Source organism: Acomys minous (assembly GCF_964271855.1).
Source record: "Acomys minous genome assembly, chromosome: 17".
Taxonomy (NCBI): domain Eukaryota; kingdom Metazoa; phylum Chordata; class Mammalia; order Rodentia; family Muridae; genus Acomys; species Acomys minous.
This window is the reverse complement of record NC_140500.1, coordinates 7,514,150-7,656,959: the sequence shown is the minus strand read 5'-3', so window position 1 is coordinate 7,656,959 and position 142,810 is coordinate 7,514,150. Positions and strand designations below refer to the sequence as shown.

The window sequence follows — 142,810 nt, the reverse complement described above, 5'->3', positions numbered from 1 at the left end:
ATACTGAAAGAAATTGAAGTGATTCGAACAAAACATTTGTTTTTATTTCAGTTGGAATTTTGGTGAATATTTACAGGGTTTTCCTCCCTCTTCAGAGGAGTCTAGAAGTATCCGAAATTCTACATCTGCTTCTGGAAATTGAAGTTATAAAATAGGAGGCAAATGAAAGGTTTTAAGAAGTTAAATTTCAGAATTAGTTTTAATGTCATTTGCTATTTGTAGGTCATCCCCTGCCGTAGCTCGGCACAGTTATAAGAACTTATTCTACACAACTTAACTTCTGAGAGGTTGTGAATGTAAATTCGTAATACCTGAAATATCTTCAATGTGTAGACTATACGCGCACATCATCGTGATTGCTGAGGAAGGCTTGGAAATATTGAAAGAAAACTAATTGGCAGTTTGAGCAAATCTAAGGTAGTTTATGACAGCTAACAGAGTAGTAGTAATTATAAGCTTCAGATGGATAGCCCTTAAGACTGTAACCCTCCATCTACTTAAAAGATGCCTGAGACCAAATCTATGAATCTAATTTAATCTAATTGTGCCAAATCAATTTTGCTCCATATGTTCTTCGGAGACCAAAGCTAGCCATTCTTTAGCAGACAACAAAAAGAAGTAAATTTACCTTTGAAAAGGAATGGGATTAAAGTCTGTCATTAATTAGCACTGTCGTCATTGTCTCTGTACTTCCTCTGGTTGTTTGCTCTTGAGTGAAGGTTCGTGTCAATGGGCAGACAGTACTGCATCACCGGCTGTGACTAATAGCAGGACTCATCAGAAAGTGGCTTTTGTCATTGCAAGGCTTACCTGATTTCTCGGGGTGTTCTCAGAACTGACTCTAACTTTCAAATGGCCTTTTCATGACTAAAAATAACTATAAACCAATATGAAGTTTCTAATAAGCAGAACAATTGAATGATGGTTTTTAAAAAAATTCAACAGTATGACTAATGTGTCTATTAGTATCTTGTATTATATTCCTGTGGTACATACAGATATTTGCTCAGCACCTCTACCAAGGGCGTCTGTGGGTGCTCATGTCTTATACAGTGAAAATTACTCTAAACCAGAATAATTCAAAGCATTACTGTATATCAGGTTATTTTAGTGTTTTCTCAAGATCATTTTGTCTTTCAATGCATTTCATTACATCAGTACCCTTTTGGTGATGGGGCATACACACACTTTTATCTAGCTGGACCACTGGGAACTTCCAGTGGACACTGAACACTTCTACATATCAGTGTTAATGTAGGCAAATCACTAAGAAAATGCCTAGGCCAAGTGGTGGTGGCACCCGCCTTTAATCCCAGCACTTGGGAGGCAGAGGAAGGTGGATCTTTGTGAGTTAGAGACCAGTCTAGTCTACAGAGTGATTCCAGGACAGCCAAGACTACACAGAGAGAAATCCTGTCTTGGGGAAAAAAGAAAGAAAGAAAGAAATGGGGGGGAAAGGAGAGGAGAGGAGAATAGGAGAGGAGAGGGGAGGGGAGGGGAGGGAAAGGAAGGGAACAGCAGGGAAGGGAAGGGAAGGGAAGGGAAGGGAAGGGAAGGGAAGGGAAGGGAAGGGAAGGGAAGGGAAGGGAAGGGAAGGGAAGATGCCTAAAGTAGAGATAGGACATCTTGTTTATGTTAAACTATCTCTCCCTTTCCTGGCATCCTAACAATGATTTTTGAATAGTCCTGTGCATGTTCTTATCATATTTGAGTGAAAGGTTCCTTGGGGGAAGAAATTTTGCATCTATGAAACAACCTTAAGAGCTCTTGCTGAGTCTCTCATGAGGAGTGGTGATCTTTCTGGTTACTCCATAAGATAATGTTTTATTTAGAGTAACTTAAGGTGCTGCTATTGCCCTTGAGTCACTTGTCATATTCAGGCCCACAACCTGCCTGTGAAGAACTCTACACTACAATCCCATCACTTCAAGGAACATCTTCAAACAAAAATTCCCTGCCCGTGATTGATAGCTAATGTTCTCTATCTTACTATGGTTCTCCTCGTCTCTAGGGGTCTGTTAGCCCCCAGCCCATGAAGGCAAGAGGAGCAGGAGGTGAGGCACAGAGCTTGGAAGTCCAAGAGCATGACCAAGAGCCAACACTTCTGGAACCGCTTCAGGGAACTAGTTCAATTTTACTCAAGGAGGGAAAAAAAAAGGATACATAGCCCTTGTGGGGGGTGGTTCCAGGATACGTGTACATAATTGGTTGAAATAGGCAGTTTAATGATGCTTTATTTGCATTTGGCAGCATGGTCCTATCATATCGGTGGGAACACAGTACCTGATCATCCTATAGGCATAGGGAGGAGAGAGCTAGCAGGGAGCTGGGTCAAAGGCCACATATCAAATGTGGTTAGGGGTATCTGTGTCTAAAGACACTCTCCAAATGAAGCCAGGCAGAGAGTAGGAGGCCCTCCTGAGGAGAGGGAATCCTGCAGCTAGCCAAGCCCAGAATAGCTATCCAGACGGGGGCGACTGCAACCTCAAACGGCAGGGTCCTTCCAACATCTTCTATCTATCACTTTTCAGGTTCAGAGACCAACTTCTAATCCTAGCTGTATTTTAGGAAAAGTCACCTTTACTTATAATTTAATATCTGTTGTTAGGAAACATTGCCAAAACTCTTTAAAGCATTAAGTCAATTCTTTGAATATGGTATTTGTGGGTTCTATGGATTCAAAGAACAAACAATATTACTGAGATGATTACAGCCCATGATGTAGATCCTCCTGAGTGTGGTGGCGCACACTTGTAATCCCTGGATTAGAAAGGGAAAGCAGGAAGATGATGCTAACCTGAGATTTAAAAGTAGGAAGTGGCTTCAAAATGAACAACATAAAACAGACACTTGTGTCCCACAGTGGGCTTCCTCTGGCTACTGGCTGCTCCTTTATGCTGTATTTACACTAAACAAAGAACCAGGGCATTTGATGTTGTCAGAGGAGTTTTCTGTAACTGGGGAGAAATACAGCAGTAAGAAATCAAAATAATTTTAAATTTTTTCTTTTAAAGCATTTAGGGCATAAGGGACTTCTGCATAAAAGCAATGATAATTCAAAACTTCCATAAAGTCCTCACATGGAGACACTTAGTCCACAGTTATGTATCTACATGGTCCTGGTGATTTACTTTTAGCCCCATAACTAATATATCTGAATCTGAAAACTAAAACACTTTCCAATCAACACAGTAGGCTGTGTTACTATTCTATATCTACTTATAATCCAGTTCTGGAAGCACATTGATAAAGTTTATTTCTGAAATATCTTTCAAAGCCTTAAGTCTTATAAGTCTGGTCCTTAACCCATGGTACTAGTAGGCAGTAGTAGAAACTTTGAGAGTAAGAGGACATGCCTTTAAATTGATTTATTTCAGGTGTTCTTACACAAGCAGAAATTTGACCAACAGATAAGCAAGATATTCTAAAATATAGACTCAAAATAAATAAGTGCCTCAAATAGAGATATAATCAGAGTGTGGTAGTACATGCCTGTAAGCCCAGCACGTGGGAAGAGTCAGACACTCACAAATGGGAAGCCATCCTGGGCCATATAGGTCAAAGCCAGCCTGGCCTACAAGGCTAGACTCAAGTATAAGTAAACGCATAAATAAATAACTTGAAGCTCAAATAAATTTTAAATCACAGTTCTAATTTCTGAATTATCACTAGTATTATTATTCAGTTGTTCAGGGGATAAACACCCTTGATATAGAAAGACTCCACTTGTAACAGTTAGCCCCACCCTAACATTGAAGGTTTTGAAAAGTAGAGGTCTACATATCCATGTCAAGAACACACATGGAGCAAAGAGTGACGGAACAGTGATCAACTCATCTGTCCTGTGACTCTATAGCAACTTTTAGATGACCTTTTAATCACCTAAAATATTTTAATGTCTCTATCCTGTTTATTATACTAAGAACACTCAATGTAAGAGCTGTTTTCACAACAGAAGTTATAGCAGGCAAATTTTTCCTACTTCAGGCAAAATGCTGGCCAGTGTTCTTGAGAATATATTCACCTTGCTGCCTACTGATTAGAAAGCAGCCCATGTCCATTCCATGGACAGCACCGTTCAACTGTTTGATTAACAAATGTGACTCACATGTGTTCACTCAGGGTGCGTCTTCCTGTACCTGAGTTATCTCACTTTCCACAGTGTCTTCATGTTCATCTTTATTCTGATATCTCAATTAAACAATCCCAAAAACATACCAAATATATTGTTTACCTTTGTCAAAAAGAGGAAACAAATGCATTTTAGATGCATTCTCCACATGTTACAGTAGATATAAGTTGTTTATTCCAATCCTTTTTATATAACAGAAAATAAGTTCACCAACTTAGAAGAATATAAGACAAAGAGTTTATGATTCTAAGAATAAATATTATGCATCCAAAGAGAAGTTCCCTGTATTGTGAACTGCAGTGTTGACTCCAGTGAAGGGTGTTGTATGGTTTTGTGGTCAAAAACTGGTTCTTCTGCATGTCCTAGGTGTCAGAAATGTCTATCATGCAGATGTTTGCAAACCAAGGCACTGGATTCTATAAAATACTCCCCGTCCTTGACTGTACAAAATAGTGGAGGTGAAAAGGCTGCCTCTCAACCTGGCTCTTCTTTCTTATTTGTTCAGTGGGTCCACCCATCAGATGGACAAACGGAAGTGCAACACAGCCACATGCGCCACACAACGCCTGGCAAACTTTTTGGTCCGTTCCAGCAACAACCTTGGTCCTGTCCTCCCACCAACCAACGTGGGATCGAACACATATGGCAAAAGGAATGTAGCCAAGGTTCCGAACAAAGAATCCTTAGGTTTCTTACTCCTTTAGAGTCAACACACTTCTGCACCTCTCATTGCTTCATGTATAAATACTCTGGTGATTCCCTGAATAATTTAACAGTGCCTTTTTAAAATTTCCAGTGTGAATGCACAACAATGTGCCCATGCTTACTGACTGTGTGTAAATTCTCATTCTAAGAATTGCTTTAAACTGAGTGCTGATCAAGGTCAGGATAAAGACAACGCCTCTAAATACTACATGTTCTTGTAACTTTGTGATTCAAGTTTAACAATAAAGGAGACCATAAGAGTGTGAAACTTGACAAATCATTAATATCTAGTAGTAAATTTCTGATTCTGAGTTTTGAAAAAGCAAATATACTGTTCAGATGCATTTCAAAATAAATTAGCAAAAAATCTTGTTCTGATTTAATTAAAATATTTTTTAAAATTCTATTCTTTGTTGTGCTTGCTAGTAGTAAGAGACTAGTTTAAAGGATAAGAGTGGTTTGTGTCCACAAGGGGTTTATTGTATTTTTTTTCTAAAGAGAGTTTTAACAATGTGTCTATGACTTTATTCTGTCAAAGAAGCTTTCAGCAAACATCAACCATATTTGTATCCAACATATTTCAAAGGAGTCCTGTCTTCTATTCTTCTTGTCTTCAGCTAAGAGATCACAGGTGTGTGGAAACCAAGTTGTTAAGTCAACTTATTCTCTTGGCTAAGGCATGGAAGTTTCTAGAACAACATTATGCCTCTGTAAGTCAGTGTTACAATCTACATGTTTTCCCCTGACTGTAAATTGGAACCATCAGAAAGAACATTAATGCACACAAATGTCTATAATACTAATATATATTTTTAATGGGGCCTCACTGTGGTACCCTGACGGTCCCGGAACTCACTATGTAGACTAGACTGGCCTCAGGCTCAGAAATCTGCCTGCCTCTGCATCCCAAATGCTGTGATTAAAGGTGCAATCCATGACATTTGTCACTGTTTCTTTAAAAAACAGTAATTTATCACTGGGAGGTGGTGGCTCGTGTCTTTAATCCCAGCACTTGGTAGGTAAAGGCAGGAGGATCTCTGAGTTTTGAGGCCAGCCTGGTCTACAAAGCAAGTTCCAGGACAGCCAAGGCTACACAGAGAAACTCTTTAAAAACCAAAAAAAGAGAAAAGCAATAATATTTGTATTTATTCTTTTAGTATTTCATACACATAGGTAGTATATTATGGTAACATTTATTCCTTCATTTCCCCCACCAGTATCCCTGGACTCTATAGTATGTCTCACTCACTCCCAATTTATGTCCTTTTTTTTTTCTCTAAAGGAACTTAATTTGGACTTCTAAAAATTAAATTAAAAAGTAAAGCAGAGATCTCATTCTTAGTGAGAATCTGACTTACAGACATGATGTGAACATTGGAATTCCCTTCATGAAGTGTGTCTTGCATTACCAAATTTTGTGTGCGTGTGTGTGTGTGTGTGTGTGTGTGTGTGTGTGTACTATTGCTGTTGGTTTTTTGTATTAGTATTAGAATGTGACTGTTATTAGTTGTATGTTGAAATGAACATTATATATATACATATATATATGTATATACATACATACACATTTATATATTCCTCTATTCCCAGGCCCTTGTGCTTAATGGCTTCATGAAATAAGCAGCTTTGCTCAGGCACAACCTAGCACTGTGATGCTTCAGCCTCACCAACCTAAGGGAACTCCATTGTCTTTCTTCATAGATGTATAAACTAGGTCATGAATATTTGAAAAAAAAGCAAATGAGAAGGAAATAGAAGGAAAGAGGGAAGAAGGGCTGGAGAGGTGACTCAGCAGTTCTGAGTTGCTGTTCTTACAGAAGACTCAAGTTTGGTTCCAGCACCACATAGGGTAATTCACAACCTGTACCCCAACTCCTGGAGGATATGACCCCCTCTTATGGCCTCCATGGGCACCCTCATTCATGCACACAGACACATATATCCATATATTAAATATACTAAAAACAAATATTTTTTAAAGAAAGTGGTGGTTATAATACTGGGTGCATTTATGACTTCATTTTATGTGTCAGTGTTAGTCCTCGCAAAGCTCTTTGATACTGCACCCTTGTGGAGTGACATCGATGAGCTGACTCATCCACAATGGTGGAGCTAAAAGCAGGAGATCCAGAGCTGCCATGCAGACCCTATGGGCCAGGTAATTTATCTATTTTACATACAAACAGAAATATTTCTCTCCTACTTCTATCTGTGCATTGGAGCTTCTCCCATATAGAGTAGGACCTGAAAAGTCTCTTTTTTAGCCAACCCCTAAGATGACAAACAACAAACTTGGCATTGAGAATAATGGTCTTTGACTCATACATTATGAGAGGGGCTTTTTTAATCTTATATTTTTAGAACCCAAACTGGGAAAAAAAAGTTTGGAAAACTGTAAATCTGACTAACTTAAATACTGTTAACATTGAGAGATTTCACATAGTGTATATTTTTCTTCCAAAAATTCAGTGATTTGACTGCTATGTTGCTATTATTCATGCTATGTAATGTTGAGTGTCAGCCCCCACCATCTGCCTGCTCTGAGGCTGGTTCCCTTCTTTGTTGCTTCCCTAGCCTAAGTAGCCAGGCTTCCAGGGATTCCTCACTCCTCTTCCCATCTCACCACAGGAGTTCTGGGATGACAGAAGCTACTGCCCATCTCTACCTGGGTCCTGAGGATTCACACTCAGATCTTCCTGCCTGTGTGTCAAGTGTTTACACACTGAGCCCTCTCTAAAGTACAGTATTCATCCTCCTGCTGAGACTGTTGTTTCTGTCTTTGGTATAACACTGGGGGGGAAAACTTTCTTGATTCAATGAGAACTTTGTAGGGTGAATAAGCCCAGGGTGGTCAACTCCTCAATGGTTTTGCCAAGGCATCTCAGGTCACATGTTCATCTGTATCATGACTGCTACCCTTGGGCATCTGACTTCTGTCTGTTTCATACCTCACACTTGAAATACCTCCAACTTCCCCCCCCCCCCAGCTCCTGTATTCTGGTCACTTTTTTCACCACTGGGATGAGCTCAGTTCTGTTTGCAAATGTGACTCACTGTGTGTGGAAACTCTCCTGGTCCACTCAGTTTCCTCTGAATTCCAAGATATCTCCATTATTTCCAACATCAGTTTGCTCCAACATTCCCTCAGTGACAGACAACTGTTTATGGAACTTACTTTTACAGCTGATACTGTCATGGTGATTATGATTGCAACACGGTTCACAGTGTGTAGCTCATATGTTGGCCGTTATGCTCCGTTGTTATCTCTCTGTCCCACAGACTTCCTAAAGTTAGAGCTGGGTGAGCGCTGCCTATAATCCTCACAATACTTAAGCTCATTATTTTCACAAAATAGGTGTTTTATCCATATAGGTGGAATTACCGTCACCTGTAAATGATGAATGAGTAAATGCACAAAATGGCTTTGGTGTGACTGTCATTTCGCATAGTACAATGAAGTTTTCAAGGGGGTGTCGCTTTTTACATTCTCTTTATTAAGAAAGATAGCAGTACCTTCCTCACACAGTTTTAATAAAGAATGAGGCTAAAAATAAAGTACCTGGTCTGTTCTTTGTGTTTAATTAGTCATGGCTGTTTTAGCCATGATGAGTGTTCCTAAGCAAAGGGTCAGGTACTTTGGTATTATGGAGGGTACTTCTGTTGTTGACTATCAGAGCTTGAGAAGTGAGAAAGAGGAACGCGATAAAGGTCGGCAGCATTATTGGATGTAGAACAATGTTGGAGAATGTCTCAAAGATAAACAGAGAGAGAAGTAGAAAGGCAATAATCCACCCTCAACACCACCAGATCTCTCCCTGCTCCGAGAGCCCAGTGACACAAAGAACTCTGCACTGCACAAACGCATCTAGAATTACAAAACCCTGACAGACCCATACAAGATCCAGGCTCTGCAAACCCACCTTCTTCCCTGTAAGAACATTCTTGCTGTTCTCTAGAACAAAGGCTAGGACCTCTAAGGAGCGCTGTGAAAATCCTGATTACAAGCAGATTAGAGGAGGCGGGTCTAAAATTCTCAAAGGGCAGAGCTTAAGTTGGCAGAAATGTTACCACATGCCTTAGTCACTTCTTGCTGTGGTTAAGTATCCTGACATAAGACACTTGAAGGCGAATGTGTTTATTTTGGTTTGAGAGCACAGTCAACTTGCCCGCTGTACTCTGCTGTGGTGGGAAAGTCAAGCAGGAGCTGGAAGCAGCACCACAGAGCTGGTGCTCTGCTCCCTTTCTTCGCCTCTCAAGACTAGGATCCCATTGTCACTGAGGTTTCGATTGCAGTGGTGAAATGAAGGCCAAGAGCAACTAGGGGAGGAAAGGGTTTGCTTCAATTATTCTTCTGCATCACAATCTGTCACTGAAAGAAGTCAAGGCAGGAACTTGGAGGCAGGAGCTGATGCAGAGGCCATGGAGGAGTGCTGCTTATCAGCTTGCTGCTCTTGCTCAGCCGACTTTCTTATAACACCTGGACCACCAGCCAGCGCCACACACACCATGCTGCCCCCTCCCCATCAATGACTAATTAAGAAAATGCTGTATGGTGACACACGACTTGTAATCGCAGCACTAGGGGAGGCAGAGGCAGGTAGATCTCTGTGAGTTAGAAGCCAGTCTGGTCTACAAAGTGAGTCCAGGACAGCCAAGGCTACACAGGGAAGTCCTGTCTCTAGGGGAAAAAAGAGAGAGAGGTGGGGAGAAAGAAGAAAAGAAACGAAAAGAAGAGAGAGAGAGAGAGAGAGAGAGAGAGAAAGAAAAGGTTCTCTACAAATGAACAAATGAATGGAACTGAGTGAGGTAACCCAGGCCCAGAAAGATATGCATGGTATATATTCACCTATAAGCAGGTATTAAGCCACATAATACAGGATAACCACACTATAATAGATTTGAGGCCACCCTGGTCTACAAAGCGAGTCCAGGACAGCCAAGGCTACATAGAGAAACCCTGTCTCAAAAAAAAAAAAAAAACAAAAAAACAAAAGAAAAGAAATTAAATAAGGAGTACTCTAGGGAGGATGCTTAATTTTCTTTCTTTTTTTTTTAAGATTTTATTTATTTATCATGTATACAGTGCTCTGCCTGCACATACACCTGCTCGCCAGAAGAGGGCACCAGATCTCATAATAGATGGTTGTGAGCTACCATGTCGTTGCTGGGAATTGAACTCAGGACCTCTGAAAGACCAGACAGTGTGCTCTTAACCTCTGAGCCATCTCTCCAGTCCCGGGAGGATGCTTAGTTTTCATTCAGAAGGACAAGTAGAATAGACACCAGAAGCAGTTGAAGAGAAGGAACAGGAAGGGAGCCTACCATAGAGGTCCTCTGAAAGACTCCACCCAGCAAGGCATCCAAGCATATGCTGGGACACACAGTCAAACTTTGGGGTGGATCTCAGGGAGTCTTATGGAAGAGTTGGGGAACAGAAGGACCTGAAGGTGGCAGGAAATCCACACGGAGACCAATGGAGCCAACAAAATCCTGGCAGAGGAGAGGCATGCTCCAGAGACTGATGCACCAGGCAAGAACCATGTACACTGAGGACCTAGCCCCCCTGCTCAGATGTTGTCCATAGGCAGCACAGTCTCCTTGTGGGTCCCATAATATGGGGACAAGGGTTTACTTCGACATGGACTCTGGTCCCCACATGTTGATCACTTCTCCCGGGCGAGGAAGCCTTGCCTGGCCACAGAGGAAGAGGATACATTTGAGACTTGATAAGCTGAGATCAGATGTTAGGGGAGGAGCCCCCCCCCCTTCCTGAGAACTTGGGGAAGAAAGGAGAGGGTATGAGGGAGGGAGAGTGGGAGCAGGAGGTGACAAGGGAGGGGCTGCAATCAGGATGAAAAGTGAACAAATTGCCAGGCGGTGGTGGCACATGCCTTTAATCCCAACACTCGGGCGGCAGAGGCCGGCAGATCTCTGTGAGTTCAAAGTCAGCCTGGTCTACAAAGCAAGTCCAAGACAGCCAAGACTATACAGAGAAACCTGTCTTGAAAAAAAAGTGAAAAATTAAAAAATAAAATAAAATAAAATGCCCTATAGCTGGATCTTATGGATCCATTTTCTTAATTATGGTTTCATCCTTTCAGATGACTCTTGATTATGTCAAGGTGATATAAAAACCTAACCTATACACCAACTGAGGGATTTGGAAGGGCCTTCCCACTTCAATTAATCTAAGCAAGATAATCTCTGACAAGCAAGTGGAGGCTTAGCTCCCAGATCATTCTAGATCTTGTTAACAATTGAGACTTTCACACCACAGACATAACAAACTGTTAGCAAATAAAGCTTATTTTAAATTAACTCCATGAATAGGAATTATAGAAAGGGAAAGTAAGTTCAGTGTGTGTGTGTGTGTGTGTTTCAATAGATAGATAGATAGATAGATAGATAGATAGATAGATAGATAGATAGATAAATGTGTAGATAGACAGACAGATGTATTTAAATCCGGGTTCTATATAGGATAGGAATCATGTGGTGAGTCCTATAACTGGGAAATTGTTGAAATTCATTCAGTGTTGGACACAATGATTTGCACCTGTTACCCCAACACTTAGGAGGCTGAGGTGAGGGATTGTTCAAGGCTGGCCTGAGTTCTCCAGAAATACCTGTCTCAAAACCAAACCAAGGGATTGGCCTGGAGGGGTGAAGATTCATTCTTAATATATAGATGAGCTTTAAAATCCCAGAGTCTCTAACAAAAAACCAAATCTCTGTCAGGGAAACTCCTACCAAGTACTAATTGATGTTAGTTAGCAACTAGCTAACAGGGCCCTAAGGGAGCAGACAAGCTAAAAGATGGAAGAAAGAGTCATGTGAGCTGAAAGGCCAAGGAGGAAGCACTAGAGAAAGGCACCAAGGAGTCCTGGCCACTTCCCGGTGCCTCTGCACGGGCTCCGGCGCGTATTCACAGCCATGTTCGTTCACATGAATAGGAATGACCCAGATTCAAATCCTCTCTCCACTTTGAAGATCTAGATGGCTAACCTTGAGGGTTGAGTGCAGGTTACATACAGAGCCAGGATTTGAATGTGGGTCGTGCCTATTCAGCCTTTCAGTTTCCATATAGATCGAAGTTCCCTCCCTCCACTCCTCCCCGCCCTACCTTCCCACCATCTTACCTCTTTGCCTGCCCCCACCTGCCTCCTTTTTCTCAGTGAAGGAAGCTCCCCTTCTTCCCCCTTTCGCCCCGCCCCCATGTGCTAGGCCCCACCCCCACCCCTGCCACTTCATGTCACATCAGGACTAAGCATGTCTTCTTTCACTGAGGCTGGACAAGACTGGCCAGCTAAGGGAAAGTGTTGGCAAAGTGTTCTTGTGGACTGTGTACAGTCTACCCTTGTTCATTCTGGATCAATCCAGACATTGCATTGTGATATTTGTTCTAAGTATCTCCAGTTTCAAGTCTGTATAGTGTGCCACCATTTACTCTCTGTGTTGTCAATAAAACAAACTAGCCAATGCCGAACAATTAGCAGAGAGTAGGGTGGGACATCCTGACTGAATGATGGGAAGAGAAAGGAGAAGATGGAGCAGGAGTAGAGACTGAGAAAGGTCTAGAGAAATGAACCAGGCCTAGGAGATGATTTAAAAGTAAGTATAATGTGAGAAATCTGAATGCAAAGAAACTACACTAGCATGGAGCTTTAGGATGGAATAATTATTGCGCAGCATTGTGCTATTGGCTAATTAAATAAATCCTGGTCTCTCTGTATGATTATTTGGGTATAAAGCTGGTTAAAGAATAACCACTGATATCACTAAAATAACAATTCAATATTAAATATTAATAATCATTCAACAAGTAAGTGAACCAACAGCAGACAATTGTATCCATGTCAGTGACAGGCCCTGCTCCAGTTGCTGAGGGACCCACATGAAGACCGAGCTGCCCATCATCGCCACACTAGGTCCAGTCCATGCATGCACTTAGGCTGGTGATTCAGTCTCTGTGAGCCCCCATGGGCCTAGTTTAGTTGACTCTGTTGGTCTTCTTGTGGAGTTCTTGGAAGTTGATTTATTTAGATGGCTCAGAGGTTAAGAGCACTGACTGCTCTTCCAGAGGTCCTGAGTTCAATTCCCAGCACCCACATGGTGGATCTCAACCATCTATAATGTGATCTAATGCCTTCTTCTGTCATGGAGGCAGAGCACTGTATACATAATAAATAAATAAATTTTTTTTAAAAAGTTGTCCTTGGGGAAGTGGTCACATATCGGGCACCAGAGTTCATGTCAGAGTCAGTCCCCGCTCTCCACACAACTGTGGATAATGTCCTGTCCCTTGGCTAGATCTGAGCAGGGGTTCAATATTTCCTGCATGCATTGTCCTTGGTTGGTATAGTAGCCTAAACAGACCCCCCCCCAGGTCCAAATCCACTCATCATGATGTTCTTCTTGTAGGTTTCTAGGACCCACTGGATCTTTCTATTTCCCCATTCTCCCATACTTCTCTCACCTAGAGTCCCAATAGGAGGTTTCACATCTATCCCAATCTCGTGATAAGTGAAGACTTTCAGGGAACATGCCTGCTGGGCTAGTGTCCAATTATAAGTGAGTATATACCATGTGAGTTTTTCTAAATCTGAGTTAACTCATTCAGTATGATTATCTCTAGTTCCATCTATTTGCCCACAATTTTCAGGATTTCCTTGTTTTTAATAGCTGAATAGTATTCCATAGTGCAAATGTACCACAGTTTCTTTATCCATTCTTCAACTGGAGGACATTTAGGTGTTTCCAGGTTCTGGCTATTACAAATAAGGCTGCTATGAACATTGGTTGAGCATATGTCCTGATTGTGTGGTGGCCCCCTTCCCCTTGGTGAGGAGGCCTCATGGCACTCAGAGAAAGAATAGGAAGGCTACCAAGATGAGACTTGATAGGCTGTGCCATATGGTAGGGGAGGAGGTCCCCTTCTGTCACAGACCTAGGGGAGCGGAATAGGGTAAAAAAGGGAGGGAGAGAGGAAAGGGAGGAGACAAGCAAGGGGATGACAAGTGAGATGTAATCTGAATAAATTAATTTTAAAAATGGAAAAAAATGTTGTCCTTCTCATCCTGGTTACCCTGTGTGTGAATGTAGCCTCAGAAAAAGCTTTAGGGTATTTTTCTTCTTTATAACCATCCATACACTTTTCTTTCTAGTGGTTTCTATGAATATAATAGGAACTACCCACCATTAAAAACAAATACACACACACACACACACACACACACACACGATAGATAGATAGATAGATAGATAGATAGATAGATAGATAGATAATTTAAAAAAACAACAACAACAAAAACCAAGGTCTCTGGCTTGATCTCATAAGTAGGCAAGGCTGCCTGGCTAGCTAGCCCAGGATCCACACAGCCCCACTTCCCTACCACCCATATGACAAAGCCACACCACCATTTTTGGCTCCTTTTACATTGACTCTGAGGACCAAACTCAGGTCCTCCTGTTTGCAAGGTGAGCACATTGCCGCCTGAACTGCCTCTCCAGACGCAGAGAGGTCAGAACGAATGCAGTGAACACTCAGTGTTCTTAGTAGAAAATGAAAAATAGTCTAACAGTGTCTGGGCCCCTCTTTGCATGAATATATCTTATTCTCTTATGGAAACATAGGAAAAAGTTATTATAACAGAATCAAGGCCATATTCATGAAAGTGCATAATATTCAAATATTATATAACCGTACCAATTAGCTTCATTTAGCACCAAGAATTACAGACTAGAGACCAAAAGGATACAAACAGAAATGACATGTCACTAGGACATTTTAAAAAGACACCCACACAGAGATGGAAGACTTCCTCTGAGCATTCCACAGCATTACCTCAGATATTGTTTAAGAGTTTTATAGAAGCTAGATGTGGTGCTACATGCCTTTAACCCCAGAATTTAGGGAGGCAGAGGCAGGTGATTGCTGTGAGGTGGGGTTTTTTTGTTTTTTGGTTTTTGGTTTTTGGTTTTTTGGGGTTTTTTGTTTGTTTGTTTTGGTTTGGTTTTTTTTTGTTTTGTTTTGTTGTTGTTGTTGTTTTTTGTTTTCTCAGTGTAGCCTTGACTGGGCTGGACTCACTTTGTAGTCCAGGCTGGCCTCGAACTCACAGTGATCCACTTGCCTCTGCCTCCCAAGTGCTGGGATTACAGGTGTGCACCACCATGCCCGGCTGATTGCTGTGAGTTTGAGGCCAGTCTGGTCTCCAAAGTGAGTCCAGGACAGCTAAAGATACATACATACACACATACATACATACATACATACATACATACATACATACATAATGTATATCTATATGTATGTGTATATATATGTATATATATGCATGGGTATATATATGTAATATGTCCGGTTTCCAAGTTATTGTCACTTTATTTTATTTTATACATAGAAATATACAAACTTTAAATTCATTCTATACTATCTGGAGAAAGAATGAAAATTTGTATAAGAGACTTATCAAGACAAGGACTCACTTCAGTAGTTTTCAACTTACATGTTCTTACCTCTTCCTCCCATGTCTGAGTTACAGGAAACAGTTGCTATGCCTATCGTTAAAATGTTAGCAGTATATTTATAGTTGAATTGCAAGGACAGATGCCTTGAACAAACGGGATTCCGGGAGTGATGTCAGCAGGTAGCTTTAACCATCTCTCTCCAACACGTTATAGGGCTATTTCTCTGCCCGATTCTAAGGCTGATCTCATACCAGCCTTACTGGTTTCTTTTGACCTCCAAGGGATGAAGAGGAACACAGTGAAGAGAAATGGCTCAATGAGGAAGAGCACTGGCTGCTTTTGCAGAGGACCTGAGTTTAGTTCACAGCACCAACATACACATGCAGCTCACAACCCTCTGCCACTCCAAATCCGGAAGACTCTCTTCAAACTCCAACACGTACACAGTGTACATAAACTCATGCAAGCACACACACAGGCATGTAAAAATAAAATAAAAGGAAAATTTTTTAATTTCAGATTACCTAGTTTTCCCCATCCATTTGCTATCATCACCTAATGCCCCTTCCTCCCTTGTTGAACAAAGCAACTCCATCAACTCCACAGCTGCAACCTGCAGGGGAGGGTTTGGTGAAATAGATGTGTTGTCCCTGTCTGCTTGACTAGGGCCAATATTGAAATCTGGCTTTTATTTACGGTAGCACGAGCAGGATCTTCGAAGATCTCAGCCCTCCTTCCTTACCTCTAGGGAAAATGCATCATCCCTGGCTGCCACACATGATGTCTCCTGCAGCTGTAAGCTAAACAACTTGAGCGTTTTCTCTTGAGGTTTCATCACTATACCAAACAGCCCAGACCTTATCTAAAATAGCCTCAAACTCCCAACCATTAGCTGCCTGGCCTTGACTAGACTAGGGCTCCTTCTTAACTATGGATCCTGTTCATGAGGCTGGAGAGTGCTCATCAGTTAAGAGTGCTTATATAGAAGGCCGAGGTATGATTCTCAGTACCCACATGGTAACTCACAAATATCTGTAACTCCAGCCCTAGATGATCCAACATCCTCACCTAGCATCTACGCTCATTGCACACATATGGTACATAGGCATGCAAGTGGGCAAAACACCCATCAACATAAAATAAGCAAACAAGTAAAATCTTTAACATAGATATGATTCTTCACTTCACCTGATGGCTGCATCATCCATATCCATTGTTAAAGATGATTCTTTGAATCCCAGGATGGACTCAAATGAACTAGAGTTTAAACTTCTGTCTATTGGTATTTACTGACAGTTTTGTTTTATGCATATGTGAATTTTGCCTGCAGGCACGTCTGTGCACCATGTGCATGCAGTGTCCGTAGAAGCCAGAAGAGAGTATTGGTCCCCTGTAACTGGAGTTACAGATGATTATAAGCCCCCAGGTACTGCTGGAAACCAAACCCTGTCCTCTGGGAAGGTGCCTATGGAAAAGTAAACTTAAAGTCACGCTTTCTGGGAGCAAGACACACAGCCCAACTCTCTCCCTAAAACTTTCCCATCCGCTTAAACACAGGAATCTTACATCATTCATTCATTCATTCGTTTGTTTGTTTGTTTGTTCGTTCATTCGTTCATTGATTCGCATGTGTACGCTTCTAGGTAGAGGACCAAAGACAATTCACAGTAATTCAGATTTTACTTACACCATGTAGATGTCAGAGATCAAGCTCAGATCCTCAAGGTTGGCAGCAAAATGGCTTTTCCAGGGAGACATCTTGTCCAGCCCCACAAAACCCATTCTTCTCCCCTTGCTTTGTCAACTCACTGATAGTCTAGAACCCTATGCTCTAACTAAGGTATGTGAATATTTAGGACCCACAATGTTTCTGATACAGGCATTAATAAGTTTAAGGAAATTCATTGTCACTTTCCGCTAAACAAAAACACAAAAGAAGTTTACAATGTACCCACATTTTAGACGTCCCGTTTGTCTTTCTTTCCAATCTCCTCTTTCACACTTTCTTCTCCCACATTTCAGGTGAAAGGCTTACCTGTCACATCCCATAATGTTTATTCATCCCTTCTCCCTCATCAAAGCATTCACTCCGCCTCTTCCTCAAGGAGCAGCCCGTGAGGCCAGGCTTCCTGTGTGTGTCTTATGTAATAAGGGCCAAATTACTTTTGCTTTGTAGTTAATATTCCTACAGGGGACTTCATTGCATTCTTAAAAGCGTAATATCTGCTTATAGAAGCAACGCAAATGTGCTCAAAAGCCTTGAAGTGGCATCGCCCAAAACCTCAGGAATGCTGTTGCCTTTAAGTCTGACTACTCCTGCTCAGAGAATTTAAAAATCTCTAATTGTATTAAGCACTATTGAACAATGAAGGAAACTTCTAACCAGTCTATATACAAACGTTCTCCAAAAGGTATTTCCAGCCCATCTTAAATTTGTATTGAAGCATCTCAGGGACACTCAGATATTTTTTTTTATTTAAATGTCGTCAGAGGTAAATACATCTCTCCTTAACTTACTAGGGAGCAAGAAAGTCCCATGTTAGTCACTACCCAACTGATTATTTGGTTAGAGTGGTGTCATATACGTGGGAGAGGTACAATCGGTGAGTCTTTCATAAACCTAGATAATATGTTTCAAAATATTTCTCCAAAATCAACAAAGGGATGATTCTCGTGACCAAATAACAAACTCTCCTGTGAATTTTGATTGTTTTCAATAAAGTTGGAGAAAATTAGCATTCATCAGTTATCTTTGATAGTTTAGCAATATATATGTGTATATATATATACACACACACAGCTATGAAGAATCCAAGTGAACAGGGTTTATGGAGCATGCCTGTAGTTCCAGCATTGCAGGAGGCAGGAACAGGAGGACTACTGCCCGTTTAAGCCTGGCTTGGTCTACAAGAAGCATTGAAAATGAGCCATTTATCTTTCAGGGACAACAGAACCTTCTGTAAGCCACGTAACTGATTAGCGCTGCAGTGATTGAGGGGAGGTTAGAATGTTGCTGGTCCAGCGACAGATTATCTTGGGCCATTTTTATTTTCTTCTTTTAAAGATTTATTTATTATTTATACAGTATTCTGCCTGCATCTGAGCCAGCAGGCCAGAAGAGGGTACCAGATCACATTATAGATGGTTGTAAGTCACCGGGTGGTTGCTAGGAATTGAACTCAGGATCTTTGGAAGAACAGCCAGTGCTCTTAACCTCTGAGCCATCTCTCCAGCCCCCATTTTTATTTTCTTAATAGCCTCTTAATGCAACCTTTTGTTGCTGGCCTGGCGGCTTTATGTCCTTTGGATAAATTATTTGTAATGTACAAACCACCAGATTTACAGTCAACCAAAAAGCTAGAGATACTGCCAGAAGACATCCAGGCCTGCAGCAGAGATGTCTCTACTTGGTTTTATTCCTCCTACCTAGTGTTTCCACCAATATATTTGCAAAATGGCTTGATTTTGTTCTGCTACCATAAATTGTTTCCTCATTGGAGCATGGACTTCTGGGTAGCCTAAGTCTGACTTTGTGAGCCATGGTCACTCATGTTTGGCTCCAGACCAAACCATCCTTTATCCATCCTGAGATAAAAATTTGATTTTGCGTCAATAATTTTAATCAGTAAGTCTAAACCAGCATGACTCATGGCGATCTTCACAGAGAAAAACTGAGTCATAAATTTCCAGAAGTGGTGAACTATTTCTTCTACAGACAAGGCCATGTTCAAAAGCCAGGGACAAAAGCTTTAGGAAGCTCTGGAGCAGATCCAACCCATGAGCACATCTACAAGAGTCTTCTCCCAATTTCTGGTCAGCCTGGTGATGTAGCTAAGCAAAGCATGAATTGTGACTTTGTTGGATATTGGTCTGCTGTGGTTTGATGCTAATTACCACTTGCTGTTTCTGTGCTCCGCCTGTACCTTGCCTAACAGCCTAACCTGATTGACCAATAAAAGGCCATCACACCTGGGCAGGGCAAATGGAATCAGTATGGCTAAGTTTCCAGGGCTTGGAGAGACAACATCTGGGAAGGAGGAGAGGAGAGGAGAAGAAGGCTGAGCCATGGGTTAGGTGGAGAAGCATACGGCGGGCATGGATGGAGACTAGGCCCAGATGATGATAATTAGCAAGTATTCGGGATTGTGGATGGGAGGTAGCTTGATAGAAATTATTAGAAGTAGATGGTATGGAATTGGGCAGGTATCCCATACCTGCCTACTATAGGAGGTAGTTTAGGGGATTAATATCTGCCCTGACCCAGGTTAACTAAGGCTATTTTAAAATATAACAAATATCTGTGTCTTGATTGATTGCTAGCAGGTTAGAAAATACTGATGTAATAATAATTATAGGCCTGATAATGTTTATTATTAGGCCATACTAGTAAAATAACTGCAACATGACTTGCACACATGTGGTCCATGCACCACACGCATACACTCATGCAGAGACACACAGAATGATAAATAAATAAATGTATTTGAAAATAAACTGAAATAAGTTTAAAAGTTAAGTCAAAGAATAAACATGTCATATTTGCCTATGAATACAAAAAAAAAAAAAAGATGGTAGGTACTGTCAAGTGAAATCCAAAATCAAGGCCCTGATCCAATTAAAACAGTAGGGCCTTGAGCATAAATAAAGACAAGCAGGCTGCTGGCACAAAACTGAATCCAACCAGAACCAGTATCAATGGGAGTGCAATATGTAACAAGAGTTCAACAAGGAAAGCAAAGCTTATTAACAAATAACTTTGATCATATATCCAGATACCTCCCCCCCCCCCCAGCCCCGGCAAAAACAGTAGAGAGATGGTTCTGGCAAATACCATACTCAAAAACGTAAAAGGTAAGAGATTGGAGGCTTTAATGAAAAATATCAAATTGCAAAAACATTAAGGAAATGTTAATCTGAAGAAAAACAACTTTAAAAAATTTTTGAAGAGGGACACAAAAACCAACCAACCAAACAAACAAATAATATGAGACAGTGTGCATGTATTTCATAATAATCCAGTAATACACAGGCTTAGAAACACTATAAATAGAGCAAAAATGATGTCATGAGAAAATGTTAGAAACGTATATGAAAAACAAATATGGGGAAAAAGTAACTCCTATAAATGGGAAAGAAAAACATGGAGAAATGACCAAAGTATGGCTTTTAAAGGGGTTGTTAGGTGCTAAGGAAATATGTCCAAGACAATATACGTCCTGGTTTTACACAGTAAACAAAGGAAATGAAAAGATGCCAATACCCAGTGGCCGAGTGGTAGACCTGTGAACTGCAGGACACCAGGCCTCTGTGATTTCACTTTGGGAGGTCCACCTGTTGTCACCTAAAGGCTAAGCATGGTTTAGATGTGCATGCTGACACAAACGCCTTTCCATAATGCAGCCTTAAATGAAGACAGCACAAATCCTGAATACCAGATTGTCTCAGATTCATAAGCGAAAGGGTGAACATGGCTATACATGTGTTCTTCATGAATACAGAAAGATGGACGAAGATAAATAGCAACTGACTGTGCTTCGGTGTTTATTTGTTTGTAAAGACTGTTCTTATCTGATGCCCTCTTCTGACATGCAGGTGTACATGCAGATAGAGCACTCATGCGTAAAATAAATAAATAAATAAATAAATAAATAAATAAATAAATAAATCTTTTTTTAAAAGACTTCTTGCTTTTTAATTTTCAGCAGAAATGCCCATAAAGTGTATGTGTGCGTGAGTGAGAGTGTGTGTCTGTGTGTGACTGTTAGCAGTGTGTGTGGACACTAGGAAGATGATTGCTCTGGGTTGGGACTTGAAGGGTCGGGGACAAGAACCGATGGAGAAAGCAAGGCATATCAGAATTGGAAAGGCTGACCCAGAAGAAGCAGTCAGAGGAAGAGAGGCCTTTCAGGCCTCTGACAGAGCAGAAAGGAACAACACTCCAGAGACTCAGACGTACGTCCTGTCCTCCAAACCACCTGTAACTCCACACTGACAAAGCCCAGGCACACTACACTGCATGTCGGGATAAGCAATCGTGTTGCATGGGATAAATCCCGAACTAAATACAGGTGCTGTGGCTGTTGATGATCTAAATGCCAAATGTTAGAAAACTTAAATTTAAATCAGAATCTTAAATTCATAATTTAGGATTAAATCTGCCTCGTTCTGCCAAGCAAGAGTTGCTGGGTTACACTCACAGCAAGCCGGGGAAACGGGGAAATGAGTGACTTTTACCTGAGCGTTCTTCACCGGTTCCATTGACAGGTGCGTCTGCTCTGTAAGCTCCTCGCTGATGCTGTCATAAGTCACCTACTGAGAGACTGGCGGGAGAGACACAGTGCAGAGTGTAGGCAGGAGCCTGCTCTCCCTTGGGAAAGCAGGGGGTATATAAAGGGATCTTTGTTTACATAACTTTTAATCCTTTGTTAAAGTTTTTTGGTTCTGAGAGTTGCATAAAACTGGTTATAATCTTGGAAACAGATTCCAAGATTAGCCACTTGGAGCCTGAGGCGCCTCCTTCCTGGTGTCGTTGGTTTCAAACAGTTAACTCCTCAGTGGCCTTGGCTCTGCTTGCAACATCTTGTCAAAGGACCACGGAAAACTCCCTCAAAGTTACTTCGTGTGACTGGTGCTCAGATATTTTTTTTCCTGATTAAGGAGCCTTTACCAAGCCTCCTGCGCATTTATGGTTGCCTGCTTCATGACTTCAGATGTGCATGGAGGGACTGGGGAGATTGATCAATCAGAAAAGTGTGGCATGATACCAGCTACCAGATTTCTGTGTGTCCATCAGTTAATGAATTAAAAGACAGAGAAATGGGACCATACAAAGTCAGCATATTTATGAGTGAGCCTTGTAGGTTTCTCACACAGAAAAAGAGCCCCAGAGCGGGGCAGGTTGGCGGCAACCATCCCACCAGCTTTAAGGGGGTTAGATTTTCTTTGGGTTTAAGATGCCCCACCTACTTTGCCTTTTCTATTGCTCAAAAGGTGTCTATGTGCCCCCTCCCTAGCAGAGATAACGTTTCTGTTTCTGAAATTACTAATTAGCTGGGGTAAAGGTAGGTCCAGCCGCCGGTGGCGCATGTCTTTAGTCACAGGACTCAGGAGACAGAGGCAGGCAGATCTCGGTGAGTTTGAGGCCAGCCTAGTCTACGTAGTACGTTCCAGAACAGCCAGAGCTATACAGAGAAACCGTATCTTGAAAAGCCCAAATAAATAAATTAATTGATTAAATTGAATAAAACAAAAAAAAAGGGGGGGTTAGGTTCCCCAATCTCCTTTGGTTTTCTGTTTTGTTTTGTTTTCTGTGTGTTGTGACCAGTACAGAGAAATTCAGTGCCTATGAGGGAGAAGAACTATGTTTTAGAGAAATACTGCTGGAGACAAAAGGCCACCAGAAAAAGGAAGGAAGAAAAAACAGAGAGAGGGAAGAAAGAAAGAGAAAGGAGAAGGGAGAGGAAGAGGAGGAGGAAGAGGAGGAGGAGGAGAGAGGGGGGAGAGGTGCCTTAATGCTGGGGCAAAAAGTAATTTTTTTTAAAACCTCAGAACAGAGTTAAGTCCCTTTTCTCCCAGCCTCAGTGCCCTCAGCCTCAGATCCCGCTTTAACCTCCAGAACACACACTGAAAAAGCTGGGTGCACTCGCCATCTCAGTGCTTGAGAGGTGGAGTCAGGCCCATGCCTGGTACTTGCTACTTGCTGTTTAGCCATCCTAGCCTACATGATGATCGCCAGGGGAGGCCTTCCCTTGACATCCCCCGGCTCCTCTGCTTCCTGTCTAGCTCAGGCCGCTCAGTTATGCACCCTCTTGGCCTCATGGTCCACAGCTCCTCTCTTGCCTCTCAGTTCTTCTCTCTCTTCTCCTCCTCTCTTGCCTCCCACCCCCACCCCTCATGGCCCTGTGCAGTCTGGACCCTTCCAGATTCCTCTGGCTATTCCGTCCCTCAGATCTACAATAAAACCTCCTCGAATCATGTCTAGGAATGACTGGATCCTCACTTTCCTCACTTTTCACTCGCTTAGCAACTAAGTGTGCTTGTGGCTCTTTCAAAGCAACCAAGTTTGCTTCCCAGAGCCCACATGGACAGCTCACAGCCTCCCCTCCCGGGACTCCAGCTCTGGGGGATATGATGCCCTCTTCCTTGGCAGCCCACACAGGTGGCACACACTGACATAAATAAAGAAAATAATTTAACCCAATGAAAAGGATATGTGTTAAACAAATTTCAGGTTTCAGTGTGGCTGGAGAGAGGGACTAAGGGAAGCTTGACAGGAATAAATGGGAGGCGCTGAGTGCTGCTGGCAAACAATCACTTCCCAGGAGGCTGCTGGTGTTTGAGAACACTGGATTGTTGTGAGAGACCCAGAGCTTGCAGGGTAGCAGCTCAGTGATTTCTCTAGCTGGATTGGACTAGAGCCATGTCAGGCCTTGAGATTGTCACATCCCGGGGAAAAAAGAATGAAATGAAAATAATAGAGGATTGTTAAAGTGGGAAATGTGACATGCTACAGGTCCCACTGCAATACCGACTACTTGTAATTTCACACAAGCTAACTAGTCTGTTTTTATTTTCATTTTTTTAATATCTGTATGTTTGTGTGTCTCTCTCTGTGTGTGTGTGTGTGTGTGTGTGTGTGTGTGCGCGCGCGTGCGCGCGCGCTGCTAAAGATGGATGCATGCTTACACCTATGCACTGGCCTGTGCACTAGTGTCCTCTTCTGTCACTCTCCACCCAGGCTTAGCTGAAAGCCTGCAAGGCCCAGTGATCACCGTCTCTGCCTGTGTCAGAGCTAGAATCACAGAGAGTCTGTGGGACAGTGGCTTATTGGTGAGTGCTGTGGTCCCAACTCTGAAACTCAAGATTGTGTAACAAGCATGCTCAACTACTGAACCCTTTTTTTTTATCAAGCCCTTATTTTTATTTCCCTTTTTATTTCCAATTTTATTTTTCAAGACAAGTTCTGGACTGGAGGTCACTATGGAGCTAAGTCAGGCACTGAATTCCTGATCTCCCTGCCTCCATCGCCCATGTCCTGGGGATGTAGGTGTGTGCTGCCATGACACGCTTCTGGGTTTGTTGTTGTTTTGTTTTGTATTTATTTAAACCCAACTCCAGGGGTTGCCGAGATTGCACATTCAACAAATGTTTGTTGAGCGCCTACCTGCTGCCAAATCCTTGTCAAGTGTTAAAGATATTATTAAGCAACATCACCAATGTGCCTGCTCATGAGCCCTGTTTGCTCTGCTTGAAGGGAGAAAGAAAACAATTAAGAAATTAGGAAGAATACTTTGTGATACGTCTATTTAATAAATATATTTCAAAGCTGTGAGGGTGGGTTTATGTGCACTTGTTTGCACAAGGACACTTAACCAAATCAACAGGAACACTTCCAGGCCCCTTCAGTCTCAGATATCCACAGCCCCACACATAAGCTATTGCTGGTGAGATTTCTTGTTATTTCAGATGTTCCATTATTTCCAGAGAAACAGACCCACAAATGCCTTCACAGCATCAAGCTCCATGGATGAAGCTGGACACTGTTTCCTGAGTGGGAGGCTGGTTGATCTCTCTGGTCACCTCACCCAGAGGGTGAGTTGCAAGATTCGACTTTTCCCCCTCTCTCCACAGGCTGCATGGTTTTCTCTTTTCTGGTTATGAACGTTCGTATTTCCTGAGCGCTTCTGTACACAGGCCAGCCTAGGGACTTACATGCCCTAATTGCATATTTTGTTTCTCTCACTAACATAGAAAACTGCTACTGTCCTGATGACACCTTTGCAGTGGAAGAAACTGAGCTTAGAAAGGCCCTGATGACCCCAGGAGCTTGCACCTGGTGAGCACACGGTGCGCACTCCCTTCTGTTTCGGATATCTGCAGCTCATTCCTTCTCAGTAACCAAATAACTGACATTTTAATTAGCAAAAAGGTGGGGGGGGGGGAAGCCTTAAAGCACATTTGTAGAGAATTGCATGGTGTTTTCTCTTGTTGCAATTTTGATAAACCATACCTTAGAACTTTCAAAACCTTAGAGGGCCATACTCCTGAAAAGGTTAATGCAGGCCTGGCATTCGTATACACTATCTCTAATCAAATTACCTCTGTCCAGGCTGGACAGTGGTGGCATACGTCTTTAATCCCAGCACTTGGAAATCAGAGGCGGGCAGATCTCTGAGTTCAAGGCCAGCCTGGTCTACGGAGTGAGTTCCAGCCAAAGCTACACAGAGAAACCCTATCTCAAAAAAAAAAAACTATCAAAAAGAGTAGCACAGTTGCCTGCTTGATGCCCTCCTGTTACTGTGTTTCCTCCCCACTTCATCTTCTGTCAGTGTCTCTCAAAGATTTGATGAAAGGATTTAAGAAAATAGCCTGTGGGAGCCACAAACACTACAGAAGACATCAAAGCAACAGGAGTGAACAGCAAGGGGCCCCCACTGTGTGGTGATCTGGGAAGGTTTGGGAGGAGACAATGCTTGTACTGAGTGGAGCGAGACTCAAGCGAGGAGGCGTTCGAGACAGAGCCTTGCAAGTGGGTGAAGCTGTGAGTGCAGAGGCTTGAGAAAGAAGGAAACAAGCACTTGTGTGTGACAAGGAAGATACTGTTGATGGAGAAAGGTGACTAGCCAAGAGGCCAAGAGACGAAAAGTGAGAGCGGTGAACACAGGCCAGGCAACAGGCCAGCCCTGGGCCACCATCAGAAATAAGGTCCTAGACTATGAAGCAGGAAAATTATTCAATTAAAGTTTTATGGTTTTGCTTTGGATTTTTCCTACATAGTTGGCTTTTTAAAAAATATATATATATTGTTTTTATTAGCTGTAGGAGTTTTCTGGTGAAGTCTTTAGTGTCTTTCACATATAGAATTATATTTACAAGTAAATATAATTTGACTTCTTGTCTTTCTGTTTGTATGCCCTGTATATTTCATAGTGTTAGAAGGTGTTATGCACGCTACTGGATAGCTGTGAACTCTATGAGCTAAAATGTTGACTGGTTTGGCAAGATATCCCCATTGGAGCCTGGTGTGATGGCACATGCCTTTAATCCCAGCACTCAGGAGGCAGAGGCAGGCAGATCGCTGTGAGTTCGAGGCCAGCCTGGTCTACAAAGCAAGGCTAGAGTAGCCAAGGCTACACAGAGAGACCCAATCTGAAAAAAAAAGATATCCCCACTGGTACAATAGTGGCAAAAAAAATCACAAGAATGACCAACCACCTTTTGATTGGATTTAAAGTATCCTCCACAAGATGAAACTCATACCTGGCTTCAGCACTGTTCTAAGAACCTATGGCTGCACAGGTCCCACACCCTGGGAGATCCCACTACTACTGCAGTGGCAGATGGACACAGTGTTATACCAACTCCCGATGACTGGTTACCCTGCTCTCATCCCCCATTGGAGAATGTTCTATTTGCAGTCGGTTGTGATCAGCACAGAGGCCCACAGCTGGCCAAGGTGCAGAGAATAGGAGAATGCAGAACGCTCAGCTGTAGAGGGGAACACAACCTGCAAGCAAACAGAACCATCACACACCAAAATTAACTAGACCCAAAGTCTTTACAGCTTGGTGAACTCACATGAATTAGTAGTGTCATTCAACATGGAAGCTGTGAAGCTTCACATCAAAATTTTACAAATTGTATGTACTTTTCCAACCCCCAAATCCAAAAAGTCCATTAGGGAGTAAGAACTAGAATAACATGTAGCTTTAACTGGTCTTGAGGAATAGAAACAAAACAAACAAAACCGAAAGGAGTGGTGTGGGCAGGGAAGGGGAGACGAACCTGGGAAGAGTTAGGGGAGGGAGCGAATATGATCAAAGCATGAGACTCTCACAGAACTAATAAAATATTATTTGATTTACTTTTTGAAAATTTCATATGTGCATGCAATATATCCCTCATTTATCCCTCCAGCTCCTCCAGGGGCCTCCATTACACCTCTTTCCCAATGTCATGACCTCTTTTTATTTTTATTTAGTGCTGCCAATATGCATGAGTTGGGGGTTGCCATCACAGAAGTATGGGGAGCCAATCAGTGTCCACACTCCTAAAGAAAATGACTCGAAGTTACTCTTTCTACTGTTCATCATTCTGATAAGTTCTTTCTTTATACAAAGCCTATGACAAAACTGACTTTCCTAAAAAGCACAAAAACACCTACCTGGCTGGATATCAAAAGAGTATTATTACCATCTGGAACCAATCCTTGCTAATAATTGGCACTTGGTTACAAACAACATGCTCTTATCATTTCTTTGTTTCAGTCAGCTACCCTCATTTTTTAAAATCAGAAATAATGCTTCCTCTTTGAATAGAAATGTGTCCAAGGCCATTTCTATGTTTTTTCGTGAGAGAAAACAAAGTGCATTGGAAGATGGCATGCTTTGAGTCTCTCCACAAATGAGGAAGTAAGCCAACAAAGAAAATGTCTAGGGATTTGGGGAAATGAGGGATATTATAATTATATTTGCATTGAATGTATCAAAAAAGGAGTTTTGTGAAAATCCAGTGCAGGCTCTTGGCTGTAATCTCAAAACTAGGGAGGTAGAAGCAGGAGGGACACCACAAATTCAAGACCAGAAAAATCTACACAAGTTCTCAGGCCAGGCAGGGTTTCACAGCAAGTCCCCAGGCCAGCAGAGACACAATACCAAGGTCCTGTCTCAAAAGGCAACCCCCCAAAGAAGGAACATTGCACTGTGTATGTGTTGGTACATGGGAAAATATGTTCTGTACAGTGGATGATTTAAGCAAGCTCAGTCTTCTGAAGAAGCAAGTACATCTTTACAAAGGACAGACGCCATCTAGTTTTGTTTTTTATTTTTTGTTTGTTTGTTTGTTTTGTTTTGTTTTATCTTTTTAAAGTAAAAAGGGAAGTAAACGCAAGAAGCTATAAATATAGTCATGTCTAAGAAGAGGGGTTTTGTGTTGTTTTTTCAAGTCTTATAAAATAATTGTATTTGTTCAATATTTGTAGAAGGTCAATTTAAAACAAGATAAGATAAATATAAACCCTACAATAATAAAATATGTAGAAGAAAACTTGCTTTATACCAGCTGGCCTTGAACTCAGAGATCAGCTTGCCTCTATCTTCTGGGATTAAAGGTGTGTCTGTATTCCAGTTGGATCACACAGACCTTGAAGGTCTTTGGATGTGATCTCTTGCCAGAGAAGCCATGTTCTGAATTAACATTTTCCTATGGGGAACCTAGTAGCACAGAGCCAAAACTAGAGGAAGTTTCAGAGTCAGGTTGTCAGTGGGGACAGGAAGAAACTCTACCCACATAGGGTATGGTCCAGTGAGGAGCTCAGGAGACAACAGAAAACCAAGCCTTTTGAGTGAGAAACAGAAGAGATAACCAATGTGAAAAGACAAAGGTTTTTCAGATTTTAGAAACCTTCAACTGTTACGGGATCCGCTTAAATTCAACATAACTCAAATACCAGGCCAATGCAGATGACAATAATTTACTGTAATCAAACCACTACTGATCGATCAGGGCTGCAGAACAGACTCTGCGGTTGAGCTGTGACCCTGAGCCAGAAAGGATCAGAGCTTTTAAGCTTGAAAACCACAAACATCTATGCCAAGTTACAGCTATGTTTTTCCACCAATTGGGATTTAGGGAGAGACTTTCCTTTTGTAGGGTTTATAGTCCAACCAATCAAATCTATTTGTTCTTTTGTGGTTAAGAACAGTCATTACGTTGGTGAGAACAAGAGATGAATAACAGAAGCTGGTCAGCTATTGGGACGTCCCCAGATCCCCTGGGGCCTGAGAACTTGAACTTAGCTTCACCTTACGATGAAAGTAGAGTCCGAAAACAAAATGGCAGTACTTACGACAAGTTTCTTTTTCTTATTCCCAACAATACACAGACTATAAAAATCATACATGAATATTGTTTAAGAGTGAGATGGTTTCCAATGAGGGCAGTGCTAGTCTAGAATGGTGCGCTGGTGAACGGCCAGCTTGTGGGCCAAGTTTGGCTTATAATCTGTATTTGTGTGACTTGTAAATAAAGGACAATCCTATGTTTCTAAATAATAACCTTTAGCAGCATGTAAGACAAATACTCAGTGATCCAGAGAAATCACATGACATTCACAGTGCTTCATCTCTGAAAGACAAATGGATGAGTGGATGGGGACATGGTCAGGCCCTTGAAGTGGCCTAATTTCCTTTGTTTCATTCTGTTTTCTTTCTCTCATATATCCAACCTCGGTGGAGAAACCAGGAACCACAAATACCATTGAGCACAGACAAAAACAAAATATAACAAAAATATCTTTGTTTTCCGTAAGCAGAGAATCAGGAAAGAAGCAACCTGGCCAGACAGGAAACTTAAAGACATTTGTCTCTCTTTTCTAAATAAATACCAGAGACATGGCAGTAAATACTGCTGTCAAAGGAGGTGGGATAAAGATTCCAGTCTCGCACCCGCCCCTCCAAAAAAACAAAACAAAACAAAAACCAAAAAATGTTTCCTTGTGGTGGCATCACAAAAGGAAAAACTGCGGTGAGAATTATTCACCTTGCCTGCCACCAACATGCCGCCTGTCACAGGAAAAGCCTGCATGTTAATGCAGCACAGCACAAATGCGCGCCTCCTGTTTCCATAGGCTAACCAACAGAAGCCTTTATCCCCCTGTGGTACCATGGCAATGCCCATAGAAGGGACCATCTGGGAACAGCATCCTCTCCCAGCAGTAAGCAAGAGGTTCAACCTGCCACCCAGCTACCAAGGGAGCCACAGTGATACTGATTCCATGCCCTTGGCTGTGAATGGCAACCAGGCACTCCTATGCTGTTTGAGCAAGCCGTCTCAAACAGATTTAACAATCAATGCAAGCTGAAACTGAGCTCCAAATGATGAAGGGAAGCGAAAAGGGGGCCATTCCAAACGATTGTTTAGTTGCCTGCTTCTAGTTCTATAATATTGAGAGGCAGAATTACAGAACTAGAAAACAGACCGGAGTTGTGACAGCATGGAAGTGGGTGTGTGTATGCTGACATGGCTATTAAGGAGAAAGGAGGAACCTGTGTGAGGGAACCCATTCCTTGCTTGTACAGGTGTGAGTATTCTGTCTATGATATTATACTGTAGCTTTTAAAGTGTTTCCTGTAAGGAAAAGTGGGGAGAGGGAGCATGGTTGTTCAGAGGATGCTGGGTTAGGGACAGGGGAGAAAGCCCAGCTGCTATAGTACTCACTTAGCTTGTACAGAGCTCTGGTCCCAACACTAATGCTTCTTAAGGTGCTGGGGTCCATGCCTGCAACCCAGCACTTTCAGAGGTAGAAGAGGCGAATCAGAAGCCAATGTCAGCCATGCCCACCTAGAAATATCCATGAGAGTGGGGGGGGGGAGGGATGGGGAGGAGGGAAGGAGAAGAAAGAAGAAAAAGGTAAGAAAAAGAAAGAAATTAAAATGCAAGTCTATTTGGGTTTTGGATGGAGTCTTGCCCAGGAACTGAGGAACCTCCTGCCTGACCTGAGGGCTGAGATTCCTACCTCAGCTTCCCGAGGGCTGAGCTTACAAGCATGAATCACAAAACCTATCTTTAAACTTAATTTTCAAGAAGCATTAAGTTATAAAATTTATATTTCAGCATCCACAAATAAGGCTGTATCGGACTACAGCCACCCTAATTCACTCACTTACTACCCATGACTGTCCTCACATTTCAATGACAGAGTCAGTAAAGAATAGCCAGAGAGGCTACATGGCTCTCCAAGTCACACAATTATTCTCTTGGCCTTTATTAAAAACAAACAAACAAACAAACATGGCTGACCCATATAAATCAACAGTAAACCCCAGATGCATGTGCATCTGCATATGTACATACATACCTACACACAGACACACACACACACACACACACACATCCCACTCACACAAAAGAAAAGAAAAAATAATGAAATGTAATCCCCTCTCCCATCACTAAGTGATGTTTTATCCAGAAGATATATTTTCTATCTAAAATAAACAGTGGAAAAAGCAATCCGTGGGACTGAGCGGTGGCTCAGCAGTTAAAAGGACATGATCTTCTACCAGAGGACAGAGATTTGGTTCCCAGAACCCCTGTCAGGTGACTCACAACCCGTCCCAGGGGATCCGATGCCCTCTTCTGGCCTCCACAGGCACTGTACACACATGGTGCACATATAGACATGCATACACATAAATAGAAATTATTAAAATTTACAAAGACTGACCCATATCTATGGGTTGTGGGTGGAAAATTCCAACTACAGTGATATTAAGAGAAAAGAAAAAGAATGTTCTTTTAGAGGTCAATGTGAATGAGAATTTCTAGAAAGCAAAAGTTGACTGGCTGATGGATGCTTCAATGATGGGAAAACATGAAATGTTGTGGTTCCATAGTGTGTTACAATTTATCTTTGGTGATCTTTAGCCTACTATATAGTCATACTTTACACACACACACACACACACACACATACACACACACACACACACACACACACACACACACACACACTGAAGTCTTCACAGTGACAGGCTTTTCAATCATGCTGAGTAACTTCAAATTAGAAAGGGTGGCAGAGTGGAATTTATGTCTCACAAACATGCCATACTTTCCCCCAAAGTAAATCTATGAAAGGAGGCATTTGTGCTGGACTCATGGGAGCAATTAGCTACCACTGTGGTCAGAGAGTGCTATAAAGAAATAAAACTGCTAATCCCAGCAGAGGCGGGCAGATCTCTGTGAGTTCGAGGCCAGCCTGATCTAAGAAGTGAGTCCAGGTCAGCCAGGACTACACAGAGAAACCCTGTCTCAAACTAGCAAACAAATAAAAGAGATGAAAATGCCATCAAGATCATCACACACTTTCCTCCACACCATTTGCATAAAGGTGGCTCCATCTATGTACTGAAAGCTCCTGGCTGTTCTGCCCTAACCTTACATGCACGTTCCAGAGAGGGAGCAGAAATGGCGCCTTCAGTAAAGGTACTGGAGAGTAGAAGCTTTCTCCTACTTGCTGGCTAACACCCATCAGTGAGAACTGTGTCACGTGACTACCTTATCTAAAGTTCAGTTACATTCTCAGAGTGCTGGGTTCCCTAAAACCAAAGGTGGGGGTCACATACCTGCAATACCAGCACTTGGGAGGTGGGGGCGGGAGGATCAAGGGCTCAAGGTCAGTTTGAACTTTAAGTTTCCTTGTAGAAGGAAGTGGGGTAGGGTTACAGGTGTGTGTAATTTGCAGTCCGTGCCAAAGAATGGCCTGACTGGTCAGGGTCTCAATGCTTCTGCGAGGAACTTAGAAGTTGCCTACATTCTGTCTTGAGGGAAGTGTAAGAGTCAAAGTTAACCTCGAAGCCTCAGTTGCCCAAGGACAAGATCACTTCCTGGAATGCTGAGACCTGTAGCTCTTGGAAAATAACATGCCACGTGTTTGTACTCCCCTAAACAAGTTTGCACTGGATGTGTTTGACTGGATGTGGGCCAGAGGTTCTTAGGCAGAAAACATGTCAGGGTGTATGCTTGCCCTGGATTGGACCTCATGAGAAATGCAGTGGATTATGAGTTTTGCCTTTTTAAGCCTCTGCAAAACATGGCCACTCCCTGGGAACCCGGGGAGGGGGGGTTAGACCCTGCCACTCGCCAAGGCCAGCTCCAGTGAAGAAGAGAGGTGGATCCTTGCTAGGGAGAACTGAGCAGGTAGTGAACGGCTGGTTAAGGGAAACCAACCGTTGGTTGAACAACTAGCTAGAGGAAGTCGTTGTTGAGGAGAGAATGAGGAATGGAGGAAGAAGAAATACGCGGAGACTCAGGCATGTGCAGTACAAGCTGAAAGTCTTAAAGCCCAGGAGAACTTCTGGCTCTCCATCTGTCTCCATCTCTGTCTTGCTTGCTGTCTGACTTCTTGCTCTTCGCTTGCTTACTAGCTTGCTGTCTTACCATCCATCTATCTATATATCTGTCAATTGACCAATCTATCTTGCTCTCTTGCTTGGTTAATTGATTATTTGCTGTTACCCATCTTTCTGCCTCTCTTCTTGTTTGTTTCTCATCTCTCTATTGTTTTGCTTGCTGTCACTCATCTTTCTATCTCTGAACAGAGTACCAAGAAAATGCAAAAAGTTCTGTAACCTACAAGAAAACATACAGCAAAATCAGTCAATTTTCCAGCAATGGACAGCATGACCTCCTTGTTATCTTTTAAACAATACACAAGAAAGTGGAATCATAAGTTTCCCTGGGATAAAGACAATGTTTTTACAAGATGGCCATAGCAACATAGCTTGAGCTGGATATACTCTGAAGAAAAAAACTTGACCTACTTCCAGTCCCAGACCAACAGGTGTGCTAACCAAGCCTAGGCTAACTGCCAAGGGGTCCTCTATTGTAAAACATCCGTAAATCATGACGTTTCAAGCCCATCTTCTATTGTGTTTAACACAGATTCTAAGGAAACATTTCTACAGGTAACAGTATCTATCTGGGTACTGTTGTCTAGGTCTTAACTTTCTCACATGCAGTTTCTGATTGGGTGCTCACAGGGAGAGCAAAAAACTTTATCATTGTCTCAAGCCTTTGGCCAGATACGCTCTTTTAATATTCTCTGTGGGAAAAAGGTTTCCCTGTATGAATTCCCTAAGGGCTGAGAAATAATTAGGAAAAAGAAGTTTTAGGAGAAATAGCAAATTTCTGAACAACATTACACCTGGACCATACATAATATTTAGGGTCAGTGGTGATCAGCCGGAGATCTTTGGAACTTTGTCAAGCAAAGACTCAACAGCTGTTCTAGATGTCGAGAGATCATGCTGGACAGTCAGGGGGTCTCTGGAACTTTGTCAAGCAAAGCCTCTATGACTTATCCTCAGGTCTGCGGCAAGACCTGGGCAAAGTCCATCCTCCTGCCCAGCACTTAATTAAAGCTTGCTTCAAAATTGGCTCAAAATTGTGGAAATGTCCTTTCTTCTGCAACTCTCAGAAGAGAAGCAAGCTGGTTCCTAATGGTTAGCTCTGCCTCAGGTGCAGCCTCGCCATCATGGATGCTCTTATCTGGGGACAGCCCATCCTGCCAGACTTCTGCTGTTCCTAGATTCAAAGGGACTGGACGTTTCAACAACGTCATATTGTTATGCCTTCAGTGTTGAAGGGAACTGAGATGTTAGGTGGGCAGACACTCCTCGAGTGACTAATATGCATATGGAGTAAAGCTTAAGTCTGAAACAGACACAGAATGCAGGCAGAGAGACAGCAGGCTTCTAAACTGCATTTCGCTACCCTGTGCTGTTGCTTTTAGGAAAACAAATTTCCAAGTGCCTGTTATAAAATTAGAATACTTTTTTTCATTTTTATCTTAGGGTTTTCGGTCTCACATTCTCCATGTGAATCAGTGTTACTGTATTTGTACTGATTTGAGAACTTTTAACACCTAAAAATCAAATGTCTCATGAAACCATGGGCTTATTTTTGTCTCAGTTAGGAATTAGTATGGCTGTGACAAAACACCATGACCAACAGCAGCAAGATGGAGAGGAAAGATTTTGTCTGGCTTACACTTCCACACTACTGTTCATCACCAAAGGGAGTCAGGACAGGAACTCAAACAGGAGCCATAGCAGTATACACATTTTTCAGTTGAATGTTTTGCCTGAATGCATGTCTGTGTATCACGTGTGTGCAGTGCCTACAAATTCCACATATGTGGTGTGTGATCATATGTATCATATATATTTAAAATACTCAGTACTTTTTGCTGTTTCATTGTAAATTCCAAAAAGCCTATTGCTTCACTACTTTTTGTTGTTGTTTTTCCTGTGTTCTAGATTGAGTATAATAGCAAATGATGACTAGAATTTGAATATTATCTATCTTGACAAGTAAGACAGAAGTGAAACGAAAGACCATATAAGCTCAGGAAGACATTTATTTGGTTTATCTGTGACTTCATTGTCAAATTGGATGTTGATTTTCTTTGAGGGGGGGTTCAAGACAGGGTTTCTTTGTGTTGCCCTGGGTATCCTAGACTCACTTTGTAGACCAGGCTGGCCTCGAACTCACAACAATCTGCCTGCCTCTGCTTCCTGAGTGCTGGGAGTAAAGGTGTGTGCCACCCCCCCCCCAGCGAATGTTAATTTTCTTACATTGTAAGAATGTTTCTTCATTTTTTTTTTAGCTTTTCACAATATATTGCTTTTGTTTTAGTATAATATGTTTTTTATAGCTTCGTGTTAAAAAACAGTTGGGTTAGAATGGAGGAGTTTATGACTTTGGTGGAGTTGGGATGAAGTTAAGTGGGATAAATGTAAATTCATATGACATTTTTGGACTACAAAGAGATAACTCCTTGCTCTATTTTGTGGTTAATAAGGTTATTAATGAGGAGCCACAGCCTCATGAGCAAAAGAAGTTGCAGGAAGCTTATGTGCACATGCTTAGAAGGGAAGAGAGCAGCGGACACCACAGGCCCCAGGTGTCCTTCAAAGCTGATGGACAGAGCACACTATGCTGTGCCAGGCACACTGCCTAAACTAGAAATAGAAATTAAAATCACCTCTTGAGCTGCTCACATTTAACATGGTAGGTAAAGCACAACAGGTATTAGGAAAAGCAATATTTTCTGTATATCTAATGTTCCTGTTACACAGAGTGGCTATCCTTGGAGTTGAACGTATTTAAGAGGCACCAATAACTGTCAGTGTTAGATTGAGTCAATTGAGAAGTACCTTAATATCACAATAAAATGCCTACCTACACAAGCCACAAGAGAACAAAGGTAAAAGCAAAGTAATAGACTAATACAGAGGAAAATAACTTTAAAATAACTCAGTCATTTCTCAAAGTAATTCCTCAAATGAAACACACACACGCGCGCGCGCGCTTAAAAAGGCTACTTAATTTATTTTACTTTTTTATTTTTTGGATACCTGAAATGTTCATTTGATGAGCTGGCAAACAACTCTATTTTACTGCACATTTTCACTGAGCTCAAAATTGGGAATTGGAGGCTAACTTCTTACAGAACAATTCAGTAGTACTTGAGTCATACGGTAGGTGTTTTCACAAATGAAAATCTCCCATTGCTAGGTGAAGGGCAACAATTGAGACGATTCCAGAAGTTTGGTGTTCTTCACCTACAGAATGAGGAGAGGGCTGCTGGGAAGGTCCCCAAAGGCAGCTTCTACCACAGAGAGTTTAATATGTAGGTGTGGTAACAGTGACACAGTGACACAAAACCCAGGAAAGTTTGCCTCTAGGCTTTCAAGCACAAACTACGTGGTAAATACTCAAATGAACTAAGTGTGGGCTTCCGGGCACCCGTAGTCCACTCTACGTGGAACGAGCGCCGGAAGTGACTGTGAGCGCAGCCGTCCTTCCGGGTAGACGAACACTTGTACCTCTACCAGTGCACAGTTAGCCCCCAGTCTCGGGGAACATGGAGGCCGCGCGACCGGCGGGGACATTCGTGGTGATAGGAGGCGGCATCGCCGGCGTCACGTGTGCCGAGCAGGTTCGTGAGCGCGGTTCCGTCCGTTCTGGAGGCTGTAGACGGGGATGCGGGAGGTTGCGGCCGGACCCTTTAGGGGGGGCGTCTTCCGGCCCTTCGCCACGCCCCCTCCGGTGTGCAGCTGCTGGGATGCTGCGCTTGGCTCAGCCCGTGACCTGCGGGGCCTGAGGCACCGGGAGGAGCAGAAAGTCCTTGACTGGCTGGGAAGCCAGAGCCGCATTGTGTGCATACGAACATGAGGCCTTGGCACTTGGGCAGAAAATTTACCCACTTTTCATATTTCCTTCACACTTGAAATTTAGTTTCTTGATGCGTGCCAAGTCCTTAGTGAATAGTGCAGATGCAACCCTGAACTCCCAAAATAAAATTTCATATCCAGCAGAATTTGTGGGGCAGAAGAATACAAATGGAGACTGTGTAATTATGATAAGCAAGTGAATCAGACCTGTTCATATGTGTGTATTACAAAAAAGGACTTTTGTTGCCATAACAAACCACAGAAGTCACCAGAAATAGTAGAGGGAATTTACATGTTTCCACTTTTTAATCTTTGGTGCTGCATCTTCTGTTTACCCATCAAGTAAAGAGCTCATCTTCCAGGCAATGTACTAAGGGTTTAGTGGTCAGATGTAAACAAGTCACAGCAGAAACGTAATCTTAGGAGTATCTGTGAGGAGTTACTGGTGAGGGGTCAGTTAAGTAAGGTAAGAGGTAAACTAACTCATCCAAAACAGAAAAGGAGTGAGGTTTACCAGGTAGAGAAGAAAGGCAAACTCCACAGTGTGGCCTGCAGTGGGAAAGGCACAACAGAATTTGCAAGCAGTAGAGCTGCTGAGAGACAGAAGCCAGGAAGACTGGCAGAGCTCAGACCACCAGGGTGTTCTAGCACCGGTGTTTAACAAACATCTACAAACAGGTGGTTTTGAGCTGGGGAGTAAAGTGTTCAAATGAAAGCTTGTGAAATGTGGTTGGCTGCAGTGCTGGGGTGGCAAATAGCTGACGGCTGTTGAGCCAGGGGGCCTAAATTGTAGATGGTCTTCAGTCAAGTTTTGAGGACTTGATCCAATAATGGAAATATAAGATGGCAGACTATGAAAAGAAAACAGAGATAGAAAGGGCGATTATGTAGTCAAGTGTAGGAAGTTCAAATAAGTAGAATCAAAGGACCCTTATACGTCCTGAGGGCATAGAGATGCTGAACTTCATGGGCCATGAGGAATGGCAGGCAGAGGGACAAAAGCCAAGAGGAGCAAGTGATTGCCCTCCAAAGTGAGGAAGAAAGGCGGAGATAATGAAACAACAGTACATTAAGTCTTTGCATTTTGCTGTGCTAATGTTAAAATGGCTTTGTCTTCCCCCAAATGTGTACTATTCAGAAAGGAACTGCTGTGGAAAGTTATGCTGAAATTCTGTTTCCTGTTGGAGACTTGCTTTAATTTTATCCTCAGTGAAGACGAGTGAAAACATTGTAACTTGAGTAGAAGTAAACAGTTTGTAATTGGCTGTAAACTTTATATTGGTGTGCAAAATAAGCCAGCCAAAGATACAGCTGTGGTGATTTCACTGGTTCAGGTCTTTGGAGACCTTTGACATGAATGCATTGCACATTTTATCTCTATGGGAGTTCAGCCTTATCAGTGCGGTGCCATTATGAACAGCACTTAGAAACAGACTTTTCCTTGAGAAGCACTGAAGTTTATTAGCTATAGTGCATTGCCACCATAATGATGTTGTTTAGCTGCCTAAAGCTATTTCTCTATCCTTTTGCTCTTTTTTAAACTCAGCTGGCTATTAGCTTTCCAGCAGAAGACATTCTCCTGGTCACAGCCTCTCCTGTCATCAAAGCAGTTACAAACTTCAAGCAGGTGAGATACTCCATGGAACAGCTAAGTATTTACAAAGAGGAAAGCACTGCCCGCCCACAGAATCTCTTGGTTCCTGTAGATTAGATACAGTTATTTATAACTGAGTTGGGACATTCTGAAGTGTTTCTTAACTTTCATCTCCTAATAAGGCAAATGTTACTGTATGTAATTCATACACGTCTCTGGGGTCCTTGGTAAATCAAAAGAATCCAGAAAGTTCCTGAGAACAGCCACACAACAGTCACACAAGCTGTGATCTGCAGGGTCTGTAGTCCGTACACAAACTGTGGAGTCTGATCGTTAGGGTCTGAAGAACTGTTTGTGGTTAAGGAAATGGCAGCAGAGAAGGACAGGGTTTGGACAGAAGATGAACCACTGCACAGAAATCTTAGCCAGAAGGACAGAGAGACTTCAAGGAGAAGGCGATGGTTTAAAGGACATTGGGGAAGAAGGCTCTAAAAAGTTACCTGACAAAGAGAGTGGAGAAGCTGGAGCACAAACAAGAAAATAGAGCATCTGTTCAGTTAAACGCCAGTTGAGTAAATTGTGCTGGTTGACATTTTTAGAGGCCAGAAAAAACTAAGTGGCGGAGTGTGAGGACAGACAGGGGAGCTGGGAGCATAAGTGGCAGAGCCCAGAGCTCATACTACTGTATAATGTTTGTGTGAATCCAGTTTGGTTGGTTGGTTTTTGGGTTTTGTTGTTGGTGGTGGTTTTTTGTTTGTGTGTTTTGGTTTTTTTGTTTTGTTTTGTTTTTTGTTTTTGTTTTTTTGGGTTTTTTTGAGAGGGGATTTCGAGACAGGGGATTTCGAGACAGGGTGTCTCTGTGTAGCCTTGGCTGTCTTGGACTCGCTTTGAGGACCAGGCTGGCCTCGAACTCACAAGGATCCTCCTGCCTCTGCCTCCCGAGTGCTAGGATTAAAGGCGTGCGCCACCACGCCTGACTGCTAATCCACATTTTATCAACATGACCAAAGGCCTGACAGCATCAGTGTCAAGGGACAAAATAGGAGAAAAGAGGGGTCAGTCCATGGTAGCTCATTGCTCTCCAGCCTGTGGGAGCTGGAGCATCCGAGCCAGTGTGTGGTAGAGCAAACCGCCACTTCATGTAGGCAGGGAGGCGGGGAGGGGAAGCTCTGAGTTGCAGTCCCCTCCCCAAGGAGCCTGAGTCCCCTGCTTTAGGCTCCACCTCCTAGAGAGACCGCCAGACCTTTAAGTTGTGGGTCTTTGGGGGATATAAGAGATCAAACCACAGCAGTGCAGTGGCTAGCCTTATTTGTGAGTGTCAAACAGTATTGTATAAGACAAAGGAAATAGCTCATTAAAGTGTTCATTTAAAAGTTCTGTTTGATCTCACAAAGGTTTCTAAAGTACTGGAAGAATTTGATGTTGAAGAGCAGCCAAGTACCGCGCTGGAAAATCGCTTCCCCAACATTAAGATCATAGAGTCTGGAGTGAAACAACTGAAGGCTGAAGAGCACGTAAGGCTTTCGCTTGTTAAACGGTATTTTTATCATGTTAAATCCCAGGTTTTTGCCACCCTTCTTTTTAACATACTTCTGTCACCCCATTGTCTAATCCCTTACATTGTGTAGCCCAGAGGCCTCAGGCCCGTTATTAGAAAATGTAGCCTCTGGGCAGAGTCCTTTGATTAGTGCTTTGGTTTACACCTCTCAGACTCTGTCGGTGTTTATATAACAGCCACTGTGTCCTGGGTGCAGCACGAGGTATCTGGGTATAGAGCAGGAATCACACGGGGTTTGGTCCTGCGGCTGTCAGTGTCCTGGGGAGGGTGGACATTAAGAGTGTGTGAGTCTATTAAAATAATGTGCAGATAGTACAGTCGTGGAATTAATTACATGAACGCCCAGATGGCTTAGATCCACTGAGACGTCACAGAGGAAATGCCGTGCTTGAACTGAGTTTTTTAAAGATGGAGTTGATAGTTTTTCAGGTAGAAAAGGACAGTCTAAGAGCTGTAGACACTGAAGAAGGATAAACGGGCGTGACGATAATGAGTCGGAGGGATGGGGTGGAAAAGGAGGCTGGGAAGTAAGCGTAAGCACAGAGATTGAGTGAGGGATGCCAGGCTTACTTTATAGCCGCTTGAAATTGTAAAGATGTGGATGCTATAGAATTTTAAGTAAGGTATATCTAACAATAATGTTGAAGACAAAGTGAGATGGAGCAAGTACATCTTTCCCAGTCACCGATTATAGCCCAGTTGCAGCTGCCCAAAACAGCGTAGGGCCTGGATGACAGGCACAGTATAATTGGAAAGCCTCACCAACTCCTCCACACGTTGTTCCTCCTCACAGATGAGGGCAGGTGGGGGTCTTGGGGATGCTGTATCCTCATGTGAGCTTCAGGATCGAGGGACAGGGGCGTTTATAGTCATTTCTGTCAGCAGCTCTAAGTTATGAGTAAAACACAGTTCACTAAAAACAAAGGTAAGGTGCCCTGTTCGCAAAAGACAAAAACTCTGAACCCCAAATCGCAGCAAGTACTCCCTGTATGGAAACAGCCTAGATAATAGCACGGTTATTTTTACAAGTGGGAGTGAGCTCTCCAAGGCAGAGTAAACAGCGGCACTTGCAAATCGGAACATCTCTCAGTGACATCCAGAAGCATCCTGTGCGTGATTACAGTCTACATCTCTTGCACGTCAGCTGTCAGCGTATAGGGATGCTGGCTTCTGGTCTCGTGTGCCTCAAGCTCTCCCTGTACTCCTGACTCTTGCCTCAGTTCTCAGTCCTGAGGTAACAGGTGTGTCACCACCATGCCATCTCTGACTTCCGTGGCTACTTGTAAAAAGTTAGCAATAACTGGTAAAAAAAAAAAAAAAAAAAAAAAAGGTTTTGCATTTTAAACCATCTAAATGCGAATTGGTTTAAAACTTTGGTCCGGGATACAGAGAAACTTCATATCAGCCTTCTGTTTGCCAGACCAAATTGTGCAGGAAGGCTGGTATGAAGTTTCTCTGTAAACTGCACTGTTGGATTATGGGAAGTGAGCACTGTGACTGCCAGACTTTACAAATCACACACCTGGCACAGATGTGAACCTAGTCACAGTCCACATCCTCACAGTGGCAGGTACTTATCAGTTGTTTGCTTTCTAAAAGGTACTAGTTAAATGTGGATTTTCATTCCACATTAAGGAACAAAATCAGCAGACTTTTGTAATTTTAGACTCAACTGGTGTTGAAATAACTTTAAAGCCAGGGTGCACTAGTTTTCAGGGTTAGCATGTTTTTCATGTGAATTAAAATACCACACTCCGTGCTGTGCAGGAGTGGTGTTTGTGTGTGTGTGTGTGTGTGTGTGTGTGTGTGTGTGTGTGTGTGTGTGTGTGTTGTGTGCAGCTGCACACCTGTGATGTGAGCATTTTGGGGGAAAGCAAGAAAATCAGGAATTCAGGGTCATTCTCAGATACACAAGAAATTAGAGGCTGGCATGGGCTATGTAAGACCCTGTCTCAAAAACACAACCAAAAGCTTTTTTTTAAATGTACATATTTTAAAGAAAATGCACACATGTAAAAATTTTCACCAGTAAAGCTAGGAAATACTAGTAAGGTGATCGTTCCTCATGTTTATTGATTAAAAATACCATTTTTATACATCTAATATTTTATTTTTAAAAAGATAAATTATAATTTCACCATGCACTGATCATTTGAACCTGTAATAAATACCAAGATTAGTAAGGTATAGCATAACTGGAATCACACACCCTTCTAGTAACTTCCTTGAAGATAAAAACAATCTTCATTGATGTTTTGGGGGCTCATGTTAATTTGAGGTAGGCCTAATTCTGAGAGTCTGTTAACCAAGCGCCCTTGTTTCAGAGGAGGAAGACTAGTGTGTATTGGATTCTGCACATGGTTTATGGCCAATGCTTAGCCTGATAATGCAGTCACTGTGACTGAGCATGGAGCATGCCCATGAGGCAGCCTGTGGTAGGTCTTGGTTTGCTTTGTTTCAACCCTCAACCTTTGCCCTCTGCCTTCTGCCTTGTGTTTACAGTGCATCCTCACAGAAGACGGCCATCAGCTTGTGTACAAGAAACTCTGTCTGTGTGCTGGAGCTAGGCCAAAGTTGATCTGCGAGGGAAATCCCTGTGTATTAGGAATTCGTGATACGGACAGTGCTCAGGTAATGTCCTAAGGGTCGGTCTACGAACGGGAAAGTGGGGTTCCCTTGTGAATCAGAGTGCTTCCCTGGCCATTAGCTCCTACAGTGCACAAAGCATGCAGCTCTACCCACCGTTCAGAGGCCACACAAGGACTGTGCTTTACTATTGCCACTTCACTTTGGCTAATGCCAGAGCTGACATCCTGTTCTTTTGGCTGTGAGACTCAGAGATACAAAGAGGAAGAGATAACAAATGCCTTGGCATTACGCTTTATATCAACACCTGTTCACCACTCCATGTTGGAAATATGAGATTTGCAGCTAAACAATGTAACAATTATTTCCCCAAAGGTAAAACAAACCGAGATTTCCCAGTAATTCCCCAGCATAAAATAATTATATTTGCAAAGTCGTTGTGAATGGAATCCTAGAACTCGCTTGGCTTGTTGCTCTGCTCTGTAATAGGCGGAGCCGCCCAGTGGGTGGAGTCCTAGAACTCACTGGCTTGTGTCTGCCCTGTAATAGGTGGAGCCGCCCAGTGGGTGGAGTCCTAGAACTCACTGGCTTGTGTCTGCCCTGTAATAGGTGGAGCCGCCCAGTGGGTGGAGTCCTAGAACTCACTGGCTTGTGTCTGCCCTGTAATAGGTGGAGCCGCCCCGTAAGCCTGCACTTGCATCCATGCAGCATGGCACACCTTTTTTAATAGTCAGGGTTTAACACCTGTTCTTACCAAGGAGCTTGCTGGGTTCAGCTCCACACCCAGCAAGGATGTAACGACTTCGCGTTTATATGACCCATCTCCTTTAGAGTGGCCCACGATTTTCTCGAGGCTGCAGTTCTTGCCTTAGTTCCTTGGGAATCTAGAGGAAACTTCGGCAGAGCTTCTCTTGAAGTTGGGCTCGTACTCCCAGAGCACACCTGTGACTGCCTCAGGGTGGCTTTCTAGCCCACGAATTCACTGACGCCTCAGGAGGTTCCTGTGACTCCCAGGAGACCCTGCTACAGAGACAGCTGCGTGGGGGAAGGGAAGGCAGGCAGTAACAACTGCAGGGCAGACAGGCGTGTGAAGGGGATTTGTGTTAGTGTTTCTGTATACATTGCATAGAGCACTGACAGATCTAGACAACAGCACCGCACGCTACAAGATGGGAGGAGGATGCGAAAGGCTTGACGTTCTTATTCTAGGCTAGTGGCCAAGTGCGCCCATGTGTAGCCACTGTAAGGCCGTGCTTGTCACCCTCCCTAATGCTGCGACCCTTTAACACAGCTCCTCATGCTGTGCTGACCCCGGCCAGAGAGTTATTTCACTGCTGCTTCATAATTGGAATTTTGATACTGTTATGAACCATAATATAAATATCTAATATGTGAGCCCTGGGGAAGCGTTGAGAACCACAGTTCTGAGGTGAACACCCAGTGTGCGGTGTGTTGGTTTAAATGTGTGCTTTCCATCACTGTGCCCGGCTCATTATAGAGCTCCCTTAAGGCCTATGAGAACCTGAGTCAATGTTAGTCAGTGATATAATTTTTTAATCAACTTAATGGCAGTGGTGACTTAGAAGGGAACAATGAATTCTTTGTTCTGATGTCATTCTTAAGTAAGGGACACCTGTACTTCTGAAAGTGCCAGAAGGAGCGCCACAGGCTACTCTGAGCTCATATTAATTTTTTTGGGGGGGGCGTGGGAGGCAGGGGGTGGTAAGCATATGACAGAAAGTGTTAAAAAGAGGCATTAATTGTCATAAAATGGTAAATTTCTTCAGTTAATATTAGAATTGCTCTGTCCCTGCTATTTTACAAGCTTTTGTGTATGTTGCATCCCATCATTCTTAGAGAAACGCTGGAAGAAACAGTGGTTTTGTTCCTCTTAGTGGACACCATGGAGCAGAGGTGGTTAAGTTGCTTACCCCAGTCATCTTGTTAATAACTGCTAAAGCCAGTTTCTCTGTGTAGCCCTGGCTGTCCTAGACTAACTCTGTAGACCAGGCTGGCCTCGAACTCACAGAGATCTGCCTGCCTCTGCCCCTGAGTGCTGAGATCAAAGGCGTGTTCCACCATACCCCGCCATATCCATTTAGTCTTGATCTATGTCCCCTGCTTCTCAATCCTGAGAACTGTAGGAAGTGAGGGACTCCGCGGAAGCCTGTAACCAAGACCTGCTGCTAAAAGTAAGGGCTTCAGCCACAGACTGGGTGTCAGGTGGTCCAGGAAGTGTGTCTTGCTGAGGCTCACAGTGACAGAAAGGCAAGGGAACTCACAGAGGTGCTGCTGTCACCAGGGATGACTGTGACATCCTAGGCACAAGGGGAGGGAGTGTCCTGGCACAGTGGAGTAAGTTTTATTTTGTTGTTCTCCTGTAAATCCTGCAAAATGCCCATGTTTAGACTATTTTCAGTGATGCCTATACTCAGTCAAAATGCTATCTCATTATTTCTCCCTAACACAGGAATTTCAGAAACAGCTTACCAAAGCCAGGAGAGTTATGATCGTCGGGAACGGTGGCATTGCTCTTGAGCTAGCGTAAGTCTGTCTCGGATACTAAAGGAGCCTCTGAGATTCTATGGTTATTGGCAGATGACAAAGCATATCTTAAAAGTCAAGCGAAATATGCATGCCCCACACATATTTTCAGAGAGAAAGCCCACTTTATTATTTAGCTCTTGTGGAACCCCAAGTTGCAGAAATATTCTTCTATAAATATATAAGGTTTGGAATGTGTTGGACCTGGGCATGTTTGACTCATGTTGTATTCTACAAGTGTACACTGTGTAATAATCTACGTACGTGTGCCTTTAGCAGTTTCTATATGACCTCTCTGGTTGGCAAAACCCAGTATTTGTTATGCTGATTAGGATGTGTGTTATTCCTAGGTCTTAATTGTGGTTTGAAAAAATGAGAGCACATTAATACAAAATATTTCCATCTTAAGATGTTTCAAGTTTAGTAAACACTGAGAACTATTCCTCTATAAACTGCACAAAACTGACTTACTTTCCTCATGAGTTTTGCCTGCTGTTGTGCCTGACAAGGAAGAGGTCATTTCCATGCTAGAACATTTGGTTCAAATCAACCTGTAGTTTAAGCAAATTTGACTCAAAACAAGGAATTCTCAAGTGTTTGCTTATGGCATCCATTCCAACTCCCAGCTTCGAGTACCTGTTCTTAGAGAGCAGCCACCCCACAGGACAGTTCTGAAGCTGCCTGAGTACTGAGGTGTCCGTCCTTCAAATGAAAGACGGTTGTGGTGCTGTGTGGGGAAGCTAGTCTACCCGAAAGCTGGGCTGAGTGGAGAGGTGAAGGGGGACCACACACATGTAAGGGATTTCCTCCCGGGTATTTCCTGAAGTACCCTATAAGATACCATTACCATAATTTTCTGCATAGCATTTAGTGCTCTCCTGGTGTCCTTTAGGAATTAGTTATTGAGTAAACTTACAGTTTGTATTTGGCAAGCTGGAGAAAGGTCTCACACCATGCTGTCCTTGATGCTGTGATCTGAGTCTTCACTTATGATGAAAAGTGACACCCAGTCCTTCTGCTCTTTGTCATCCCCATGTCCCATAGGCTAATTCTGCCCGCTCAGCACTCCTTTACCTTAGTCACTAGCCCGCCTAATTTCCCAAAGTAGGTTGGTGCTTTCCTTTTCAAAGACACACAACAAATGATTTTCATAATTTCACAAAATCATAACACCTATTATATCTTTTTCTAGAGTGTTTTTTCAAGTAGAAGTATCTCCCTGTGTGATGATGTCACCAAGCCTTGCTGTCTTGCTGAGAGCATTGTTAGCAGTATGGGAGAGGATTAGCAGGTGCTTCCCGAGGGAGAGCAAGCACAGGAGTCCCTCAGAGTTACATCTGCAATGTGGCCTGCTAGTCATTCATGGGAATGTTATGCCACACTGACATGTTGTATGCTGTAACGTTGCTTCTAGAAATATTAATGAAATACAAAGAAATTTCCAATTTATAAAAAGAAAAGTATTTTATAGCATGCCTACACTTAAGTGAACTATGAACTGTGTTACCCATGTATATGTATTCTGCTTTCTGCTGATGAGCAATGCCATGTAGCCTGATTAGCATCAAAACAATGTCCTCCCAGTAATCAGAAACTCAGTTAGTATGAATCCTGCCTGGGTGGGCGGAGGAGTCCTTCCCACATATAAGAATGTGTGACTGTCAGGCTATTGGTTGGTCTTGAAAAATCATCCTGACAGCTTATAAAATAAAATTGGCAGTACTTTACACTATAACAACGGGGCGTGGGGGGCAGATGGAGGGGCAAGATGGCTCAGTAGGTGCAGTGCAAGGTTGATGACGTCAATTCAAGTCCAGAACTGACCCATAAAACAGTGGAAGAAGAGAGCTGACACCAGTGTTGTCCCCTGACCTAGTCATGCATACCATGACACATACATTTACACAGACACAACATAACATTTTTAAAAAGAACTGTCCCAACCTCCATGTGCATGCTATCACAGGTGCACCTACATACATGCTCTGCCAGACAAGAGTAGAGATAGTTTTTTTTAAGTGTTAAAAATCAGTACATTAATTACACTATTACTATTGTAAAATCCAAGTGTCCTATAGTAGGAGGGCTACATATCCAATTTGTTCAAGATTGTCCATATATACATTAGTTGTACCATATATACATTAGTAACTAGAGGTTACTAAATATCAGAAAATATCTGCAAAATTATGTGACTGCCTGAATTACGGTGGCCATCGGGGAGCAGCTGGGATGCACACAGCATTTTTAGTGTCCAAACCTAGACGAACAGCATGCCGGGAGCCTGGTTAGCCGGAAGGGTGGCCGAGGTCAGCTCGCACTCCCAGGGCCCTGGTTTGCTCCCCCTAAGATCCTTGATCTGTTTCTGAACGGGATCTCTTTTTGGCTAGACGGTTTGGGCAAGAGAATTTAAAGCAGGTGGTTGTCCTTCACAGCTGCCTGAAGATGTTAGCTGCAAATCTCCTCCCACATTTCTCGTGTGAGCATCTAGAAAAGTCCCAGAAGGAAGCAGTGTTTTGGTGCTGTTAGGTCATACCATCCATCCATCTAACCATGACTGCTTCCCTTGCAGCCAGATAAAGTGCTACAACCGCTGGAGCGCGTTACGTGGCAGTGTTGGCTCCTGAACACCAAAGTGACAGGGTGACGCGTGTTTTTTGGTTCTTTCAGTGAAGTGGATGAACTTGCTTTTGTGTTTATTCTACTTTAACTCTTGCTGTTTTTAAGGTGAACTACACTCCTCTGTAGTTTGCATTCTTTACTTCTGCTCCACAGAACAGTTGTTACATGCAGTGATTTCCTACAGGCAACTGTAACATTCCTCCTAGGTATGAAATTGAAGGCTGTGAAGTGATTTGGGCCATAAAGGATAAAGCCATTGGGAACACTTTCTTTGACGCAGGTGCGGCAGAGTTTTTGACTTCCAAGCTCATGTCTGAAAAATCAGAGGCTAAAATTGCTCATAGAAGAACTGTGTACACAGTGGATGGTAAGTGCAGTGTCTGGCTTGTTTCAGTCCCAGGTGGATATACTTTTTAAAAATACACATTCAAAGATGTATTTTTTTTAACTATAATAAAACTCAGTAAAAGTATTTAGGAGGCAGGAATATGGATATTTATTTCTACATCTCTATAGGAAATTTTCAGAGTAGAAAATATATGGGGGCTAGAGAGACGGGGCGATGGTTAAGAGCACCTCCTGCATTTTCAGAAGACCCAAGTTTGATTCCCAGTAACCACATGAAATCCACAATTGTTGTTCCAAGGCAGTGGAGTATCCTCTTCTGGCCTCCGAGGGAACCAGGAGTACAAGTGGTAGACAGACATACAGGCAAGACATCCATACATGCTTTTTAAAAGTATAAAAAGGGGCCTGGTGGCATGTGCCTTTAATCTCAGCACACAAGTGGCAGGCTAGACCCAATCGCAAAAGCAAAATCTGAAGAAGTTTTTTAAGTTAATTAAAAATAGGAAATATACACCTAGTATAAGTGGTAATTATAAATTAATTGACTGTCCTATTTGCATCTTGTCAGACAGTTGCTACAGCTGAGCAGTGCCCATGACTATTTTCTACACAATCCACTGAAAACAATACCATTAGTTTAATTGTAATAACCTTACAATTTTCTAAAGTTTGGAGAAAATACAAGTTGACAGAATTTAAAATCTAGTAGTTAATTTTTGCACCCTTTAAATTGTCAAGTGTGGGACACTGAGAAGACATAGTGGATGTTTACAGACCATGTGTAGGTGAAAGGTCACCTGCTCTGTAGCTCTGTCACAGAAGACTCAGTGAAGAGAGCTGCTGCCACAGTGATGGTGTCACCGTGCTGTGTGCCTGCCACCGTGCTGTGTGCCTGCCACCGTGCTGTGTGCCTGCCGATGAGAGTCAGGACACGGAACAAAGGCTTGGAGATACCTGACTGTCTGCCCAGCCGTTTTAAAATCATCTGTGTTCATTTCCTAGGAGGAAAAAGGGAAACCAGAACCCAAACTAAAGCTGATTATGTGGGCAGTGCCCTCGGACCAGACTGGCACGGAGGCTTAGATCTGAAAGGAACAGAAGAGGTATGTTTCCATAAGCCAATGAAACCTGTCTAGATGACACGTTTCTGGGTCACTTGACTTAAAATATACCATTCAGGAAAGGTTCTCAATGCCACTGTCCCAGATGGCCATCCCAAATGGTGAATGTGAAATTTGTGTACAACAGCTATTCAGCCTTCTTTCTAACTGCAGAGCTGGAGACACGTATGTGCAGGCTCAGGGATAAACCTCAGTTCCCGATCTCCTACTAAATACCACTTAGAAGCTCATGTTGCTCTTACAAGGTTACTTTATATAAGTCCTTCAGCACACGCTGCTGCCCTGCCTGTCTCACTGGTGCTCTCTTTGTGAGACAGCCAGGTGGGCGTACTGAAGCTCTGTAAATGTCATGTCCAGGCTCCCTCATCAATTGCCATATTATATTTCATAACAATGTCGTGCTTGACCTTTCAGGTGCTGGATAGATCCTGCTCAGTCCTGTTCCACTCGGGCTCTGAGAGGCTCACTTGGAAGCACCAATGTGCTGTATTTACACTGTACTGTAATGTCACTGTCCATGCAGGCACTGTCTGGATCCTGCTGACCTCTACTTATTTTGCTTTCAGTTTTCTCACAGTATCCACATTGAAACCAGATGTGAAGTAAAGAAAATCTACCCTCAAGAGGAGCTTAAGATTGTGAAGAAGAAGCCCTTGGCTTTTCCAAAGGATCATGATCAGACAGCTCCAGCTGATAAAGGTAGAAGGCAATTTGTGACTCCTTAAGTTATCTTGCTATGTCTTAAACTGTGCAGTTTCATGTAAAATTCAGTCAAAAAACCATCAGTAACTCCAGACCGTCATGTCACTACTCACTGGATAAGTTTTCTAATAAATTCCATGTTACAAGGCTTTCCATTTTCTTTGGGATGACAGTATTTGGACCATCATAACCCAACCCATTGAGTCAGTAGTATTTCACAGATCAACACAAAACGCATTCATAAGTAACATGACTTCTAGATCAAATTTTAACATCTGTGTGCTTGGGATTCCAGTGCAGATCCCTGATCTTATTCTATACGACCTCTAAGGACTCCTGCGCACACACAGTCCTGTGAATTATCAACACTGCAGTCAGGCCACTAATGTTGTGGCGTCTTGCAGTTTTTGTAGGACAGGGGATACTACAGCCAGGACTGGGAACAGCGAGGGGAAACATCAAGAAGTAAGAGCAGGACTAAATGCTGAGTGACACAAAGGGTTAATCAAATTTTCTTCTTTTTTCTTCTTTAAAGAAATGTGGCCTGTGTATGTGGAACTGACCAATGGGAAAATATATGGCTGTGATTTCCTTGTCAGTGCTACCGGAGTCACACCAAACATAGACTCCTTTCTCCATGGAAACAATGTAAGGTGAATTCTATCCACTACCAATTTCTTATAGTCCTAATCTTTATCCTGTGTAGGTTTCAGTCAATCATTTTAGTGTAAGCTGTAACCTAAGACGGCAGCAACAGTGGCTTATGTCTGACTTGATTTACGGTATTCTCTTCTACTTAGCATCCTTAAGCAGTTAACATCCAGCTTAAGTATCACCTGGAGACATAGTGTCCAGTTTGTTTATCTAAAGCTCAGTGAGAGACTGACCTGTGCATATTGTCAAGAGTAAGTCTTATAGATTGTTACAGTAGCATTTAGCATTTGAAGTCTTAAGAAAGAATGCTCTTCTGCCTAGGGCTGGGTGAGCATGACTATTGGGTATTTTTGATACTGAAATTCTAGGACATTTGGCTCTGTTCAGTAGGCACTGAACACTGGACATTCTGGCCAGGTGGCTGCACTCTGCAGCTGCTTTGATCTTCTGATCAGAGCTTGGCATTTGTTAGCATGGACAGGCCTGACTGTCTTGCTCGTTAGAATGAAAAGTCACTTTCTAGTTTTGTCATCCTTATATTAACGAAAAATTGTTTAGTTTGATCTAGGAGAAGATGGCGGCCTGAGAGTGGATGACCAGATGCGCACATCACTTCCTGACGTCTACGCTGCTGGAGACATCTGCACTGCATGCTGGCAGCCAAGCCCAGTCTGGCAGCAGGTGAGCCTGCACCTCTGACAGTCCATGTGACAATACAGCAGGTAGCACCAGTGAATCCAGTTTTCTGTTCCAGCTCTCCTGCTTTATTAAGGTGGAAGCCGTCAGTGCTGACTTCTGCTGAGTAACTAGATTCCCACTCTAAGTCACTTGCATTACAGTAGACTGAAATGTTTTAATTTAGAAAGAGCTGTGGGTGTTGCCTTTTTCTTCTGCTTAACCCCTCCAGAACAAATTACATCTTTAATTTATGTTGTAATTTGATACAGGGAAAAGCAGCTCAAAATAAACAGAGACCCCTTATTCTGAATGAATCTCATAGTTTCATTTCTAATTTACATAAAACCACCTAACTTGCTTTCCATCACCCACAATGCTGACAGACATGCATTTCAGGTTCAATGAACTCTGTCAGGTGTTTCCAACCCATGGCCAACAGGCTTGTACCCAGGGCAGCTATGAATATAGCCTGGCATAAGATTTGAAGCCTAGTTAAATATTATGAAGTGCTCATGATTGTTTTAAAACTTGTTTGTTCAAATCTCCAGTGTGAACGTTGCAGATGGTATCCAGCTGCAATGTCAGCAGTCAGACAGGCCTGCCAGCTAGTCCAGCACTGTGGCATCGCAGGCTGCTTCGGATGCCATTGCGGCTGTTGCTATTTTCTGTATGCTTTGCAGCAGACCCTTTACTTCTTCAGGGCTTACAGATCTGAGTTAAAGTAAACTCTCTTCTAGACATGCTTAGCACTCACACTGCAGCTGTGTTAGGGGATATTAATACTTAATTGATTTATAAGTTTAGTAAAATTAGCAGTTATTCTTTAACCAGCTTTATGCCCAAATAACCACACAGAGAGACTGGGTTCTATTTAATTATCCTAGAGCATAACACTGAGCAATAATTACTCCATCCTAAACCTCCAAGCTAGCATAGCTTCTTCCCATTCAGACTCCCACATGAACTTGATTTTTACTTATATCCTAGGTCCACATGCATCCCTCCTGTCCTTCCTGCTCTTTCTCTTCCCCTCACTGGACCAGGATGTCCCACCCTATTCTCTGTATTGCTCAGCAATGGCTAGTTGGTTTTTATTGGCAATACAGAGAACAAATGGTGACATGTTTTCACAAACTTCAGACAGGAGATGCTTATACTAAACATCACAATCCAGTGTCCAGGTTAAAACCAGGTAGCGGGCATAGAGAAATCAGCACTCGAAAGAACCAGGGTAAACTGTCCACTATCCACAAGAACATCATGCCAACATAGCTGTGACCTGTACAGACTGTCAGCCTTAGGTACACATAGCCACACAGGGTGGACAGAGGGAAACTAACCACTGAGAGCCAGCCTGCTCTCCCAGGGGCCACGGGACAGTAGTGTTTATTTCAGGTGAAGAAACTTAAAAGATCAGAAAAGTTAAATAAGTAAACAAATTAGTATTTTACTATCCTATGGCTCCCAAGGCTACTATTTCTGTCTTCTATAAGGAGATTTAAAAAATACTCTGTAGAAATGTAATGAAAACATAATGAAGGGGAGAGAGAATTTGAGGACACTTCCCGGAATCAGTGCCTAAAGTCTCAGCCTTGTCTGACCAAGGTCAGCTCAGAGACTGTCACTGTCTGGTGCTAAGAAGCAAAGGCACTGGAAAACAGACAGACTTTGAAGCACAGACTGATGACATCTTGTTCTCACCTCGTAACACCTAAAATGCTTCATTACATGGACATTATATTCAAACATACAGTTCTTGTTTGATGCACTAATGTAGAACTAGCAAATACCATCTTGACAGGTGTTCACTTGTGATCACTAAAGATAATACTAGATAAAACTCATCGGAAGTACACTTCAGAAGATGTGTAAGATTGAAACTGTAGGGCAGAGGAAGTAGTTGTAGTGAGTGTAACTCTTGCCACACAAGTATGAAGACCAGAGTCTCTGAGTTCCCTGAACCCATGCAGAAGCTGGATTTAGCATAAGCTGCTGTAACCTAGTCCTCCTACTGCGAGGAGAGGGTCCCCAGTGAGCCAGGAGGCCAGCCAAAACGGCCAGGCGGTGATGGTGTGCACACCTTTAATCCCAGCACTTGGGGGGCAGAGAGAGGTTCCAGGCCAGCCTGGTCTACAAAGCAAGTCCAGGAGAGTCAGGGTTGTTACAGAGAAACCCTCTCCACCTCAGAGTAGAAGGCATCAGAAGTAACAAAGTATCGTTTCCTGCTGTTTCAGATGAGACTGTGGACACAGGCTCGGCAGATGGGGTGCTATGCAGCCAAGTGCATGGCCGCAGCTAGTCGGGGACACTCTGTGGACATGGACTTCAGCTTTGAACTGTTTGCTCATGTCACAAAATTTTTCAACTATAAGGTAAGATGGCTAAGGGAATGAATACCCTTTTTGCTTGAAAGTGTGGTAACCATGGCTCTTTTCTTAAATAATTATAGTTTCAATCGTGTTATCAAAAGTGACATTTTGGATACTGGAAAGATGGCTCAGTGATTATTGCTAGCCTTGAGAGGACCTGAGTTCAGTTCCCTGCTCCCACATTAGATAGCTCAAAGCCACCTGTAATTCTGAGGGATCTAACACACACACACACACACACACACACACACACACACACACACACACACGTTTACTGCTTTCTCTTCTGTTCATTCTGAGGTAAGTCTCAGTTCCTTATTACATCTTTGGGGGGGGGGGTTGTTTCAAGACAGGGTTTCTCTGTGTAGCCTTGAGACCATGCTACCACAGAACTCACAGAGGTACCTGCCTCTGCCTCGTGAGTTCTGGGATTACAGGCATGCACCACTGTGCCCAGCTTTTTATTAAATCTTTAAGCCATGACTCCAGGACAGTGTGGTTCACTTTGTGTCCACATGTCTGTATGCATGTCATTAGACATTCATAAAGACTGGAGAGTGTCACCCACACAGATCTGTTTTTAATGTTAAAACATTAATGATGAATATGTCCCTGATATTTTTCATGTGACTGTAGCTGTGCAGCAGTGTTGTCTACAGAATATGCTCATACCATTCAAATGTTCTATTTGGGCTCCTCCCACTGTGAAACTCTAAGGAACAGTTTTTTCTGTCTAAACTATCATGACCCAGATAACTTGGACATTATGTTAATTGGGAGGAGTTGAAGGGAGCTAATTAGAAAAATGGCTTCTTCATTCTGATGCAGGTTGTGTTGCTGGGAAAATACAATGCACAAGGCCTGGGCTCAGATCATGAGCTAATGCTGAGGTGCACCAGAGGACAAGAGTACGTCAAAGTCGTCATGCAGAATGGACGCATGATGGGAGCTGTCTTAATTGGTGAAACTGACTTAGAGGAAACATTTGAAAATTTAATTTTAAACCAAATGGACCTTTCATCATATGGGGAAGATCTCCTAGATCCTAATATCGATATAGAGGATTATTTTGACTGAGATTGGAATTTCTCTACAAACACATGAGGAGAAAAGAACGAACTGGAAACTAACATCTGCACTGAGTGAATGACCACACAAGTCAAGAATGCAGAAGCCAGATTCGTGGTAGGAAAATTAAAGAAAATTCTTAGGATGAACTCAGTTTAATGACTAATTTGCAGATGAATGTTCCTAATACAGAAGTGGCAATAAACCTTGACTCATACAAGTACACTCGATACCAGGTCTTTCTTTGCCTGAACATCCAAGTAAGGCCGGGGTTTCAGGAGGCTTGCTGTCTTGATTTACTAGGCTGTACAGAACTTTCTTGCTGATACGCTTGGAACTGGTGACTTAACAGTTTTTATATGAATTATAACAGCAGCTTTTCTCACTAGAAGTCATCTCATTACTGAGCTTAAAATGTCACCCACTTGGAAGGGTGAGCCCATGTCAGCACAGTATCACTTCTAGGCTAGTCACATCAGAAGATAACAACTAGGCATAGCAAGGCAGACGAGCTTACAACAGTTATGTGGCCTAAACCTCAGATACATTATATTTAGACAGGTTTACATAAAAGATGTATATTTCATTACTGTATAAGGTAAGCTCTGAAAATATAGCTTTATATGTATAAAACATGAAATTGTTCCAAAAATCAAACATGATTAAGTATAAAAATCATGGAGACATAAAAATGCATAAGCGGCTATTCTGTGCAAGATGAAGTAGCTCAGGCATCGTCACGTTTTCTTTTCTTCGCTCCTGTGTTCTTAGAGCCAGAAGGCTGAAGCATGTTTGTAGACTTCAGGAAGTTCTCTGAGCTTTTTTCTTCCTGTTTCGCATCTGCACGCTCTGACTGGCAAGCTTCGGATGATGCAGCCTGCAACAAATAACATAGCAGCGCCCTGGTAACGTCCAGCCACTCGGCTTTCTTGTGAGCTCAGCAGTTTTGGCCCCTTCTGTCTCAGTCAGCTCTTTAAGGGATCTGGTCCCTGTCTACAGTTTCTGATCAAATATGGGCCACTGTCTGAAATAAAATAGGGATGTGGTGAGACACACCGGGAAGAGGGCATGCAGTTCCCAGAGGCTGCCACAGCAGAGTTAACACTAGCTTGCAGCCTCTAGAGAGCAGACTGGTTTTTTGGACACTTTTATTTATTTATTGTGTACGTCCATGCACACTGCGGAGGTCAGAGGACAGCTCACAGGAACTGGTCCAGAGGTGGATGGAGCTCAGGTTGCCGGGGTCACAGAAAGGACTTGTATCACTAAGCCATCTTGCTGACTCCAGCAGAGGCTTCTTAACTGGAATAGATCCTGCCCAGTATTCTGAGGGAAGTATCTCATGAATTAAGACTTTAAATGGAGTCCTCACTCTACACTGGGCCAGTCTAAAGCACTCCACTTTTCTTTTTTTATTATTATTATTTTTAGCACTCCACCTCTTATCTGTCCAAAATCAAAACACAGGAAGAAAACTGACATCATCTGTGTCCAAGCAAACCTAGTGAAGGACAACAGAAAGGCAAACTGAAGGCTTCAGGCACATGCTAAAGATAAACAGCCAGTTACCCTGATGCTGGTCCGGGCGGGCCTCTTCACTTGCATAGTGACAGCATGGGCCTCACTGCTGAGAAGACTGGCTCTGGGTCCCACCTTCAGATACGAAATGGTAGCGTAAGCCGTGAAACTGTAGTCTTCTCTGTGGAAGAATAGAGCAAAGCACAAAACTTGGAAGGAGTCACAGAAAACATTTTTAAAGGAATATAATTTTAAATAGCATGAATATAAAAAATAAAAACCACTAGACCAACACAAATATAACCCTTAAAGGAAATAGGTTGGGGATTTTTGTTTTGTTTTGTTTGAACTTTTTTGACTTTATGATCAAAGTTGAAGACTATAAAGCTGCAGTCACATCAAACAACTGCCGAGCTGTTGACTGGTCCAGTTACAGTGGGAGAAACATGAAGAGCCAACAGACAAAGGGCTGTGTACTTGAGATACTGCTGCAGGAGAGCATGTGCGATGATCTTCTCCAGGTCTTCTCGGGGAAGGCTGGGGGCAGCGACACCAGCCACTCTCAACTTGGCCGCTCCCTTTCCCATCCAGGAGTCCATCAGCTTCAGTGGGGTGAGCTTTTCATTCAGCCCTTCTGCCTGCTTCAGAATCTTGATGAGGTCTCTGCAGTGCTGTGTTATATTCTTTTTCTCAAGCACTGCAAGGACACAGACATGATGGGCAACTGGGATCTAGAGGTGAGGGTGAGAAGCCCCTCTGCTGAAACTGGCTCAGTTAGCACTGTGGCCCTTACACATTCTTCAACGTGCTCAGAATGAAGACCAGGGTGTTCCTCAAGGCTTTATCACCAGACCAAGTTCTGTTCCTAAACCCACATAGGGATTATGATGATGTAAAGAAAATGACCTGGCTATTAAAGCCGCAGTGTGCTCCAGTAACAAGTGTCTGCCAGACATCACTGGGAGGTGTACACTGCAGGAGACAGTGCTAGCCACACTTTGTTATGTGATTCTGCTCATGACACCACACTCTGAAAGCCAGTCTAGGCTCCTGAGAACATTCTGGATAGAAGTCCCCAAATACTAGACTTAGTACCCTGACTTACATGTCAACGTTCACATGAGTTTGGTCTCTGTAAGACAGCTTTGTGAGCTAGTAATCAGTATCTGTAGCTGTCAAGGTAAAGTGTAGAGAAGTTCACACACTGCAGCATTGGAACTCAGGGTCCTCTAGAGATGGCCGCTCAGTCCAGCTTCTCAAGAACACAGCACCAGACATGGGTTCCTGTGTCCTGAGAAGCCACTGACTTCTCAAGAAGAGTATAAAATACTAGAGATGGTCATAACATTAGCCTTTGCTTGTGTAACAGTATTTCCATTCACAGGAATTCTAACTTTAACTTACTTCTTAAAAATTCTAATGCCCTCAGTATAGCAATGCAAATGTGTCATGCACATTTGACTTACTTTTGTTTCCAAAATTTGTATCACTTTTGAATCTGAAAAATTCTACTCAGTTTGTCTTTTAGATCTGTTTGGAGGGTCTAACAGTTACCACATGCAGCCCCTGCTGCGCTGAGCCCTTAGGAGTCTAACACAAGCTTACCAGTGTCTTTGCGGCAGTTGTCACACATTTTGTTGCAGGCGTCTGCATTCCACACTTCATCGAAATGTTGTGCTATCAGCACACGGCGACACCTGCAGACACACGAGAACAACGTTTTCTGACTCTGCTTCAGAGCACACACAGGCCATGCTGTTTGTCTGCTGCTGTCACCGCAGTCCCACAGATGTGGTGACTATGTCCACACAAGTGTATTATCTCACCATTGTGTGAAAATGTCAAAGTCAAGGCGACAGAGGGCAGATGTAACCCTCTAGAAGCTGCCCCCACTCCTTGGTTGCTGGGCCTCTGCCTTTAGAGCTACCAACTGAGGGCTCAGTCTTCTCTCATCACAACAAACTGACCTCTCTACTGCTTTGGCCACTTCAGGACCCCTGTGACCACAGTGGACCCGCCCAGGGAGTCTCGGGTGACTCCTAGTGTCAGCAGTGTGTTGACAACCATTGCTCCAGAAGTTATCTGTCTAACTTTGAGGAGAATGTCCTTGATGATAAAGTAGTTTCTTGTATTTTAGGCTAAATCTGAAAATGGTCTTCACAGGAGTCTCCTGGGCTTTCAAAGGAATTTCCACTTTCTCCTTTCTTTTGACTACTGAGGCATCAGTTGGAAAGAAAATACCATTTCTATCATTGGCAGGTCACTGCTGCCTTCAACATTTCTGAACTCGTCTGTGACAAGTAATACGACACAGGATGGTCAAAGCTCTGAGGCAGAGACTGCCATCTATTTCCTAATGAGAAACTTGGCCCCGCCCTGGATTATCAGTGACTCATAACCAGGGTGAATAGGTGTGCCTGAACTTCACTCCACATTACCTATCTTCCCACACACCTCCCACAGTCACTACAGGCAGCTATACAACAGAACCAAGTGGGAAAGGCCTCATTCATAACCTGAGGCTGGCCTGAAGGGTCAGCTCAGAGACAGACAGAGCCTTTTTCCTTATATGAATGCAGTCAAGGCTCCAGGTACCCCACCACAGGCATCTGCTTTTCAGTGTTGTTCAGCACTAACAGTATATTCAGTGGTACTCAGCCGCCATGCAGCACATGGCATGGTGCAGGAGAGCAGGTGGCTCACTTGCTTAGACTCTGGCAGTACGACACCATCTCGTACAGTTTCTGCTGTCCCACATTCTCCATGACCACCATTGAGCTGATCCTGAATATGTCTCCAAAGCCGTAGTACAGAATACAGTCTGCTCTCGAGTCATCGCGACCTGTGCTTTGAGGAATCTTGGGTTTACATCATTGCTTTCCAAAGTCCATAGCATGCAAAAGCATATGTCATTCGGCTGACAAAACCTGACAATACAGCTAGAAGCTTTCAGATGTGAAGTTGGTCTGTAAGAGCTACCCCGGGGGCTTCAAATGACTACAAAGAGGCTTATCAAAAATCAGCTTATGAATACAGAAAAAAGAATGTCCATGAGTAGGTTGTACATGTGAATCTACTGAGTAAATTTCCAGGTGGCAGACATGAACATAATATCTTACAACATATGAGAAACAATTCTTAACATCCCAATAGAATATGTGTGAATAACTATAAATATGATCTCTAAAAAGACGTGTTCTACAAATTTCTACTAAAAATGAGTATTGAAAACTTAAAACTTAAGCATGTGTCTGCAAAGCATCCTGAAATTACTTCTGGATGGGAGCCCACGTACCAGCACGCCCACTCTCTTGGTAGTAATTCTCCATGGATTTGCTCATTGAATGATGGATGACAAACCTCACATCTGGCTTATCAATTCCCATACCAAAGGCCACTGTCGCCACTACCACCTAAAATGTGTAATATTAATTTATATGTCAATTGATTTAGTTATTTAAATATTTTTAAAGGTAAGTTAGGCTTTCGTAGGAAATACATATACTTAACCTGAAGCTCGTTGGCTGACCACTGTGTATGAACCTTGGTCTTATCTTCTGGTTCCATATTGGCATGGTAAGTGCCTGCATGAATTCCCAACTTTTGTAAACTAATGGTAACTTGTTCAGAGTCTTTCTGAGAAAAACAGTATATGATTCCTGCAGTAAAATATGACCAAGTATTAGATATGTATCTGGGAATTAATGTGCAACATGCCCAAGACACCGAACCATTATGCGGCAAAAAGGGGAAGTGGGTTATAAAAATGCCAGGCCTCTGGGCACAGGCTGACTGTTGGGTATACTCCAGAGATTGATATGCGCTCACCCTAAGGAGAAGTGAGCCCTGAGCTACCTGCCGGGGTTTAATCCTCACTCCACAGACTTCCTAAACTGATGTAAACTCCGTAAGATGCTGTGGGGAGTGAATCTGAAGACTCTGCTGAGACATGGTGACACTCCCTATCCAGGGTGGCACAGCCCCACATGTGTAACCACCCCTTCCAGCAGGGGCAACAGCTGTAGCCTGTCTGGAACCTACTTGACCAGGAACTCCTTTTACCTGGACACCATTACTCTCTACTAACAAGCTAGAGGACAGTGCTGACAGGGACACTACGCTTCAGTATCCCTGAGTAATCTTGGTTGTGTGACTCAGGAACCGATGCTCCCAACGTTACCCTGCTGTACTTGCCGTAAGGTACTGTGTCTTGGATCTCACTCAGTAAGGACCCATCAGGCACTGACATGCAATAGTAAGTATGTAGCACTGTTACAGCCCTATTTGACAGCAAGCAAGCAGGCAGCTTTCACTCCAGCTGGGACAGGGATGCCACACAGCCCCTGATACCAAGCCAAGGGACTTGATCTCATTTTCAGGTACCAGGCCTGTATGACTGGAAGGATCACGTTACAAACAGGCCTTGTTTTTAGCATTACCTGATTGCCCTTTGTACCGTCCATTGATGAGCTTTACAATGTCCTCAGTAAAGTCTTCAGCGCTTGAGGGCTTTTGCCGAACCTACAAAAAGCTGTCCCATTAAAAAGTGGACTCACCAGTGCCACGTTGTGCTTGCTAACAACCTCTAAGGTGTGATTTGCTCGTGGGCAGTGTTTTCCTGTCACTCCCCTCCTGGCCTCCCAGGACTCACCCACCTGATTCATCCCTGCCTCTTCCCAGCCTCTCTCTTTGATTTTCAGTCTTTAACCTGCCAGAGAGGAGGCACCGAAACAGCAGGTAGCTTGTGAAGGTGGATGCTTTTCTACTGTCTGATGCTTTAAAAAACACGAAGCATAGTGTGGATGTAATGAAAATGAAAAGATTAAATCTGTCCTTAAACCAACTGGAAAGAAATCAGAAAATGACGCATATATTTTACCCTCAAGCACGTGTTAGATGAAATCCATGGGAAATACTAACAAACTCATTAGTATGCATTTCTGTTCCTATTACTTCGTTACACAGATGTCAGCAGAGCTTTTTTTCACTCTCCTCAGTCTTAAGCCTTGTGTAAGAAAGAAAGTAGCACATATACCACACTTGCTTAAATTGTATATAAAAGACCACACAGTACTGTTTTCTTTTTAGCCTAATTGTGTGGATTATGCTACACAAGACCCAACCAAACTAAAGCACTAATTTATGAGTGACCTAATGATTACGTGATGACATTAAAAACATTTATACTAGGTCATTATGTAAATAAACATAGTGAAAAAGTATGCGTACCTCATAATAAAGATTTGGTCGGTTGAAAGATGCTGTAAAAGTCAAACATTTTCCCACACACAGGATTTTCTGTGCATCTTTCAAAACATGGTTAGTTGCTGTTGCAGTCAGCCCAATCAGTGAGGTGTTGGGAAACTGGCGCTTCAAAATGCCAAGTGCCTTATAATCTGAAAAAGATGACATGGTCGGTCTCTCAGAACCCTCAGATAAAGTAAATTGACCCTTAACAGCACACAGATGAGTGATGGCCCCACAGTTTTACTTGCAAAGTTGGCTATAACTAAATTTGAAGGTGTGATACTTCCTGAATACAGAGGCATTGCTGCATTTTCTTCAGAACTAATGTTCTTGACAGAGGGCGCATTACCTCCCTGTTGAAAGCAGGTGGTATGTAGGTTCCTCCTGACTGAAACATTGCTAGGAGGCCATTCAGGCTCAAGAAATGCACATGACTGAAAAGGCATCTCTGTGAGGTTATGTAAGTAAACAGTTACTGGGGGAAAGGAGGCTCTCCAGCAGTGTAACTGCCTGTGAGTCCTAAGCAGGACTCTGTTGATGCAGTGGCACAGCTGCAAATCACCCATGTTCCTGTAAGCAACATAACCCCCACTGCTTCACCAAGCTGGACCTGTGTGGAATTGTTTCTTTGTTGTGCCATTAACTTCTCTATCTGGGGTGAATATCAGTGATTGCCCCAGAAAAAGTCATGCGATAAGAGATACTAAGCCTGCTATCACGCTGTGCCCTGTAGTATAGTTGTTAAACAATGGGCTTAAGAGACAGTGAGATAACCAGAGCACTTGACTATACTGCAAGCAGCAAGCGAGAAGAAGGCATCAAGCACCTGTGTGATCATCACTCATCTACCACCTGCTGCCATCCAAGAGCAGCAGTTCAGAGTAGAACAAGACAAGAGCACTGCTTTGAGAACCTGCTTCAGAGACACCACTCAGGCAGGGTCAGACTTGTCACACACATCCACTCGTGACAAGAGTGGTCCTTCATTCCCCTTCAGTACTTAAAATGTTTGCAAGGAACTGAAAAGGAAATGTGGTAGGAACTGCTAGGTGCCAAGACAGCCATGTGTGTGTGCTGGAAGAGAAGAGGACGGCCTGGGAAGCTGTAGATTTCAGAGATGGCATTTACATCAGGTCTGGAAGAACACACACAAGTTCACTAACAGGTTGCGCAAGACAGTATGCAGCACCAAGCAATGTGAGACATGGCCAGCAAGCCCCTCAGGGCAACCAGAACACAGGGTATGATCTACTGTCAATCAGTCAAGGAATTCCATTTCCCAGAATCCACTCCATGCACAGCACCAAGAGCTAGCTGTTTCCAACATCTTCCTGGCAAGTTCTAGTTAACCTAGCTCTCTTCCACTCTTCTTTGGACTCCTCTTCCAAGTGCAAGCTTTGTCAACCAACACTGGGCCTGCTAGAACCTTAACAGCGGGGTCCACAAACGCTACAAGAGGTCACGGCCTCACAGAGGGCTGTCTATGAGCTTCCCCGCTTCCCTCTGACACTGTGCGGCCCTCCCAGCCCTGGTACGTCTTCCTTCAGTGCTCAGGAGAGTGCTCTGAGGTCATGCGCTGGTCCTCCAGCTTACCCCTTCAGACTCCTATGCTCAGCTCCACCTGCAGCTATGCAAAGTTTATGTCCTATAATCAATTCATAAAAATCCTGTCAGATTTACAGTGCCTCTGATTTCTGCCTGCATTCTCGCTAACACGCTCATGAGAAACCAGACTTAGGAGAAGCTATGAACAATACAGCCGTCTGTTCTAAGAAGCCAGGACTCCTTCTGAGAGGATAAGAGAGGACATCACACAACTCTCAAGTCAACATACAGGCTCCTTTACAGAAATCAACCTCGGAGAGCAATGCAAATATCATGCTAGAAAAGGCAAACATGAGATGAAGGGCATCCCATTACAAGGCCCATGTCAGATCCCTTCAGTGCTGAACTGTGGTGACAATACAGGTAAGAAAATGAAGTTAAGATCGCTGGTTGCTCAACTGGGTTCCATTCCCTGGACCCACATGTAGCTTAGTCCAGTCCACAGGAAGCCAGCACTCTCTTCTGGGCTTCTCACGCACCAGGCACACATAAGGTGTGCTCATACACAAAGGCAAAACAATTATTTTTAAATAATAGAGTTTTTGTGTTGATATTTAAGAAAAAAAGTTAAAAACCTTTAAAAAATTCAGTCTTTGGGCCATATGATCACGGTCACTGAAGAAATGTAGAGAAAAGAAAAAGAACTCTAGAAAACACTGATATTTAAGGTAAAAATGAAAGAGAAACTGGAAAGAAAGAAATTCAACATCGTTTGTTACTTGATAGTAAACAGGGAGAAGAAAGGGTCACGGTTTGAGGTGACCAGTGTGAACTACTCTAAGGCACTAACACTCAGGTACTGATAGATGGGACCTGCTGAAGGGCTGGAGACAGCGAAAGGAATAACGGACTGACTGACTGACTGACTGACTGACTGACTGGAAGCTGAGCTGTAATGGGAAGCAGTGTCGTTATGGAGACAGCAGGGATGGGACTGCCCTCACCTGATGCAGGCTGGTAGAATGGCACAGCCCAGGGCAAACGCAGCAGAAGCCATGGCTGTGGCACAGTGACTGCATGGAGAAGCCATAGGACCCATGGACCACAGGAGGTCCTTAAGAGTAAAAAATCCACAGAAGGAGAAGGGGGCAAGGCTAGAGAATAAGAATTCTTAATGTAAAATTATGGCCAGGTGTGGTTGCACACACCTTTAATTCCAGCACACGGGAGGCAGAGGCAAGCAGATCTTTGTAAGCTCAAGGCCAGCTTGGACTACATAGAGTTGCAGGACTACACAGAGAGACCCTGTCTCAAAAACCAAAGGAAAACTAATAATAATGTGAAGAAGATGATGATGTGCGCATGTATGTGTATGCTTGAGCACATCCATGCAGGGGTCAGTGACCGCCTTAGGTATTGGTTCCTCACCTACTCAGGCTGAGACAAGGTCTCTTACTGTTGCTCCTGCACTGTCTCTACCTGCCACGCTGCAAGCCTCCAGGGATCCGCCCTCCCATCTTGACACAGGAGTGCTGAGCTTTACATGGGCCCTGGGGATTCAAACACAGGTCCATACACTTGCATGGCAAGTAGTTTAACCACTGAACTTTCTCCTTAATGAAGACTTTTTAAAAAATATAACAATTCTGAGTAACTCTCTAGGGTGTTTGTAGGATCAGGTTGGCAGCTGAAGTGTTACTAAATGTCTCATCAAACTTCAACTGCTCTGAGCTGGCTAGGACACTTTCTGGGTGAAAAACCCAGAAAGATGAGACTGGGTTGTTGTTGTTGTTGTTGTTGTTGTTGTTGTTGTTGTTGTTGTTATTGAACCAATGAGATTTATTAGAGTTGCTTACAGGAATATGGGGAAGGAGTTGCACATGGGAGCACAAGGGACTCAAAGGGAGTTGCTATGATGAAACTCAAAACAAGCACGTGAACAGCTTATGAAACTGGACAGCCAACGACACTGCACACCTGCAGCATATCACAGGTTAAAGAGCACCCTGTCTTGGTGGCTCAGTTTGTCTCCTCTTCTAAGTGGTGTGATTTGTCTGAGTTTCTTCATGTGAGTGAAGCATTTTGAATCCTGTCAGCATCAGGGATGTCTTGAGGCTATCCTCAACACTATGTCCTGCATCAATCAGCTTCCCTCAGAACAGCTCAGGTCATTCTCTAGGAAACTGCTGCACGCGTGCGGCACATTCTTCAGCCTTCTCTGTTTTGTCTTCATTGTGAAGTAATTGACATTGAACAAGTGGAAAGTTTTAATGAAAAATTTCCAACATTGCCACATTTTCAAAATTTCCCTCGGCATAAACTCTTGATGATTTCTAATGCTAAGACTTGAGCATGATTTAAGGCTTCCACAAGGGTCTCATGTTTGTAATGGTCCTCTATTGTGGGGCCTCAAGTGCGGCTAGGGACAGTGCATGGGTAATGCCACATTATTTCCTATGGAAACTTTCTTCCCTCCTATGAATTTGCAGATGTTTTCTCATCCCTGAGAGTTGAATGAACACTTTCCCTCATCTACTGCATCTGTAAGGGTTCTCTCCTGCATATATTCTCTACTGTATCTTAAGAGATAAGTAAACAGTAAAGGACTGTCACAGTCACTACGTTTGTAAGGTCTCTCTCCTATATGAATTCTCTGATGTTTTCTAAGATGGCTTACTTGGGTTCGGACCACGAGGGTGCGAATTGCTTCTATCTGGGAGAGGATCAGCATGCAGGCCCAGAGACGCCTGGAGATTCGTCCCGTGGAACTGATACCTGGAAGGTTTACTCTTGTTCCCCTTCACCTCTTTTCCCTCCTGTATAGGATAGTGGGTTGTATAGTAAAGTCTAGTTGTTAAGAAACAGAGCCAACACGGCATATCTGGGTGTAAAGGATTGTCACGTTCACTGCATTTGTATTTACAGCTCTACAGAGTCCTTAGTAAATAGGAAAAGTCAGAAGGGGGCTGGATGCTAGACAGCAACGTGGAATAGTAGGCATGTATCTCCCAGGCTAACATGGATGAGGTGCTGCACTAATGAACGGAAGCCAGAGAAAGCCAGTACCCACGCCATGCGCGGCCAGTCTCAGTGAGGCAGGCACTTCCAGCACACTGAGCCGAGCGCACCCAGCCCCAGTGGAAGCCTACGTACCAGGCCTGAAGTCATGGCCCCACTGACTGCAGCAGTGCACTTCGTCCACTGCGATTCGAGTCAACCTCCCAGCCTCATAGGCTTTCTCTAGTCTAGACATGAACATCTTGCTTTTCGCAATTTTCTCTGGAGTCACATAAATCAGCTTTAACTGGGAGTTTTTATTCACCATTTCAGCATGAACCCATTTGACATGTTCCTATTAAAAGACAAAATAGACACAGTCAGAGTAGAATTGAGCTGGTGGACCATGATACTAAGTGAAAATTGAGTGTTTGTTTTTTAAAAGCAACAACAAAGCAATAGCCAGGGCTCTTCTAGAAGCAGATGCTGGCTCATTAGATCTGAAGCTACATCCTTCTATAAGCTTTCTGGAAAACTGTGTGAACAGTATTCTAGTGACTTGCTTACATCCAGATTGCTGAAAATAAAATCAGTCGCTTAGCCAAAAAAAAAAAAAAAGAAGAAGAAGAAGAAGAAGAAGAGAGAGAGAAAGAGAGGGAAATGGAATGTGATAAAATATTTCAGTAAAGAATGTGTATAATTTTAAATTAATAATAAAACCCAAAATGTGAACCAAATACAGCAGTTCTGCCTTAATGGTAGGTTTTACAAATTCATTCATTACATGTGTAAGTATACATCCAAGAACTAAAATATTTAGTTGTTTTATCACTATTTTAATTAAATTGTCAAATAGCTATTTAATAGGTAGACTCTTGGGTATACTTTCCACCAAACATTTTATAGTATTAATAATTTAGACAGAATACTATTAGTGTTTCACTGAGCTATCTTTGTCTCTTCACTAGAGGCATGTAGAGAGGCCAGCACCACGGCTCAGAAGGCAGCAAACGGGCCTGCTGCCAAAGCTGACAACCAGAGTTCGCGCCTCGGGATCCACATGGTACAAGCAGAGAGTGACTGCTGCAAGTTGCCCTCTGACCTCCACATGCGAGTGCACTGTGGCACTCCTAACTCCAGTGACACGCAAAGAAGTGTGACAGGACAAAATGACAGTTAGTTACACACTAAAATTTTCCAATTAAAACATGAGGCCTGGGATTTGTACATATGAATAAATCAAGGGGTTAAATGTATAGATGGTGCCTGGCAGTGGTGACGCACACCTTTAATCCCAGCACTTGGTAGGCAGTGGCAGGTGGAACACTGTGAGTTTAAGGCCAGCCTGGTCTACAAAGGGAGTTCAGGACAGCCAAGGCTACACAGAGAGACCCTGTCTCAAAAAAAAAAAAAGTATAGATGGTGAATGGCAATATTTGCCATAACAGAATTTACAAAGAGCAGCCTGAAAGTGGTCTATCCTGCAGATAAGGATAAGAAAATCCATGCCCACACAAATATGTGCTATTAGTAACTCATGTTCCATATTAGACTAGAATGCATAGAATGCACAACTAAGTTACTCCTTGCTAGCTTTTTCTGTGTGGTATACGCATGTGTAGACGTTGACATGTAGTCAACACCAGAGGTTAAGAGTGAAGTTTCCTCCTCTATGTTCCCCACCTTATTTTTTTAGGCAGACTCTCTCACTGAGCTTTGAGCTCATCACTTAGGCTCGGCTAGCTGGCCAGCAAGCTGCAGGGATCGCCTGTCCCCAGCTCCAGGGCTACAAGTGGAGCCACTGTGTCTAGTTTTCACATGGGTCCAGAATCAAACTCAGGCTGCACGCATGCTGCAAGTGCTGTCCCCACTGAAGCACTCTTGCTTTTGTAGTACATAACACAAAACACATTAGCAAATGCTTCCTATGACGTACAAGGCAGGAAGAAGGCCGTCATGTGAAACGCACGGTCTCCGTCAGCGCTAAGCTCTGAGTTGCTGTAGGACAAAGCAGTGCCTATGAGAATGAGCTTGCTGGTTGAAACAAGCTTACTGTGCACACTGAACCCAAACTCTATGATGTCACGTGTCATAAAACACTAGTGCTTTTCATGGTTTTTTGCTTTTTTTTTTTAATCTTTATAAGTAAAAGAGGCATTTTTAACTCATGGAGCACACAAAAATAGACACTGTCCACCACTTACCTATGAGCCAAAGATCATGACTCAATGTAATATTTAGGGTTTATAACTTATAGGCAACTCAGACACACTGAGACTCCCACATCAGTTAAGAGTTTACATCTGAAAACCCAAACCATATTCACTTACCTTAGAGCTAGAAGCGTTCAACATAGTAGCTGAAATCCCCAGCTGTTTTAAAACCATCAGCTGATCTTCCATAAGAGAGATGAGTGGGCAAATCACAAGTGTAAAACCTGGAAGAGAAAATAAAACAAGACGTACTTTCAACTTTACACGCCCAGCACAATGGGCTGAATGCTCGCTGTACCTTGTGGGCAGTTGCCAAGCAGATTTATCAACGTAACTATTTCTTAGCTCCATAAATAAGAGAGATGGGCAAGATAAATGACCACGTATAATGGGAGAGGCGGCTGAGCAGTTGAGAGCTGAGTCTCACACAGCCCCGGGATTCAGTTCACAGCACATGGTGATTCCCAACCCTCTGCAATTCCAGTTCCGAGAACTTCAATGTCTCCTCTGAGCTCAGAGACTCCCTACATGCATGCGGACACAGATGTACACTCACTCACACACATAGTAACTAAAACACGTATTTTTAAGGAAACATAAGTCTCTACCTTTCTTCAATCCTATAGACATACAGATTTTACTATTTTGAATTTGTTATCCTCTTTAACAGCCAATATAGAAAATGTCAATGAAATAACACAGGCCAAGCCTAGTACTAAACTGCTGCATAGGCGAAAACTTATTCCACAGCTGTGCAAGAGAACACAGCCTGTGCTGTGCTGCTCAGGACGGCAGGCGCATGTGGGCTTCTCACATCAGATGAAGTCAGCTGAGTGCCAACACTGAGCAGTGCGGTGATTAAAGAACTGTTTTTATGTATGCTGCTATACGCTGTTGAAATGTCACTTTACATTTCTACTCTTCATTCCTCAATAATCTGGCAAAGGGGAAACAGATTTCAGTGTATTTACTCAGGACCTTCACAGGACTCTTGCCCTGTCAGTTACTCTGGTGACTGCGAAGGCACTTGCACATGGCAGCCTCGCTCACCTGCGCAGAGCTCTCAACCCACATCTCCTCCCTCCCAGCCCACCTGAATGCCGGTAACTATTGTGAATCCCACGTGCCCGACACTGATTTCATCATTTCTCTCTCCATCCTCAATAAGTTATTTCTCCAGTGTAAGCCATTTTAGACAGTAACTGCTACTAACAGACAAATGCAGTGAGGCCTTATTTCTAGTCACTTCAACTTCTGCCACCCTTTGTTGTACATACCCTCTGAGCACAGTGCTGGCAGCTGGTAGCATAAGCTCTTCCCACCTCCTGTGGGCATAACAAGGAAGATATCCTTTCTAGCCATGGTGACATTGACGGTTTCTAACTGCAGAGGCCTGAACTTCTGCAGTTTAAAAACATTTCGTAGCACATCTTTAACTTTTCCGGACCATGGAAAATCTAGGAAGAGGAAAAACAGGCTAAACAGTGTAGGATGATCAGGACTGTAAATGAGATGTGAATGTGAGTGGCCACTGTTTTCATAAATCTACCGGAATATATCAAATCACACAAACATACATAAAACTTTTAGTATTTATGAACCACCAAATGATTCTAAGATTTTTATTTTATTTTTATTTTTTTATTTTATTATTATTTTTTGGTTTTTCAAGACAAGGTTTCTCTGTGTAGCCTTGGCTATCCTGGACTCATTTTGTAGACCAGGCTGGCCTTGAACTTACAGCAATATACCTGCCTCTGCCTCCCTAGTACTGGGATTAAAGGCGTGCGCCACCTCACCTGGCTGATTTTTAAAATTAGTATAAGTCATCAAAGCAAAAGCATAGTGACTGTTATATGGTTATTACATCAGAAACTAATGTAACCATTTGCCAGTAACTGAAAATTAGCACACTGAAGGAGGACAGTGCTCAGCCAGGCATGGGAGAGATAGTCTGAATGCTGACTAAGGAATTCACAGTACCCTGAAGCCTCAAGCATAAATTAATTTAACAAAACTCTAGAGTTTGTGTGTAAATATTTTGCATTTAGAGACCAGTACTGAAACTTAATTTCCACACACATACAAAATTGTAATTCCTTGAAATAGTCCATTAAATTTAGTAGTATGTTTAATACAACAGTTTTTAATTGTTTACATGTATATATGGATGTTCGCCTGCATGTATGTAAGTGCTTGCTGCTTCAGAGACAGATAAGGTGCTGGATACCTAGGACTGGAGCTACAGATGATGTCAGCCACCATGCAGGCACTGGGAACCAAATCCAGCAATCAGTGCTCTTAACCACTGAGCCATCTCTCTAGTTCTTCATTCAAGATTTTAAATGAAGAACAGTTTGTTCTGAGCTGGGTGTGGTGGCACATGCATTCAAATCCAGCATTCAGGAGGTAGAGACAGTCGGGTCTCTGAGAGCAGGGTGCCAGATTGGTCTATATGAGTCCACCGACAACCAGGGCTATATAGACTCTGTCTCAGGGGAAAAACAAACAAACCAGGGCTGGGGGAGAGGGGGTATGTGTTCACTATGGCAAAGAGTAAGATTTAGCTAATTCTTTGTTTTATTTAATGCTTTAAAATGTAGCTGATAACCTATTCATTTTTTAGATAGTGATGTTTGCTACTAAAACCATATGTTGAGAAAATAAAACCCTAGTTTTCAAGTCTACATATAAAATCCCACAGCACATGGATAAGGAATGGTCTGGCTGTAAGTTCCCCATGCCCCAGCCTTATCTCCTGGTGCCCACTGACACACATGGAGTGATTTGATTCTAGAGTAAAGCCACCAGTAGGCATGGGACTGGCAAACCTTCTTTATTCCACACAGCTGGTGAAGAGTCACAGTCACCACTCGCCTCCGCATCTGAGCCCTCTAAGCACTGCTTGATTCTCTTTGTCAGGACTGACTTCTTCTGAAGGAGCTCTTGCTGCCTCTCTGTGAGTTCTTGAATCTGGATGTCAATCGCATGGAGCTCATTAGTTACGGATTCCAGTTCCTCTGTCAGAGCTGTGAGGTGGGGACAGGACGGACAGTGTGAGGTTCCCTACTGGCTTCTGGACATTTCTCTGTCTACATTACAAGACTAAAAGTAGCAGAGCAGAGGGCTGAGAATGTGCCCTAAAGTCACAGAGACCTGGGTTAGTCCCCTTCCCTGTGAAGGACTGGAGCAAAACACCAGGCAACACTTCCATCCCCCCTTCTTCCAGATACCCATAATATCCAGCTCCCGGACCTCAGTACTGTTGGGAAGAGTAAGTGGGACAGCACAGGGAGTTCCTGACAGGCGCCTGGTCAGAAGCTAACCATGAAATAAATACAGTTGCCATTCTTAGTGTCACACGGAACTGGTCTGAGAGTCTCCTAAATCTGTCCAAGCCACCTGCTGAGGAGCCGTTACTCCAGGAAAGCCTTCATGTTTCGGCTGCTGTGCTGGCATGGTAACAACCTGCAACCACACGCAGGTCAGTGGAATAGGTGAGAAGGCAAACAGCGCTGTGCCAACCACTACTGGAGTCATGTATTGACCCAAGTATCGAAAGCAAAGTGAGATTATTTTGGATGCCACATCAATGGAAGTGAGGGAAATGTTAAAGCTAGTGTATGACACCTGCTCGAGTAATCAGTGTGCTTTAATGCCTCTTCCTGTGATGCAGTTTTATGGTTATGATATGAAAAGAAGAAATGAAGCAGCCATCAAGTCCTCACGACGGGGGCAGGTACAGGGTCAGGTGCACCTGCACCTCTCTCATATCAGGGATCTGCTGGTGCCCCCTGTTGCCATGGGTCAGAAGCGAGCTCCAGAACCTTCATGGGACAGCGAGTGGCCTGCAACTTTTCTGTGTTCCTGGATATTTGGTGTAGGTTTGTTTGCAACTTTGTGTGGCTGAGGCCACAGCTCTTGAGCAGGACACAGAATCCTGGACATGACGGCACACTGACACAGGTCCCAGTGAGCACCAGAGGAGTTCCACACTGTCCTCCTGAGTTCCAGCTTATCCTACAGGATGCAGCCCACCCGTGCATGTCTGAGTGCAGCCTCCCCTGCTGCACAGGCATCTCCCTTCCTCACTTTTGGCACAGCTAACCAGGCACTGCTGCTTACCTAATTCCCACAACCACACACAGACTCTTACTGTCGTTGTTGTTGTTTTATCTTTGCAGTACTGCACTTAGAGCCTCAGGCGCACCACACAAGCATTCTACCCCTAACCTGCAGCCTAAGTCCTCTTTGTATTTTGAGACAGGGTCTCATTGACTTATCCAGGCTGCCTTGGAACTTATAATCCTCTTCCCTTGACTTCTCGAGTACTGAAATTACAGATGTGAGCCACCACATCTGGCAGCCACTCATTTTCTACCCATACCTTCCTGCTGAAATCAAGTGTGGCTAGCCCCAAGTCTTCCAAGAAACTAAGTCACTGTGTGACCTGTGCTTCCGACCACTAGCACACTGATTCATAGAGCAGGCTGCCAGTACCATAATGGAGGTGCAGTGAGACTATGAGCTCACACAGGTTCTAAGTGGCGGTAAGAACAGGCACAAGCCTATCCTGTCCCCTCGTCCACCTCATGACCCTATGATCTCTCAGGGAACTCCTTACACCTAGATTCTTCTTATTAGAGGAAGAAAGCAATGCAAGTTCAAATTGTAGAAGATTCTGTGGGACACACTGGCACAGTCTAAAACCGAACACAATTATTTCAGGAGGCCCTGGGCAACAATAAGGATAGAGTTCCAGTCTGCAGACCCTCAGGCGGTGGTTGTGGTTCCACAAGTGCTTCGGGTACAAATCGGTACTGATCCATCGCCAGTGACAAAGTGGCAGGATGGTTAGGTCTGGGCAGAAAGAACCTGGAAAGGTTGCTCAGGGTCTGGGGAGGGCTGTGTAGAAACTCCACATGAACATTAACTGTGAAGACTCTTGTGTCCTGTGTGAATGTCTACTAACAATAATAAAGATGTTAATGCATCAGGTGGACAAGACTATCTGGAAATCAACCAAGCCCATTCTTATACAAAGGCAAGAACAAAGTGCCTCAGCATCCCCTCACAGAGACCAACTGAAACAAGCCACAAACAACTCACGCAGGAAGCTGGAGAAGGTGGCACTAAACCACCAACCCCGACCACCGACTCCCAAGAACAAGACCTGCATGCCATGTCCTTCTCCTTCACTTTGTAATTTGCCCGTTGCCATGCTTGTGGCTTTGTTTTTTATTTCTTTGTTCCTCTCCTATTTCCCAAAAACCTAACATAAAACAGTTAATAGTAGTTAACACCCTGCAATAGGCTGAGTCTCAAGCTAACCAGGAGGTGACTGAGATGAAGACAATCTGTGCCCTCTCTGGGTGGCTGTACAAGGCAGAGTGGCACCATGGCAGAGGCACAATTGCACCACTGCCTTCATTTCTAAGTTGAGTAAGGCAGAGGCCGAGTGGTGGGATCTGTGCTGTGCTGCCTTGCCAGGGTGGAACTACACTGCCCACCATCCCCTTCCCTGAGCAGTGCTGGAGAGCTAGCTGGACAGCACTGAAAGAGAAAGCCCTCCTTTCCATATCTACATATATAGAGATCAGTGTCAGATCAGGGCTGGTCACCTCCCTGGCATGGAACTGCTGTGAGGTAACCTCAGGAAAGCAGCAGGGCTGGAAGGGCCTCTAGATCCCATCCTCCCTCAGTTCCTGAGCTTTCAGCTAGGCTGTGTGCAAGTACAGCAGCCCTGTGACAGCCTGATGCCATCTTCAAAACTGTGTGAGAGCCAAGGAGCAACTCACGTGGTAAGAATTAGCAGTCCGTCCTCAGACAGTGCCTTTGCTGTCACCATGTTCTAGGCCCCTTCTCATTCTACCTGTCACCCAGCCCCCAGCTTAATGCCAGACACACCGACAACACAGAGAGAGGGCGTAGCTACTTCCCACAGTCATGTCAGGGTTAATCACTGTTGTGAACCCCTTCCAACAGCCATGGCACTTCTGCTTCTCTAACTTAATTCTGCCTGATGCAGGTGTCAGCGTCAACCTTTGCAACAAAGTCAGCACTAGGGGCCCCTGTACGAAGTCCTGATGGCCTAAGGATGTGAGAAAATCTGGTTGTTGAGATACTGCTCAAAGCAATAGTGTTTCTAAAGCTGGCTATGTGGTACAGGTTACAGGAGGTGAGACTAAACACCCAGGTGAATGAGCTCAGCAGCCCATGAAGGAGAGCAAGACGAGAGACAGCATGGAGCCTACTGCCGCCTCTTCATCTCAAGAGCATGCTGAGGACACTGGGGCACATGCCAGTGTTCCCACATTTGTGGTTCATGTGTGGATGTTCTCGCAATGCTCCAAGCTGAAAGAGTGGTTTCCTCCTCTCAAATACAAAGGAACACACCAAAGGCAATTTCAGAGGGTGCTTCAAATACAGACCAACAAACGGGTAGAACAGTAGATGAAGTAGGCTAACTTCTGAAAACGGCTCTGATCCGTTCTTTGGTTAGTTTTAAATCATAGCGACTGGGAGAGCTTAAGTCTGGGTAGGCAAGATAGAAAGTGGAGTCCAACCGCAACCACACCACAGCCCTGTTCAGCAGCACCTGTTAGTCTCATCTTGACTGTGAAGTGAAGACCACTTGGGTAAGGATCTATAGAAATCATTATCACTGATTACTAACCTGCAGACTATGAGAGCAGACAAAGCCAAAACTTAGGCCTTATAAAGCCACACTTACTTACACGTAGGCAAACTGTAACCCTGTATGCCTGCTTGTGTGGTGTGGTGTGCTCTATGCAGAAGAAAACCCTTTCTAAGTGTTTTTCTTAGAGAACTCAGTCTTGTTTCCCAACTAGGGTAGCATGCATCAGGCCACAACCATTACACCCCAGAAAAGACTGGAGAACTGTCCTTGTTTAAGTGCCCTGCCCTTGCCAGCCACCTGTTAATCAAACCAAGAACAAGATCTTATATCACAGCACAGTCTGATCATGTGAAACCTGCAATGACGGGAAATATATCAACACGCTGAGAGCTGATCTAAGTAAGGTTGACGACAGAGTGACTGCTTCTGGGAACTTAAACTACTCAGAGAGCCACATAAACATTTAGATTCCAGGGGCTGGAGAGAGGGTTAAGAGCACTGGCTGCTCTTCCAGAGGTCCTGAGTTCAATTCCCAGAAACTACATGGTGGCTCACAACCATCTGTAATAAGATCTGATGACCTCTTCTGGTGTGTATGAAGACAGAGTGCTCATATACATAAATTAATAAATATTTTAAAAGAAATCAACATTTGAATTACACAATAACCTTAAAAAGAAAGATTTAGATTCCTGTATGTCCAATGAGGCACTACTTAGAAAGAGATAGATAGATAGATAGATAGACAGACAGACAGACAGACAGACAGACAGACAGACCAAAAGTAATGTCAGTTTAAAACAATGTCACACATTTCAGGCATTAAAAATAGAATAATTACAGAATTCATTTAGTACTGCATCTGTATTCTATATCTGTTTTTCAAATCACATTCCAGAACTGTACAAATCGTTAACATGTGGTTGAGAACTAATAAAACTGATGTCAACTAGCATTCATATTAACTGGGGCAGTGGGGTTATGAGTGACTTATATTTTCTTCTTTATATGTTCTCAGTTCCCCCAGGACATCAGTCATAAACATTCTCAGAAGCCCCATGCACTACTGATGGGAACTTAAAGAATGCAGCCACTGGGCAAAACAGCACCAGCCCCTCAAGACATTAAACATAACTTTACCATTTGAGTCACCAAGCCCAATTCTAGGTATACTCGAAAGAACTGAAGAGACAGCCAATGAGATGGCTCACTGAGTAATGCTTCCTGTGCTCGCCTGGTGGCCTGAGAATCCATGGTCGAAAGAGCACTGACTCTGACCTCTCCACCAATGCTGTAGCACACATACACCCATATTCACACCACAAACACACAGCTAAAAAATTAAAAATCTGAGTTGTCAAATTTGGTAAAAATATAAAATAGACAAGCAAAACACAGCGCAGCAGATTACATACAATGGAAAATTACTGGCCCTAAAAGGGAAAAATACTGCCTGAAGTGGTGGTGCACACCTTTAATCCCAGCACTCAAGGAGGCAGAGGCAGCCCCTGTGAGTTCAAAGCCAGCCTAGTCTACAGAGAGTCCAGGACAGCCAAGGCTACACAGAGAAATCCTGTCTTGAAAAAACAAAAAACAAAAAACAAAAACAAAAACAAAAAACAAAACAAAAAAAACCCAAGAAACAAAAAAGGAAAAGTACTTTCTGCCTTGATACACAGTACCTTGAAGGCATTATGCCATTGGAGATCCCCCCAATGCAGACACCTCTGCGTATAAGGTCCCTAAGCAGGTGAAAGAAAAGAGAAAGGAGGACAGCCGTTCTCCAGGGCTGGAGGAAGGGAACCGTGAGGAGCTTCACAGAGCAGCATTCAGCCTGGGTGGAGAGGGTCTGCAGATGGACAGCAAAGACAGCCGCACAGTGGGAGTGCTCTGATCTCCAGTGACCTGTTTGCTTACTAATACTGAAATTAGGGGAAATTTTGCTGTGCATATGAACAAAAAAGCTTTTAAAAATCATTTCTAGAATCAAAAATTTTCAAACTTTTTTTAATCAAAAAGAAAATCAAAGTAGAACACAGTAACATACAGAATAATTGTGTCTACTAACCTGAGACGGATGCCATTCTAAAACTGAACTGGAGATCCAAACGTCCTTCTGAAAGTGAAAGAACAAGCACAACAACATTTTCTACCAGCAATAGTGTAGGGGTCGGCAGAGCTCCCGTCCAGCATGCACAGGCATGAGTGATCAGGCAAGGCAGGTGTCTTCAGGGGTAGATCCCTGTGCCACACACTTCCACAGTCTTCTTTACTATCAGCTAAAACTGTTATGGTGCAAACTGGGTACGTGCAGGACCATCTCCTCCGCAGTGCTCCTGCCCCACAGGAACAGGAGCAGGCATCCCTAACCAGTCCTCGCCCTTCTGCCTTGACACACATTCGCTTGTTCCTAGACAGCATCATTTTCAAAATCATGCCGGTTCTCCTTGCCTCCTGATGGCAATGCATCCTTCTTCACTCTTTGATGTCTCAGTTCTGCTTGCTTCAGCTTTGGCATCACCAAGATGTGAACTCAAGATGGGTTTAGCTACACAGGCTCATGAGTTAAATCTCCAGTGCCACAAAACAAAGACCAAACAAAACCAATACTATGAATAATGCTCAGGCAATGACAGTCTGCCATCAGTAGGTACAAAAAAGTTAGTAAATACAGGGGTTTTCTTCTTTTTTTAATACTATAGGTGTTGGTGCCAAACAGCAACATCCTACAGTTGCAAAGTGATATTGCCAAAAACACCAGATACTAAATAGGTCTGCCACCAGGTCCATGTGTACCTTAGCAAAATGACACACTATTCCTCTAAGCTTTTCTCACCGCCTTAAAAACTGGAATGACAGGACTCATGGCCTCAACTGACTGGGATCTGCCTGCCTCCCACGTTCTGGGACTAAAGGCATGCAGAGCCATGCTTGGCAGGTCTCATCTTACAAATAAGAAGTCGGATAAAATAAAATATCCCAAAATAATTGAAAAACATAAATAGATCAACCACTTAGCATTTTACTGCGTACTTGCTTTAAAGAGGTACAGTTAAATGCATGCTTAAAAAAATAGTATCGTGGGCCGGGCATGGTGGCACACGCCTTTAATCCCAGCACTCGGGAGGCAGAGGCAGGCGGATCGCTGTGAGTTCGAGGCCAGCCTGGTCTACAAAGTGAGTCCAGGACAGCCAAGATTATACAGAGAAACCCTGTCTCAAAAAAAAAAAAAAATAGCATTGCAAGCAGGTCATTTTCAAGACCTCCCCTCTTTGGCAAGGAGCTTAGTCCATTTCTCTGGAAACTTTTCTCAGGAGCAGAAAGAGAGTGGGGGTTGGGGATAAAGCATGTTAGTATCCTATTGGCTTAAAAGCATCTGGGACAATTAAGAATAGGAGAAAACATGACTTATATTAAATTTTAATGATTAAAACTTAAGCCTGAATATGCACTTTCCTGAACTGTAATGGTCAAGTTTTTTTGCTCAGTCAATGACAATCTGTCATCATTACATTTTTAAAAAGTTAGAAAGCATGTTATTTTACTTAATTTCAAATTTTGCTAAATCTAAGAGTGTTCTCCAGTGACAAGATTCTGCAACTTTCTATTCTCACTTGGATTGTTTCTTTTATCGAATCTGTACCCTTATTATTGAACCTTAACAAGGATGTTAAGAGAGGTAAGCCTTGACTACATGGTATGGAATGGCCACACATCACTAACGGACATTTAAGGATGGATGTGAGTCAAGACTCCTCCTTCCTCGTGTATCTGAGCATCCCTTATCACTCCCTAGAGTGATAGATAATACTCCGTCCATGGGCTGTAAAGTCCTCTATCAGAGCAGAGATTGATTTCTCTTCACTGTCCCTTGCCCAAATTACGTAATTCACAACAAAAGATATCTCAACACGAAATACATTCAAGAACTAGTTAAGTTACGAAGAGGCCTTGTCAGTCAAAAGCCAGAGGCTGGTCTGCAGTCCTCAGTGCGGGAGGAAAACGCACGCTAACCCGGGGAGCAGCCCTCCTCCCCGCCGCCTCCGCAAGTGGAAGGAGAAGAGCATGCTGGGCGGCCAGAGCTCCTGAAAGCGAAGGCAGAGGCGAGGCCCGGCTCCCACCCGCGCTGCAGACAGTCACCGCCCCGCGCGACAGGTTCCGAGCCGCCACGCACCTGTCATCCGCTCCTAGGTAAAAACCTTCCCGCCACCACGCCTGCAGCGCCCACCCTTCCGGATCGGCCCCCTCCACCAATCACAAGCCAGCCCTTGCTCTGATTGGCGGCGTGGACCGGCGTCCGGGCGCACGTCCGAACAAGAACGCGTGCTATTGGCCTTGCCGCAGCCAATGGAGAGTGGCCTTGCGGCCTGGCGGCGGCAGCTGCGTGTTTCCGGAAGACGTGGCGGCTCGGCCCGGGCGGCGTCCCCGTGGCTCTTCTCCGGACTAGGCTTCGTAGCGTGGGCCCCGAGGCACCGCGGTCCTCGCCGTCGCCGCCACCATGATTTCCCTCACGGATACGCAGAGTAAGTGCTGCTGGGGCCCGGTGTTGGCCCGCGTTCCCGCCGCAGCCTCTGCTCCGCCCCGCAATGAATGGAGCGAGAGCGGCGTGGGGCGGCGGCCTGCGGGAGGGAGGGGGCCGCGGCGGGAGCCTACCTGCCCCCGGCTCTAGTGGTGCTGTCGCCTTTGCCCCGGTGACAGCCGCGTTCTGGTCCGCGGAGCCGCTGGCGGACAAAGTTTCCGGAGCGGCGGGAACGGGACCGGTCCGCCTGCACTTGAGCTCCTCCTAGGCTGGGGACATAGCGAGCAGTGATTATTCTTGCCTTCAGACACTGCTCTTAACAACCTACCCAAAAGTCCCTTGCAAGGACTTCAGTTTTCTTTCCGTTTAAGTTTCAACCGAGTTTGCTAATCTTAAAGTCACTTTGCGCTCAGTTAGAGCGTTAACTTTTATTGGGAGTTATGTTACAGTTTTCTCAAGCTGGGAGTCAGGATCACACTGTGTCATTAAACGAGGCTGGCCTTGTCTTCTTTGCCTCCGTATCGGCCTCCAATTTGTAATCCTTTTGCCCCAGTCTCTTAAAGTTCTGAGATTTACCAGCATGAAAGATCCTGCCTGTCCCTACAGGTGAAGGATTCTTTACCTTGTTGTTACTTTGTGGCGTGTTTTATTTTAGCATCCGTTTCTGCCAGTCTCGTCATTCCCCTCATCTTTGCCGTCTTGCCTTTTTTTTTTTTTTTTTTTTTTTTTTTTGTGGCCCCAGAGATGAGAGCATGCCAGCCAAGCGTTCTGCCGACTAGCTTAGCTTTATCCCTGGCTCCACCATTTTCACTGTGATGTTTCCATTTTTCTCTCTTTTCATTTCAATTTTACTCTTCTATTTGCAGATCTACCCGGACTGTTTACTTTTTAAAGATCTTTTTATGGGCATGGCACCTTTTGCCTCACTCTTGCTCGTTGCCACGAACTTTGTTTCTTCAAATTTCAGTCAGCTTAGATTTTCAGGATTCTGACATCCTGAAGTGAAATGAAACTTTCCTCGAAGTTCTTTTCAAGTGGGATTTAAATTCATGTCATAGCACACTGGAACATCACAGATTTTCTGTGGTTCCCTACACGCCTGACAGCCCAGCCGTGCCCACTCTGTGCCCGACTTTGGACTGTCTAGCTAGCTGCTCTAGCCCAGCAGGGTTCTCTATTGGTCCGTCAGCTTCATTTGGTCTACTCAGAAATAAAAGTGTCAGGATCTGGAGCTGGAGTTACAGGCAGCTGTTACCTTCCTGAAGAGCAGTTTCTTATTCCTGAGTTTAATGCTTGTATGAGCATGGGAAGGATGACATGGACCATTTACAAATTGGAACATGGAAGACATTCAGTTACACACACAGACACGAAAGGCAGGAAGGGCCATGATCCTGGGACTACTAGCTCAGAAGCCACTGTGGTGCTGGCTTCTAAGGAGACTTGATGTGAACACTCACATCTTGGGATGGTACAAGTCTGCGGTATATAAATTGCCTTGTATACAGGGCAGAGAATGTCACTCTCCAGAAAAAACCAACACAGGAACTGCACTATGAGCAGAAAAGGTTGTTCTCCTCCCCCGCCCCCCTTTAATTTTATCCCTTGTCAATGCCTGAGGTCAGATGATGAGTTACAGCCAAAGGCTAAGGAACAAGAATGTGTCCAATTCAGATTGTATCTGTGTCTGTGTTGGCTGCAGGGTTGGAACTGTAGCGTCCCAGACAGGTGCCAGCATGATTTGGGGCTTTTCAGTTGTAAGGAGGGTGACCAAGCTCTGAGCAGAGTCAGATGGATAACACTTGTTGGTTAGCATAAGACGCTAAGTAGATCTCCCCGTTTCCAGCAGGGCCTAAAGAAAGGCCAAGACTTGCGAGATGCAGTAGGGACAGCTTCCATGTCACATCTGGATTGTCACATTAAGTAAAATGCTGCTGTGGTGTTTGTTTGACTTACTCTTCTGTCTCTTAAGGGTGTGTTGTGGAAGGTGGGGCTGCTCTCAGTGTTTGGGAAAGTGTCATCATCACTAAAATGTCAGCCGTGATTGACATTGAGGGAAACTGGTCTTTATAAAATTTCTCCAGTAGTCCTTTTCCCCCCCAATATCTCATTGCTTTTTATTGCATTTTACTGTTTATGGACAGGAAAAAAAAATGAAGATAGATTATATTATCCCAGGTATGACTCTGGCAGGACGATCCTGTGTCGTGAGGCCTTTTGACCTCAGTGAACTTATGGATGGATAAGTACAGAGACAAAGGGAAATCTCTAGATGAAAAGGGCTGGGATCAAGTTTTTTGACCCATTTCATTGTGCTAGTGCCAGTTTGGCAAAGATTTCCCAGGCAGCTGTCCCCTAATGCCTTGCACTTCATGAGCTCATGGGGTTGTCTGAGTTCCGGCCTGTAGAAGGATTGTGGAGTGAGAAGGCAGGGTCCACCTGCTGCTTGTGGCTCGGCTGCCGCCCACACTGGTTCTTATATACAGTAATCAGTTGCTCATGGGAAACTTGAGCCACTACTACTTGGTGCCTCAGAACTGTGTTACAGGATTCATGAGAGACATTTGTGGACACTGCCCTGTGTCAGGCTGCATGGTGTCCTTGTCCACTGCAGCTAACTCCTAATAGCTCTGGTACCTACTGGGTTGTTCTAGACTAAGATTAAACTTAAAACACTTATGTTTTGTGCGTTTCAGTGCCCTTGAACTTAGTAAGCTTTTTAACTGTGGGTAAAAATATTTATAATTAAATAGACCTAGTTCAGATACTTAGTTTCATTTTGGGCAGCTTAAACCCCCTCTCTACACATCTTCCTCAACCCTTAAGTGATGTGATTCCACCTACATTCCAGGGATCCTGGGAGGACTGCATTGCATGTGCTCTGAGAAGCTCTTCAGAGTGCCTGACCCCTGGGGAGTTCTCACTGCATAGTAACTGTATTTCCATATCATTTCCTTCCTTTATTTTAAACCTGGGGAATGCTTTTACTTTGTGTGTGTGTATGCACATTTGTGGCCACATTAACATTGGGTATCTTCTTCAATCATTTTCTGTGTGTGTGTGTGTGTGTGTGTGTGTGTGTGTGTGTGTGTGTTTGTGTTTGAATGACAGGGTCTCTCACTGAATGGGGCTAGACCTGGCCACTGACCTTCTCTGCCATCCCAGGCCTGGGATTACAGGCGTGAACCACCATGTCTGGCTTTTAACACCATGTCTGGCTTTTAATGTAGATGCTAAGGATCTGAATTCAAGTCCACACACTTGCACAGCAAGCACTTTACCAGCTTGATGTCCTTTTTCATAAACAAACATCTTAGATTTCATGTAATCATTAAGATAATTTGTGAGTAAAGAAGTTAGTCAAATTCAGATCATTTCCTGTTACGATCCGCTCCTAAGTACTAATTACTTAATGGAATTTCTCTTCCTCCATGTTTTTCTCTAGGAAATTAATGTTTGACACCTGAATAGTTTTAGTAAATTCTCCTAAGACATTTGAGCAAGAAAGTATTAGCCTGGAATCCCCATTGGTATTTGCATCTGAAGTAAATTTAAACTAAAATGGTGTTAGACAGACTGGTAAATTCTTTCAGACTAATTTTAGAAACAAAATGGAAGATAATATCAAAAATTTAGAACATGGAGATGTAGAAAGAGGTAAACTATCAGCTCATCAGACAGACCCTTTGATGTGGTTCAGTTTTAATTTTGGTTTTTAGGTGTTTTGATTTTTGGGTTGGTTCCTCACTCCACCCCAGGGAGGGTGGGGTTACTGGCCTGGATTTTAGCCCTCTAGAGTTGAAGGGAAAATAGTAACAGGTCAGAAATCACTAATACAAATGACAATTCAAAAAAAAGATTGCCAGCTAGCCTGTAACAGCCAAAGCAGGTGACTGGCAGACTTTGCTTGTGGCGGTAACAAGAGTAGGTCTGTGGCTTCAGACAAAAGAGAAGACCTAGAAAATGTAAGGGTGAAACAACATTTTTATGCAGGGTAGGCCTCCTTAAACTGTGTCCACCTGTATTCAGCACTTACAGTACCGCTTGGTTTCTGGTAGTTGATTGACAAGTGCTACTTCCTTAAAGAAGTAAAAATGTATGCTATTATAACTTCAGGTTCTAGCCTTAAACATGTAAAGTTTGTGGGAGATAAATAGGTAAAGCCTGTACATATTTGTCTAAGTCCAGAGAGATTTTTTTCAGAGGCAAAAATATATATCAGCAAAGGTTTAGAGTCTAGACCTGTTTTTCCTGTCTCCTGCCTACAAACCGGGAATTTCTTGTGTTCCTGATTTACATTTGGCCATAGACCTACCCGGTGCTGAGTCACTTTGCTAAGGATCTTGATGCTGGAGGAAGTTGGCCTGCAGGGCTGGAGACTGCAGAGTTCTCTGGGCTGTGGGGTTGTCAGGTACCTGGTTCTCCTTTGCCTTTAACCACGTGGTTTTTGTTGCAGAAATCGGCATGGGCTTAACAGGATTTGGAGTGTTTTTCCTGTTCTTTGGAATGATCCTCTTTTTTGACAAAGCACTGCTGGCTATTGGAAATGTAAGTTTTTGAATATGTGTATTTTAAATTTCCATCAGGCAGTTTTACCTACTAGTGACTTGTTGCTTTTTAATCATAGGTAAATGAGTATCAGGCTCACTGTTGGCCACAGTGAAGCCCTCAGCTCCCTGTCTGAGCAGAGGAGGAGCCTAAGAAGGCTCCTTGGCTAGCTACTCTAGAAAGTGTTTGTGGGGAGTACACTGTGGACTGATTGAGTGTGACCCCTGAGCAGTGGAGCAAGGCACGTGACCTAGCCAAGCCTGGTGGCTCAGACCTGTACGCTGAACACAGAAGACTGAGGCAGGAGCATTGCCACAAGTTTAGAGCTAGCCTGGACTACAGTGCAAGGTGCTGGCTCAATGAATGAATGAATGAATGAATGAATAAATAAATAATAAAAGGTGACTTGCTAGCCCCTTAGCAAATTTATAAAAGCATTTTTAATGTAAACATCTGAGACAGTACATGTGATTAACCTGCATAAACGTTTTCAGTAACCTAAAAGCCCTTTAGAAGTCCCTCTTTTGCCGTGAGATGGCTCAGGGGGTACAGGGGATTGCTACCAGCCAGTCTCTGGAACCTACTTGAGAGCCAACTCCTCTAAGAGCTCCTGTCTCTAACCTCACTGCATGTGCCTCCATACAGGAAGGAGTAAATAAAACAAAAACCAAACAAACAAAAACCACATGGTTGTGGTTTAGCTGACTTCCTTAGAAACAATATGCCTTGTGTGCTTGCTTGTGTACTACCCTGTCAGTGTGTCAGAGGTCATTCAAGAGTTCTAGACATAAGTAATCCCCCTTGGGAGAAGGTGGTAACATTGTTGAGTTAGGAGTTTTTGAAGTCTGTGGCCTGTTTTAATTGAAAGGAGAAAGGATAACAAAGTTTAACCTGGTGGCCTAAACAGCACTGCTGTCTGGGAATGGGACACCCTTAGTGGGCAGGCTTGGATGTATTGGTGAGGAAAGCTGATGGGGGAAGTGTTTTAAACACAATGAAGGGGAAAGCGAGCTGAGGATAGTTTCTTATCTACCCGTGTGTCACTCTGTTGCTGGTCTCGTCTCCCAGCTTTGCACTGATCTTAATGATGTCTGCAGAGCCATTACTCAAATCTCCTATCCTAGAAACCTCCACACCCCACATGACTATTGCAGAGTCAGGGAAGACGTTTGAATGACATAATTAAAGCCAGCTGGCCATCAGGTGTTGCCAGCTGTCTGCTTGAATAAGCCACTTTATTTCCCATGCAGCCAAGCTGGGGAAACTGCTGCAGATGTGGCTCCCTCTGTCCCGTTGCCTCGTCTTCCTTATTGAATGGAGATAGCCAAAGAAGGAGGCCAGTGAAGACAGCAGAGCTCAGCAGGCTCACCCCCTCTCCCTGGTTCTGCTGCTGGGGTACAACTGCAGGACTCTGGCACTTGGCCACATCAAATGCCAAACAAGCTGCCTCACTACTGAGTTGTCTCCTTGCTCTTCTGCAGTGTTTAACCCTTTCCTGTGTTGTGTTGTCTTTCTCTCCTAGGTTCTGTTTGTGGCTGGCTTGGCTTTTGTAATTGGTCTAGAAAGAACATTCAGATTCTTCTTCCAGAAACACAAAGTGAAGGCCACTGGGTTTTTCCTGGGTGGTGTGTTCGTGGTCCTTATTGGTTGGCCTTTGATAGGCATGATCTTCGAAATTTATGGATTCTTCCTCTTGTTCAGGTGAGGCCCTTCTGTTCTTTTGGAGCCAGTGTCAGATAACTAGTGCAGAATCCCAGGTAGGTAGAATGGCTGCTGTTTACATTGAGTTTTTATTATAATTTTAGGTCAGTCAACTCTAAAAATGTTTTGTGAAAGTAAATGAATGTCTGAGGGAGGTAACAAAGTATTTATAAAACATCGTCAGTGCTACAAAATTCATTCCATTGCCATTTGTAAGTTAGAGGTTTGGCATTTCTAACAGGATGAATAGAACATGGACCTGTCATGTTCTTATGTAAAGGTATTGCTTCATAGTGGCTGCTGCTTGACGGCAGCATGCTTAGTGCATGTGCATAGTGAGATCTAGCATTGCACAAACTGGAGATGTTGGCCACTTACTGTCTTGCAGGAGCGAGTTAGCCAGAAAACAAAGTGCATGTGAGAGGACAGCAGTCAAAACACTGCTTGTATTTATTTTTAAAGCTGGCAGGCACTGGGTCACGTAAAACATAAAAAATTAACCATATACCAAATCTGTCTTAGGAGAGCTGAAGGTCCCAGGAACAGAGTGATAGTGTCATGTCACCATAGAAAGACACAGAATATTCTAAGAGAATAGTGAGGGGAGCTTATCCAGGGAGCAGAAGGGGTACTTAGATAAGCTGAGCCCTAGAGAGTGGGCCAGACTGCACCTGTAAGTCAGCAAGGAGAGGCTGCTTGACTGCCACGAGGCACAGACAGGCCTGTAAAAGCTGTGGTTTATTTTGTAAAGGGGGGAGCAGTGTCCCAGTAGGGGTGTGGGCCACACGCAAGAAGAGCTTGTAGTGAGGCTGAAAAGAATGTGTAGGCCAGGCTGAAAACTGCTCAGAGTTGCTTATCATCTTACCAGATTTTGTCTAAAGAGCCATGTCTGCAGCACAGAAGCGAGGACACAAAAGATTCTTAAGCCAGAGATAGTTGAGCCAGGTAGGCATCTTAGGAAGACTGCTCTAGCATTTGGCTGAAATGCATTTCAAGGTTCAGTGACATTGCTCCGTGTCTAAAGGTACTTGCCACTAAGTCCCAGGACCTATTGGTAGAATTAGAGCACTGTCTCTTGTAAGTTGTCCTCTGACCTCCACACATGTCATGGTAGTGCTACATGCTCACACACAGACATTAAGAGAAGAAAAAAGAAAAAACAAAAACAAAACTAAGGGCTTATTCTGGAAAGAACAAGTGGAGGCAGAGAAAACAGTTAAAAGACTCAGGCTTGGAGCACAGTGTAACTTAGGAGAGTGAACACTGGTTGTTCACCATTGGAAGTGGGAAAAGAAAGAGGGCAGAGAGGAAGGAAAGGTGGCTCCCAGGGCAAAGCGTCTTACAACAGAAAAGGTGAGCACGTGAGACCCTGGCAACTGTACAGACTCCAGCAGTGTAGTTACATGGCCCCTGGTGCCAGTATGGAACGAGATGTAGCCGACTACTAGAAAAATGAATCAACACATCAGCTTTGTGATTTGAAAAGGCTTTGATAAAAACCCTTGTCCTGCTCTTGAGTTTTGTGCTGAGGGAGTCTTGGCTTGAGACCTAGAGCCAAGGGTCTTTGTTGTTCTTTCTCCAAATACATATAGCCCTCAGGAGCAGCCCATGAAGTCACCTGTTTGTGTTTTTAAAAATACCTTTAAATATCCATTTGAGCTTAGTACTGCTGAGGAAGCGACCTGTGTGTCTTTGAAGCATGTGCCTCGTTGGACCATAAGATCTGTTCCTCTGAGGTGGAGTAAGTTCACTTCCTGGAGGTTCAGAGTTGAAGCTGGTGGTTCCTGACCTCTCTCCACTCTGTAAACTGCATTTAAGACCCAGATACAGTTTATTTCTTGAGCAGTCTTAAAGTGCTTCTCACTTGGATAGAGGTGGCTTCACTGATCCACAGCTAAACTAATAGAGGCTGTGTCACTTCTGTGGACGTGTATCTGCACCAAAAATTGGCATGATGTGAGCCTCACCGTCTGGAAGGTAGACTGTCAGGGCTGTGGTCTTACACATACAAGCTTGCAGCTCCCCCCTCCTCACTCCCCTGTCTTCAGCTGTAGAGCAGAAAGCCTGCAGTCTGAGCCCCTCTGTACTCTGGGCACCATCTTAGCAGCAGATTGTCAACTGTACTTTGGTGCTCTGAAGTCTCCATCTCACTAGGCTTGTAGTTCCTCCCGGTGGAGCACTGAGGTCTAATTACCTTGTCTTCTGCCTCCCAGGGGCTTCTTTCCCGTGGTTGTCGGCTTTATCAGAAGAGTGCCTGTCCTTGGATCCCTCCTAAATCTACCTGGAATCAGATCAGTAAGTAGTCTCATATTTGCCAATGCATTTTTAAACCACCAAATGAGTGGATTGTGATGCCTTTTCACTGGGAGTTGGAATCATTGGTGTGACTAATGATGTCATTATAGTATAAATGATTGTATCACATCAATCCTGGTTGCAATGGACCAGAAGCTAAATGTCCCCAGACCTGTGAAACCTGACCTTTTTGTTTACCATTCTCTATTGTGATGTTACTCCAACTGACGATGCTAAGCTACTCTGTGAGTGATAGTGATACCCTTCCTGTATTCAGGGTGCAGTGGAGGCTGCCATCTACTGTGGGGTCTCTCAGAGGCTTCTCAGGATTAGCCTGCTTGCCTTGTACACACCTTTATCATAACATTTACCTGTTTTAATTATCAAGAAGAGAGCTCTAGACCTGGGATCGTTGTCCTTCAGGGCAGATGGCTATTAGCCATTCTTCCCCAAGGCCACGCACAATAAAAATGCCAAACATTTTTCCCAAGTGAATGGATGAAAGGTAGCATTTACAGACCTCAGACCCAGTCAGTCTCATGACAACTCTAAGTAACTTTGTAGCCGTCTTCCTTAGTCTGAAAACTAAAGGCGGTCCTTCCTAAAGTAGGGAGGGAGTGATAGGGGGCCAGCTGAGCAGGAGACAGTCCTTTTGGCTCCAGAGCAAGCCGTGTCAGAAGTCACCCGGCGAACGTCTTCCATACTTCCCTGCTCGTTCTGAACATCTAGGATAAAACACAAAAAGTAGTTAGGCCCACTGAGTCTGTCTAGAAAGTGCAGAGAGAGACTCAGACTTGTAGAAAATGAGCACCACTATAAGCCAGTCACGTTCCACGCCAGCTCAGTCTGTTCAAAGATTGGTACCTCAGCTTGGGGTGGGGTGGACCCAGGCTCCATTGTCCTTATTACCAGATTCAACTTAGATATTGCTGATATAAAGAACAAATGTACTTAGAACTGTAGTTGTATTCGCTTACCAATTCTGTAGTGATCGCCTCAGTAACAGACGTGAAGCGTGCGTGCAGAGGCAGTGCTGGGTAGATCTCACAGTGCTTTACCTTGCAGCACAGCCGCTGACTAGATAGACTCTTACACCACCTGTGATGCTGAAGATAGACAGACTGTGATTGGGGATGGGGTAGACAAAGTCAATAACCATTTACATGAGTGTGTGTTGAAGTTCGTATTTGACAATTATAAATTTACGTTGGCAACACTGAGTGTTTCAGTGTCTTTGCCCACTTCAGGATGATGTTCAGAATGCTCATTTAACATATTTTGAGTTGATAGCTGTTGTTGATTACTGAACTTAATTGAGTTAAATCTGTTTGTCCAAAGACCACCTAGGCCCAGAAGACACCCACAGGAATGGTCAGTGGAAACATCTTATTGGGTTCACTATGCATGAGTGGCCGGCATTGCAGTCTTTTCTTTTTGTTGAGCTGGCAGTGTCAGTGTCATTTTATACATTATTTTACTCATTGTGTTGCATTTCTCATGTTTCACCCTTAAATTCATGTGTATAACATGTCATGCAAGAGCAACTTTTAGAAAAATGATTGTTTACACACGTGAGAAGATGGTGGTAGACACCATCCAGTTAGCCACTGTCAGTCAGTCATGCCTTGAATTCTTGCAAACCTTGTAAAACTGGATGTTCAAACCAGCGTGTAAAGTGCTGAGTCAGTGCTGCACACTGCTGCGCTCCCTCTCACTGCTCTTCTTCTTCTTACAGTTCGTAGATAAAGTTGGAGAAAGCAACAATATGGTATAACAGCGAGGAACCTGAAGACGCTACAATATCGTATTATTTATAAAACCATTTTGAAGAATATTCAGCACAAAGTTAAATTTCACGAACTAGCTTATAAAGTTCTTTACAGAAGTTTAAAATGTATGCCCTCCAAAGGATCGACAGTTACCGAAGAAGCAGTGACAGCCGGCTTGTGATCAGGCGGTCAGAGCAGTCCGCCGATGGAGAGGAAGAAGCCTGTCCCGATGCTTAGTGACTTGAGAAGGCTGTTTCTTAGTCTTGCTGCAGCATGTGAGACAGCCATTTGTAGAGAACCATGGTATCTGTTACCTTTTTTTTTTTAAAGAATATTCAAGAGCACCAATAGGCACTTGATTTTTTTATAATGTCCATGATGATGGCCCAGATATTGTAGGAATGCTGGGCTCTGATAGTGATGCCAGAGCTGGACTGGATTATGTCGTCTCTATGTATCAGCCCAAGGAAAGCCCAGTTTCATGTGTGAATCGCCTGGTTTTTGTAAACATGGATAAAATAAAACTTTTGTGGTCCATTTGAATCTTAATATTTTGGATCCAGATAAGAATCTGAACTAGATATTATTTTTTTGGAATACACAGAGGTCATTCTGAGCTGTTCCTTCCTCAGTCCTAGCTGACCACGTGCTTTCTTGACTCTGCCACAGTCTGGATGCACAGATGTCTTGAGTGTGAGCAGGTATGGCTGAGTGTTCTGCTGCACACAGAAGCTGAGCAGAGAGCGCTCTGGCCGTGGCTGGGCTGCTGCACACAGACGCTGAGCAGAGAGCGCTCTGGCTGTGGCTGGGCTGCTGCAGAGGTTATTGAGATCCCAGATGATGTACCCCGATGAAGTCTCCCATGCCATGATGTAATTTTTCTTCTCATTGTGTTCTTACAAAATTTGGCCACGGTTTTCCACCTTGTTTTCCTAACGTTTGGTGATGTTGAAGGTGTGTAACATGTCAAAGGCTAGACTCTGTGACTGTGAGAAGGGCTGTCTATTTAATCTTGCTTTTCCTCTTATTTTCAGCTTTATTGTAATGTCCAAATATCAGCATGCACCACATCTGCTCCCCCTGTTCTCCATCTTGAGTTAGGAGAGAAAATGCCGCCAGTGGCATGCAGAAGCTACTTCATTGCACTGAGCTGGCCATGGCTTTTCATAAACGTGATGCTGGGAAAACATGTCATCCCTTTCGTTGTTGGTTTGCCAGCAGGAGCGCTAATGGTTTCCTTCCTTGCCTAAGATGTCACCTTTTCTGTGGACATGAGAGCACATCATCAGGCGCAGTACTATTTATCTTAACCACTAATGAGTGCACTATTTATTTTTAACAATCTCAAAGCTTTTTAATGCAGAAAATTATAATTGAAATTGTATTTATTTACAAACCATTTCTACAAGACATTACAATGTTTGTTGTTTTTAGTTAAATCTCTCGGTGCCAGGAGAATCCCCAGCCTTGCCAGTCTGCAGAAGGAAGGACTGGTTTGTAGTGGGATGGTTCATTCTTGTAGCTACTGTCCTGTTTGGTACTTGCATCTGACCTTATGCTGTAACCTGTGAAAACTCGATACATGGAGAATCCTACCTCAATAGCTCATGGGATATTAAAAGACCTGGCGTTGTGTCTGATGTTCCTCAAAAAAATCACACCTCCCCAGAATGTCAGTGCTATGCTTTGAGAACTGGCTTGTGTAAGGTGCCCTGTAGATTTACCATAGGTTTTAGTCCACATGATTGACAGTGGCTACATATCACTCCTGTTAGAGCAAGAGCCTGCCATTTAACTCCTTCGTAGACATGACCCTATCAGAGTGTTTTTTTGCATTACTCAAACATCCCCTTTTAGCAGTCTGATTTCAGAAAACACCAGACCTGAGAAGACATAGAGGCTCATAGTCCTCAGTAAGGCGAAGGGCTGGGGCAGCTTTCGGTTTGGGATGAGCCTGCAGTGGACTTGAGACTGCTTAGCAACATTGCATTTCTCCATCAGAACTTCGAAGAGGCTCTGATTTTAAACAACCACTCCTCAGGCTTCTGGAAGCCCTATTCTTGAGGGGTCCCATACCCCACCTCCTTCTAAAATTAGCCTTCTGATTTTATGACAAAAAAAAAATGTACCTTGATTATTCCCCCCAATGGAGGACAAGGTCCAGTACTCAGCCTTAAGTGTTTCTGTCATGTTCAAATGTATCTTCTTTAACAGGAACATGCTTGCAATGTTTCCTTTTCCCTTACAATTCTCTGGAATTCAGCTGCTTTAGAAGTCTCATGGTCAAATTATATACTCTAACAATGACATATTGTAAATACACTTGTCTTACCTCAATAAAAGGGTACTTTTCTATTCATTGGTGGTCATGTTTATTTTTACTTTTGACGTTTTTAAAGTAGCACTATAAAATAATCTACCTTATTTTAAAAATTGGGCCTGCATACGAGATACAATTTTGCCCGTCAAATGGCCTTGAACATTTTTATTTCTAAATTGCTTAAGTACAGTCATATAACAATTAACAGAAAACATTTGAAAACTGGTAAGGTACGTAAAGACTTTTGGGTGGATGGAGAGAAGGCTCAGGAGTTCGAAGTTCATGGGGGTGGGGGGGGGGCATCCAGATTTGGTTCCTGGCAACCAAGTTGAGGCTCACAGCCTTCAGTAACTGTAGGTCCAGAGGATCTGGCACCCTCTATGCCTCAGGCACCAGGCATACATGCAGTGCACACATACGGAGGCAAAATGCTCATACACATAAAATAAATGTTAGTATTTGTTGCTTTGGGCCATATGCTGTTTTTTAAATGTCAAAACTCTTCCAAACATGTTGGTGCACATTGTAATATTAGCACTTGGGAGGCAGTGCAGGCAGATTTCCTGGGAGCTCTGGGCAGCCAGGGCTACTTATGTGCTTTCAACAATAACAAACAAAAAACAACAAAAGACTGAGGGGTCTACTAAGCATTTGGTTAGTCCACAGACACTTATCTTGGGAACTTGAAGCCTATGACCAAATGTCAACAATTGTAAGACCTGTCCATAAGGATTTTTGCTAATAGATGCTGAGTTGCCCCGAAACAGATGGTGGCAAATATAATGTCCAGACATCTGAGCCTCTTATTTTCTTCCACTCGAGCGTTTAGGACTCTTGAGCCTCTAGCTGTGTGACAGAATTGTGTCTTCAGATGCGTGTCATGTATTAGGGTTCCCACAGTATCATCAAATGTTATGAAGGCCACTTAGGCTGGTTTGTAAGGTTCAACCTAACCATCCCTGTCTACACTGGGAAGGGCTAAGAACCCTAGAGCTTCTCAGTCCATCAGACTAGATGCCTAGGGTGCAATCTAGTGAGAAAGGCTTGTATTCCTGGGGAGCTGTCCAGTCCTTGTTGGAAGAGCAGGGAAGCTGATTCCGGTGAGCAGGAAAGGACCGCAGCCACAGCCGCAGCAGATCGGTGATACAGTCACCAGCTGGAAGGTTCTGTTCCACTTTCAAGGGTCTATGTTTCAGTCAAACCTTATGGTAATAACTATACACACCTGCCCATAGGTGTCTCCTAGCTGATTCCAGGGACAACATTGTCACCGTATCTTTGGAGAACGTCAACAACAAAAAAGAAGATATCAGCATCAGTGGAGTTTTTCCCCAGAGTGGGGTTTTTCCCCAGAATGTCATTACTTTTGCTATTATAAAAATGCATTTGTTGTAGGGGGCGGGGCAATTGTGTTCTTGTTTTTGTTTTTATGTAAACCTCAAGATTCTAAACTCACTGCAGTGTAACAAACTCACTGAATTTCCTATCACTACAGGTCATTGGAGCTTTTTAGGAAAAGCTGTTCTGTTGCTGCCATTAATTACAGAATCTTAAAAATGAACAGAGGATTTTAAAAACGAGTGAAGATTAATTTCTAAGTTCAAAGAGCTTGAAATAATTGTTGTCTGAAAAAGGAATTTATTACACTTGAATACTTATGACCCAGTGATCCCTAGTTAATCCTGGGGTAGGCTGATAGGAGTTGTAGGTTTCAACAGAGGTAGAACGGAGTGCAAGAGGCCTGTAGCCCCTGGCTGCAGTGTAGCCCAGTAAGGCTGCACTTGGTCTTAGTTGTGATTGTTCAGGGTCCAGAGATGTCAGGAGCTGGGCTTGCTGGCACGCACCTATAAATCCCGGAATTTAGGCAGCACAAGGTTCAGGCACTAATCCGGTTAGATGCCAAATGACTGAGTGAGGAGTCTTCTTCCTGAAAAAACTTCTAAGTGCCTCTCCTCATGCACTTGAGCCTGTGAGGTGCTTCGACTGTGGTGATAGTGTAAGCTCTGGGACTGACCCCACCCCCCTTGGCTGAGCAGCCAATCAATTCAGATACAACCTGAGTGGTTGTCACTTTTAAACAGTGAGAAGTGGTCATTGTTTCAATACAACCTGGGCACCAATAGAGCCAAGTTTCGAAATCCAAATGATCAAGTTATCCTAGTGATGAAGGCAAAATGATCTCTAATGAATATACCTTTAAGAAAGGTATAGGAAGCTGGGCGTGGTGGCACACGCCTTTAATCCCAGCACTCGGGAGGCAGAAGCAAGTAGATCGCTGTGAGTTTGAGGCCAACCTGGTCTACAAAGTGAGTCCAGGACACCCAAGGCTACACAGAGAAACCATGTCTTGAAAAAAAAAAACAAAAAGAAAGAAAAGAGCCTATCTGACTGGTAGACTTGTTCATACTGTCATCAGAAGATAATTCAAGACTTCAACCTATCATATTTTGAATCAAACAACTAGACTCCCTCTCATAACTTGGAAGTACATCTGTCTTTAAAACCTTGTGATTTAACAGAAGCATCTTCCTGGGGCCTCTCTGTCAAACCTTTCAGAACAGCGTCTGACATGCTGTCCGTGGTGAGTCTGCAATATTGATAACATGTCAGAGCCATTCCCTTTATTTGTTGCAATAAATGGAAAATGGCAGCTTTGACGTAAAACTCCTACTTACAGATTCAGCAGATAAACTAACAGGGCATTTTTATTCTTCCTTAAGACTCAAATGTTTCTTTTGGTGATTCATTTTCCTGTTCTTTCTAAAACATTTTTTCTAGTTTTTTCCCCTTATGTTTTGTTAAATATATTTATGTGTATGTGCACACGCATGTGAGAGCAAGGGCCACAGCATACACGTGGAAGTCAGAAGACAACTTTTCACCATATGGGAACCGGGGATCAAACTCAGGTACTCAGGCATGTACAGCTGTGCTTTGCCCACAAGCTAGCTCCCTGGCCCATTGTGTTTGGTTTTAGTCTGTCTCCTAGGACAGTGCAAACAAGCCACCACACCAGCATGCCTGGCAGATCTGCTGGGTCATTATGAGAAACAGTCTGAAAACCCTAAATATGAACTCCTTGCTATTTCTCCTCACCTCCTGGCTATCCTGGATGACAACTGTCACCGTGATGGGATCCAGATGAGCCTTTGGGCATGCCCCTGGGAGGTTACCTTTTTGTTCTTCCCTTAGGGGGGAAAGGTGTTTTTAATAGAAATAGAATGATGTCACTTCCTGCTCCTGGTCCCTTCCAGCCCTTCCAGGCTGCTCTCCCATATGCCTGGCTCTCAAGTTGAAAGCCCCTCCTTTTTTTTTTTAATATTATATTTGTTATATACATATGTATGTGTGTGCGCAAATAAATATATGCAATCTGCTGGGTCCATTTTTCTTGTTTTGTGTAAATGGTTTCCAGGCTGGCCACTCTAGATTAGACAACCAATAAGAAGGCTCATCCCTGGGAGAGACTAATTCTCCCAGCAGTCATTGGTCACCTGTAGTTCTTTGTCTTGAGATGGGACCTTGTAAATTTCCCCCTTCCGTGTTAACAGGTCTGTTGATAGTGTTATTCTTCTGGTCTTGTTTGTGCGGCCATTTCTTGGAGAAACGGTTTCACAGCAGACTTCCTGGTATTTTGGCCCTGACAGGCATTCTAATCCCTCTTCCCAGATGTTCCCTGGGCAGTAGATGCAGGAGCTGTGATGTTGACTTATCCACTGGGGCCAGGCTGGATGGAGGAACTCTCTTGGTTAAGTTAGTTGAGGTGGGAGACCACCGTCCCCTGTGGATGGCAGCACTCCTTGGCCTCAGACCCTGGACTGTGTAAAGGAGAAAGTGAGCTGAACAGAACCCTTCCTTGCTCTCTTCTTCGCTGTGGGCACAGTGTGACTAGCTGCTCTCTGCTCCTGCCACCTCGTCTTCCCATCATGATGAACTGCATGTTTGAACTGTGAGCCAAAATAAACCCTTTCTCTTTTTGATTGCTTTCTTAGGGTATCCAAACCCAAGGTTCAACCATCCTGTCCTCCCTGACACAATGACCAAACCTAAACATCTGGCATCTCGATCTCAAACTAATTTCCAGGAATTGGCAAATAATATTTATCCTTTAAAGTCAACCCCCACATTCATACGTGCAGACAAAATGCTCAAACATATATATATGCATGCATGCATGCATACATACATACATACATACATAATGTTGCAGGAATTTTTCTTCTTCCAGCATGACATAGCTGAGAAGGCCCTCACCAGACCTAACCTTGCTGACTTTTCGTATAAAGCTGAGTAATGAGCTCCTAAGCTATGTGTGTTTGTGGTAGCTATCTCTCTGTCACTGTAACAGATGACTAAGATGATACAGCTTATAGAATGAAAGGTTTATCTTTGCCCCACATATTTTGAAGTTTCCATTCCATGATCTCATGCACACAAAGCCTTCAGACCTATGTCAGCCCACTATAGCAGAACAGAGTTTTTCACTGCATGGCTGTGAAGAAAAAGGAAGAGATTGAGCCTCTGGCTGTCTATTTTTGAGGGTGCACTGGGAAGACCTGAAGGAACCCCTACTTGGCCCTCCTCTGAAAGGCTCTGCCATCGCTAAGTCCTGTTCTGTAGGATGAACTTTCAGGGGACACTTGAGATACAAACCGAGACAGCAGTTCACTGTGTTGTTACACATACTACATGGGCTCACCCTCTGTGTCTCTGAGCATATCGGGTGGTGGTTAGGTCTTCATCCAATGTCTGCCTCTGTGCATAGCTGTTTCAACTGGGTACCAAAACAGCTGACATCCTGTCCCTCTTGCAGCAATGTCCTTTCTTTATCACATACTTTTAAAGATTTATCGTAGCCAGTTTTTGCTACTTTGTGGAGTCTTCTTTCTTACACCCTTCTTCATGCTTTTCTTCTTCCCTTTTAACCCCCTAACATTAGATAGGTAAAAAAAAAAAAGAAAGAAAGAAAGAAAGAAAGAAAGAAAGAAAGAAAGAAAGAGAGGAAAGGAATGCAATCCCTGAATAAAGCCAGAGGTCGGAAAAGGGATAATTAGACTATTTCCTGCCGATTAGGGGCATTGAGCTCCTTGGGGCAAGTTTGAGCTTTGCCATCAGGATGTCTAATGTCTTCTTGTTTCTTCTTTGTGTGGGACTACTTAACAAACCGTGACCAACAGCAACCAACAACCGTTCAACAACCCACCCTACCTACCTCTCAGGGCCTTGGAATTTGTATACCTTCTGAAAAATCCCCAGAATTCCAGTTGTGACCACTATCACAGAAACTATCTGCAGCTGGGAAAAATCACAGCTCTGCTAGATCACCAGGCACATCATAGACGTCTGCTGTGAAGCAACCTCATATCCCCACACATGGGATTTATCTGCATATATGTGTAAGCCTGCATGCCTGTATGTGCAACACATCTATGCAGATGCCCAAGGAAGCCAAAAGAGGGCATTGGATCCCCTGGGACTTGAGTCACAGTATATTGTGACCTGACCAGTGTGGCTACTGGAAATTGAATCTGGGTCTGTACTCTCAACCCCTGAGCGTTATCCCAGCCATCCCTTTAGCTTTTTCCTTGATCTTTACTCTCCATTATCATTTGCTCTGGTTGTCCTTAATGGTGCATGTCTTACAAATCGTTTTTATTAACAAACACTGACAAACCTAACTGATCTAGACAATAAAACAAAACAAAAACAAAAACAAAAATCCACAAAGGGGAGGTCATCCCACCCCAGCACTGATTTTTTGAATCTGCCATTACCAATCCACCAACATTGTTCTAGAAACTAGATCTGTCTACAGCCACACTGCACCAGGGGATCATTGGGCCCCAGCTAAAGGCTCCATCACACATGAGTGTGCTAGAAAAGCCTGGGCAATGCAACAACAACAACAAAAAAAGCAAGCAAAGTCACTATCACCCAATAACACTGAAATTCTACAAATCACACTTAGAATACTCAGTCATCATTTCTCTGCCTCAAAAAGGTGACTTTTTGGCATGTTGTTAGCACTTGTTTAGATTTCTTCGGACTTTATTTGCTAATTAACCCACTCCAGGTTTGCCTCTGCCCTCAGACAGCACCGTACTTCCAAATCCACGGGCTATTTTCTCACATCTTGCTTGGGCCCTCAAAGTTTAAACCACATTCACTTATTTTAGCATTGGGGGGAGGAAGCGTGTACAACACCATGTATGATGCAGACAGAAGACAATTTCCAGGAATACGGTTTCTCCTTTCACCATGTGAGTACCAGTTCCGGGTATAAAATTTAAGTTATTAGTTAGGCTTGGCAGCAAGCACCTTTACCTGCTGAGCCATGTCACCAGCCCTCTGGCCTGTCAATACCACTGCATACTCTCTGAGCTCCTTGATATCCGGCTCCCTGAAGTGACCCCTTTTTTTTCTGATTGCTCTACTTCCACCTCTTTTTTTTCTGGATCGTTACCTGTTCAGTTTCTGTGTGCTTGCTTTCACAGCTCTGTGTGTTCCTCTTGCTGACAGTTTCGTTCTTGTCCAACTGCCCCTGCCCCCATTTTTAAATTCTTAGAATTCTTACAATGGATCACTCCTTTCGTTTAGAAAAGGGAAAAACTAAGCTAATAGTCTCTTTGCTGGATTCCTAAGCCTGGCGTTTCCAGTCACCTATTTTACATTTCTACTTGCTGGTTCTGCATGTTCACAATTTGGTTCCTTGGGAAGTCTGTGTTGTTCCTGTAAACTGTTTCATTTACCTGTGCTTGAGCCAAAAATCTAAGGAGCATCCTTGACTCAATTATTTTCTCAGTCTCTCACGTCTGATTCACCGACTGGTCCTGAGTTTTCCACCTCCGACATCATTTCCAGCCCTGCGTTCTTTGTAGCCTTCTGTCGCTGCCTTTGGCTCGTGGCCACATCTTCGTAGGCACAAGGCAGTTCCGGGTACCCTTGCTGCGATCCCACTAGTGTTGTGGCCTCAAATAAACCCAGCTGTTTGCTGACCCTCTGGTTCCCCTTTCACTTGTTTGTCTGTGTAACAGGTAGCTGGAATACTAATTCCAAATGCCCTGAAATTTTATCTTTCAAATCCTCTCTACTTTCACTCCCTCTAAAGTAGCCTGGCACGTGTCATCTTGCCTGCCTTTACTTACTAACCTAAGCATTGTGCAGCAGGTGGCTTAGACACGACCCCTAACTAAAAGGGGATCAGTGAGCTAAGAATTTGTCTGGCAGGAGGAAGTCACTCAACATGTGTTGGTTAAATCATTGACTGGACGGATTCTTGAGTGACTGAATGACTGATGTCAAGCTCCTCTGAGGTTCCCTAACCTTTTCGTGTTCACGGGGGTGATTCATCCTCATCCATAGCTAGTATGTTATCCGTTTGTTTTCATTAATGATGGTAAAACACACTGGGCAGCTAACAGGAAAAACAAAAGTGACGAAGCTGATACAGTCAGAATGTCTCCTGGCTGTGGTCAGTGCCTAAATAGATGATATCCGCTCATCAATCATTGTCCTATTTCTGCCAATTAGACCTCCCCAGCGGAATCATCAGAGCAGATCAGTTCAGAAGATTGACACACGCTGTCCCCGTGGTCTCCTTTTCTCTGCGAAGACTCCACGCTACGGGTTTTTAAAGGCCCAGGTTGCAGCAGGTTTAAAAGACTCCTCGCTGGTACAACGACAGCAGTTGTGGGGCTCCGGAAAAGGGTTAGAACATGAAGGTAAGCCCCGAATGTGAGCATCCGACACCTTTCCAGCTGCGCTGCCTTTCTACCCAGTTTATACTTAACGAGCATTTCAGATGACTGGACATTTGGGGAACATGCCTTTAAATAGTGAAATCGTCTGACTTCGCTGAGTAAAATAACTTACTCACCGATTCTTTATTTGGGTGAAGTTATGGAAATCATATTTTTTCTAATTTTTAAAAGTACTCGTTATGGATTGTGTAGAAGGTAGAATCATATACTGAAGAGAGAGGTTTGTCCAGTCTGAGGAGAAGGCAGAAAAATCCCAGAACACTCAGATGAACCTGGGTTTGGTTGGTGTTTCTTGCAGGGCCCCAGAAGCCTGGTGGTGACAGCTTTGGCCCTTCTTTTGGCTCTGTCTGTCCTAGAAAACTGCAGCGGCGCTCCGCAGGTAATCTCATACAGACAATACAAACCCTGGGTACGAACTGCGTGGCCTCCGTTATTTTTCTTCTTTTCCACGTTGCTGCCCTGTGCTAACTGCCCTCTCTCCTCCCTGGGCTGCAGAGATTGTTGGAGAGAAGGAACTGGACTCCCCAGGCTATGCTCTACCTGAAGGGCGCACGTGAGTTCCAAATTCTTTACTGTCTTCACCCGGGAGATGCGTGGGAAGACACAGGGATACCCCCCCCCCCCCCCCCCCCGGGAGACAGTGTCACAGTTGTTGGCTCCAGTAAATAATAGGATCTCAGACAACCCAGAAATGGCAGCGAAGGCAGGTCACAGTCAAAGATACCCTCATGGCCAGAAAGCAGAGAGAACCCCAGGCCTCACAAAGGTAATTCGGGCACTCTTGAAGCTGAGGCAGGAAAACTGCTTTGAGTGCAAGGCTAGCTTGGCCTTCATAGTCATTTCCTGGTCAAACTAAGGTCCTGTAGGGGAAGAAAGGTAGAAGAAGGAAGGAAGGAAGGAAGGAAGGAAGGAAGGAAGGAAGGAAGGAAGGAAGGAAGGAGAAAAAAGGGGGAGAAGGGTTCAAGAAAAGGGGGATGAGAAAGGAAAGGAGGGAGGAAAATAAGAAGGAAGGAGGGAATGAAGTTGGTTTGTTAAATGGGAGAGGTAGTGTTCCTCCGCGCAAACCGGGTCTGTGGGGCTGGAGCAGCATCGAAAGAACTTGACAAAAGAAGGAGGGGAAGGAGAGGAAGGGAAGGGACAGGCTTGCGCGCGACTCTTTGGTGCTGCTCTCTCCAGTCTTCCCCTGCCTGGGGTCTAGCTGTCCTCGCTCAGCCCCCTTCTCCCCCGCAGAGGGCCGCCGCTTCATCTCGGACCAGAACCGCAGGAAGGAGCTCGCAGACCGGCCACCTCCAGGTAGGTGAGCTGTGCAGCGGCGCCGCTGTCTCCCAGCACGCAGCTGGTGACTGGCTAGGTCTGCGGTGCAACCGCAGGGCAAAGAGACTGAGCTGGTTCAAGAAGCCCACCTGGCTATTTATGTAAAGAGCCTTGCCTTGCCCTTTCTCTCCCCAATTAACAATTAGTATTAAGGAACCCTCAGAAGTTTCAAGTGCACCTCCCTCTTAAATGACTAGAAACAGATACCAAAAGTTTTTAAACCAAATGCAATAAAGTAAAGGTCATTAAAAATAAGGCTAGGTATAATTTATACCTGGGCAAGGATAAGTGTTCTTCAGGGACAAAGAAAAATATTAAATAACAATTAAAGAAAAGGTGGTGAATTTGGAAACGTTGGGGGCAGAGAAGGGGTGGAGACGATGCAAACAGTACTCATCATGTATGAAATTCTTAATAAAATAAAATAAAATTAATTTAATGACTTAATGTGCCAGGGCCTGTTGGTACCCACGAGGGACCTTCCCCTTCTGTGAGGAGAAGGGGAGATGGGAGGAGGGATGTCTGAGAGGAGGAGTGGGGCCTGCGATCAGGATGTAAAATAAACAAACAAACAAATAAATAAATTCAAAGAAAAGAAAAATAGAGCCGGGGACATTTTTCTTGATGAATTTCATGTCATTACAGTTTAAAAATGAAGAAAAATTAATTTTGCTAAACCCTTGCATACAAATACTAAGAATAAAAGCTGTGCCTGTTTGGAGGACTAGCCATCACTTCGGGGCATACCTGTAGCAGATGCCTCGCATGCGTCGCTTTCAGTTCCTCAGTTTGCAGTGTCATTACTCTTATTTTGTTAGGGTAAAATATCTTTCTTCTCTTTCTGTTACTTCTGAATAAAACTCAAGATGTGTGCTGGATCGGGACCATGTCACCTATCAACTTAAGTTTGGAATAGAGTGTGATAGCATGTTCCTGTAATGCCATAAACATGTAACTTAAGAAATTTGAAAGAGCTCTGAACATGTAGTCAAAGTATCTGCAGTCAAATAGCTAATTATAGGCTATAGGCTATAAATATAGGCTAATTGTAGGAAGGTCCACGTTTAGCTGAAGCTGATTTGAGGTAGGAAATAGGAGATTCTGGCTCCCATGGAATCACGCCTCAATCTTTTGGCCCAGGCAACCTATGTTGTGCTATGAGAGGGAAAAGCCACCCCCAAGCCCTGAAAGAGGCAAAAGGGCTGTGGCTGGCCTCCTACTCTGTCTCTTTTTTGAGACATACTCCCTAGCATACAGTGCATATCCTTCTTCCATCCCTGGAGGTAAACACAGGAAACACAATTGGAAGTCATTTCCAAGAAAAATATGACACTTCAGTTTGTGAAGATCACTCTGGGGCCATCAAGACTGACCAGCAGGTAAAGGCATTGCCACAACTCTCACTACCTGAGTTCAGTCCTAGGACCCACTTATGGCAGGAGAGAGCAGACGCCCCAAAGTTGTCCTCTGACCTTCAGGGGTATGTGTGTGTGTGTGTGTGTGTGTGTGTGTGTATGTGCGTGCACACACACAAATGCACTAAATAAAATGCACTATAAATGTTTTCGTCAATGTTTTTTAAATCACTATACAGTGTACAGATAAAAAAAAAAAAAAAACCTGCTTCCTAGAGGTCTTTCTAGTCTCACACAGCACAGTAAGTTTAGTTGACACAAATATCTGAATGCTAATTTATTTACAATGTTTAATTGACACGAAGATTTAAGTGCTGCTTTGTTTATATGAGTATCAAGGCTGTGTACATTTCTGTTTCTTCAGAAAGACGAAACCCACATCTTCAACTGCTGACTCTCCGGGAGGCTGCAGCCCTGTTTCTGGAGTCCTTGCAGAAACCGCAAAAAGGTGCAACTGTGGTGACTTCTTTCTATTCCGGAATGAGATTTGCATACTGACTCCTCCCCCTTCCCCCCAGACCCCACAAATACTCCCTGTAAAATGAGCCCCAGGAATACAAAAACACTACTTTGATGACAGTGGGGAATTGAATATTAATTTCATAACCATAGCCTATTGTTGGTAACATTTATTTGTTTTTGTTGTTGTTGTTGTTGTTTTTTTAATACAATGTCTATGTAGTCCAGGCTGGCTTAAAATCCCTTACATATCCCAGGCTGGCCTTGAACTCCTTACCCTCCTCCATCCATCAAATAGGACTCTTAAAACTGAAAGAGCTCCAATTAGCTTCATCGTTTTGTAATTGAAAGCACGAAGGAAAAAAAAAAAGGAATAATCAAAATCCAATTGATCACTATTTAAAATTAAACCCGATAAAAGTTGTGATTGCCAGTCACTTTTCACTTTCACACACAGCAGTAGGTATGGTTCAGCTGAACAGACAGAATCAGCTTTGCCTGCTGGCCTGTGTCATTCGCTCCTTACTGCCTAGCTTCTTCTCAGCCACCCATGGATGGAATCGGCAGACAGTCCTTCTGTCCATGTGAGCTAGAAGTACCAGTAGGACTGGAGCATCTTAGTAACAGGTCAGCTAGGCCTCTGGACGTTCACAGACCTGGCTGTAAATCCTGTTTTGTCAGCTTCTACTAGCTTTGTGACCCTGACACTGGAATGGTCCCCTTACTCTAGGGACCCATTGTAATGAGATACATTGTGTGTGTGTGTGTGTGTATGTGTGTGTGTGTGTGTGTGTGTGTGTGTGTGTGTGTGTGTGTGTGTGTATGTGTGTGTGTGTGTGTGTGTGTGTGTGTGTGTGTGTGTGTGTGTGTGTGTGTACTGTGTGCAGATGTGTGTCCATGCATGTGGAGACCAGATGTCACTGGGTGTCTTCATAAACCAGTCTCCACTTTAGTCTTTAAGGATAGGTCTCTCACTGAACCTGGAACTCACTGATTCAGCTGGTCAGTGAGCTTCCAGAGCTCCACCTGTCTCGCCCCGGGTGCCACCATCACTGGGGTTATGGCATGTGTCACCACATCTGGCTTTTTATGTGAGTGCTGAGAATCTGGAGTCAGGTCCTCATGAACACTTTATTGACTGAACTTATCTCTCCAGTCCCAATTCCTTTTAGTATCAATTCTAACCATCATCCTCCATGCATGGAAAAAGTGGGACGCTCTGCATAACAGACAGAAGTCGCTGCGTCCAAGATGACCGGTTTTAACCTCAAGGTCTGAAACAATAACCAGGTCTTGAAGTCCTTAGGAAAAGAACTTTGATGCTGACTGACTGACAGTAGGTGTGGGTGTTGGGAAGATATACAGAGCCAGACAACAGGATACAGTAGAAAAAGGAGAGTTCATTATAAGGGGAGAAAGGCGACCACTTGAGGTCTCCATTTCAAGTGCTTTTTGGAAGACAAGAATAATGTACGAGGATAACTTTTCAGCCAGTTCTCTCCTTCCTTCCATCATCCAAGCTCCAGGAACTGAAATCAGGTTGCCATGCTAGACAGTGGGTACCCTTACCTGACCTGCCACCTCACCAGCCCTAATGATTGACACGTTCTGAGTAGCTTCTCTCTGGATTAGCTGAAGAAGCAAAGTTTTATTAACCTAAATAAATGGAGGGGTTTTTATTCCCATGTGATATGCCCATCGTTAATCTCTAATATTTTCATTGAAGAGTCTCTAGGTATCATCTGGAAGTCTCTTACACCAAAAACTTAAATTCCAATGGAGTTTTCTTTGGCTCTGCCTCTTAGGCATGCATGTGTCTGTGCGTCAGTCCATGTGTCCACATTCTCTTTCCCTCTAAAGGGAAGCATATCATTTACTAACTTTCAGGAGGTGTGAGCAATTGAGGATTCAAATTCTATTTTGACTAACTAACTGAGGGAATGACTCTTATTAGAAGGCAATCTTGGGCAATTTAAAATCTAGGGGGAAAATTAAAAATCTCAAGCACGCATACTGTGCCGGCCACTCCGCTCCACTCCACTTCAGCTTTCGCTCCTTCTACTTTACAGTTAGGGTGCTTTGATCTGGCGACTGTCTAATCTCATAAGACACTCTAGCCTGACTTTTGCATTCCCATCCAGCTAACTAGTGCCTTTGTCTTTGGTCTCATTGCTTACCCAGAAGAAACGGGTAATGGAGGAATATTTTCATGGGTGTTCCCATGTCACCTTTCCCATGCAGGAAATATATCAACAGGAAGCACAGGCCATATCCCTGTCATGGGAGTGAATGGTTATGACAGCAGGTGTTTAGACTAGAGGCATGGCAGCCAGAGCAAGACGTGCAGCCCTTTTACCCTTCTGCCAAACTTCCCCGTGCACTTTATGGTACAGATTTGCATGTTGGGCTGCCATGGAGCTCAGCTGGGAGAGTGTTTGCCCAGCAAGCACAAGGCCCTGGGCTCAATCCCCAGCACTACACAAAGAAGCAATGGTGGCAAATGTCTGTGGTCCCAGCACTTGGGAAGCAGAGGCAGGAGGATCAGCAGTTCAAGGTCCTCCTCAACTACACAGCTACTGGGTGTAAAATGAGAATTGCCAGCTGTGTCCCAATGTGAGCAGATAAATTTTATTTTGAAACCAATCTGCAGAAGAATTGTTGGTAGCATAGCCCGTGACTGACTTAACCTTTGGGTCAAATGTCTATTTCTTGGGATTCTGTTCTTTCTAAAGCCAAGAATGCGTATGTTCACTTTGAGCTGTTTTCTTTCTTCCTTTCAGATGAAGGAGGGAATTTTGATCAAAGCAAATTCCTGGAAGACAGACGGTTGAACTGGTGAGAACACACCAGGACACATTCAAGCGTACTTGTATTCATGGTAAAAAAAAAAAAAAAAAAAACCTGGAACCATGTGAAAAGGGCCCATGCACCCTTCCTTCCACACCTGTAACCCTAGACACCCGCATCTCTAGGTTTAGTCACACAGAATTCCTGGATGGATACCATCGAGGTCCACTGCTCTGGACTGACATCATCAGTGTCTTTATGCAGGCTTAGATTTTCTGGGGCCTCTGAATGCCAAGGCTAAGAACTCATGGGTGTTCTTTCTTCTCCCTGCAGTCTAGCTCCGTCTTGATCTTAACTGTTGGTTTTCTCATCCCCTCACCCTCTTGCCCCTTGGTGTCACTCAGCAACAACTCTCCCTGTTTCCCCTTTTCTCATCCCCAGTAAGAGAGAAAGTTAAGACATGAAGTGGTTGTGGGTCTTTTTTTTTTTAACTTGTCTAGGAGAGGTCCACTAAGGATGGAGCTGAGGAGAGGATGCCTGGGATAAAGCTCCCACACAACGCTTCTCTATCATTGCTGAGATGAGATAAAACCCTTGGAAGACCCAGGGCTGGGAGCCTAGGAGATCTAAGTGAATTCTACTTAAAAACTTGGACCTTAAAGTCACTGGCATATAAGCAGATGGTGATGGAGTCTGCTGGAGCATGTGCCACACAAAGGAGTAAACAAGTTGTCCAGGCTCAGAGGTAGCCCGTTTTCTGTGGCTGAAAGAGACTCCATCATGATTTTACATTAAGGTACTTCCAAGGCACAAGTGCATGCCATATGCATGAGTTATTCTCTTCCAAGCCAGCTCAGGTTTAATATTATCCAAATACATGTGCAGACACACACACACACACACACACACACACACACACAGGGAGGGGGTGGGAGAAGGTAGAAGAGAGAAGGTTAAGACATGAAGTGGTCTGGGAGAGGTCCACTAAGGATGGAGGTGAGGACATAATTTATTTGCAATTACATAATGATTACCATGGTATTTTACATATTAAGTTCAGAATCATTAACCATAAGTGCCCAAGTAACAGTATTGATCCCAGCCTGATTAGAGCTATTACTTAGTAGCGATTGAATACCTTTATGTGAATATCTCTGTAATCTGATATTTTAATTCGCCCTGTGTTAAGTATTCAAAATCATGTGTATATGCTTTGTCTGCTTTTCAATTCATAATAACATAATAAATCTATATTCAGGTTAATATACCATTGGCTTCTGTCAAAAATATTCAAGTACTAAATCTGTGTGGCATCATCATAGGCACCTGTCATTAGTCATGGCCTGATTTTAGAGTAGCTCTTTTTAAAAAGAGTGTTTGCTAGAAGGTTCCATATCTAATTTATCACGTTACTGAATCAACAGACACTGGTGCGTATTGCTCATTTAAATACTTTCTTTCTTCCTAGCTCATCAAGTGGCTCTTCTCACAGCTTCCCCACACACGCTCAAGAGCTTCATGCCGTAGTATAGTTTATAAAAGCTGTCTAAATGACAGCAGCTATTCGAGGGATACCTCCCCCTCCTAACATTGCTTAAGTGCTCTGCGGTCCAGATGTGCTAATAAATCATATGGCTCCCTCTTTCCAGTTTGATAAAAACTTTCCAACCTTCTTAGGATGTGTCTTTGTTGGGTTTTCATTGCTAAAGTAGATTGCCTGAAACTTTGTAATTTGTAAAAAAAAAAAAAAAAAAAAAAAAAAGTCTATTTTGGTTCATGCCTCTTACATATCTCTGCTGGATGGAAGAACCAGGTGCTGTTCACAGCCTGGGAGACGAGTGGAAACAAGAGGACCCATGTGAAAGGGGTGGAGCAGGAGGAGAGGACACACTTCATGCTAACACATTCGGGTGTACTAACCCCATCCCCAAGCCCTCAAAGAACTGCATTGATCACTTTTAAAGACCTAGTCACTTTTTAAATTTTTGTGTATAGTGGAAATTTAACTCAGGCTTCGTGCACGCTCAGTGTGTGCTACTGGCTTCACAGGCAAGGCTTTGAATCACATCTTAAAAGCCCCACCCTGACTACTTGCCAGCTAGAGCAGGTTGTGTTCTCACGTCTCTATATTATTGTACAAACTGAAATGAATAAGGGCACACACCACAGATTGTATTTAAGTTGGAAAATGCTGACATCAGCACATAGACATGTACTGGACCATCTCTGCAGGATGTCCAGCCACTTTCTGCCCAATGCAGGATGTCCTTCTTCTCACTGCATCACACCTTACTTGACTTTTGATTGTTCTGTCTCTCTGCACTTCTGCAAGATGTCTCCCCTAACCCCAACATCCTGAAGATGAGAGGCAAGGGCAAAGGGCTCGGCCTTGTTCAGATCGGTACCCATCCACACCCCTTCTGCACTTGGCTGGAAGCATAAGAATGAGTGTGTATTAGCAGCCTTGAGTCTCCTTGTTTTGTCTTCACCTCAGGTGAAAGGATGTTGGTGATGCAGCTCCATTCAGTTCAGTCTTTGCAGTGACTACTCCTTCAGGAAGAGCTCATTCTTCATGTCACTTGATCCCTAAAGCCACTGTGTGACAAGGCGGCTGCATTGCCATGTCACTTCATAGAAAGTTGGGCGCCTCCTATGAGGCCTCTTTGGATTTCCTCAAGGAGAGTCCTCACTGTACCTTGAAAAAAAAAATCAGCATAGCATTTGTAGGACCTAAAAGTCTTAGCCGCCTATGTAAAACCAGCTCTGTTCACCAAGGCTTTGCCATAAAGGGGAATGGTGGTTTCAGTTAGCTGGGCCTGCTGAAACAAAATGTCCTGCACTGGCGGTTTAACCGAAGCAGATTTGCTCTTAGAGTTCTGGAGTTTGTCAACATGTTGGCAGAATGGATGTGTGGTGAGGGCTAATTTCCCATAGGTGACTCCTTGCTGTGGTTACACATCCCTATGATAGAGTCAAGGGAACTCCATGGGGCCTCTCTTCCTCCTCTTATTTCTCCTCCTCCTCTTTGAATTTCTGTTCCCCCTCCATCTTTTTATTCCTCCTCCCCTTTCTCCCTGTCTTTCTTCCACCTTCCCTCAATCCCTCCCTTCCTTGTTTCTTCTTTGTCCTTTCTCTCTTCTTATTTTGATACTGGGTATTGAACCCAGAGCCCCAGCCAACTGAACAAGGAGTCTACCTCTGAGTTACATCCCCAACATGATGAGCTCTTTCCTAAGGTCACTAACTTCATCCCTAAGGACAGTGCCCTCATGACCTAAACACCTTACAAAACCGTGGTTTCTAATTTTATCTAATGCTTAGCAGTATTGAGCTTTATATAATTTAAGTTCCTTCCAGGATATACATAAAAAGATGAGTTTACAACCCTCTTTTTTTATTTAAGCACTTTACAGCCTAATCCCAGTCCCACCCTCATGCCCCCTCCCCTCCCCACCCCTTTCCTTCTTCTCACAGAAGGGGCCCCAAGAGGTACCAAGCATCCTGGCCCCTCATGTCATAACAGGACTAAAAGCATTCTCTCCCACTGAGACCAGACAAAGCAGCCCAAGCTAAAGGAAAGGGAATTAAAGGCAGGCAACATAGTCAGACCTAGCCTTCACTCCCATTGTTAGGGGACCCCCATGATGACCAAGATGCTCATGTGTTACTTATGTGCAGGGGGTCTAGGTCTGGCTTATGCAAGCTCTTTAGTTGGTGGTTCAGTCTCTGTGAGCCCCCATGGTCCCAGGTTAATTTACTCTGTAGGTCTTCTTGTGGTGTCCTTGATCTCCTCCATCCTTCCTCCCGCTCTTCTACAAAACTCCCTGAGCTAGGCCTATCGTTTCGCTGTGGGTCTCTGCATCTGTTTCCATCAGCTGCTGGGTAAAGCCTCTCAGAAGACAGTTATCTTAAACTCTTGTCTTCCAGCACAGCAGAGTATCCTTAATCACCGGGGGTTGCCTCTCTCCCCTGGGATGGGTCACAAGAAGGGCCAGTCATTGGTTTGCTGTTCCCTCAATCTCTGCTCCGTGTTCATCCCAATACTTCCTGTAGGCAGAACAAACATTGGGTGGAAAGTTTCAGGGTGCGTTGGCTGCCCCCTCCCTTCACCAGAAGTCCCACCTGGCTACAAGAGCTGGCAACTTTAGGCTCCATATTCCTTGCCTCTAGGAATCTCAGCCAAGGTCACCCCCATAGACTCTTGGGGGTCTCTCTTGTACCAGAAATACCCACCACTGATTTCTGCTCTCTCTGTATGTCCTTTCCTTCTCCCATCTCCCAATACCTGATCTTCACCTCGTCCCCCCTGTTACTCTCCCTCATGCCCCTGCACACACACCTCCCTGCATCCACTTCGTACGCCTATTTTATTTCCTCTTCTGAGTGAGCATCCTCCCTTGGGACGACATCCTTGGCTTCTTTGGGTCTGTGGATTGTAGCATAGTTCTCCTATATTTGATGGATAATGCCTACTTATGAGTGAGTATATACCATGTATGTCTTTCTGGGTCTGGGTTACCTCACTCATGATTATCTTTTCTTGTTCCATCCACTTCCTGCAGATTACATGATGTCTTTGTTTTTAAGAGCTGAGTAGTATTCCATTGTGTAAATCTACCATATATTTTCTAACCATTCTTCCTTTGAGAGACATACAGGTTTTTTCTAGTTTCTGGCTATTAGGAATAAAGCTGCTATGGAACATAGTTGAATAAGTGTCCTTGTGGTATGATAGTGCATCTTTTGGATATATGCCCAGGGCTGGTATAGCTGAGTCTTGAGGTAGATCTATCCCAAATTGATTTCCACAGTGGTTGTACAAGTTTTCACTCCCACTAGCAATGGAGGAGTGTTCCCCTTTCTCCACATCCTCTCCAGCATGTGCTGTCATTTGAGTTTTTGATCTTAGCCATTCTGATGGGTATAAGATAGAACCTCAGTCATTTTGATTTGCATTTCCCTGATGGTTAAGGACATTGAACATTTCTTTAAGTTCCGCTCAGCCAGTAAATATTTCTCTGTTAATTCTTTGTTTAGATCTGTACTCCATTTTTGAATTAGGTTTTTGATTTGTTCGTGTCTAATTTCTTGAATTCTTTACATATTTTGGATATTAGCCTTCTGCCAGATGTAGGGTTAGCAAAATTTTTTTCTGTAGGCTGTCATTTTGTCCTCTTGACAATGTCCTTTGCCTTACTAAAGATTTTCAGTTTCAGGAGCTCCCATTTATTAATTGTTGATCTTAGTGCCTGAGTTGTTGGTGTTCTGTTCAGGAAGTTGTCTCCTGTCCTGAGCCAAAGAGATCAAGGCTATTCCCCCAATTTCTCTTCTATTAGATTTCATGTATCTAATTTTATGTTAAGGTCTTTGATCCACTTGGACTTAAGTTTTGTGCAGGGTGATGAATATGGATCTATTTGCATTTTTCTACATGTAGATATCCACTTAGATTCACTTGTTGAAGATGTTTTCTTTTTCCATCGAATGGTTTTGGCTTTTTTTATTATTATTATTATTTTTGGTCCAAAATTAGGTGTCTTATAGGTGTGATGGTTTATTTCTGGGTCTTCAACTTGAATCCATTGATCAGTCTGTCTGTTTTTATGGCAACATCATGCAGTTTTTATTACTATTGCTCTGTAGTACATCTTGAAGTCAGGGTTGGAGATACCTCCAGAGGGTCTTTTATTGTATAGGAGTGTTTTAGCTGTTTTGTTCTTGTTGTTGTTATTGTTTTTCCATATGAAGTTTAGGGTTGTTCTTTCAAGGTCTGTGAAGAATTGTGTTGGTATTTTGATAGGAATTTCACTGAATCTGTAGATTAGTTTGGGTAAAATGGCCATTTTTACTATGTTAATGCTATCGATCCACGAGCACAGGAGACCTTTCCATCTTCTGATATCTTCTTCAATTTCTTTCTTCAAACACTGAAGTTCTTGTCATACAGGTCTCCCATTTTCTTGATTAGAGTTACACCACGATATTTTATATTATTTTTAGCTATTGTAAAAGGTGTTGTTTCCCTAATTTCTTTCTCAGTCTGTTTGTCATTTGTATAAGAAAATGTCATTTTTAAAGTTAATTTTTTTTATCCAGCCATTTTGCTGAAGTTGATTATTAGTTGTAAAAGTTCTTTGGTAGAATTTTGGGGATCACTTATGTGCACTGTCATATGATCTGCAAATGCAGTGCTTTGACTTCTTTTCCTTTCTAATTTGTTTTCCCTTTGATCTCATTTAGTTGTCTCATTGTTCTAGCTAGAACTTCAAGGACTGTACAGAACAGATACAGAGAGAGTAGGCAGCCTGTGTTGTCCCTTATTTTAGGGAAAAAATTTTAAGTTTCTCTCCATTTAATTTGGTGTTGGCTTGTTGTATATTGCCTTTACTGTGTTTAGGTATGCACCTTGTATTTCTGATCGCTCCAAGACTTTAAACATGAAGGGGTGTTGGATTTTGTCAAATGCTTCTTCAGCACCTAGTGAGATGATCACGTGGCTTTTTCCTTTCAATTTGTTTATAAGGTGGATTATGTTGATGGGTTTTAGATGTCAAACCACCCCTGCATCCCTACTTGGTTATGGTGGTGATACTTTTTTAAGTGTTCTTGGATTGGTTTGTGAGTATTTTATTAAGTATTTTTGCATCAATGTTCATAGGAGAGATTGATTTGAAAAGTCTCTTTCTTTGTTGAGTCCTTGTGTATTTTACTTATCAGGATGACTATGGCCTCATAGAATGTGTTGGACAACATTGCTTCTGTTTCTGTTTTGTGGAACAGTTTGATGGGTGTTGGTATTAACTATTCTTTGAAAGTCTGGTAGAATTCTGCACTAAAACCATCTGGCCCACAGCTTTTTTTGGTTAGGAGACTTTTAATGATTGCTTCTATTTATTTAGCAGTTATAGGTCTCTTTAAATTGTTTACTTGATCATGATTTGATGTTAGTAAGTGGTATCTATCAAGAAAATTGTCAATTTCATTTAGCTTTTCCAATTTTTTTGGCAAACAGATTTTTAAAGTAAGACCTAATGATTCTTTGGATTTTCTTAATGTCTGTTGATATGTCCCCCTTTTTTGTTTCTGATTTTGTTATTTTGGATACTGTCTCTCTGCCTTTTAGTTAGCTTGGCTACTGGTTTGTCTATCTTGCTGACAAGATAGACAGCTCTTGGTTTTATTGATTCTTTGTACTGTTTTCTTTGTTTCCAATTTATTTATTTCAGCCCTGAGTTTGATTATTTCTTGCCATCTATTACTCTTGGGTGTGTCTTCTTCTTCTCCTCCTCCTCCTCCTCCTCTTTCTCCTTCTCCTCTTTCTTCTTCTTCTTACAGCTTTCAGGTGTGTGTGCCTTTGAATTGCTAGCATAAAAGCTCTCCAACTTCTTTCTGAAGGTACTTAGTGCTATGAACTTTCCTCTTAGCACTGCTTTCATTGTATCTCATAAGTCTGGGTATTATGCACATAAATCTGCTTATGTGTAATCATTCAAATAGTCCCTTAAATAGATCACAGTATATATTAGAAAAATCATTCCCACACTTAAGTGGATTTCTACTTTTTCTACTGCTTTTATTACAGTTTTAAAGATAGCTTCTAGTGATGCCAGGTACTATTCACGGCAAGTACTTCTCATATGTCATTTTGATTTCTTAAACATTTTAAGCAAGATATTACCAAAGAAATTAAATCCACAAAGAGTGATACATTTACTCATTTAGAATTGGCAATTTATTATCTATAAAAATTGATATTTCCATGTAGGCAACAAAAGCACTGTTTTAGTAGGGTGATACAAGTTGGTTGTAACAACTTACTATCAGGGATTTGGACACAAATTCTAAATTTCAGCTGTCATGTAAATATTTGTTGGACTTGAAGAAGCTCATTTTCTTGTGGGCTTTGACAGTCATCTGCAGAGGAAAATGGAAATTTGTAGCTTTAATATACATAATAAATGCTGGAAGAGATTTATTCAGATTATAGAAGCTTCATAAATTCAATCAAAGGATTATGAAGATAATTATGTAAAGAAAACTCAGCAGCTAAAAATTTCTGATCACTTACATTAATTATCATCATCATCATCATCATCATTTTGTGTAGGATTTAGTCTGGTCTTCAAATGATGGCACTCCCCTGCCCCAGCCTTCTGAGAGCTAGGATGACAGGTGTGAGTCACCATTTCCAACTCAATTAACCATCTTAAAATGCCTGCAGTCAGTCCTGCCCCTTTAAAAATCCTCCTCATCTCTAAATGTACAGGGATTTTATTCCAAATTACAAAACTGCCATTCACTTAACCGCCTCCTTTCTTTATGGGCAGAGAATACTCCCATTGTGATTCTCAGAAGAAAGAAAAGGGAAGCGAGCCTCTCACTCTCTCAGACCATTGTTCTTACTTCTTGGAGCTGAGTCAGTTCTTATATTCCCCATGAAGCTTTTTCTTCCCCTTTGGGACATGGTTCAGGGAAAACGGTGACTTGATATTTAACCGATCCCGCAAAGCCTCCTCTTCCTCATCATATCTTTCATCTTCATCTCCTTCATCTTCCACATCACTGCTCTGAGGACTGGAGGTCTGAGATCCCAGTGGAGAGGGTGGTACTGAGGGGGGCCTGGGGTACTTAAACCCATCCGTCTGCCGAGAACAAATAAGGCACAAATGTTAAAGAAGACTTCTTGGTTTTCTCTTTTGTTGTTGTTGTTGTTTGTTTGTATGTTTGTTTTATTTAGTTTTGTGTTTGAAACAAGGTCTCTCTCCATAGTCCTGGTTGTCCTGGAACTCACAATACTCACAAACTTTCATCTGCTTTGCCTCCACACCTGGCTAGATTTCTCATTTTTAATATAATGGTCTCTTAAATTTTTAAATTACATTGTGTAACTAACACACACGTACACGTGCACAAACAGCATGCACACTCACAAATACATGTGATCTTGTGTATACACACACTGACACACACACATGCATGAATGCACATGCATGTATACACATGTGTTCACACAGACACACACGCGCAGGAGTGTAGGTGCTCATAGATACCCAATGAGAACATCAGATTCCCTGGTATTGAGGTAGCAGGCGATCACTCCATGAGGAGCACTGGCAACTGAATTCAGGTCCTCTGGAAGACCAGCAAGCACTCTGAACTGCTGAGCCACCTCTGAGTTCTTGGTTTTCAATAATGTAGACAGTATGGGTGCTAATGTCATTGATATTAGGTGGTCAGTTATGATCTTTCAGGTGCTCATAAACTTTGATTCTGGTACTATCAACATTAAAAGGGATTCATTAACCAACCACACAATTAATCACTAAAATATACCAAGTGCTATTACATACTGTCTATAATAATTATATATAATTATATAGTATATAATTTGATATTTTAGCAATATTCTCATAATTTGTTCTTCCTGCTTCCTCTCTAAGTGGGGCGGGGGGACAGGCAGACAGACAGAGACAGAGAAAGAAAATCACTTGCTGGAGGCCACAGCATGTGAGGAGTACAGCCAAACTGAGTGCCAGGTCTCCAACAATCCAGGGTCTTTCTTTAGTCTCAATGGCCACAGACATTGCTTTGTTATCCTTCCGATATTTTCAGAAAATTCCAGGACATGGGCAGCTAACTGAGTAGGCCACCGACAGCCACCACTAGGGAGAATCCCGGAGGCTGGTGACCTCACTGATTCCCAAGGTGGCACCACTTGCATCACTTTAGTCAGTGAGGAAGCAGCACAAGCTTCTAGTGACAACACCCAGCTGCCTCAGAGTTCCCGAGAAAGCTCAGCTGACAAACACATGCTGAACACCAACTGTGTGTCAAGAATCACGACGCCACCAAAGCCATAGTGTGGAACACGTCATCCCTGCCTCACAGGAGTGTGTGTGCTCGAAAGCCACTGGCCGGCTTCTGCTCTAGTCATTCTTGCACATCATTACGTCACACACTCAGAGTCCCTTTAAGCTCCTGGCACTTTGCCTGAAAGCAAAAAGGGAATTGAAACCCGAGCAAGCTACCACTGGCCACACTGCTAAAGAGGACAGACTCTCCTCCCTCAGTGACCATCAACTGCTGACAGTTTCCTCAGCTTCGGGTGGACACATGAGTCCTTCTCTGTGATGAGACACCCATCAGTGCCCTACACCCATGTCTACACAGGCAGTGCTGATTGGACTCAGGGAGGCAGAGGGGTGAGGAATGAAGGAAGAGGAAGGAAGAGGAGGAGGAGAAAACATGAAGTTGGGGTGTGGGGGTTGTGGGGAGATGGTCGAAATACACTGGGCTCATGTATACAATTATCAAGGCGTTTTTAAAAAGAGCTCGTGTGGGCCATGCTGAATGGGACATAAACACAAGTCCAATCCCTCTCCCAAACTTGAATTTACTCTATTTCATCCTTACCAAGTGGCCATTCTATGGGTAAAGGCTTCCCTGGATAGGAAATCTACCTCCTGGTAAATCAACCCACTCTGTTGTTGGATAACTCTCTGAAGAATTGGGGCCTAATGGAACCTCCGAGCATCAAGGCAGAGAGAGCCGTAATGATGAGATACTTCTTTACAGCCTGAATTGGCCTTCTAGGTTTGTGTGCCTCAGTTCGCTTTGACTCACACTATCAAAGGCATACTATTGGCATATTTCGCTACTTCCAGATTCAAATTTTATGTTAGAGCTGCCAAAGAAGAAATGCCAGCTTTGTGGAAAAAAAAAAAAAAAAGCAAACAACACGTTAAATGTTTACCGTTGGTGGCGATGTGGGCTCCAGGTGGAATCTGTCGGGAAAAGCCCTGCTTAGGGTCAGGTGTCTGGCATGCTGGTAATACTGTCGAGAAAAAGCGAGTTTACATGTGAAAAACACATAACTATTTCAATAACCAAGCAATGACATACAGTTGTATTTTCCTGAGCCTGCGAGATTTGTCTCCACATTAACTGAGAATAAAACGTACTGTGGGTTTTCATGCAATATTTTGCCCTATCAGACATTTCATTGACCAATAGCTATGTGTGTCCCAAGTGTGAAAATAAATGAAGAAATGACCATCTATAGTTTTATTTTCTGCCAATATATGTGTCCAGAAATACCATAAAACATTTTGTGGGAGTATGTTAGCCATACTGAGCTCTGGATCAAATACAAACATGACTGAAAACTGATTTCATTTTTTAATATCCAGATCCTGGATGCTAATCCTGCCTGGACCTACGTAAGGAACAAACCTCTGAGGCCCTGGGCCTGTTCTCCCCTCAAATGAAGTAGTGGCATTAACGTAGGCCATGCTGCGCACCAGCATTGTTGGGTGTAGATTTTCTGCACCTGTTTCTTGACTGGGAAAATTCAAATACTTCATAGAGGAAAGCTAAGGTTTGTCACTTAGTATTAAATCACGCAGTTTTAAGATATGTGGACACCTGAGTGTTTGCTCACCCAAGGCACAAGTGAATGGAGGCACTGCCTGTACTTGTTGCATTCACAAATGGTGTCCTACATTATTATAGAATATAATTGCATTGCCTGTGAAAAACAAGTATGGTTTTTGCTCTTGACACTTTCTCAACTCCGCAAAGCATCTCTGCATGCCTGGTATGCATCGAGCTCAGCACACACCAGGGTCATGCTACATCTTGACGGGCTTTATACTATGACTGTCTTAACCCACAAAGACTTGTGTTTATGACTGGGAGAACTTATGCTCAGTTTTTTAAAAACACGGGGACACATCCCCGCGATTCCAGCTCAAGGTACTGAGCGGGTTCTACATATTGTGACTAGAGGCAAGGTTTTCGTCCTGCAGGGCTCCTCAACACGCTGCTGAGGGAGCTGCTTACTCTGCCCAGGTATCTCCAGTCCAGAAGATCTGAGAGTCTCTCTGTGCGGTTCCTCTGGATGATCCTTTGACGGCGTGACTGTTTGCAAAACCCGTAGAGAAACTGTGTCAGCTGGTTGCAAGAATCATCTGGCGAGCGGAAGCGCCGGTCTACAATGTAAATACCTGAAGAACACACTCAAATCAGAACACAACGTCCAACTTGGAGATAAGGAACATTTTTTATTACCTCAGGTTTCACCAAAAGCCATAAACCAGCCTGTCATCAGTACCCGCCTGCCTCCTCCAAGGCCTTCACTTTATCTTTTTCCTTTTCCAATGCTGTATGTTTTCTGTTTATTATTATTATTATTATTATTATTATTATTATTATTATTATTATTATTAAAAATTGCCAGCAGCCTTCTGCCGACGAAGCAGATCTTACCATTAAAAAGATATCAAGTCAGTACTTCTCTAGGAATTGTCACTAACCAGAAACACCAGGTGGGACCTAAACCCAGCTCCCCTCTTCCGGACTCCCTGTTCCCGCTTACAAACTTTCTGAGAACTACGAAGGAGTGAGAGCTGCCCCCTGCCGACTCAACTGAGAAGGCTTGTGCGGAGAACAAATCCTGGTCTAATTGTCTTGTTGCTAGGCAACGTGAACAGACACACAGTGAAATGCAAATTCTCCTTACAGTCGTAAATAAGTGATTTTTTTTTTCCCTACCTTGATGACACGGATCTTTAAAAGAATAAACGTGTTCTCACTGTAGTGGTTCTCAGCATTCCTAATGCCGTGACTCTTTAATACAGTTCTTCATGTTGTGGTGATCCCCTCAAACCTTATAATTATTCTTGTTGCTACTTCATAACTGTAATTTTTGCTACTGTTATGAGTCGTCGTATAAATATCTGATATTCAGGGTATATGATAGGCGACGGCTCTGAAAGGTTGAGAACAGGTGCTACAGAGTGACCATTATGCATGCTCTAAGACTATGGCTACTGTATCATTGCTCCTAGGACTTAAGGAGGAAAAAATATCACCACCATCAAACAATAAGTTAAAGGTAAAGTTTGCCCAAGTTCTGCCCTTTGTAATTCTTTCTTGAAGTCAATTTATTAAGAATACTCTTTCCTATGGAACTTCTACTTAAATCTACTATTAATTAAACAAGAACTATAAACTTTACTTTCATTTCAGGACAACTTTAGAGTTAGGCCCCATGAAGACCCTGAAGTCACATGGTAAAAGAAAAATCTCACCGTATGCAGAAGGGTCAGCCACGTGCTCCTGCACGAAACACCCAAAGCCGGAGAGGTTTGTGGTCACACTGGGGATGCCCATCACAGTGCACTCGGCTGCCAGAGAGTGGACAAAGGATGAGCTTCAGACCTGCTCCCAATAGTCACACACAGGTGGAGGGGAAGGCCCTGACTGCCCAGTGGAATCGATTGTTCCTGTGTGCCCAGCAGAATCGATTGTCGCTCCCTGCCAGGCATGGTACTAAGCCTCCTGTGCACTCACTGTGCAGGCGATCTTTGAAACCATCCTGTGAAGCGATGCTGATGGCATCCCTTTCTGACAGGTGAAGACGTTAAAGGGTGAGAAGCTGAAGTAAGTTGCCACTTCCAAGAATCGGGGACACAGGAGAGCTGGAGTCCTAGAGGTCTCGCGGGGACCCGCTGCTCTCTACCACCTGAGCCCAGCTGGCTAGTTTCTGGCTTTGTTCTGTTCTGAGCTTGTGGCTCTGCTTGGTAACTTTATGGAGAGGGTATGTGTTTGGACACAGCCAAGTTCTCCGTTATTATAATCTCCTCGACATATGCCCCACTACTCTCTTGAGGCTCCATCCTATGCATCCTATGAGACCGCCATGGATTAAAGTTGGATTTCAACAACAATGAAAAACAACAGAAAGCCTACAAACCCATGGAAACTGAAGAACTCTCTACTCAATGACTACTGGGTCAAGGCAGAAATAAAGAGGAGATTAAAGACTTAATATATTTCAATAAAGCCAAATGCACAACACACCCAAACTTATGGACACAATGAAAGTGGTGCTAACAGAAGTCAGGACTTTGGAAGAGCAGACGAGTGGTCTTAACCACTAAGCCATCTCTCCAGCCTATTGTGTCTTGTTATGCGGTGTTTGGTTGCTATCACTGAGAAGGCTGCCCTTTTTTAAAGGGGAAAAACAGTGGATCTGGGGGAAGGTGTCGGGGTGGGGGAGAGCTGATTGGAGTGGAGGGAGGGAGGCTTAGGTCAGAATGTATTGTATGAGAGAACAAGTAAAAAGAAAAAAATATAGAAGTGACACCAATAGCAGTTTTTAGAACTGCAAGGGAGAAAGACGAAATAGATAAATGCATTTTTAGGACAACTTTCAAGAACCAGTCATATATTGTCCGTTAAAGTTTAAATCATTTTCCACTACTGACAAATCACCCAGGTGGAAGGCACGAATTGTGCGTGCAAAATCACCTTGAAGAGAACATTTTAATGAAGAAAAGAAAAGAAAAAAATTATTAAAAGCAAGGTCTCTACGCTTTGCTTATTGCAACAGGACAGGATCCTTGGTTTGTGATCTGCTAGACCTGAAACAACAGATCAGAATAGCAAGAGCTGCAGGGCCCTGCGCTGCTGTCCTGACGGTTACAGTGCTCTCTCCTTACAGAATTTCAGATTGCACACTTAAGTGCAGGAATAAACGCACAGCATAGGGGCTGCAGAGCTGCCTCTGTGGGAATAAACGCACAGCATAGGGGCTGCAGAGCTGCCTCTGTGGTTAGGAGCACAGGCTGCCTTGCTCTGGCTGCAGTTCCCAGCATCCACACGGCAGCTCACAACCATCTCTAACTCCAGTTCCAGGAAACTGACACCCTCTTCAGGCCCCTGAGGGCACTGCAAGCATTTCATGTGGTTATACATACTTGCAGAGAAAGCAACAGTACACAAGAAAATTTTTAAACATATAGACATTTTGAAAGTTCTTCTCTTAATAATGCTTCTCCCTTTAACCTCGCCTCTGTTGTACTGTACAGCCTTGGGCTGTACTGTAGTCAATACACTTATTTTAGCACTTAGTTTTAAAATAAGTGCAATTGTACCTACATCATGAGGAATATGTCATTTTACCAACTGGACACAGGAAAGCAATGACCTTATTCTTTACAGCTGGAATAGAGTCAGAATGTTTGCTTTTTATTTATTATTTATTTCATCATACTGGGGATTGGAAAGAAGGCCTTGAATGTTGTAAATACATGTTGTGCCACTAACCCGGACTTCTCTTTGAGTAGGACACTTCAGTACAAATGCAAATCCATGGTCCTGGTTGCTAATGGTAACCATATCATTTAGGGATCAGAAGAGGAATGGCAAATAGTAAATCTGAGAATTCACTGTCCATTTGGAAAAAAATAAGCGGAGATGGCAAAGTTTCTGAGCTTATGACGCATCGGTTACAACACCTTACCCACCACCAAATGCCATGCTTTCTTATCACTAGCTGGCTTTTGAGAGACAAGGAAGTAGAGGGATTTTTGTGGCCAACTTTTGTTTTGCAAGACCCATTAAAATATTTAAAATGTGTCCTTCTGAAATAGCTTTTAGGGAACCATATTGGAGGAGTTTCAATTTTCATACTAGCTCTATCTACTTGATTTCTACTTCACACTAATGAGATGTATAAAAATGACCAAATAATATGCAATCCTCATAAAACAATGTCTTCCTCTTTGTAACACAGCGAGGCACTGGGCTGGACACATGCTCAGAAGGCAGCAAACCCCTACTGTGGAACAGTCACATATAGGTTTGTCCCTGTTCTTAATCATAAAATTGATCCCTGAGATGAATCCAACCCAAATCATTCTTTAAACAAACTGAGAAATCGAAGCCTCAGTAGAAATCCCCAATCACCTTTAACTTTCCATACACACACTTGAAATAACACGTAACCGAAACAGAATCGACCTGCAGCCGACATACATCACATACCCGGAGTGTAACCCCAGGGCTCATAGTACGATGGAAACACCCCAAGGTGACAACCTCGGACAAATTCTTCATAATCCATGGGCAGTAGGGGGCTGGTGGAGGACAGAAATTCCGGGTGCAAGATCACCTAAAAGAAAAAGTTCTAATGAAGAAAATAAAGAGAAAAAAAATCCCCAAGGACCGTTATATTTGCTTCCCCAGCGGCTGACCCCTGTCTTATTGCCAGTTTTGTTCCCAACTTGATGGGGATCACCTGTGACCCATTCATGAGTCAGTTAGCTGAGGGAAACGCGGCTGAGGGGAGGAAAGGTTTTGGAACGGTCCTATCCAAATTAGACCGAGCCACGCGACAACTAAAGTGTCTTGTGAAGACGGTATTTATGCCTCTGATCAAAAATGACACTTGACTCAAGAGAAATGCCGCATGTACGTGAAGGCTTGTGTGTCCTGGTGCGTCAGTGTTCAAGAACCAATGGATCAAGGCATAAGCACCTACTTATATGTACATTATCATAACTGTATGATATTCTGGAGAAGACAGAACTACAGAAGTTACCAAACACTATGCAGTAGTGCATATGCAGAGCCCAGAGTGTGTTTAGGACAGCAAAGCTACTCCATATAGTACTGTAGTGATGACTACACACCATTTTTCAGTTGTCCAAATTCAGAATGAATGATGCCAAGGTGAGTCCTAATACAAAGCAAAATCATGTGCCAACTGAGATTCATCAGTTGTTTCAAGTGGACTGGACCAGTGAGGGTGTTACAGAGAAGAAAGAGGTGGTGCCTGGATGGACATTTTTATTTTTTAAAAAAGGCTCTGGAATTCAAGCCTATTAAAGTGTATACACAGGACTTGGAAGACAGAGGAATGCATAAGGGACTGGCTGTGTAGGTGTGCAGAACCCACATAGGAACCAGGCTGGGGCCATGGAAAGGTAGGTCAGTGGTGAAAAACACTAATTAATCTACCAGAGGAACTGGGTTCAATTCCCAGCACCCTCATGGCAGCTCACCGCCATCTATTGCTCCAGTTTCAGATTATCTGATTCCTTCCTCTGGCCTCCTTGGGTACCAGGCGCACACATGGTATTTACACACAAAAGGGGAGATGTTGGGGCATGGTCTGATGTAGTTTGATACTAATTACTGCTTGCTGTCTCTGACCCACCTTTTGCTTAATAAAAAGCCATCCCACCTGGGCAGGGCCAAAGAAGTAGGTGGGACTAGAAAAAAAATGCTAAAACAAAACAAAACAAAACAAACAAACAAAAAACCTGCCACAAAAGAAGAGAAAGGAGAGAGACCTAAAGTGAAAAAAAGAAGGCTATCATGGGTTAAATAAATAAATAAATAAATAAATAAATAACAACAAAAAAACCACATGGCCGATGTGGATAAAAAATCTGGCCCAGATAAAAAACATTAAGAAGTATTTAGGATTATAGATGAGAGGTAACTTAATAGAAGTTATTAAAAACAAATAACATGAGATTGAGACAGGGATCCCGTGCCTAAGGCCCTACTATAAAAAGTAGTTTAAAAGATTGATATCTGCCCTACCCCAGGTTAACTAAGACTATTTTAAAATATAGCAAATGTCTGTGTCTTGATTGATTACTAGGTGGGCCTATAAATAATCCATATATATAATTTAAAAACAATAGACATACATGCAGACAAAACACCCATATGCATAAAATAATAACAAAACATTAGCATTTGTTTTAACAAACACACTTGCAGGGCCAGGGAGTGAGCTAGCTCATCACTCTGTTGTAACACACACTTGCACGGCCAGAGAGCTGGCTCATCACTCTGACCTTTCCATGACATATCTCACCCCCACCCCCCACACAAAATAAATAAATGAATGAATATAATTTTAGAATAAAATGCACAAAAGAAAAAATTTAAAGACATAACTCATATCAGATTCCTTTCCTAAAGTAAGTTTTAGATTATATTTTGATGACTAAAATTTCGGTAATTTCCTGGTGCCTACTGGTAACATTGTGCAATGAAAACAAATATTAGGATTAAAGCTCATAGTTACCTAATATCTAAGAGTATTCTAACTACCTAAAACAAGAAGCAGAATCAGTTCTCTTTAGAAATGTTTACATTTTTTTTCTGGAAGATGCTAAAGCAATGAGGAGCTTGTAAGTAATTCCCTCCGTAGTTAATGTTATATGATTCGTTTGTTTAGATATGTGCATGTGGCTGTGGGGATATGTGTTCTTGTGCGCACACGTGTGTGGAGGCCAGAGCTCAACCCTGGGTGTTGTTTCTAAGGAGCTCTCCACGCTAATTTTGATGCAGGGTTCCTCTTTGGCCTGGAGCTCACTAATTAAACCTGGCTGGCTTACTAGTGAGCTCCAGGGACCCCCGGGGTTCCCCTGAGCCCTGGGATTTCATGCATGCGCCACCAGGCCATGCTTTTACCAGAGGGCTGGAGGGTGGCCTCGGGTTCTCATGCTTGCATGGCAAGCACTTTACCAGCTGAGTCTTTGCCACAGCCTATTCTGCACGATTTTGAAGCAGTCTATATCAAAACAATTAGTTCCACCTTGACTCTGTCTGCACGGTTGTTGAAAAGTCCAATTCGTCTAATGGTGCTGAGGATGGGATCGGTGGAATCATCAATCATGTTGTGGGTGGTCACGGGAGGCAAAGACTGTCTCTGAGGGAACAGAGGGAAGAAAATGTCGGAGGTGAAAAGTATTAGTAAGTATGATTCATTTCTGCAAAAGGCCATTGACATTTCATGCACCTGTCTGTACTCAACCCACTGAGATGACGCAGCCTATCATGACTAAGCATTGTGTGTTTTGTGGGAAGAGAAAGAGTTCCAGAACTTTCTTCACAGACCAGGAGTAGAAAACTTCCGTTCCTCTCCTGCAGTCAGTGTTGTCATGGCTGCTTCTGGATTTATCTAGAGTGGGAAGGTACTTTGGAATCTTCAGCCAAGCTGAACTTGACTCATTGGAATTGTCTAGCAAACCACAGTATTAACAGAGGAGCCTCATGTGTGTCTAGGACACTGCCATAAATTTTAAAATAATGATTCCATTCAGCTGAGAAGTGCTGGCATTTTCTCTACTGTTGTGCAGATTCTGCACTTGTGAACATTTTCACAAGGCTCTTTGTTATAATGGTCATAGGTTTTGAGTCGAGTATATTAGTTCAAAAGGAATTGTGTAAATGGTTAAAAAAAAAACCAGACTTGGCAATATTTCTAAAAGAATCCCTTAAAAATAAATCATAAAAGCGCATACAAAATTGTAGTGAGAATTTGGGAATTTTAGTTTCTTTGAAAATACAGAAATATTATAAAACTATGTGTTTGTTTTAATCCCCGAGTGCGGGGATATGGGGCTGCGTCACAGCACCTAACTGTGACTTGCCTCATGCTCTAGCACAGGCATGATTTTGCCAGTTGCAGATAGTTTCTGCAATTGTTCGACACCTGGAATTCCAAGTGCTTTTCAGAGGGTATATAAACGCTAGGGCCCCCAAGAAGCATGGTGAGTTGTTGGTTGGCTGGTTGATTATTTTGTTTGTAGTTTGTTAAGGAGTTGTGCACAAAGAAGAAACAGGAAGAAATTAGATATGCCAACAGTGACGATTGATCAAGTTTGCTCCAAGGAGCTCGATGGCCCGAACGAGCAGGAAATAGTCTAATGATAATGTTTTGACTCCTTTCCTCTCTATCCTTTTTTTCTCTCCTATCTAGTGTTAGGAGGTAGAAAGGGGATGAAGAAGGGTGGAAGAAAGAAAAATCCACAGAGTAGTAAAAAAAATCTGACTACACAAAGCCATTCAAGGGACATTGAGTATTTTTTTCTGGGTGAGTAATAAGGCTCTTAAAGGTTCCTGCTGCCAACCCTAATGATTTGAGCTCCACCTCATGACCCACATGGTGAAAGAGAGACTCTAACTCCTTCAAGTGTCCTTTGATTCCCACATGCCCTGTTCCACAACCACAACATAAATAGCATGAAAAGAGAAATAATTTCAACTCTAACTTAGGACATTTATTCACAGGAATGAAGAAAACATTGCCTAGGTTGATTTTAATGATCATGGGAGATGATGGGTACTTTAAATTTTTTCTTACCTGAGTTGAAAAAATGGCTCTTTTCATAATGGTTAAGTCATCTCGATCCAAAATACTATTCATGTCAGGGATTTCTCCTCTGTGATGAAAATGGTGTCAGAAGTAAAAATGGCTGCCTCTGGTTAGGTGACTTCTAATTGTCAGGCATACATAGTTCACTTATTGTAATAATGCTAGTTACTAATGCTAACACAGATTTAATATGTAAATATTTGTTATGTATTTATCAAATTCCATCAGTATATATTTGAACTCACAAGCTTCCTCAGTTTCAAACTGATGTACTAAAGAGTTCCCCACTGCCTAGCAACCTGTATGCACAGCACACACGGTCTCCTATGTACAAGCTGTTTGCTGATGCTGTCAAATGAAAGTAAAATGCTAGTGTTCACCTGACATGACATCTTCAAAGGCTATAATGTCAACCATGCTCTGGACAGAATGCATGAAAGAGTCTAAGTTGTGACACATGAAAGGTGAAGCCCTAAATTTTGATGTGTAAGTTGTCCCATCCTGAGTGGTTCTCAACCGTTCTAATGCTTTGGTACAGTTCCTCATGTATGGTGACCCCCAACCATAAAATTATTTTCACTGATAGTTCATAACTGTAATTTTCTTTCTGTTATGAATTATAATGTAAATATGTGATATGCAGGATATCTCATATGCAACCCCTGTCAAAGGATCCCTCAACACCCAGTGGGGTCGGGCCCTACCGGTGGAGAACTGCTCTTGTGCACTCACCTCAATAATCCATCATAGAGTTTCTTTCCAAACTTTTCTTTCATAGAATGCACGGTGTCCCTGTTTGACACAGAAAGATTTTTAATGCAGATGGAATCATAACTTTTTGTGTTCATAGGTGGGTGTTTAAACGAGAATGGCCCACAGAGGCTCAATATTTGAATATTTGGTCCCCAGTTGGTGGAACAGTTTGGGAAGTGTTAGGAGGGGTGGTCTTGTTAGAGGCGGTGCATCATTGGGAGTGGGCTCTGAGGTGCCAAGATGGCCATGTAGTTCCTAGTTAGCTCTCTCTCTTCCTCACGCTTGTGGACCAAGGTGTAAGCTATCAGCTAATGCTCCAGTATCATGCCCGCCTGCTGTCATGTTCCTCACCATGGTGGTCATGGATGGTAACCCTCTGCAACTGTGAATGCTGAATCAATTTTTTCCTTTCTGGGTTGCCCTGGTCATGGTGTTTTGCCACAGCCATGGAAAGGTAACTAAGACATCATCTGTTGTGGAGGTGCTGTTGTCTCATTAGCATTCCTTGAAGTTACAGGCTTTTTTCACATACAGCCTCTCCTAGTGTTCCCCACTGGCCAAGTTAGCTTGGTTGAAGAAGAAAAAAAGAAATCCAGGACTAAGTCTTGGACAAAACACTTGACAGCCCAGAGAGCTGAAATTCTTTTTTGCTTGAGGTAACTTGGGGGTGATTGAGAGTGTGGAAGGACAGCGGATGGAGGTGTAGACAGAACAAGTTAGTGAAATGGTTGATAACTGATTGATCAGGGTTGAGTGTCAATGGAGTCACTATACTCATCCCCTTCCTCTGGTATGCACATTAGTTTTCCCCTGTAAAATATACCAATCCATCTTTAAAACCTACATATAGATACTTGCTCATTCTGAGTTGTTTGTTAGGAAGTTTTCCTAGCACAACACCCCACATTATGGGCATTGCCCAGTCTAACAACGCAGGTAGCATCAGAAGATAACAACGCTGTATTTATGCTGTAGTCATCAGGGAAGAAATGAAGTTCAAGTACACAGCTCAGAGGTCAGAGGTCACACACTTTTAAGTTCAAGAACACAGCTCAGAGGTCACACACTTAGGCAAAACTCCCTTCACGTGTTGCCTGAGAAGGTTGACAAATGTGACATTACCACAGCTGTTTCCGCACCGCCTGGCCCTTCAGGGTTTCCACGTTGAAATTGTTTGTCTTGGCAGGCATGATGAAAAACACTACCACCGTGACGTTACTCTTATGCATCTGGGGAGGGTTAGAAAACACAGTAGCGTCACCTACCAAAGATCAAAAAACACCTGGCATGTGGATCTTAAACACTGTTTTCACGTGTTTTGGGAAAACAAGAATATGCTGAGCCACAGAACGAGGACTGCTGAACTTGCAACACCTTTCAGTTTTAATTGAAACCTAACTCCAATCAGGAGTTGTCAGCAATGAATATTTCCACATCATTGGCCATTAAAGCAGACAATACTGGGTAATCATATCCTTGGTTTTCCTGTACTTAAAAAAATGGGACTTGATAGAAAAACATAAATCAAAATTGAGGATTTCTTTCCGATTCATCCTTTTCTAACTCTTTTTAGTTTACTCATACTGATTTCTACAAATAGGTTTTTAACGTGCTTCTGTCACATGTCTAGATGGTCTATGTGATGCATTTTGGCTTTTAGGCTTAAAGTAAAGAGACAGTCACGCGCTCTGCACTTTAGACACAGCAGATCCTATGCTGCTGCGCTTTAAATACACAGCTGCACTCAGCCCTTATATCCACCTTATGCCCATGGATGTGCTTGGCCTCATCCTAGTGAATGTTAAGGAAGCACAGTATGTGTAATATTTTGTCTTAGTGCCCATAGCAGGGTCATTTCCAGAATAACATTATCATTTTAAATGTTTTCTTATATCCCCCCTCAACCCCACCTCTCTCTGTGTCTCTGTGTGTATGTGTGTGTATGTGGTGTGTGTGTGCATGAGGGAGAGAGAGAGAGAAATAGAGTGTGTGTGTGTGTGTGTGTGTGTGTGTGTGTGTGTGTGTGTGTGAGGGAGAGAGAGGGGGAAGGGGGAGAGAGAGAAAGTGGTCAGAGGACAGCTTCTGGGCGTCTGCTCTGTCTTTCCAACATGTGGGTTCTGGTGATGGAAATCAGACTTGGCAGGGAACACTCTTCCTGGCTGATCCACTTTACCTGGCCAAGGTAAAAATCAAACGTCCTCTTGAAAGCTAGGCTCTTCACTTCCCACAACAGACTTTTTCCAAGAGCCATGGGCCACACCCCAGAGCTTTCTTACCCTTAGGAGGAAATTGAGCCTGGATAAAGATTCAAGGAAGATGTCTGCTCCTTTGTTTGAGAACTCATACCTCCCAGCAATGAAAAGGAACAAAGTCTTCTCAAGATCAAAGTCTAGATGCCTGAAACAAAACAAGGCAGTTCCTAATAAAACATAAAACATAACATCAACCACAAAATCCACAGGACAAGTCTGTTCAAGCAGAAAGGGGCTGGGGAAACAAAAACGTTTGTGATAATGGCTGGAAACATCTTTAAAAAGGAGAGAAAGTGAGAGAGTGGGGAAGGGGAGGGGGTGAGAGAGGAAGAGGGGAAGTGAGAGAGGGGGATATAGAGGAGAGAAAGAGACACAGAGAGACAGAGAGAGAGAATATACTGGTGTTACGAGTTGTTCTGAACAACCTGGTGTGGCATTTGGAACCCAGCTCTGGTCCCCTGCAAGAGCAGCATGTGTTCTTAATACTTGAGCCACCTCTGCAGCCCCTGTGCTTTTATTTTTGAATAGAGAAAAACCTACCCATAGAAATGACCTCGAACAAAGTCCTGAATTCTGGCCTTGTACATGGCATGGAGATTTTGAAATTCATGCACTGCGGAAAACTTCTTAACACTCAAGCCATTTGGAGTCACTACATCTGGAAAAGAAAAATAAAACCATGGAAACTTTCCTGAGAAGGATGTACACTCCTTGTCACCAGAGAGGGGTGCTGTGATAGACAGATAGATAGATAGATAGATAGATAGATAGATAGATAGATAATGGATAGATGATGGATGGATGGATAGATAGATAGATAGATGATAGATTATAGATAGATGATAGATGGATAATAGATGATTGATAGATGATAGACAGACAGACAGACAGACAGATAGATAGATAGGTAGATGGTACGAACCCTGCATTCGGTAGTTTCTTTAAAAGGCAGTTTTGAATTAGTGTGTGAGGGCAAAAAACAGGAGACTAGTGGGTGTGTGGAAGTGGCAGCTGAGATTTACTTTCCAAGGTATTTAGCAGTGAGGAATAAAAGGACAGTATGCAACCCTTTAACAGGACAGCTCCACAAGCAAAAACTCCCTTTAGAATAAGGGGAAAAAAACAAAGCATGTGAGTAATCTCAAAGAGGGGGCACTGTGGACAGAGAGAAGCAAAGGAAGATCAGGAAATGAAGGCACTGCCAGCCAAACTTTTGTAAGAGCCAACGGCATGAGACTGAGCCTGAGCTGGTTGGGTTTTGTCAACATACCAGCATATCTGGGAAGAGGGAGCTGTAACTGAGAAAATGCTTCTGTGAGTCTGTAGGCAATCTGCTGTACATTTTCTTGACCAGTGATTGATATCTGAAGGCCCAGCCCAGTGGGTGGGGCCACGTCTGGCCAGACTCTCCTGGGTGCTACAAGAGAGCAGGCTGAGCAAACCACAGGAGCAAGCCAGTAAGCAGCACTCCTTCATGACCTCTGCTTCAGCTTTTGCCCTGACTTCCTTAGTGATGAACTTCGATGAGGCCATGTAAGATGAAACAAACCCTTTTCCTTCCCAAGTTGCTATAGGTCCTGGTGTCCATCACAGCAACAGAAATTCTAACTAAGACCGAGTCCACGAGAACCCCAAACCCAAGGGAACATTGGGCAAGAACAAACAGCACAGCACAGCCCTTCACCTGCCACTGTTCTGCCCTGGAGCTCTTGGGTATTTAGTTTTTAAAGACCCTCAGGCTGCACATGAACTGCAAGCAAGACCACAGCAATTAATTAAGCAAGGACGCTGCAAGCATTAGGGGTGGCACACTGAGCCTCTGCAGTTACCAGGCTTCCTCTTCAGCATGTGCTCCGCCTCAATGGCCGTGATCTCTGACACTGTGGTGAACACGTGCGCGCAGTGCACAGAGGCCCGCTCCATGCAGTAGCGGTGGTAAATCTGCCTTTCCCCTGCCTCCTTGTCTATGTCGAACTGTTGAAGACAAACACATATTCCTTACGCAACCCTCACCACAAGCAAAGCGAAAGCCACCATTCATGAGTTGTTCTTCCTCAAAGCTGCTGGAAGTTCTAACTCCGTCAAAGGCTAGTGGATATTAAGCCACTTGCTAAAGTATAAAATTGGTATTTTTAAAAGCACTGTTTGCTTCTTCCAAACTGTCATTTCATCCCCTATAAAATTTCGACATTTATTACACGTTTTCTTATCCCACAGTATATATGTATAAGGATAATTTTAATCTCCAAAGATTTTACATTTTCCCATAAACAGTGAAGCATAAAAAAAAAAGTTGTTAGAAAAATAAAGGGGCGTGGCTGGAGAATGGCTCAGCAGGTAAGAGCACTGGCTGCTCTTGCAGAGGACACAGGCTTGATTCCCAGCTCCCACGTGGCAGCTCACAACCATCTGTAACTACATTTTCAGAAGACTAATGCCCACTTCTGGCCTTGGAATGCACCAGACACACACATGTTGCACAAGCATACATGTACGCAAAAACACCTACACACATAAAATAAAACGAAGCTGACAGTAAACTTGACACTGAAAGCCTGGGTAGCTACTTTTTTATTTAACTTGCTGAGAGAAAAAGGCTGTGTGATTTCTCTGTTCTGGGTTACATACTCCTCCCAAGCTAATTCCAAAGAGTGCATGCTCACTTTAAATGGATGGCATGCTAGGTTGTGGGCTCATCTGTCTTTTTGGTTTGATTTTGGTTTGCTTGTTTGTTTGTTTTTCGAAACAGGGTTTCTCTTTGTAGCCCTGGCTGCCCTAGAACTCACTCTGTAGACCAGGCTGGCCTCCAACTCAGAGATATACACCTGACTCTGCCTTCCTAGGTGTGCATGACCACTGCCTGGCTTGGTATCATTTTTAATATATTTCTATGAAATATCATAGTGTATGCCAGCTATTTTAGCTAAAAACAAACAAAACAAAAAACAAAAAAACAAGAACCTAGAAAACATATCTTTAATTAACCTTTAAATACTTGGACTTCTTTCATTTCACTTACTCAGTGTCATATCTCACAAAGCTTCCTGTGACACCGGCAGTGTCTAAGAGAAAATAAGACAAATTTATAGGCAGCATCATTGGATGTCTTTAACATGTGGCTCAGCTCTGTTGTCCACTGTCATATTTAATCCTTATAAAACTCACTCAGGTGTTCTGTCTTCATTTTATAGGCAGGAAACAGAACCTTCAGAGGTCAGGAAAGTTGCCCAAGGTCACATTTATATTAAATGTCTTATTTGAGGTGTATAATTTGATGTTTAAATATTGCCTAAATCTATATCTGCTGTGAGCACTGGATCTCCTACTGTAAAAAAAATGCTTATGAATTTAACTCAAAGCTTGATTTTTGACTTGTTACACGCTAGCGCCTGGCAGAATAGTTCATGAGAAAGATGAACTTGAGGTACATATTGTCCATCTGAACATACTTGAGACAGATAATCATCCCTGAAGGCTTAATGACAAAACTGTTACCTTTAATCAAAAGGCTTATGGTAATCTGTGTTCTATAATGTGTCTGTTCTTAAATAAAAACTACCCACTGTGCATTAGTAGTTTTTTGTTGTTGTTGTTGTTGATGGTTAGTCTGTAAGAGCACACAGCACTCTAGAGTGGAGTCCATTGTCACTCTAAGACCTGCGCACTGCGTGGTGCCCATCACAGATCGCTGGCTTGCCCATCATTAGCTGCCTGTTACCATACACTGATTCTTGCTCTTCTCTGGTCTCCTGACTTTCTAAATCCCTTGTTGACTTTATTTAAAGCCTGGATCTTAGCATGGGCTGACCTTTTTGTAGGGCAGCTCTCATTAGCATTGCTGTCTGCACGGTGAGAGGCTTTCAAAAAGAGCCTCCCAGCATTCCAAATGTGTTCAAGATAAGGGCACAAACTTCCCTGGCTACTGATTATTTATTCAAGAATATGCATCTGTGGACGCACACATTCTGAGTCATAGGATGCCAGAACTTTTAATTCTGGGAATGAGTTTTAAAGTTCAAATTTTCAGCTTCCTAATTTTTCTTCTAATACTTAAACCAAATCTTTAAGCCCTAAACTGACTTGATAAGCAAAATAGGTATCCAAAATGCACTTTAAAATGTATCTCAGCCGTATGCATGCTTTTAATAATCTTACTGACTTTGCAATGTAAAAGATGCTTCGGGGCTGGAGATGCAGCCCAACTGTTTAAGGCACAGGTGCTGCTCTTACAGAGTACCTGAGTTCAATTCCCAGCACTCACATGAACAGCTCACAGCAACTTATACCTCCAGCTCCAGGCAGTTTGAGTCTGTCTTTTGGCCTCCAAGGGCACTTGCACATATGTGGCATATACCCACACAGACACATAAATAAAATTAAAACACAAAAGATACTTTTATTATTCTAGCTTAACTGATGGAAATGTAAAAAAAAGATTAAACACCAAATGATCTGGGATCACAGAACTGGGCAATCTGTGCACTTTGAAGTTAAGCTCCCCCCCACCCCTATCACCCAGGGGAAACAGCTCCATGAATTCCAATTAGTGAAAAGGGCACCGCTGCCATGTGGTTGTTGGCTGAAATGTAGAGATCAATATCTTTCATCTTTGGGCTTCAGTGAGCTGAAAGAAAGGGGCTGCGGAGGGGGGTGAGGGGGGGGGATGGTAGTGTTTTACCTTGTCAAGCTGGTTGTAGAAGTCAATATTTGCTGCACAGAGATACCGCCCAAGTAGTGTGGCATGGGTTGTAAATATTGTGGCGATGGGGAGTTTCCTGGCACGAGAAAGGATCAGCCCAGTTCCAGCCTGCCATTCATGGAATTGAGCAATGATGTGTTGACCGTCTGCATGGTCTGTCACCTGCATCCAAAGCAAAGTGATTGGTGACGCCTGATCCTGACCCTTGCCCACAGCAGAAGTACAGATGTGGTGTGTGTAAGTCTTATCCCTCCTAAAGGGGTACGGACATGAAGCAAACTTAGAGAAAGTTGGGTTCATTGGACTGTTGGTCAAGTCTGTGTGATTTTAAATTTAAACTTCCCTTTTAGTAATGGGTCATATTTATTTTTGTATCCACAAAATAAATATACATATTGTTAACACATAATAAATATCAGTTATACTATTAATAACTTGAATAAGCATGCAGTCAATAGTAATATTCAATGAGTAAGTGACTCAATAAAAGAAGTAATGCTTTTGGAGAAATCAAGGGAGTCTACCTGTAAATCTACCCAAGTGAGCTTTCTTTAAAAACACCACCCCCCCACACACACACAAATACACTCTCACACCAAACTTGAGCACACTACACACACACCACTTGGTGGCTGGTCTCCAACTTGGGACCATGTCTCAGGCAGGAAGACTATAGAGTTAGAATTGGTGGCGCTTACTGGTGCCATAGGACTGTATATCAGTCATTGTGACAAACTTTTTCCAAAGCACCAGCCTGTGTTTCCCTCTACAACCACCAAGAAGCTGCCTGCCCACCTTCTCCAGTCAGCCCTTGGTAGGTATTGCACAGGACTTCATTAGATGGACTTATTAATGACAGTACTATCTCAGTGCTATGTCCTTAGCTCCCCTCCTCACTAGGTCTCTCATTTCTTCAGATCTGATTTCCAGCTTAGGTAGAACCATCTAGAAATGATGAGAGGCATTCAAAAATATCCTACTACTGTGCTTTGAGGAGTTAAGAGAATAGAGGCTGGGCTATTTAAGAAACTGGCTTCTGGTTCTCTTACTCTGTGCACCTCTGGGCTAATGTGCTGCAAAGGACTCCACCTCAGCCCTTAGTGAACAATGGAAACATCAAGAAATCATTGTACATGCACCTACACTCATACCCAGACAGAATGGAATGGTTCAAGGCTTTCTTGCTGTCCAGAACTTATATATACTTTCCATGATGTATGCCTCTTCTATGCACATTTTTATATCATCTATATAAGCAGGCAATATAGCTGGGTGTTTTATACATATGATTCCAACTGAAATATTATGCATAATAAATAGTAATAAGCACTGCTACTCTGCTGCAAAGATTTGCACATAGTTTAGGAATAGAAAATATTTCCTCGAAATCCTTTTTAAAAGGCATTATGATAGTCAACAAAAGTATTATCTCCAAATTATTGGGTCATTGCTGGATCCTCCTCCTGCGGTGATTTGCCCCACTGTTCTGTCTTTACAACACAAACTGTACCTCTTTCAAAAACCAGGCGGTTAAAGACCCAAAGATGAGCATGTCATTGGCTTCTCGGTCGTGGTGAGGAATGCCAACACCACATGCTTCCCAGAAGTCACCCTTCCACCTGTCCAGGTTCCAGGCTGAAGAGCTTATGTCAAAAAGCACCACGTAGGGACTCCCTTCTATCAGCCATCTTCCAAAATGCACCTGACACAGAAAGAAAACATAGCCACCGTCGTATTGAGTACAGCACAGGAGCAGAATGCGTATTGGGGCTTAGAAGGTATAAACATGGCTTGGGGTTATGACTTGCACGTGAAATGTACTCGCTCTGCAGGCTCACTTGTTCTGACACTTGGCCCCCAGCCATGGTGCTGTTCGGGAAGGCTGTGGAACCTTTAGGAGGAGGATCCTTGATGGAGGAAGGCCTTGGATTTTTATAGCCAGGGTCCACTTCCTGTCTACACTGTGCTCTCTGGGTGCAGATGCAATGTGACCAGCCAGCCTCCTGCCCCTGCTCCCATGACTATCCTGCCAGCTGCCATGTGTTCCCTCCTCTAGAGCCCTCTACAACTGCAAGCCCTTTCTCCCGTTCTTTTGTTAGAATATTTAACCACAGCTATAAGAGAGAAAACAATGGCAGACCAAGTGTTACTGTGCCAATGTGAATGAAATGTTTCCCTAAAGACAAAGGCTTATGTGTTGAAAGCCTTTGGAAGTTGGTGTTAACTATAGGGTTTTAAGTATATTATTATGATCGGATCATCTATACATAGTGATCCTTTGGACACCCTTTATTTCTGTCTCATCTTATTGGTCTAGCTAGGATTTCTAGTGCTAGGTTACATAAAAATAGTAAAATATGCATACATTTCTTGTTTTAGATCTTAGGACAACTTTTAGCTTGGGGACCATAAAGGTGCTAACTAATACAATTGATTAATTTATTCATGAATTAATTTGAAACTAAAAATTATTAGAATGGAGAGCATTTGAAGGATATTTGATCAGTCCTTGTCCTCTCCTGGTGGCTCTTTGCTTGTGTCTGCTGTGAGCTGAGAAGCCTCTAACCTATATTCCCACCAGTCTGATAGTCCATTTCACCACATCCCAGAAGCAATGGTGACAGCTAAGCACAGGCTAAAATTGTGAGCCTAAATAGACAACTCCTCCTGTAAATCATTTCTCGGATACTTGTCACCATGACCCAAAGTGTGATTGACCTGTCAAGCTACACATCAAGGAGTGGTGATGACATCTGACGCTTGAGCGTGAAGCAGGAGGGAGTGCCCAGCCATCTGTGTGCTGTCCCCAAGTTCTGCCCTTCGTTGCATGAGGTTATTTGAAAGGCTGGTGTCTGGATCACAGAATTTCTGCTTTTCTGCCCCCTTTACCTTCTTGTGACTCTACACTTATAGGCACTGGGTGTAATATCACAGCGTGAGAAGCCCCTTGTTATGTAACCCAGTCTGGCCTCCAATTTGGGATTTTCCCACCCTAGACTAGCATAGGCATTTGCCACCACATGGCTAGTCTGGGTGTTTCGCCTGCATGTTTGTGTGTCTACACCAGATCCCAAGGGTGTTGGGTCCCCTGGAACTGGCCTTACAGACTTTTCTTCCCTAACTTCCTTTTTGTCAAGGTATTTTTTTTTTATCACAGCAACAGATATATTTATTCTACCCCATACAGTGTTAAGGATCTATCCTACAGCCCCATAGCCTCACGCATGCTAGCCGAGTACTCCAGCATTGAACTACGTCCGCAGCCCCATCACAGCAACAGAAAAGGAACCAATATAGAAACACTTTGCGTCAAAGTTTGCTCTTAGTCAGTAAACTGCTATTGAATCCTGTCATCAGCTCTTATGATTCCAACCACAGTTTGTGGATGACTTTCTCTACTCTGAATCTTCCTTGGGGCTCCTCACTCACTGTCCTGTTAGGTTCCACAAGGTAGCCCAAACGCACTCTGTGTAAGAACAATCATTATCTTGCTTGTAAATCTTTTTCCCTAGCTTGGCAGATGGTCTTCTCTTAGGAGTGTGTGTGCATGCAGTCAGCTTTCTGGTAACAGTTCATTGAGAGTTATAGACAGAAGAAGCAGTCTTTTACCTGGCAGCCATGTTTGTTCATTGCGTCCATGGCTTTTCTGACAGCATCATTGATAGGCTCACACTGTTCTACTTGAGTCTTCGTATTATGCTCAAAATACGGACCTATCAGAAAGTAGTTTTCTCCCCATTCATCTGCTGTGGTTTTGGCCTTGGTCTGAATCACAGTATAGATGCCCCCAACTGTAAGGGAGAAAAATTCCATTATTATTCCAGTGGGCAATGCAAGAGATGAATTACTATTACTGTCCTATTTAAAGTAGCATTTTTACATAAATTTTTTTTAAGGGCAGGATTTAACATATTTTGAAGAGTGCAATTCTGGGCCTATTCTAAATCCACTTGAGGTGCATGTGAAAGTGGCAGGCTGGCCAAGAACTCTCAAGAGAGGACTGGAGGAAATCAGTGCCAGACACAGGATAAACAGCCATGGTCTGTTGTTCTAATGGATGAAAATCCCAAAGCTTCGATTTTACCAATGAAGCTCAGAGAGGCAGAGAAAATACCCAGCTGACCTTCCTACTCAGCTCACATCCCAAAGGAAGAAGTCAAAAAAGCCAAACATCAACGTGTCTGATAGCTCAGCTGATGATCCAGGAGGAAAAGACCTGCTAGCTTACCCAAGGGCCCAGGAAGAAAAGGCCAAGAGCTAAAAAGCAAAAAGCTAAATAGGCCCTTCTTCTCCTCGCTGTCTTAAATACTCTTCCCTCAGAGTCTCTCCTGTCTATTTAGTCCCTGTCAGCTGGTTTCTTGCCCCACCTCTTCACCTAGGGTTAACTCTTTAAAATTCTGTGTAAAGAAAGCTCCTGGACTAAAGGTGTGTGCTAGGCCTGAGCCACACCACAATCGCCTGTTTACAGTAAACAGAAAGTTCTTGGATTAAAGGTGAATGCTAGGGCTGAGCCACACCAAACAAGAAACAGGTTTTTACAGTTCACAATCTCGGGGTTCACAATGGGATCAAATATCCTGCAGCAATGGCCGTGTTGTGTGTCCTCAGCAGGCGCCCCTTTCCAGCCTGCTACACCAGGTCTCCAGGGGCTCCAGTTCCAAGAGGTTGGATGCCGTCTTCCAGCCTTTTCTGCACAGGTACACTTACACGCACGCGGGCAAGGCACTCACGTACATAAACAAAAGTAATCAAAATGTTTTTAAAAATAAAAAAGACAACATGTTCTACATGCCAGGGACTGTTCTCGATCTGGATATCAGCATGCATGTCACCAACACGTAAGACCCGTGGGACTGCAATTTTCATAAGTGGTCTCCTCTAATTCCCCATCCAGGTGTGTTCACTGGAGAGAAGAGGAGGAGGAAGAGCCATAATGGTGCCAGAGACTTGCGCACACGTCTTCAGGACTAATTCCAGGCGCTAACTCCACCCCAGCTTTCCCCTGCCTAACCCTGCAGAGAAAGCCTTTCTCTCCTGGGACACTCTGGGACTCCTTGACTAGAGCTGGCCCTGTTCCCAGGAACCTTGGCTTTATTCAGAAGCTGGAGAGAAGGAACTGGTGACTGAAAGGGGGGCATTTGAAAGAGGTGTGCATGTAACACTCCCCTTCTCTGTGCTAAGGTCAGGTCCTCTCTGCCCCTTCTTGCTAACACAGATCAAGGAGGATTTGTTCTCTGGGCTGTATTGTAAACAGAAGAGGCCACTGCTAAGCTGTCTTCCCTGCAGTTCCTAAATATGTACCAAAGAACTTTGAACAGTCAGCATAAGCTGCAAACCAGGACAGAGTTCAAGTATTCCCTGCGTATGTGTGCGTGCTCATGCTCACGTGGTGTACGTGTGGGTACATGCTCCTGTGGGTGCACATGCGAGAGCATGTGTACATAGACATGGAGGCCAGAGGTCGCCAAGGTCCTGTTGACTTTGCTTCCTGTAACAGGGTCCCTCACTTGCCTGGAGTTTACCGGTTCTGGCTGGACAGTAAATCTCTGGGGTCCACCATCTCCACCTCCACAGCCAGCCCTGGGACAACAGGCATCTATCGCCATGCCCAGCTTTTTCACTTGAGTTCTGGAGATGGACCCCAGGTTCTCATGCTTGGAAGACAAGCATTTTACTGACTGAATTACTTCCCCAGCCTCAGCAACCAGAATGTTAACTCTTACATTATGCTGGCTCTCAACAGGTGCAAGGAAGACACAGAACCCTCACTCAGTCTTATTTCCCATCTTCAAATGGCAAAGGTCTTTACTTCATTTACCCACTCACCCCTCTGCCTGGCTTTGTGTGAGCTTTGGAAAATTCAGCCTTCAAAACTCATCCACCTGTTCATATTCCCTTAAGAGTTTTAAGCCAGGCTTCTGGCACACTTTTAATCCCAATCTGTGAGTCCCAGACCAACCATGACTCATTGCGTCAACTCCTTAAAGTGGAAGACATCAATCTACAAGAGTAGACTCTCACATAGTCTTATAAATATCTGTATTATGTATAGGGAAAAATCATTCCGATTGCCTTAGTCTTCAGTTTTTAAAAAGCAGTTTATGTTTGTTTGTTTGTTTGAGCTTGTTTTTACCAATTTTATTTTCTTCTTTACTTTGTATTTTCCAAATATGCATAGCACTGGAGAAGGTTAATTTCATCATTCTCAGTGGAACACAATTTAAAATCTAATTCCAATCTTATCTTGAATTCCGAGAAGCATTTATTGAAAATTTCATATAATCAGTAATAATACAAAGAGCTAATGTTTTTTTATTAGTCCTGACCTCATAAGCCTTCTCCTTTAATAGAATAATTGCTTAATTGTCTTTTTACTCATGAGGAAAGAGCTTCAGCTAAACTTTTAACTTCCTAGTCTGTCATGACAATAATTTAAAAGTTGAACATAAACATGTATATTCAACCACCCATTACTCTTTACAACTCTCTCTGTCTTCACCCCACACATGGTTTGTGTTTTCATTGCCTGTTGAGAAAGAGTTTTATGACCCACAGACATCTTCAGAGCCAATGCTGCCCACGGCCATCCACCGTCACTGGGATCACCTATGGCTCGTACCCTGAGTTCCTCCGCACCTACCGTACAGCCAGTGTTAGGAGTCGCACAAACCTTTGTTGGTCACCTCCCAAGAAACTTCAAAAAGCAGTAAGTCTTCCACGGGGAGTCTTTCAGCTTCCCACACAGGGAGCCCACCGAGGGAAGTCACAGACAGGGAGCGGCCTCTAAGCATTCTTCCTCCACCCGTGTAGAGCCTGCAGGGACCTGGCTCAGCTAACCGCAGTCACAGCAGACGGGCAGGAGCACAAGCTGAGAGCGCTCAGCCTTGAGATCTCTGCAGGGCAAACCAGCAAGGTGAGGTCGCGTGAACTCCCAGCTGGACAGAGAGTGCCCAGCTCCTTCACTGCCTTTTAGGGCAGGTCTGGAGAGGGCAATATGTCACAGTTATAATCACACAGACAGCCAAAAAAAAAAAAATCGCAAGTGAAACCTGCTGTTCACAGCAGGGTAAGTAGCCAGAGGACAGACTGAGCACAACAAAGGTCCAGCCCTTTAGCCCTTGTCCTTTAGCCCAAACGCCTACACTGCCTGGCTGCGTGTTTCATCATTTGCAGAAACATGAGCAAGAGTTTCCCTCATAACGTCTGCAGGCTGCATGGCAGTGCCCAGAACCTGCCCCAGTGTCTACCTAGCTGCGGTCTTCCCTCCGCGTCTCCTCACCTCGAACTTCGAACTTTATTCCTACTTACTTTAAATGTACAAACTGAATTGTGGTGAGATGCTAGATCTTGATTCTCCTTAAATATTGCACAATTTTTCTTGTGCAAAAGCACAAACCACAGTGCCTTTGTGTATAACACATAAAAATGTAATTTTGGTTGATTAATGACTGTCAGCCCCTCTTTTGGTGGCTGAAGTGAAATGAATTTTAGTCACATTTGTAGGTTTTAAATGTCAAGTATTACAGGATTGATAGTATTTGGTAATTCAGTGGTCAGGAAAGTCTTAAAATATGGGAGAAAGTTGAAAAAGAATTTAGGCACTGAACTTTAACCAGGATTACATCACAAGTAAATACTACATATTGCTTTCCCTGCATTTGTCAGTATACAACTATGTCTGTACCAATGTGTTTATTCATACATATAAACACACATATGCATATACAGACATACGCCACACACACACACACACACACACACACACACACACACACACACACCACTTATTTCTAAAAGACAGTTACAAGCATGCTCAACTTCTAACCATGTGCTTTACAAGTTTAGCTTGCTATCAGCATGTCAACATTAGTATGCTTTTTTTTCTCCTTCAGAAAACTAATACTTGCCCCAAATATTCTTCACATTTGGATTTTAAGAATTGTCAAGCCAGTGAGATGGTTCCACAGATAAAAGAGCTGCTGCCCAGCCTGATGACCTGAATTTGGTCCCAGAACCCACATGGTAGGCATAGATCGCCAGCTCACACAGCTTGTCATACAACCTCTCTACTTGCACTGTGGCACATGCACACATGTACATATACACTCATACATGCAGGCATGCTCACCTGTGCACACGTGCACATAATACCACCTACAAAATAAGTGTAATAGAAAAAAATTTACAAATAGAATTTCCAAAATTCTCACAAAACAACTTAATTGTTAATATCGTACAAAAGTGTTATTAGGTTTTCAGCAACATCATTCAGATCAGCCTCCTGCCTTAATGACTCAAGGTGAGTACAGCCATATTTCATTGTGTAGCATAAATAGGTCTATGGAAATGAAGTGGAGTATATGTATGTCTTCCAGGATTCAGTGACATTTAAAAATTCCTATCCTTACCCATGAACGTACATACTATTACATAATTTATTTGCTTGTTTGAAGTTCAACAAAAAGGCTTGTGTGGATAACTAAAAATCAGGTACAAGGATGGTGAGCTGGCTCGGGGTTGGGGGGGTTTGGGGGGGGAGCAGGCTCTTGCAGCAAGCCTGGTGAGGTGAGTGTGGTGCACAGAGTTTATGAAAAGGTGGGAAGGGAGAACTGAATGCACAAAGTCTCCTCTGACCTTCACATGTATGCTGTGACTTCATGCCCACGTTCTGCTACATACATGCACACACACACACACACACACACACTAATAATAATAATATCTGACCTTCACGTGTATGCTGTGACTTCATGCCCATGTTCTGCTATACATGTGCACACACACACACACACAGGCACATATACTTGCACACACAGACACACATGCACACACAGACACACATGCACACACATATGCACATGCACACACTGATAATAATAATAATAATAATAATAATAATAATAATAATAATAATAAATGTTTAAGAAAAATCAAATACTACAATATTATAGTCGCACCTGAAGATCTGAGAGAAGCGGACGCAAAGGCTTCCATTCTCATGGTGACAGAAGGAAAACCAGCAAGTCTAGAATTCACTATACGGAAAGTCAAGGGAAGATGAGGGGAGAAGACCATAGAAAGACTGAGAGCATCGGCTTTATCCAAGTCACAGTAGGATGACACCAGAAGCCTTTAACAGGAGAATTTGCTCTACAGAAAATGTACTATTGATAAGGACAAGACAGGATGCCTGGAGGTAGAGGATACAAAG

The 142,810-nt window shown here is 43.3% G+C and overlaps 7 protein-coding genes across 9 annotated transcripts in view; 4 read left to right on the top strand and 3 right to left on the bottom strand.

Annotated features, from left to right (window-relative positions):
• The window catches only part of IAPP (islet amyloid polypeptide), a gene marked incomplete at its 5' end in the record, with an annotated part of 432,665 nt that extends 427,499 nt beyond the window's left edge, over positions 1 to 5,166 (top strand). Inside the window, one exon of the mRNA XM_084766284.1 lies at positions 4,638 to 5,166. Coding sequence (XP_084622410.1) covers positions 4,638 to 4,836 — 199 coding nt within the window. The 3' untranslated portion in view covers positions 4,837 to 5,166. The remainder of the gene's footprint in view (positions 1 to 4,637) is intronic.
• Positions 1 to 21,770, bottom strand: part of SLCO1A2 (solute carrier organic anion transporter family member 1A2) — an 82,850-nt gene extending 61,080 nt beyond the window's left edge. Inside the window, exon 1 of the mRNA XM_084766285.1 lies at positions 21,539 to 21,770. The gene's annotated coding sequence lies outside the window, so the exon portion shown is untranslated. The remainder of the gene's footprint in view (positions 1 to 21,538) is intronic.
• A 14,867-nt stretch (positions 21,771 to 36,637) lies between these two features.
• On the top strand, positions 36,638 to 55,105 carry PYROXD1 (pyridine nucleotide-disulphide oxidoreductase domain 1). The gene is made up of 12 exons (XM_084766687.1): positions 36,638 to 36,803; positions 38,585 to 38,665; positions 40,027 to 40,146; positions 42,693 to 42,821; positions 45,247 to 45,320; positions 48,149 to 48,309; positions 49,293 to 49,393; positions 49,978 to 50,110; positions 50,649 to 50,761; positions 51,326 to 51,448; positions 53,680 to 53,817; positions 54,643 to 55,105. Exons 1-12 carry the CDS (start codon positions 36,729 to 36,731, stop codon positions 54,889 to 54,891), a joined length of 1,497 nt encoding a protein of 498 aa, XP_084622813.1. The 5' UTR covers positions 36,638 to 36,728; the 3' UTR covers positions 54,892 to 55,105.
• Positions 55,106 to 55,252: 147 nt separating this feature from the next.
• Positions 55,253 to 79,308, bottom strand: RECQL (RecQ like helicase). Of its 3 annotated transcripts, none has more exons than XM_084766683.1 (15): positions 79,217 to 79,285; positions 77,111 to 77,158; positions 71,234 to 71,431; positions 69,680 to 69,859; positions 68,520 to 68,626; positions 66,346 to 66,544; positions 61,630 to 61,796; positions 60,840 to 60,921; positions 59,911 to 60,059; positions 59,696 to 59,813; positions 59,104 to 59,242; positions 58,006 to 58,097; positions 56,878 to 57,097; positions 56,452 to 56,581; positions 55,253 to 55,759 (listed from the first exon to the last, which is right to left on the bottom strand). In XM_084766683.1, exons 1-15 carry the CDS (start codon positions 79,221 to 79,223, stop codon positions 55,610 to 55,612), a joined length of 1,986 nt encoding a protein of 661 aa, XP_084622809.1. In that variant the 5' UTR covers positions 79,224 to 79,285; the 3' UTR covers positions 55,253 to 55,609. The 3 variants fall into 3 exon arrangements, with proteins under 3 accessions (XP_084622809.1, XP_084622810.1, XP_084622811.1); XM_084766684.1 differs by lacking the exon at positions 79,217 to 79,285 and adding an exon at positions 79,057 to 79,168; XM_084766685.1 differs by lacking the exon at positions 77,111 to 77,158 and having other exon boundaries at positions 79,217 to 79,308.
• Positions 79,309 to 79,403: 95 nt separating this feature from the next.
• GOLT1B (golgi transport 1B) lies at positions 79,404 to 92,233 on the top strand. The gene is made up of 5 exons (XM_084766688.1): positions 79,404 to 79,565; positions 84,018 to 84,109; positions 85,632 to 85,810; positions 88,024 to 88,105; positions 89,841 to 92,233. The coding sequence occupies exons 1-5, from the start codon at positions 79,541 to 79,543 to the stop codon at positions 89,877 to 89,879; spliced, it is 417 nt and encodes a 138-aa protein (XP_084622814.1). The 5' UTR covers positions 79,404 to 79,540; the 3' UTR covers positions 89,880 to 92,233.
• A 6,854-nt stretch (positions 92,234 to 99,087) lies between these two features.
• On the top strand, positions 99,088 to 106,015 carry SPX (spexin hormone). Its single transcript, XM_084765924.1, has 7 exons — positions 99,088 to 99,130; positions 99,725 to 99,915; positions 100,253 to 100,333; positions 100,450 to 100,507; positions 101,185 to 101,247; positions 103,048 to 103,131; positions 105,923 to 106,015. Exons 2-7 carry the CDS (start codon positions 99,910 to 99,912, stop codon positions 105,979 to 105,981), a joined length of 351 nt encoding a protein of 116 aa, XP_084622050.1. The 5' UTR covers positions 99,088 to 99,130; positions 99,725 to 99,909; the 3' UTR covers positions 105,982 to 106,015.
• Positions 106,016 to 113,638: 7,623 nt separating this feature from the next.
• On the bottom strand, positions 113,639 to 140,701 carry GYS2 (glycogen synthase 2). Its single transcript, XM_084765699.1, has 17 exons — positions 140,270 to 140,701; positions 137,209 to 137,390; positions 135,110 to 135,301; positions 133,579 to 133,761; positions 130,730 to 130,874; positions 129,441 to 129,558; positions 128,925 to 129,045; positions 127,771 to 127,877; positions 126,628 to 126,687; positions 125,884 to 125,962; positions 124,333 to 124,446; positions 121,761 to 121,887; positions 119,021 to 119,116; positions 117,771 to 117,934; positions 116,683 to 116,763; positions 114,333 to 114,571; positions 113,639 to 113,843 (listed from the first exon to the last, which is right to left on the bottom strand). Exons 1-16 carry the CDS (start codon positions 140,388 to 140,390, stop codon positions 114,347 to 114,349), a joined length of 2,115 nt encoding a protein of 704 aa, XP_084621825.1. The 5' UTR covers positions 140,391 to 140,701; the 3' UTR covers positions 113,639 to 113,843; positions 114,333 to 114,346.
• Between the last annotated feature and the right edge of the window lie 2,109 nt (positions 140,702 to 142,810).

Bases quoted from the DNA above. Each gene is read 5' to 3' on its own strand.
- PYROXD1 (XM_084766687.1), top strand. From the start codon at position 36,729: ATGGAGGCCGCGCGACCGGCGGGGACATTCGTGGTGATAGGAGGCGGC. The intron at 49,394-49,977 runs GTATGTTTCCAT...TTTTGCTTTCAG, and splicing joins ATCTGAAAGGAACAGAAGAG to TTTTCTCACAGTATCCACAT. The intron at 53,818-54,642 runs GTAAGATGGCTA...ATTCTGATGCAG, and splicing joins CAAAATTTTTCAACTATAAG to GTTGTGTTGCTGGGAAAATA.
- RECQL (XM_084766683.1), bottom strand. The intron at 69,860-71,233 runs GTTTGCCAGTCC...TCCTCTTCCTAG, and splicing joins AGCTGTGTGGAATAAAGAAG to ATTTTCCATGGTCCGGAAAA. The intron at 57,098-58,005 runs GTAAGCTTGTGT...GTGTCCTTGCAG, and splicing joins CAACTGCCGCAAAGACACTG to TGCTTGAGAAAAAGAATATA.
- GOLT1B (XM_084766688.1), top strand. From the start codon at position 79,541: ATGATTTCCCTCACGGATACGCAGA. The intron at 79,566-84,017 runs GTAAGTGCTGCT...TTTTTGTTGCAG, and splicing joins TTCCCTCACGGATACGCAGA to AAATCGGCATGGGCTTAACA. The intron at 85,811-88,023 runs GTGAGGCCCTTC...TCTGCCTCCCAG, and splicing joins GGATTCTTCCTCTTGTTCAG to GGGCTTCTTTCCCGTGGTTG.
- SPX (XM_084765924.1), top strand. The intron at 100,334-100,449 runs GTAATCTCATAC...CCTGGGCTGCAG, and splicing joins ACTGCAGCGGCGCTCCGCAG to AGATTGTTGGAGAGAAGGAA. The intron at 103,132-105,922 runs GTGCAACTGTGG...TCTTCCTTTCAG, and splicing joins CTTGCAGAAACCGCAAAAAG to ATGAAGGAGGGAATTTTGAT.
- GYS2 (XM_084765699.1), bottom strand. From the start codon at position 140,390: ATGCTTAGAGGCCGCTCCCTGTCTGTGACTTCCCTCGGTGGGCTCCCT. The intron at 137,391-140,269 runs GTTTGTGCGACT...TCTCCCTTACAG, and splicing joins TTGGGAGGTGACCAACAAAG to TTGGGGGCATCTATACTGTG. The intron at 129,046-129,440 runs GTAGGTTTTTCT...GTTTTGTTTCAG, and splicing joins GTTCGAGGTCATTTCTATGG to GCATCTAGACTTTGATCTTG.